The sequence below is a fragment of the Ranitomeya variabilis genome, chromosome 7 (assembly GCF_051348905.1).
Source record: "Ranitomeya variabilis isolate aRanVar5 chromosome 7, aRanVar5.hap1, whole genome shotgun sequence".
Taxonomy (NCBI): domain Eukaryota; kingdom Metazoa; phylum Chordata; class Amphibia; order Anura; family Dendrobatidae; genus Ranitomeya; species Ranitomeya variabilis.
The window spans coordinates 8,866,141-8,989,517 of NC_135238.1; the positions used below are offsets into that span (position 1 = coordinate 8,866,141).

General features: G+C 45.6%; 1 protein-coding gene across 2 annotated transcripts; it reads right to left on the reverse strand.

The window, feature by feature from the left end:
- Positions 1–17,840: 17,840 nt before the first annotated feature.
- Positions 17,841–117,341, reverse strand: LOC143785157 (up-regulator of cell proliferation-like). Of its 2 annotated transcripts, none has more exons than XM_077273848.1 (3): positions 117,290–117,341; positions 46,390–46,700; positions 17,841–23,248 (listed from the first exon to the last, which is right to left on the reverse strand). In XM_077273848.1, the coding sequence occupies exons 2-3, from the start codon at positions 46,682–46,684 to the stop codon at positions 18,567–18,569; spliced, it is 4,977 nt and encodes a 1,658-aa protein (XP_077129963.1). In that variant the 5' UTR covers positions 46,685–46,700; positions 117,290–117,341; the 3' UTR covers positions 17,841–18,566. The 2 variants fall into 2 exon arrangements, with proteins under 2 accessions (XP_077129963.1, XP_077129964.1); XM_077273849.1 differs by lacking the exon at positions 117,290–117,341 and adding an exon at positions 93,282–93,390.
- Between the last annotated feature and the right edge of the window lie 6,036 nt (positions 117,342–123,377).

Here is a 123,377-nt window from a genome sequence, read left to right on the forward strand (position 1 = left end):
ATTTCCTTCCTGGATGTCCCCGGCGCCTGCGCTGTAAGTTCCCATCATGTGATGGGAGTCGAACGGCAGCGCAAACTGAGCATGCCTGAAAAAAAACTTACAGCGCAGGCGTCGGGGACATTCAGGAAGGAAATTGAGGTGGCGCCCGATGCATGGAGACCCTGAACGACGGCTGGGAGGCGTTTGTGTCAGGGGGGAAAGACATGCCCCCCCGGACAAACTACAGGTATGAGGGGCACATGATAAAAGACATTATTTCAGGGTTTGCAGGGACCCGAACTAAAAGAGCCACCTTGACAGAATGCAGCATTAGTGCTGCACAAGGTGGCTCTTTTAGTTAAAAACGCCAGGGGAGGGTGACAGGTTCCCTTTAAGATTAGGATTCTCATACAGACATTACACGGCCTCACATTCTCGGGATCTTTATATCTGAGGACGCAGAACATATCAGAAAAGACACATCGTCACTTCTCTGAAGACGTTTTCCAGTTTTAGAAAATCCCTGTCTCCCCGGCTGCAGTTTGTCTTTTAAAAAACATATCCTTTTTTTCGTCCTCCCTGGGTCCGGTGCAGAGTTGCCGCTGCTGCATCCAGTGTCTGTTATTGTCTCAAGTGCTGCAGCCAATCGCTGAGCTCAGCAGCTCTGAACAGTTTGTGTCATCAACTCGAGCAATGATGCTGAGCTCAGTGATTGGCTTCTGCGTTGACATTATTGCTGCAGCCAAACAACACAGACCAGGGCAACAGCAGAGACAAAGCTCTGCAATTGCGGAGGGTGAGTAAACTTAATTTTTTACAGGTAACTGAATCCAGGGGCTAAAGTTTCCAGATATAGTTCTAGTTCAACCTCACACACATTACAGGACAATGAAAGACCGTTCATCGGTCACGTGAAAAATCTTTCCAAACACTTCACGGATCGATGCATTCAATGATTATGAACATTTGTTGGTTATTGTTCATTCATTATGGTTGAAATTTGTCCATTTCTTACAAGTTTTATCACATCTGTATGGGTTGTGAGGCAGTGACAGGTGTTATATGCAAGGGTCGCTATGTGTCCCCCTAGGTTGCACATAGAAACATATTGAGGCCGCTGGAGTGCATTGCAGTCTCAGACATAGCTGTGATTGCAGTGCAAAATAAAAGTACGTTTGGTCTTGGACAAGCTATTTGCCCAAGGCAGATTTAAGAAATAACGGCATGGGCTTTGGGTAGTGGGGTTGTTAGCTCCCTCAAGCCCGGGTCCTAAAAGGGTATGTGTCCACGTTCAGGATTGCTTCAGACTTTGGTCAGGATTTTATGCAGGTAAAATCCTGACCAAAAATGCCCCTGAGGTCACTGGCAGGTCACCTGCGGTGTTCCTGCGTGTTTTGCTCATAGTAGCAACATGCTGCGTTCTGAAAAAACGCACCCCATGTGCGTTTTTGCAGGAAAAACGCATGCGTTTTTATATGCACAGTGGAGTCGGGATTTCATTAAATCCCCTCCACTATGCTGTAACATCTGGACGCTGCGTTTTTGACGCTGCGGCTCAACGCTGCATCAAAAACGCAGCGTTTCCTGAACGTGGACACATACCCTTAGTGGCCCATGGCCACTGATTTCATTTAAAAACCCTGCAGAAAAGGGTTGGGTGTGTCTGTCTGGTTTGCAAACAGCAGAGCAGGTGGCTCTGCAGCATCCGGCTTAGGTGTGCAGTAAAACAGAGCCAAGGGAAGCGAACGCCTGGTGCCCCCTCAGCGTTACACGGTGGTGCAGTCACCCATAGCAACCAGTCCCAGATATGGATTGTCTTGACGCCCCGGCTGCGATCCGGAGGATACCATTTGTTTTCCAGTTGTGAGTTTCTTTGGACATTAAAAGACGTTTGCTTTGAACTTTTATGTGGTCCTTGCCTATCTGTTGCACTGCACCAAATCCGCTACACTACATATGGTTGGAGAATGCAGGCAGTGTGAACTGAGGCATGCCCAAAGCTTGCTCCATGTCGGTTATTAGGCCAGCAATGCTGCAGCCCAAGCTGGAGGACAAAACAGAGGAGCTGTTGAAGCAATTGGTCCATAGTCAGCGGCAACAGCAGGAGTTGTACCAGCAGCAGCAGCAGACCAACAGTTTAATCCTGCAAGATTGTGGCCCTGTGAGAGGTGCCCTCTCCTGTGACCCCGATCCGTTCTGAGGCCCGGTACATAATCCGGTCAGCATTGAGGAAGATGAGTCCTGAGGACGACATGGTGGCTTTCCTTACAGTGTTTGAGCACACAGCAGAGCGGGAGAGCTAGCCGCTTTCCCTGTGGGCTGAAGTGGTGGACCACTTCCTGACGCGAGATGCCCAGAAAGCCTACCTGGACCTCAGTCGGGACGATGCCCTGTACTATGGGCAGCTGAAAGGTGAGATCCTTGCCCGACTGGCGGTTAACACATGTGTACGTGAACAACGGATATTCCAGAGGTCTTTTGTGAAGAATCGACCCCCCAGGTTTTAGACATATGATTTGCTGCAGCTAGTAAAAAAATGGCTTCAGCCTGAGACCTTAACCCCTTTCCAGATGGTAGAGAGGATGCTGGTCGATCGGCTGGTGAGGACTCTGCCAGCAGCCATACAGTGTTGGGTGGGGCAAGGGGATCCGGGCACTCTGGACTATATGGGATAGTATATAGCCAATCAGGACTTTATACGGGACACTGCTCCACTTCGGCTGTCGCGTTGGGCCCCTGTTGTGAATTCCGTTCTTGGGCTCCATCCTGTGGCTATGAATGGTATTTTTGGGAGTTCTGCTCTTGGGCTCCCTCTGGTGGTTTCGAGTGGAACTTAGCAGCTGCCTTCACTAATCGGTTCCCTGGCCTTGTTATTTAACTGGGCTCTAGTCTGTAGTCGATGCCAGCTGTCAATGATTTCCTGTTGGATTCAGTCCTCTCCTGGAAGTACTCTGTTGGCCAGTCCATTTCAGCTTAAGATAAGTTCTGCTAGTTCTTGGGTGTATCCCTGCTTTTGACCTTCTGTTCAGGTTTAAGTTATGTCTCTTTTGTCCAGCTTGTCATTATGAAATATTCAGGCTAGTTGGAAGCTCTGGGGTGCAGATTTGCCCCTCCACACCGTAAGTCGGTGTGGAGGTTATTTTTGTAAACTCTGCGTGGATTTTAGTTTTTATACTGACCGCACAGTATACTTTTCTATCTCTGTCTATTTAGATAGTGTTGGCCTCCTTTGCTGAAATCTATTTTCATTTCTGAGTTTGTCATTTCCCTCTGCACTCACCGTTAATATTTGTTGGGGCTATCTTTTTTTGGGGGGGTTTCTCTGAGGCGAGATAGTTTTCAGTTTCCATCTTCAGGGGTAGTTAGTTCTTAGGCTGTATCTCCCCTGATGAAGACGCTATCATAGCGTCGATACGCGTGGGGCTCTCACTCCCCCAGCATGAGCACCTTTATTTTGTCTGCTGCATCTCTACCTGGCGCCCATCTTTGTGGGTTCCATTCCTAGGACCTTGGATTTTAGGATGTTTTGCTCCCAGGTTTGGGGGTAATGCCTACTACTACCTCGTGGCACTTGTCCTGGTGTGGCATCATTTTGGTAAACATGTTTGGGATATGAAATATGTGTCCGGTCCCTAGCACTATTGTGTGGCTAATCTGTAGGTTATAGGTAGGGTATAGCTGGTAGTAGATGGGCAGCTTTGATTGGATAAGGATATATGGATGCTATCTATTTGATATATTACAATTTAATGGGTGCTGGTTGGTATTTGTTTTCCACTTGCTGGGGGTATTGCATATAGTGTATTGACCATGTGCTTTTGGTTTTTAAATGTTTTTAAATGTGTTCTACCTTGCTGTGTTTTTTTTTTTTTTTTGTATTAATAAAATTTATATATTTTTTTTGGTTGATCCCATTGTTGTGCATATCTTTTGTCTTGTTTAGTGTCTAGGCAGAGATAGGAACGTCCCACGGCTATTTCCAGTGTTGGTGTTAGGAGTAGGGATTGCGGTCAGTAAAGCTACCACATCCTCAGAGCTTGTACATTTTACCAACCAGGTCATCTCAGTGCTACTCCGTAACCACCAGGTCATAACAGTACAGCTGGCCCACAATGTGTTAAATGCATCTCAAAAGAGGGAAAAGAAAGTTCTGAGTCATTGTTTTTTTTTCCTTGTTGCCTGTTTTGTCCTTTTTTTTCCCCTTGATCTTTGGATGGTTCAGGAGCTTGGTGCTGATATGGAGGTTCAGGGTCTGTCTGCGCGTGTTGATCATCTCGCTGCAAGGGTACAGAGTATCCAAGATTATGTTATTCAAACTCCTGTTTCTGAGCCTAGAATTCCTATCCCTGATTTGTTTTCTGGGGATAGATCTAAGTTTTTGAACTTTAAAAATAATTGCAGATTGTTTTTTGCTCTGAGACCCCGTTCCTCTGGTGACCCCATTCAGCAGGTGAAGATTGTTATTTCTCTGCTGCGCGGAGACCCGCAGGACTGGACATTCTCGCTTGAGCCAGGGAATCCTGCATTGCTCAATGTAGATTCATTTTTTCAAGCGCTTGGACTGCTTTATGACGAAGCTAATACTGTGGATCAGGCAGAAAAAATCTTGCTGGCTCTTGGTCAGGGTCAGGAAGCAGTAGAAATATATTGTCAGAAATTTAGAAAGTGGTCTATGCTTACAAAATGGAATGAGGATGCCCTGGCAGCTATTTTCAGAAAGGGTCTTTCTGAAACCCTGAAAGATGTTATGGTGGGGTTCCCCACGCCTGCTGGTTTGAACGAATCAATGTCTCTGGCCATTCAGATTGATCGACGCCTACGTGAACGTAAGGTGGTGCACCATATGGCGGTGTCCTCTGGGCAGAGTTCTGAGCCTATCAATGTGATAGGATTTTGACGAGAGCAGAACGGCAGGAGTTCAGACGTCAGAATGGGCTGTGTTTTTACTGTGGTGACGCTACTCATGCTATCTCTGACTGCCCGAAGCGTACTAAGAGGGTTGCTAGGTCGGTTACCATCAGTACTGTACAGCCTAAATTTCTCTTGTCTGTTACTCTGATTTGCTCATTGTCGTCCTTTTCTGTAATGGCATTTGTGGATTCTGGCGCTGGCCTGAACTTAATGGACCTAGAATTTGCCAAGCGCTGTGGTTTTTCCTTGGAGCCCTTGCAGAGCCATATTCCCTTGAGGGGGATTGATGCTACGCCATTGGCCAAGAATAAACCTCAGTACTGGACACAGTTAACCATGAACATGGCTCCAGCACATCAGGAAAATATTCGCTTTTTGGTGTAGCATAATTTGCATGATGTGGTTGTGCTGGGGTTTCCATGGTTACAGGTACATAATCCAGTGCTGGATTGGAAATCTATGTCTGTGACTAGTTGGGGTTGTCAGGGGATACATAGTGACATTCCTCTGATGTCAATTTCCTCGTCCCCTTCTTCTGAAGTTCCTGAGTTTTTTTCGGATTTCCAGGATATATTTGAGGAGCCCAAATCCAGTCCCCTGCCTCCTCATAGGGACTGTGATTGTGCTATTAATTTAATTCCTGGCTGTAAGTTCCCTAAGGGCCGACTTTTCAATCTGTCTGTGCCAGAGCATGCCGCTATGCGGAGTTATGTAAAGGAGTCCTTGGAGAAGGGGCATATTCGCCCGTCTTCGTCACTGTTGGGAGCGGGGTTCTTTTTTGTTGCCAAGAAGGATAACTCCTTGAGGCCCTGTATAGATTGTCGCCTTCTCAATAAGATCACTGTCAAATTCCAGTACCCTTTGCCTTTGCTCTCTGATTTGTTTGCTCGGATTAAGGGGGCTAGCTGGTTTACCAAGATTGACCTTCGAGGGGCGTATAATCTTGTCCGCATCAAACAGGGTGATGAATGGAAAACAGCATTTAATATGCCCGAAGGCCATTTTGAATATCTTGTGATGCCTTTCGGGCTCTCTAATGCTCCATCTGTGTTTCAGTCCTTTATGCATGATATTTTCCGGGAGTATCTGGATAAATTCATGATTGTATATTTGGATGATATTTTGTTTTTTTCCGATGATTGGGAGTCTCATGTGAAGCAGGTCAGGATGGTGTTTCAGATTCTTCGTGCTAATGCACTGTTTGTGAAGGGGTCTAAGTGCCTTTTTGGAGTTCAGAAGGTTTCTTTTCTGGGGTTCATTTTTTCTCCCTCGGCTATTGAAATGGACCCTGTTAAGGTCCAGGCTATTTATGATTGGACTCAACCCACATCTGTGAAGAGCCTCCAGAAATTTTTGGGCTTTGCTAATTTTTATCGCGGCTTCATTGCTAATTTTTCTACTGTGGTTAAACCTCTGACCGATTTGACCAAGAAAGGTGCTGATGTGGTGAATTGGTCCTCTACGGCTGTGGAGGCCTTTCAGGAGCTTAAGCGTCGTTTTACTTCTGTCTGTTCTGTGTTGCGTCAGCCAGATGTTTCGCTCCCTTTTCAGGTTGAGATTGACGCTTCGGAGATTGGGGCAGGAGCTGTTCTGTCTCAGAGAAATTCTGATGGCTCTGTGTTGAAACCGTGTGCTTTCTTCTCCAGAAAGTTTTCGCCTGCTGAGCGTAATTATGATGTCGGCAATCGGGAGTTGTTGGCTATGAAGTGGGCGTTTGAGGAGTGGCGACATTGGCTTGAGGGAGCTAAGCATCGTGTTGTGGTCTTGACCGATCATAAGAATTTGATTTACCTAGAGTCTGCCAAGCGGTTGAATCCTAGACAGGCTCGGTGGTCTTTGTTTTTCTCCCGTTTTGATTTTGTGGTCTCGTATCTTCCGGGATCTAAGAATGTGAAGGCTGATGCCCTGTCTAGGAGTTTTTTGCCTGATTCTCCGGGAGTCCCTGAGCCGGCTGGTATTCTCAAGGAGGGGGTGATTCTTTCTGCTATCTCCCCTGATTTGTGGCTGGTGCTTCAGGAGTTTCAGGCTGATAGACCCAACCGCTGTCCTGTAGGGAAATTGTTTGTTCCTGATATATGGACTAGTAAGGTGATTTCTGAGATTCATTGTTCTGTATTGGCTGGTCATCCTGGGATCTTTGGCACCAGAGATTAGGTTGCCAGGTCCTTTTGGTGGCCTTCTTTGTCACGGGATGTGCGTTCCTTCGTGCAGTCCTGTGGGACCTGTGCCCGGGCTAAGCCCTGCTGTTCTCGTGCTAGTGGGTTGCTTTTGCCTTTGCCTATCCCGGAGAGGCCCTGGACGCATATTTCCATGGATTTTATTTCTGATCTTCCTGTTTCTCAGAAGATGTCTGTCATCTGGGTGGTTTGTGACAGATTTTCTAAAATGGTCCACTTGGTACCTTTGCCTAAGTTGCCTTCCTCCTCTGATTTGGTTCCTTTATTTTTTCAGCATGTGGTTCGTTTGCATGGTATTCCGGAGAATATTGTGTCTGATAGAGGTACCCAGTTTGTTTCTAGGTTTTGGCGGTCCTTTTGTGTTAGAATGGTCATTAATTTGTCTTTTTCTTCGGCATTTCACCCTCAGACAAATGGACAGACGGAGCGAACCAATCAGACCTTAGAAACCTATTTGAGATGCTTTGTGTCTGCTGATCAGGATGATTGGGTTACCTTTTTGCCGTTGGCCGAGTTTGCCCTTAATAATCGGGCTAGTTCGGCTACCTTGGTTTCGCCTTTTTTTTGTAACTTCGGTTTTCATCCTCGTTTTTCTTCAGGGCAGGTTGAGCCTTCGGACTGTCCTGGGGTAGATTCTGTGGTGGACAGGTTGCAGCGGATTTGGACTCATGTGGTGGACAATTTAACATTGTCTCAGCAAAAGGCTCAACGTTTTGCTAACCGCCGTCGGTGTGTTGGTCCCCGGCTTCGGGTTGGGGATTTGGTCTGGTTGTCTTCTCGTCATGTTCCTATGAAGGTCTCTTCCCCTAAGTTCAAGCCTCGTTTTATTGGTCCTTATAGGATTTCGGAAATTATCAATCCGGTGTCTTTTCGTTTGGCCCTTCCAGCTTCTTTTTCCATTCATAATGTGTTCCATAGATCTTTGTTGCGGAGGTACGTGGTGCCCATGGTCCCCTCCGTTGACCCTCCTGCTCCGGTGTTGGTTGAGGGGGAGTTGGAATATGTGGTGGAGAAGATTTTGGATTCTCATCTTTCGAGGCGGAAACTTCAGTATCTGGTCAAGTGGAAGGGTTATGGCCAGGAGGATAATTCTTGGGTTTTTGCCTCCGATGTTCATGCTGCTGATTTGGTACGTGCTTTTCATTTGGCTCGTCCCGATCGGCCTGGGGGCTCTGGTGAGGGTTCGGTGACCCCTCCTCAAGGGGGGGTACTGTTGTGAATTCCGTTCTTGGGCTCCATCCTGTGGCTATGAATGGTATTTTTGGGAGTTCTGCTCTTGGGCTCCCTCTGGTGGTTTCGAGTGGAACTTAGCAGCTGCCTTCACTAATCGGTTCCCTGGCCTTGTTATTTAACTGGGCTCTAGTCTGTAGTCGATGCCAGCTGTCAATGATTTCCTGTTGGATTCAGTCCTCTCCTGGAAGTACTCTGTTGGCCAGTCCATTTCAGCTTAAGATAAGTTCTGCTAGTTCTTGGGTGTATCCCTGCTTTTGACCTTCTGTTCAGGTTTAAGTTATGTCTCTTTTGTCCAGCTTGTCATTATGAAATATTCAGGCTAGTTGGAAGCTCTGGGGTGCAGATTTGCCCCTCCACACCGTAAGTCAGTGTGGAGGTTATTTTTGTAAACTCTGGGTGGATTTTAGTTTTTATACTGACCGCACAGTATACTTTTCTATCTCTGTCTATTTAGATAGTGTTGGCCTCCTTTGCTGAAATCTATTTTCATTTCTGAGTTTGTCATTTCCCTCTGCACTCACCGTTAATATTTGTGGTGGGCTATCTTTTTTTGGGGGGGTTTCTCTGAGGCGAGATAGTTTCCATCTTCAGGGGTAGTTAGTTCTTAGGCTGTGTCGAGGCGTCTAGGCAGAGATAGGAACGTCCCACGGCTATTTCTAGTGTTGGTGTTAGGAGTAGGGATTGCGGTCAGTAAAGCTACCACCTCCTCAGAGCTTGTACATTTTACCCACCAGGTCATTTCTGTGCTGCTCCGTAATCACCAGGTCATAACTGTGATTGTTGTCGGTGGAGCTGCCACCTCCTCGGAGCTTGTCCATGATTGGTTTTACGCACCAGGTCATCTCAGTGCTACTCCGTAACCACCAGGTCATAACAGGCCCCGCCAGCCCAGGAGCCTGGAAAAAGGCCAACTGCTCACTGACATCTGAACGCATGGACTGAGGGTATACTCGCTGTATGTCGATGTACGTGGAAGTTGACCGGACCGCGGGTACCTGCATGCCGGGTCCGGAACTAGAAAGGCTGCATCCTTTGTTCCAGGGGGACAGCTTTGAGGAGGCAGACCTTCCCCTGGGGCTTGAGGGAACCCTGAGTGGGTGGGACCTTCCTGCAGACCCAGAGAGGTGGGGACAGACAGGCAGGAAGCACGCACAGCAGCCAAGATATAAAAAGGAAAAGCACATGAAGGACGGGGTTTTGGCGCGAATGGAGAGCAGCAAGCAGAACGGTGAGTGATGTGCTCAGCTGCCCCTTCCCCCACTGAATACAGGCACTGTGGCAGGGTCCAACCGGCCACAGAGGGACTGCTGCCAGGAGAGAAGCCAGGTGCAGAACAGAGCAGGGTTGTGCACACAGGACAGAGCAGAGCCGGCCATGCAGCAGCCACATAGAGAGGTGTTCCGTCTGAGGAGCACCAGCATTGTGCAGGCCAGCGACCGCCATTCCGCATCACCAGCAGTGGGGAACAGAGGGGGATAGGAACATGCAGGGTGTGCCAGTGACTACCAGAAAGCAAGATGCAGAACATCCCGTGTCCGCGAGTACTACACACGTGTCCCTTAAGAGTGACCGGGGACAATACATACACTTGCACCCTGACTGTGCTAGTAAACACATGCCGAGCCACATTGGGCTCGTACAAGACCATGACCGGCATTACCGTCAGCCACTTTGGGCCCGTTTGACCGAGATTGTCAGTAGAGTTGTGCAGGAGACACGTCGGGCTTACACAGTACCGTGGCCCGTAACCTTGTAGGCATCTACAGTCTATGGACTAGGAGCAGTGGAACGTATCGGAGACCGACCACTGTTACCAGAAGAAGGGGTATTGCTTGCTTGCTGGATCCCATTAAAAAGGACACGGCGCCAGCCGTTGTCGGCACCATTGAGTTCGCAGCAGGAGCTGCAGTTTCAGGACTTCCTGACATCTGTGCTCTTGGACTGCCGTTATTTTGAACCATTGTTCATCACCTTAAGAATATCCTTTGATTTAATGTACTGTTTGTCTCCCATTTAACCCTTTACCTCCCTGCGAGTATTCCTCTGTAAATAAACCTGTTAACCCTTGCTCTGCCTGCGTCCCGTCACTGCATCCCGCGTTCCTGCTTGTTATCTTACATACGCCCAGGCCGTTTTCACCATGGACCCGTTCGTCCCAGGGGGTGAACCGCATCTGTGCCAGGTATGCGTCAACGGACACCAGGCCGAGGCCCTCCTGGAATCAGGGAGCCTAGTGACACTTGTGCATGGATCATTAATTTCAGGCTTAGATCCCACTGGGAAAAATGTGGGTGTTGTATACATTCATGGTGAACTTTGTGAATACCCAACAGTGGAGGTCTCATTTTCCAAGCCCTACGGGAAATTAAACAGGTGGTGGGGGTAGTGAAGACCCTTCCTTATGGGGCTATCCTGGGAAGGGATTTGTCCCTCTTCATGTTTCTATGGAAAAATAAAATGAACATTCCCATGGTAAATGTTATTCAGGGCACGGAACCTGAAGATCCCGAGTTGGGGATACTTGCCGTAAGGGTCGCCAACCTAGGGACAGAGTGTAACCCCAATAGGTTCCCCTAGAGGTATTGGTAAGAGAGGCCGAGGAGACCTCATCGATCCCCAAGCTGGAAGGGTGCCCTGGTACATTTGGGGCAGCTCAGCTCCAGAATCCCACTTTGACCCAGGAGCAGGAAAGAGTAATCAAGGTAAATGTGGTGGCTCAACAACCTGGTGTGGAGTTGGTATTCCCACGTATGGCGATCAACCAGGAGTTATTATACAGAGTTGATAAAATCCAGGAGGAGGTGGTACCAAATACCATATTATATTGTGAGTTTAGTTTCAGAAGGACATGGCTTGCTCCACACACAATGCAGCTGCAACCCCCCTTTCTCCCACCCTCTGCATTCCTCCACCCAAAGGCAAAGCCTGGAGCTGAGACTCTGGGTAACATGAACCTAGTGTGTGAGCAGGGTGTGGCTTTAAACTGCAGGTGACCAATCCTGTAAAGCCACTTGTGGTCCCTCCCTTCTCACTTAGGAATTCTTTTGTCTCAAACTTTGGAATAAGGTAAAGAACTATCCGATCAGTGCATATCATTATCCAGCCCTTTAGTGAGGCCACAAGCTCAGAGGTATAGGTTCCTGGACTTATCCCGGCTTTCATTCTTGCCTGGGATCTTAATGCACGAAGACCCTTTGTCATGCATTGTGATATCTGGATCCTCAACCAGCATGGTTAGCCGGCAATGACTTAAGCAAAATGTGAGCGTAATCTTCTATTTTAATCCTTATTTTATTTTGTAATCTGTAATGTATATATGAATTTTCTCCTTTATAACATCTTTTTAATATTTTTGTAAACACTGCCTATCTTTTACGGAGTAAAATATATAATTTTTACTAAGCTTGTCTCTTCTGCTCTATAACGAACTGTGTCCTCTGAAGTGAATTGCGCTACTGATTTGGGTTGGCTCCGGTCCCGTTAATCGGAGCTGGTGGTAGCATACTTTGTTCTGTGCGATTGGGAATCTTTGCAGCGATGGTGGTGTTGATAATTATTGTTCCCGCCTGTGTGGGAGTAGTTATATTGCCTTCGCTGCAGTCTTTCTGGCGACTAATTACCCTAGGTGCAGTACCTAATCTGACCTGAGGGTAAGGGGAAGCCAGAGAGCTGCAAGTTCCAAACCGGAACTGGGAAGTGGGAGATAGATAACTCCCCTTCAGAATTAACCAGGGGCAACCAAACAACCCCGGTTCATGACAAATTGGTGTGAGTAGTGGGGACGATAAACATCATCCCCGGGATCCCTGACACAGTGGTGGGACCCGTGACCTAGTGTTGGCTGCCTACATCTGAGCCTGACTATATCTGATCCTAACTACAGTACATCTGATCCTGCCTACATCTGATCCTGACTACATCTGAGCCTAGAGAAAAAGGCAAGATGTTCCAGCTCCTTCTTGATAAAAAAAAACTTTAATCCAGAAATTTAAAATGCAGAAATACAAACAAGCTCCTTGGACAACACCATAACCCAAGGGAGTATAGCGACGCGTTTCGACTGTGCTGCGGTCTTTGTCAAAGCTAAACTACCTTGGACCCAATAAGAATATAAAGGATCCTAATGCCAATCAGGTTTCAAGATTTTGTCACGTGATTGAAGGTCCTGTTACATATAAAAACATTAGTACCGTATTTTTTCAGACTACAATACGCACTTTTTCCCCCCCCAAAAAAAGGGGGGGAAATGGGGGGTGCGTCTAATAGTCGCAATGCAGGCTTACCGTGGCGGCAGAGGTGCGGTGGCAGAGGTGCGGCGGCAGAGGTGTGGCAGCAGAGGTGCGGAGATGAGGAGGCGCAGTGAGCGGGGTCCCTTTTCCCGGTGAGGTGATGCAGCAGCCCGGTAAGGCAGCAGAGTCGGGTGAATCCTGTTGTTATCGGTGGGCGCGGCCATCTTCCTGAGGCCACGTGTGCGCAGATAGAGCGCTCTGCTGCCCGGGGCTTCAGGAAAATGGCCACGGGATGCTGCGCGTACGCAGATGGGGATCGCGGCGGCCATTTTCCTGAAGCCCCGGGCAGCAGAGAGCTCCATCTGCGCACGCGCGGCCTCAGGAAGATGGCCGCGCCCACTGATATCAACAGGATTCACCCGGCTCTGCTGCATTACCGGGCTGCTGCATCACCTCACCGGGACTTTGGACTCTGTATCCTGTATCCTTTTGCTTCCCAGGATGGGTGCAGCAAGGTTCAGGAAGGATCTCGTGGGCACATGGACTGGAGATGATGGAGGTAGTGGTGTACATTGTGAAGCGAGTATTCCACAGGAGCTCAGATGTCTGAGTCCTTGCCGCTTCCCGGCGCTCCTCAGCACCGCATGGCACGGCCGGCTCTCCGCCTCCAGCAGGGCTCGCAGCAGTACAGAGGCGCTTTTCCCCCAGTGTTCGGTCATGGCGGCTGTGTCTCGGTAGCGGAGCTCCTCACTTATTACCGGCTTCTGAAATAATTATTGCGCTGAGGAGCGCCAGGAAGCGGCAAGGACTCAGACATCTGAGCTCCTGTGGAATACTCGCTTCACAATGTACACCACTACCTCCATCATCTCCAGTCCATGTGCCCATGAGATCCTTCCATCACCTCACCGGGGAAAGGGACCCCTCTCACGCCATACCTCTCACTGTGCCTCCTCATCCCAGCACCTCTGTCGGTAACCACTGCTGCCACCCTCCCATGGACAACAGGCCGTGGCGTCGCCCACCTAAGCAGGAAGGGACCCTGCTCAGGTGCACGCCATACCGCATCACCCCACCTCTGCCGACACCATGCCTCCTGTGACCCTGCTCTGCCACCACCAGCCCTCAGGTAAGATACTGTAAATTCGGACAATAAGACGGACCCCCATCTTATAAAAAATCTTTTTTTCTGCAATTTTCACCCCAAATTTGGGGTGCGCCTTATGGTCCGGTGCGTCTTATAGTCCGAAAAATACGGTAAGTTGAAGAAAAATGTATCGACAAAATAACATATGCATACATAATGGAAAAATTGAATACAAATTAAAGAAATACTTTATGTCATGTTTTACTTAATAATGAAACAATTTCATTTCTCCTGTTTAATCCGTTGGGAAATCTGTTTCCCAGATTAAAGATCCAGTATGCTTCTCGAGTAAGTAAGACTCTGCCAATATCACCGCCCCGGAGCGTTTTTATTTAATTCTTTCTAAACCCGTGATTCTTAATGAACTAACGTTGTGTGAATGATGATCTATAAAGTGTTTGGCTGCAGACGATATATTCCGATTGTTGTTCCTGATATTGGAAATATCATAGATGTTCCATGATACGGGTTTTTAATTTTTAGTGCAACCTACATAGGCTTTATTGCATGTAATGCAATCAATTTTATATACTACAAATTGAGTATTGCAATTAATAAAATCTTGAATGCTAAATGTGTTGGTATTGTCGTGATTATTAAATGTTTTAGTTATAACCATTTGTTTGCTCGTAGTGTAATTTGATGTACCACATTTATAATTTCCTTTGCATTCTAACCATGTTCTTTGTTTTTTATTGGAAATAAACATGCTGGGGGATAAAATATTACCAAGCGTGGGTGCCCTTCTTGCTACAATGTTGCAACCATTCTGTAGGACCTTTGTCAACATAGGATCTTTATATAAAATGGGAATAGATTTATTAATGATGGTTTTAATTGCATAAAATTGAGGACTATATTGTAAACATACAAATGGTTTGTTTGAAAATTCATTCTTTCTCCTATATTTATTGTGACATACTCGAGATGAAATGAGATCTTGCTGGTCGTTAATGGAAACCATATTAAGCGCTCTATTCAGCATCCAATTAGGATATCCTCTTTCATGGAAGTTTTTGCAAGATTTTTTCAGATCATCATTAAGATCATTATTATTATTGCAATTGCGTTTTAATCTCGTGAATTCACCAACAGGAATAGACTTCACCGTATGTCTTGGATGACTGCTGTGAGCGTGCAACATTGTATTTCCTGTCATTGGTTTTGAAAAGGTCCTAGTTGAAATTAAATGACCGGGGACACCCGTTAATTCCAAATCCCAAAAGGAAATTTTAGATTTTTCATGAACATATGTAAATTTTAAATTGTATTCATTATTGTTAATGTGATTAACAAAAGCTTCTATGGTAGATACATCAACGATACATTAATTATACAGAAAGGAGATATATCTGCCATACCAAAAAATAAAAGAAGAAAACTGATTGGTGGGTGCAAAAAGAAAATAATATTCCCACATAGCCATAACCAAACTGGCTAAAGAAGGTGAAAATTTAGCTCCCATTGCCACTCCCGTGTGGTGTAAATAATATTCACGATCAAAAGGAAGAAAAATTATGCAAAGGTTATCCAAAAGCAAAGGTTTATGCTAACAATCACCTTTCACATCCATCCGACATTCACAGAAGCCTCCATTAATCCTTTTAACAAATATTGGGCACAACATTTTTTGGAGCTTCAAATATATTTATAATTGGCTAAACAATGATCATGAATTCTTAGAAATCCCATAAATGAAAAAATGGGAATCTGCTCTTCATATCTCAATAGAAAAAGAAGAATGGGAAAAAGCATTAGACGTAACCTACTCGTCAACTACCTCGTTTTCGTTACAAGAAACTTATTATAAAACAATCACAAGATGGTATTATACACCATCAAGATTGGCATTGATAAAATTCCAACTCCTCATCTTCCTGTTGGAGAGGTTGCGGTCATTATGGAAACCTAATCCATATTTTCTGGAATTGTCCAAAAATTAGACCTCTTTGGAAAATAATTTCTTTCCTTATTAATCAAATTCTAAAAACAAACGATTTTAACCTCAGTCCTCAATTGGTACTTCTATCACTTGACAGATCTGATTGTCTCTTCTCAAAGAGAAATCATAATCCACCTACTTTTGGTTACAAAATTTTTTATCCCTTTTAAATGGAAAGGCCCTGACATCCCTTCTTTGAAGGATATAATACAAAGAATGAAATTACATAAGTCATTCGAATTTAAACTAGCACAGCTTAATTCCTGTTCTGATAATTTTTATTTTTTTATTTTTTTTTTTTAAAGCGGCATAGATGGTCAGAATTATTCCCTTGAATGTTTTTACAATTATTTTTATTTGTAATTTTTTGAAAAGCTACTTTATGGTTGGAAATGTTCAGATTTAGAATAATTTAAAGTTTCCTCTATTTCTTCTTTCCCCTATTCCCCCCCTCTTTTGTTTTTCCCTTCCTAATTTAATTCTTTCCTAATTTACCTTGTATATTACATTGAAAATGTTAATAAAATTCTTTGAAAAGAATTCACGAGATTAAAATGCAATTGCAATAATAATAATGATCTTAATGATGATCTAAAAAACTCTTGTAAAAACTTCCATGAAAGAGGATGTCCTAATTGGATGCTGAATAGAGCGCTTAATATGGTTTCCATTAAAGACCAGCAAGATCTCATTTCATCTCGAGTATGTCACAATAAATATAGGAGAAAGAATGAATTTTCAAACAAACCATTTGTATGTTTACAATATAGTCCTCAATTTTATGCAATTAAAACCATCACTAATAAATCTATTCCCATTTTATATAAAGATCCTATGTTGACAAAGGTCCTACAGAATGGTTGCAACATTGTAGCAAGAAGGGCACCCACGCTTGGTAATATTTTATCCCCCAGCATGTTTATTTCCAATAAAAAACAAAGAACATGGTTAGAATGCAAAGGAAATTATAAATGTGGTACATCAAATTACACTACGAGCAAACAAATGGTTATAACTAAAACATTTAATAATCACGACAATACCAACACATTTAGCATTCAAGATTTTATTAATTGCAATACTCGATTTGTAGTATATAAAATTGATTGCATTACATGTAATAAAGCCTATGTAGGTTGCACTATCAGGAAATTAAAAACCCGTATCACGGAACAGCTATATGATATTTCCAATATCAGGAACAACAATCGGAATATATCGTCTGCAGCCAAACACTTTATAGATCATCATTCACGTAACATTAATTCATTAAGAATCACGGGTTTAGAAAGAATTTTTTTTAAAAACGCTCCGGGGCGGTGATATTGGCAGAGTCTTACTTACTCGAGAAGCATACTGGATCTTTAATCTGGGAACCAGATTTCCCGACGGATTAAACAGGAGAAATGAAATTATGTTTCATTATTAAGTAAAACATGACATAAAGTATGTCTTTAATTTGTATTCAATTTTGACATTATGTATGCATATGTTATTTTGTCGATAAATTTTTCTTCAACTTACTAATGTTTTTATATGTAACAGGACCTTCAATCACGTGACAAAATCTTGAAACCTGATTGACATTAGGATCCTTTTTATTCTTATTGGGTCCAAGGTAGTTTAGCTTTGACAAAGACCACAGCACAGTCGAAACGCGTCGCTATACTCCCTTGGGTTATGGTGTTGTCCAAGGAGCTTGTTTGTATTTCTGCATTTTAAATTTCTGGATTAAGGTTTTGTTTTTTTTTTATCAAGAAGGAGCTGGAACATCTTGCCTTTTTCTCTTGCAATCACGTCTCATCAGGACGGAGTTCCGTGCGCCTTGATAGGAACGGGGAGCTGACTTTTTTTCTTTCATTTACTTACATCTGAGCCTGACTGCATCTGAGCCTGACTGCATCTCAGCCTGACTACATGTGATCCTGCCTACATGTGATCCTGCCTACATCTGATCCCGACTACAGGGAGATTGCAGGAACAAGTTTAACAAAGAAATCAGGTTATTACAGCAGCATTACAGCAATTACACAGCATCGTGGGACATCACAGATGGAAATGACGAAAAGATGCTCAGGAACATTTAAGTCATGTATTGGGATCTGAGAAATGTTTTTGAGCAAATGTACTTTTAATACACATGAGTGTGGCATCCCATAAAAGACATCCAACATAGGATTTGCACATGGGCAATGGAATAAACACAGTACAGGCAGTGACCTTATGGAATGATTTTATTGAGTATATTCTTTATTGGTATCATTGGTAAAATAAAATTGATGTAACAAGACACAAGTTGATACTACAATTATACGGGTCATTTGTGAAGCCCATGCAGTCCCCTGTCAACATTCAATCAGTTTAATCAGATCATATTAAAATATATGTCACAATACCAGTACTACAAAACTTGGTGAAAACTTATTGAAACTAGTAATAAACAAGTAAAATGCTAGACTATAAAAATCACATTAATTAATAAGAAAAAGACCTTCCCAATAGATAAGTCCACACACCCACCGAGTGATGTAAGAGCTGGAGATATATGGAGATGTCTCCAAGCACAAAACTCTATGCGGAGTTTCATTTATTACTATTAGCAGATCTGTGACGACATTACATTACTGCTGTTTGGCTTCAGGAAAGAGCTGAGTATATCAATATGGGGCCACAAGCAGTCAGAGGGCCCCAAGTCATAAAGGATTACAAGAAATCAGTTATAAAGCCATTTTATCTAATGAGCCAAGCCCAGCTAATGGTAAGGACGATTTATTCCAGTACATCCCATAATCTTTGGTAATAGCAATTGTATCATTGATATGAGAATTTAATCATGAAAATCGTAGGTTCCAAAAATGAATACAATGTTGAAATATAGAATCAATAAGGTGGCAAAGTAAATTATGACGTGTTGTAGAAAAGTCATCGATGTCTCAGGTGACAATGAATCATTTCTTTAAGCTGAGCAGAGCCTGTTCTTTGGTTATTTTTGTCCAGATAGATGGCAGATCAGCCGGTCTTGCATTATACTCAGCAGCAAACTCTTTATTGTACTGGGCAAAGATGAATTTCCAGTAATCTGAGGACTCGATGCTGGGGTCTGGTTGGATGGCCCAGTCTGGATAGTACCTGCGATACTCTTTGTATGGGTGATATTCACCAGACGTGTCTGAATTTCTAAATGTAGTTTCAGATACAACAGCAGTGGTGCATATATCCAGGACCAGTTTTTCATTATTGGACCACCTATATCTCCCAAGCCCTTTGGGTATATGGAGAGAAGCAAAGTGCTCTCTATGGTCGGCTCCTCCGGCCTCACAGGGGGCTTTACAGAACGGACACTGATGTCCACATCCAACCACTTTCTTCAATAATTCATCTTTAGGCTTCAATGTGACTCTGGAAAGAACAGACTCCAAACTCATAGACTTCAACTCAGATAAGATTTGCTCCTTTGTTTCTGTAAGGAAGGACTGAATATCGGAGGAAAACTGCCCCACGTCTGCCGTGTTACCAAAAATGATCACTTTTAGCTCTTTCTGTGGAATCACTAATTCTGTCTGCAAATTATCACAGAGATTTTTGAAAAATTCTGAAATGGTCGTTTGTGTTAGAGAAGTTTCATCCCGGAGAACATTTTGGATTTTCTCACAAATGGAGCTCAGAATATTTTCATGGAATTCTTCCAAACACCCGGTTTTGTTGTATTTCTCTGAGATGTAATTTTCTATCCACTGCCTGGAAAATTTCTTGTATGAATTCAGATATTTCACATATTTCTGGAAAGACATTTCTACCAGCAAGTTCTCCAGTATAGTGTACTGGAAAAAGGTCCTAGTGCTGAATATCTTACTGTCAGAACTTTCTAAGATGTCATCTATTATTCTTTCTCCGAGATGACTGAAAACATACTGGATAATGGCTGGTTTGAGACATTGGTCACAGAATTTTTTTGCTCTGCTCTGACTTTCATCTTTTTCTTTGTAAATATTAAAAAATGTTGAGAAATACTGAGGTTTTAGTTCAATAAGACAATTCCTTGGGTTGTTCTTCTGGACAAACCTATTGTGCATCTCCTGGAATATTGCAGCTGCTTTTCCAAAGATGTAGAGTTTAATATCCAAATCAAACTGTGATGAGAAGTGCAGTTTTTTAGCATCTTTACTTCTAAGCCGCTCATTGATGCTTTTGAGAAGGTCCTTGCAGTAAGTGTCATCATAGTCCTCATCACTGCTCCACCTCTCTGTGATGTAGATGTCACACGTATCTATCAGCGAGGTGGCAAATTCTTCCTGCTCAAAATATGGATCATTAGAAAAAAAGTATTTAAAACGAGATAACAAAGATTTATCTAAATGTTTTTCTTCCAATTGAAAATTGCATTGTTCATATGACAATAATGTGATTTCTACTAACTTTTGGTTTATCGCAGATCCTTTGCTGCTCAGGTCCTCTCTCACGAGCGGTAACATTGCTTGACCTATATTACGTTGTTTAATGCTTCCAATCTGGAGACTTGACAACGTTTCTTCCCACATCGTCTCGAATGCTTGCTCTATTCCTTTATCAGTCATTTTATGTTTCTTGCGTCTTCTGTCTTCCAAAAGTTCTGTAATTCTCTCTTCTATTTGCTGTTGATACTTACTCTGGATACTCTGAACCTCAAACTTTCCTTTCTGGAGGGAGACAGCTTTCTCATACTTGCTGATGGCCTTTCTTTCAAGCTCCTTTTTTAGGAATTTTACGCTTATTCTAAAATCTTCTCGATATCGCTCTAGTAGATGAACGTTCTCTGTTTTATTCTCGAAGTAGTTTTCTAGTTGTTGCAACATCTTATTTTCCTCCTCAAAGAGAAGTTGCTGAAGATCACACATGTACTGGTCATTAGTTTCTTTATCCAAACTTTCCACCATCTGATTTTTTATGTTATTTTCTGTCATATTTATCCATTTGTAAACTTTTTTGTGGAACTCCCATTCCCACAGAGAGAACTGCATATTCAATTTGCCATACGCTTCTGCTACCAGACTGTTTCTAAAACTAAAGATGAATTTCTCAAATTTTACAGCATTCCACAAACTTTCCACCCATTTAATAAAGTCTTGGATATTGCAAGGAACATTTTGGGTTTTCATAAATGTAAATAAGTCCTGCTTAAACTTATGAACATTTTCGCTGTAACCAAAGTTTACGGGAGCCATTGGAGGAACCCCTTGCCATAACCCTGGGATGTACCAGCTGTTCCTCTCAATGTCATAGTCCATCACATCACCAAAACGTGTGATTCCAACTTTCTTTTCCATTGTAGCAGCGACTTTGGTCATTTCATCTAATTGTTCTAGTAGTTTTTTTCTGTCTCTCATGTTCTTCTCATGGGCGGACACATCACTCACGTTCTGATGGACAAACTGGCAATTAGGTTTTTTCCCAATCTCCTTCATCCTAAGAAAAGCATGGACAACCATCTGCAAAATGTCTTTCATCTCTGTGGTATTCTCCATGGCCATGTTGACTATGGTGACATCACTCAACCCAACCACCAATGTGGCCAATTCATTGTCATGTTCATAACTGTTTTCCAATGAAGCCAATTCAGGAGCTTTCAACCCTTCAGTGTCAATCACAAGAATAAATTCACAGCCTAGTTCTTCCTTGAAGTTCTCTGTTACTTTAATCAGAGTCATGAAGGCTCCTCGTGTGCATCGACCACTGGCCACAGGGAACTGTAGACCAAACATGGTGTTCAGGAGGGTGGACTTCCCCGTACTCTGCACTCCCAGCACAGTGATCACCCTCATCCTGCATTGTCCTCCAGTCTTCTTATCCAGCTCGGTCAGGACATCAGTTATCCACTGTAAGGGAATGTTGGAGGCATCTCCATCAATTAACTCTAATGGGAACCCATCCAGAAAAAGAGAAGAAGCTATTTCTGGCAATTCAGAAAACTGTATTCTGTTTTCAGGGAGTAATCTTTGTTTTAACATGGAACATTCAGCCTCATAAAACTGCCCCAACTCACGGAGGAAATGTTCAATTCCCAAAGAACTATCAGAGATTTTTTGGTCTATTTGTTTGAGTTCCTCTGAATTATTTGACTTATTGCTACATTTTTCCTTGTATTCAGCTTGCAACACTGACACGTTTCTTCTAGATATTGACTCTAGCTCCATTCTCATCCATTTCAGGAAATATTGTCGCTCATCCCGAGATAAATGTGTGATTGCAGTAATAAACAGCATTATACCCTCAGAGAGATCGTGACCATTCTGTTCTTTGTGTAGAGAGATGCGTTTCTCTGTGAGCTCAGACTGATACTGTTGCACGTCCTTCCCCTCGAGGTTCGTCATCCTGCAAAGTTCTTTTTCTATCTTAGACAACTTCTTCCAGAGATCCCCCTGTAGCTTCAGAGCCATCTTCTTGTATGTTTCCACGTTTTCTATGACAGAAGTAATGTTTAGCGCGCATGCCCTCGCTTTTTGACATTCTGGTGAGCCTTCATCTACGTCAATATGAAGTCTGTATCTTTCTGTCTTTAGATTTTCTAGGGACGATTCCTTATGAGGTTCCTTTAAGAATTGCTCAATGCTGTTCTGAATATTTCTAACATATTCTGCATCATTTGCCTTGCTTCTCTTCTCTATAAATTGCTTTTTATACAGTTTTAAATTTACCATTAGAGTTTTTAAAAGTTTCTGTGTCTCTGAGCTGATGTATTTACCAGGTCCTGGAGTGACAATGAAATAAAATTTGGTGTTAGATGGAATGAAGGAGGATAATAACCTGAATTGTCTCTGACACATACTCTCAATGAATATAAAGGTGGCCGATGAGATCCGAGTGAGAAAGGTGAACTGTTCCCAGTTGGACTCCAGGTCTCCACGTAGATTGGCCACAGCAATCGGCTCCGGGAAGACATCAGATTTCCCATTAGGAAAGTACCAGGACATTTCCACCAGCCCGTCAGATATCTTCCTCTCAATGTTCCCTCCTTCCATGTTGTCGTGTATGAAGAACTCATGATGTTGTTGAGCTGGGTTAAGAACTTGGTTTAATGTTTTTGATTTTGATAACTTATTTGGCCCCAGCCTGACGAAAGAGAAGATCGGCATCTCAATGTTCACCACGTTGTCTTCTTTGAACCCTTTACTGTCTACTAATACCTGAGGTCTCCATTTCTTCACAATATCTCTCATTGCCCAAAGCATGAAGGTACAGTCCGGACCATAACCAGAGGGAAGCAAAAGTGGAACAGCAAACTGGCACAGAGACATTTTTGTTACAATTTCTTGCTGTAAAAATGGGTCTGAACAATGAAGGAGAGCGCAGAGAACATCTAGTGGATGGATGCTGCATGAAGGATCTTCTACTTCATTCATGGAAAATAACGGTTCATCCTCTTCATCTGAATCTTCTTTAGACGACTGTTTCTGGAGTTGAATATTTCTTGCTGTTCTGTTCAGTCCAATAACTTTTGTTAAATAATGCCAGGGGATGTCTGCAATATTTTGGGGTTGATCAATGAGAAGATGGTCAGTTCCGATACTGAGGACTTCTCCCAACGTCAACTTTGCTTTCATGTGTTTTTTCAGGTCCAATTGTTCAGCTACTTCCTGAAAAGTTTTAGACCGATCTGTGGAAAGAAAAATAAAATACATGACTACAAAATTATTTGGAATATTAATAAAATCACATGGTTTTCTAAATAAAGTTGGAAACAAGGAGTATTTTTTAATCTCCTATTAAGATTTTAGGATTCTGCATTTTACCAGCATTTAAAGAGGTGAAAATTAGAAAACTACCTATTATAAAACCACCTATTATAAAACCAAGGTTTTATGTGAAATGTTATTTTTTTATTTATGCAAATTTTGTTATTTTAATTTTGCTCATGCACCATTCCCAGTAGGTGATTTCACAGCTCACCTCCTCCTCCTGTACAATGACTGATAACACCTCTATATACAGTAGATAACAGGATCCACCATTCACAATAGATGTCACAGCTCACCTCCTCTTCCTGTACAATGACTGATAACACCTCTATATACAGTAGATAACACAGGATCCACCATTCACAATAGATGATATCACAGCTCACCTCCTCCTCCTCCTGTACAATGACTGATAACACCTCTATATACAGGAGATAATACAGGATCCACCATTCACAATAGGTGATGTCACAGCTCACCTCCTGTACAATGACTGATAACACCTCTATATACAGTAGATAACACAGGATCCACCATTCACAATAGGTGATATCACAGCTCACCTCCTCCTCCTGTACAATGACTGATAACACCTCTATATACAGTAGATAACACAGGATCCACCATTCACAATAGGGGATGTCACAGCTCACCTCCTCCTCCTGTACAATGACTGATAACACCTCTATATACAGTAGATAACACAGGATCCACCATTCACAATAGGTGATGTCACAGCTCACCTCCTCCTGTACAATGACTGATAACACCTCTATATACAGTAGATAACACAGGATCCATCATTCACAATAGGTGATGTCCCAGCTCACCTCCTCCTCCTGTACAATGACTGATAACACCTCTATATACAGTAGATAATACAGGATCCACCATTCACAATAGGAGATGTCACAGCTCACCTCCTCTTCCTGTACAATGACTGATAACACCTCTATATACAGTAGATAATACAGGATCCACCATTCACAATAGGTGATGTCACAGCTCACCTCCTCCTGTACAATGACTGATAACACCTCTATATACAGTAGATAACACAGGATCCACCATTCACAATAGATGATATCACAGCTCACCTCCTCCTCCTGTACAATGACTGATAACACCTCTATATACAGTAGATAACTGTTGTGAATTAGACTTTTTGGCTCCCTCTTGTGGTTACTAGTGATATGACTCTGGGATTTCCTTCCCTCAGTTTGCACCCAGCTGGGTCGTTAGTTCAGGGGTGTTGCTATATAAACCTCCTGGAACCTTAGTCCAGTGCCTGGCATCGGTGTTATCAGACACATTCTGTTTGCTCCTATCTGCTGGCCCTGGTTCGTGCAAAATTAAGCTAAGTCCTGCTTCTTTGTTTTTTGGGTTATTTGTTTGCTCTCATTTTTTGTCCAGCTTGTACTAAATGTGATTCCTGACCTTGCTGGAAGCTCTAGGGGGCTGGTGTTCTCCCCCCGGGCCGTTAGACGGTCCGGGGGTTCTTGAATTTCCAGTGTGGATATTTTTGATAGGATTTTTTGCTGACCATATAAGTTATCTTTCTATATTCTGCTATTAGCTAGTGGGCCTCTCTTTGCTAAATACCTAGCTCATTCTTATGTTTGTCTTTTCCTCTTACCTCACCGTTATTATTTGTGGGGGGCTTCTATCCAACTTTTGGGGTATTTCCTCTGGAGGCAAGAAAGGTCTTTCTTTTCCCTTCTAGGGTTAGTTAGTTCTCCGGCTGGCGCGAGACGTCTAGGATCAACGTAGGAACGTTCCCCGGCTGCTGGTATTTGTGGTGCTAGGATTAGTTATATGGTCAGCCCAGTTACCACTGCCCTATGAGCTGGTTTTCTGTATTTACAGACTTAGCATTATTCCTGAGACCCTCTGCCATTGGGGTCATAACAGATAACACAGGATCCACCATTCACAATAGGTGATGTCACAGCTCACCTCCTCCTGTACAATAACTGATAACACCTCTATATACAGTAGATAACACAGGATCCACCACTCACAATAGGTGATGTCACAGCTCACCTCCTCCTCCTGTACAATGACTGATAACACCTCTATATACAATAGATAACATAGGATCCACCATTCACAATAGGTGATATCACAGCTCACCTCCTCCTCCTGTACAATGACTGATAACACCTCTATATACAGTAGATAACACAGGATCCATCATTCACAATAGGTGATGTCACAGCTCACCTCCTCCTCCTGTACAATGACTGATAACACCTCTATATATACAGCTGATATTATAGGATCCACCACCCACCATGTCACAGCTCACCTCCTCCTCCTGTACAATGACTGATAACACCTCTATATACAGTAGATAACACAGGATCCATCATTCACAATAGGTGATGTCACAGCTCACCTAGAGATGGGCAGATAGCTGGCGCCAGTGCAGCGCCCCAGAGTCCTGGTCGTTGCAGTACTGTGGCTCCGCCGCTAAGGGGAGCTATGGTACGTCTGATGGCACTGAAGGAGTTCATCTGACCAGGTATCACAGACACCAATACATTTCACAGCCGGGCCACCAGGGGGAGCTAAGGGTTCTATTCACTAGGCCACTCCCCACCATTGTGGGTAAACTGGGGGTCAGGCAGGAAGTTAAGAGAGAAAGCTGACTGGATATGAACCAGGCAACACCTTGTGGCAGAGGGTGTTGCGGGAGAGGATTCGGTAGGGCCTCTGTCAGGTTTGGGACCCTGATGGAGACCTGGCTACAGGAAAGAAAGTAACGGGACCGTGCCTGCACTGAGAAGCGGCGGTGCCCTAAGGAAGGACTAGAAGAGAGATATATTGTGCTGAGTGAGAAACGAGATCGAAGCAAATAGGAGAATTCCAGTAGGGGTCGTGCCGGGAGATCGAGGCAACATCCTACTGAGGCGTGTAGCCGGTGGCCGGAACGCAGAGGAAGTATACAGACATTTAGCTTCAAGCAATACTTCAAACCTACGGCAGGACAGTCAGTCTCAGGCGGGCTGTCTCACATTTAATCACCTATGCAGTCTTGGGGGGCAACTTGTGGAGAGGGGCGTCTCTAGGGTCCCGGAAGAGCTCCGAGCCTACCCGTCATACAGGTGCCGTTTCAACCAGAACATCGGGAGGGTCGGAGGATTAGCAGAACATCATCTAATCGAGTTGTTGACTTAAGAAACAGACACAACAGTTGTGGGGTACTTTCCGTAAGCACAGCAGGGAAGGACTACAACACATAGCTGTTGTGAATTTGCTTTTTGCTCCCTCTAGTGGTTACTAGTTTTTTGACTCTGGTTTTTCTGTCATTCCTTTTATCCGCACCTGGGTCGTTAGTTAGGGGTGTTGCTATATAAGCTCCCTGGACCTTCAGTTCAATGCCTGGCAACGTAGTTATCAGAGCTAGTCTGCTGTGCTCTTGTCTACTGATCCTGGTTCCAGTTATATCAGCTAAGTCTGCCTTTTGCTTTTTGCTATTTGTTTTGGTTTTGTATTTTTGTCCAGCTTGTTCCAAATCTATATCCTGACCTTTGCTGGAAGCTCTAGGGGACTGGTGTTCTCCCCCCGGACCGTTAGACGGTTCGGGGGTTCTTGAATTTCCAGTGTGGATTTTGATAGGGTTTTTGTTGACCATATAAGTTACCTTTCTTTATTCTGCTATCAGTAAGCGGGCCTCTCTGTGCTAAACCTGGTTCATTTCTGTGTTTGTCATTTCCTCTTACCTCACCGTCATTATTTGTGGGGGGCTTCTATCCAGCTTTGGGGTCCCCTTCTCTGGAGGCAAGAAAGGTCTTTGTTTTCCTCTACTAGGGGTAGCTAGAATCTCCGGCTGGCGCGTGTCATCTAGAATCAACGTAGGAATGATCCCCGGCTACTTCTAGTGTTGGCGTTAGGAGTAGATATATGGTCAACCCAGTTACCACTGCCCTATGAGCTGGATTTTTGTATTCTGCAGACTTCCACGTTCCTCTGAGACCCTCGCCATTGGGGTCATAACAGTTTGCCAGGCCAGTATTAAATGTTTAATGCATTGCAGAAGAGGGATTATAAGAAAGAAGATTCTGAGTTTTTTTTTTTTTTTTCTTTCTCCTTCCCCTTTACCTCAGAGTGGCTATGCTTGCTGCAGACATGAATGTCCAGACCTTGATTACAAGTGTGGACCAGCTGGCTACTCGTGTGCAGGGCATACAAGACTATGTTATCAGAAATCCTAGGTCAGAACCTAAAATACCGATTCCTGAACTGTTTTCCGGAGACAGGTTTAAGTTTAGGAATTTCGTGAATAATTGTAAATTGTTTTTGTCCCTGAGACCCTGTTCATCTGGAGACTCTGCTCAGCAAGTAAAAATTGTTATTTCGTTCTTACGGGGCGACCCTCAGGATTGGGCTTTTTCGCTGGCGCCAGGAGATCCGGCATTGGCTGATCTTGATGCGTTTTTTCTGGCGCTCGGTTTACTTTATGAGGAACCCAATCTTGAGATTCAGGCAGAAAAGGCCTTGCTGTCTATGTCTCAGGGGCAGGACGAGGCTGAAGTGTATTGCCAAAAATTTCGGAAATGGTCCGTGCTGACACATTGGAACGAGTGTGCACTGGCCGCTAATTTTAGAAATGGCCTTTCTGAAGCCATTAAGAATGTTATGGTGGGTTTTCCCATTCCCGCAGGTCTGAATGATACTATGGCACTGGCTATTCAAATTGACCGGCGGTTGCGGGAGCGCAAAACCGCAAATTCCCACATGGTGTTGTCTGAACAGACACCTAATTCGGTGCAATGTGATAGAAAAACCGCAAATTCCCTCATGGTGTTGTCTGAACAGACACCTGATTTAATGCAATGTGATAGAATCCTGACTAGAAATGAGCGGAAAATTCATAGACGCCGGAATGGCTTGTGCTACTACTGTGGTGATTCTACACATGTTATCTCAGCATGCTCTAAACGTATAGCTAAGGTTGTTAGTCCTGTCACCGTTGGTAATTTGCAACCTAAATTTATTCTGTCTGTAACTTTGATTTGCTCACTGTCATCTTATCCTGTCATGGCGTTTGTAGATTCAGGTGCTGCCCTGAGTCTCATGGATCTCTCATTTGCTAAGCGCTGTGGATTTACTCTTGAACCATTAGAAAATCCTATTCCTCTTAGGGGTATTGATGCTACACCATTGGCAGCAAATAAACCGCAGTATTGGACTCAGGTTACCATGTGCATGACTCCTGAACACCGCGAGGTGATACGTTTCCTGGTTTTACATAAAATGCATGATTTGGTCGTTTTGGGGCTGCCATGGTTACAGACCCATAATCCAGTCCTGGACTGGAAGGCTATGTCAGTCTCAAGTTGGGGCTGTCGTGGTATTCATGAGGATTCCCTGCCTGTGTCTATTGCTTCTTCTACGCCTTCGGAAGTTCCGGAGTATTTGTCTGATTATCAGGATGTCTTCAGTGAGTCTGAGTCCAGTGCACTGCCTCCTCATAGGGACTGTGACTGTGCTATAGATTTGATCCCAGGCAGTAAATTTCCTAAGGGAAGACTGTTTAATCTGTCGGTACCTGAACATACCGCTATGCGTTCATATATCAAGGAGTCTCTGGAAAAAGGACATATTCGTCCGTCTTCTTCCCCTCTTGGTGCGGGATTCTTTTTTGTGGCAAAAAAGGACGGATCTTTGAGACCTTGTATTGATTATCGGCTTTTAAATAAGATCACTGTCAAATTTCAGTATCCTTTACCGCTGTTGTCTGACTTGTTTGCCCGGATTAAGGGTGCCAAGTGGTTCACCAAGATAGACCTTCGTGGTGCGTACAACCTTGTGCGCATTAAGCAAGGTGATGAATGGAAAACCGCATTCAATACGCCCGAAGGTCATTTTGAGTACTTGGTGATGCCTTTTGGGCTCTCCAATGCGCCTTCAGTTTTTCAGTCCTTTATGCATGACATTTTCCGGAAGTATCTGGATAAATTTTTGATTGTTTATCTGGATGATATTTTGGTTTTTTCTGATAATTGGGATTCGCATGTGGAGCAGGTCAGGTTGGTCTTTAAAATTTTGCGTGAAAATTCTTTGTTTGTCAAGGGCTCAAAGTGTCTCTTTGGTGTACAGAAGGTTCCCTTTTTGGGGTTCATTTTTTCCCCTTCTGCTGTGGAGATGGACCCAGTCAAGGTCCGAGCTATTCTTGATTGGACTCAGCCCTCGTCAGTTAAGAGTCTTCAGAAGTTCTTGGGCTTCGCTAACTTCTACCGTCGTTTTATCGCTAATTTTTCTAGCATTGTGAAACCTTTGACGGATATGACCAAGAAGGGCTCCGATGTAGCTAACTGGGCTCCTGCTGCCGTGGAGGCTTTCCAGGAGTTGAAACGCCGGTTTACTTCGGCGCCTGTTTTGTGCCAGCCTGACGTCTCACTTCCCTTTCAGGTTGAGGTGGATGCTTCGGAGATTGGGGCAGGGGCCGTTTTGTCGCAGAGAGGCCCTGGTTGCTCTGTTATGAAACCTTGTGCCTTTTTCTCTAGGAAGTTTTCGCCTGCCGAGCGAAATTATGATGTGGGCAATCGGGAGTTGTTGGCCATGAAATGGGCATTTGAGGAGTGGCGTCATTGGCTCGAGGGTGCTAAGCATCGTGTGGTGGTCTTGACTGATCACAAAAATCTGATGTATCTCGAGTGCTAAACGCCTTAATCCGAGACAGGCCCGCTGGTCATTGTTTTTCTCCCGCTTTGATTTTGTTGTCTCGTATTTACCAGGTTCTAAGAATGTGAAGGCCGATGCTCTTTCTAGGAGCTTTGTGCCTGATGCTCCTGGAGTCGCTGATCCTGTTGGTATTCTTAAAGATGGAGTTATCTTGTCAGCTATTTCTCCGGATCTGCGACGTGTGTTGCAGAGATTTCAGGCTGATAGGCCTGAGTCTTGTCCACCTGACAGACTGTTTGTCCCGGATAAGTGGACCAGCAGAGTCATTTCCGAGGTTCATTCCTCGGTGTTGGCAGGTCACCCGGGAATTTTTGGCACCAGAGATCTGGTGGCCAGGTCCTTTTGGTGGCCTTCCTTGTCAAGGGATGTGCGGTCATTTGTGCAGTCCTGTGGGACTTGTGCTCGAGCTAAGCCTTGCTGTTCTCGTGCCAGCGGTTTGCTCTTGCCCTTGCCTGTCCCGAAGAGACCTTGGACACATATCTCCATGGATTTCATTTCTGATCTTCCGCTATCTCAGGGCATGTCCGTTATCTGGGTGATATGTGATCGCTTCTCCAAGATGGTCCATTTGGTTCCTTTGCCTAAGCTGCCTTCCTCTTCCGATCTGGTTCCTGTGTTTTTCCAGAACGTGGTTCGTTTGCACGGCATCCCTGAGAATATTGTGTCAGACAGAGGATCCCAGTTCGTTTCCAGGTTCTGGCGATCCTTTTGTAGTAGGATGGGCATTGATTTGTCGTTTTCGTCTGCTTTCCATCCTCAGACTAATGGACAGACGGAGCGAACCAATCAGACTTTGGAGGCTTATTTGAGGTGTTTTGTCTCTGCTGATCAGGACGATTGGGTGACATTCTTGCCGTTGGCTGAGTTTGCCCTTAATAATCGGGCTAGTTCCGCCACCTTGGTTTCGCCTTTTTTCTGCAACTCTGGTTTCCATCCTCGCTTTTCTTCGGGTCATGTGGAGCCTTCTGACTGTCCTGGGGTGGATTCTGTGGTGGATAGGTTGCAGCAGATCTGGAATCATGTGGTGGACAACTTGAAGTTGTCACAGGAGAAGGCTCAGCGCTTTGCCAACCGCCGCCGCGGTGTGGGTCCCCGACTACGCGTTGGGGATTTGGTGTGGCTTTCTTCCCGCTTTGTTCCTATGAAGGTCTCCTCTCCCAAATTTAAACCTCGTTTTATTGGGCCTTACAAGATATTGGAAATCCTTAATCCTGTATCTTTTCGTCTGGATCTTCCTGTGTCGTTTGCTATTCACAATGTATTTCATAGGTCCTTGTTGCGGCGGTACATTGTGCCTGTAGTTCCTTCTGCTGAGCCTCCTGCTCCGGTGTTGGTTGAGGGCGAGTTGGAGTACGTGGTGGAGAAGATCTTGGATTCTCGCCTCTCCAGGCGGAGGCTTCAGTACCTGGTCAAGTGGAAGGGCTATGGTCAGGAGGATAATTCCTGGGTGGTCGCCTCTGATGTTCATGCGGCCGATTTAGTTCGTGCCTTTCATGCCGCTCATCCTGATCGCCCTGGTGGTCGTGGTGAGGGTTCGGTGACCCCTCACTAAGGGGGGGGTACTGTTGTGAATTTGCTTTTTGCTCCCTCTAGTGGTTACTAGTTTTTTGACTCTGGTTTTTCTGTCATTCCTTTTATCCGCACCTGGGTCGTTAGTTAGGGGTGTTGCTATATAAGCTCCCTGGACCTTCAGTTCAATGCCTGGCAACGTAGTTATCAGAGCTAGTCTGCTGTGCTCTTGTCTACTGATCCTGGTTCCAGTTATATCAGCTAAGTCTGCCTTTTGCTTTTTGCTATTTGTTTTGGTTTTGTATTTTTGTCCAGCTTGTTCCAAATCTATATCCTGACCTTTGCTGGAAGCTCTAGGGGACTGGTGTTCTCCCCCCGGACCGTTAGATGGTTCGGGGGTTCTTGAATTTCCAGTGTGGATTTTGATAGGGTTTTTGTTGACCATATAAGTTACCTTTCTTTATTCTGCTATCAGTAAGCGGGCCTCTCTGTGCTAAACCTGGTTCATTTCTGTGTTTGTCATTTCCTCTTACCTCACCGTCATTATTTGTGGGGGGCTTCTATCCAGCTTTGGGGTCCCCTTCTCTGGAGGCAAGAAAGGTCTTTGTTTTCCTCTACTAGGGGTAGCTAGATTCTCCGGCTGGCGCGTGTCATCTAGAATCAACGTAGGAATGATCCCCGGCTACTTCTAGTGTTGGCGTTAGGAGTAGATATATGGTCAACCCAGTTACCACTGCCCTATGAGCTGGATTTTTGTATTCTGCAGACTTCCACGTTCCTCTGAGACCCTCGCCATTGGGGTCATAACACATAGCGCTAAGAAGGAAGGCACTGATTTCCACCTGCAAAGTGAACTCTGGAGGTGCCCTTGGACCGGCCGGACTTGCGCAGCCTGGTGATCTGTATTCCGGACTGAGGACCCGGAGATCTTCAGTAAAGAGGTAAAGAGACTGCAACCTGGTGTCCTCGTTATTTACCGCGACCTGCACCCCACAACTGCACCGCTACACCACCACTTATTGCACCGGACGTCCCCCACTGACAGACAGGGCCACGGACCGGGTCTAGCCACCGTGACAACTCCAGGACTGAGACTCAGAGGCCCGGTACCGGGTACCCCTCGGCCCTGCGGCGGTGTGGGGGCGCTCCAAATTTGGCGTCACGAACAGGATCTACTTAAGCCTGAAGAATCAGGTCATGTGTGCCTTGGAACTGTGACTTAGTGTGCTTGGACTGTACTTTATTGAGAGACTGTGTATTGCCATTGACCGAGAGAAGTTCCCGCAAAAAAAAAAAAAAAAAGCCGCCGCCATTGCTACGCCAGAGAAGAAGGAGGGCGTGCCATGGGAGGAGACTACCAGAGCGGCGCGAAAAATGGCTACCGCCCCCTCCGTCTCCTGCTGCGAGAGGACGATCTGCCCAGGAACCGAGGAGGACCGCCCCCTGATTTGCAATGGCGGGAAGCAGGTGACGGAGAAGCTCGGCCCTGGAGAAATGGCGGAGCCCGATGCATGCACTGCCACCGATTATCGGACCATGACGATGAACAGCAAGTGCCAGAGCGAGGAAGGAACGGTCCCGGCTGGTCCTTATTCACCGGAGACAGATCCACGTCTACTGCAGCGGAAGGACCCGAAGTCCTTGGGACCGGCAGTGGAGCTGAACCTACCCATCTCGACCTCGGAGCCAGCGGAGGAGGAGCCGCGGAAGGCGGAGCCGCCTCCGGAGACCGCAGTGGAGGAGCCGCGGTCCGAGCTGCAGCCGACTCCAGCACCCTCGTCAGTGGACCAGATCGACATCGGGGGAATCACATCAGGCACAGGTACGGAAGACACCCCTGCCTCCCCGCTCGATCCCGCGACCGGTCCTCCCCGCAATAGTAACCCTTCATTCACAGTCGAGCGGGTGGTCTTCACCCCCAGCGCAATGGGGAAGTTGATACCACCGCTACCGACCAAGTGGGGGGAACCCATAGATGTGGGCCCGGATGGGGTGATGCTCCGGTGGGACACCCCCTGGGTTGAGCCGGATGGGACCCTGGGGGATGGTCTCACCATTGCCATACTTACCTGGGAACAGTACAATCAATGCTTGATTCAGCACTGGAAAAATCGAGACGAAATGGAACAACAAGAAGCGCAACGCAAGAAGTCTGTGCATGGCAGGAAAGACGTGGTAAAGCGGGGAACCGTGCTGGCCTATCACCCGAAGAGGGGATGGGGCTCCATACAGGAACCGGGACTACCAACTGATGTCTTTCTTACCAGTTACAACGTAAAAACTCCATGCTGCAGTTGAGATGGTGACCCATTGCAAAGAGGGGATCAGGTGACCTACACTCGCCACCGGAATGCACAAGGATGGTGCGCTCGGAACGTCCACCGGTGTGGGCCTGAGGGAGTGTCACCTGTGGCCCCGATCATGACCGATCCAGACTTGCCAGATCTTGTGACCATCACCACTGTGCGCCTAGTAGCGGCTACTGAACTTGCAAGCAAGGTCAGCTGTTGTGAATTTGGTTTTTGGGCTCCCCCGGTGGTCACTGGGGGTACTGGACTTGTGTGCTTTTCTTTCTCTGTTCACCTGTTTCCATCTGGATATGGGAGTATCCTATTTAGCCTTGCTGCTCAGTCATTCTGGCGCCGGCCATCAATGTAACCAGAGCCTTTCTGTTGCATGTACCTGCTCCAGTCTTCTGATCAGCTAAGTTGGACTATTTAGTCCTTGGTCTATTTTTGTATGTTTTGTCCAGCGTGCAGTTATGTGACTCTCTGCAGCTGGAAGCTCTTGTGGACTGAAATTACCACTCCGGTGTCATGAGTTGACACATGAGTTTAAGGTAATTTCAGGATGGTATTTTCTAGGGTTTTGTAGCTGACCGTGAAGTCCCCTTTTGTATTTTTCTGCTATCTAGTTAAGTGGGCCTCGCTATGCTAAATCTGCTTTCATACTACGTGTGTCTTTTCATCTGAATTCACCGTCATTATATGTGGGGGGCTGCTATCAACTTTTGGGGTATTCTCTGGAGGCAAGCCAGGTCTGTGTTTCTTCTTCCAGGGGTAGTTAGATCTCCGGCTGGCGCGAGGCGTCTAGAGAAAACGCAGGCACGCTCCCCGGCTACTTTTAGTTGCGTGAATAGGTTTAGTATCGCGGTCAGCTCCAGTTTCCATCACCCGAGAGCTTGTCCATTTTTCTTATGCTCCTAACGTTCCCCTGCCTTTGGGAACCATGATAGTATGGCCGGACAAGGGTTAAAACTGTTGGCAGAAGAAAGGAGAGGAAAAGAAGTCTGCAGATTTTTTTTTTTTTTCTGAGCTTGCTCTATAGTTGACTCAGTTGCATTTCTGCTCTAATTGCAGCCTTTTTCTCTCTCTCTCCTTCTAATCCTTGAATGGCTCTGATCGCACCTGATTAAAATGGATCCTCAGAGTTTGACTGCAGGTTTGAATAATCTTGCTACGAAGGTTCAAAATTTACAGGATTTTGTTATTCATGCTCCTATATTTGAACCTAGAATTCCTATACCAGAGTTTTTCTCCGGGGATAGATCTCGTTTCCTGAATTTCAAATATAATTGTAAATTGTTTCTTTCTCTGAGATCTCGCTCCGCTGGAGATCCCGCACAGCAGGTTAGGATTGTAATTTCCTTACTGCGGGGTGACCCTCAAGATTGGGCATTTGCATTGGCACCAGGGGATCCTGCGTTGCTCAATGTGGATGCGTTTTTTCTGGCTTTGGGGTTGCTTTATGAGGAACCTAATTTAGAGATTCAGGCTGAAAAAGCCTTGATGGCCCTATCTCAAGGGCAAGATGAAGCTGAAATATACTGCCAAAAATTTCGTAAATGGTCTGTGCTTACTCAGTGGAATGAGTGCGCCCTGGCGGCGAATTTCAGAGAGGGTCTCTCTGATGCCATTAAAGATGTTATGGTGGGGTTTCCTCCGCCTACAGGTCTGAATGAGTCCATGACAATGGCTATTCAGATTGATCGGCGTTTGCGAGAGCGTAAACCTGTGCACCATTTGGCGGTACCTTCTGAGAAGACGCCAGAGAATATGCAATGTGATAGAATTCTGTCCAGAAGCGAACGGCAGAATTTTAGGCAAAAAAATGGGTTGTGCTTCTATTGTGGTGATTCAACTCATGTTATATCAGCATGCTCTAAACGTACAAAAAAGGTTGATAAATCTATTTCAATTGGCACTTTACAGTCTAAGTTTATTCTATCTGTGACCTTGATTTGTTCATTATCGTCAATTACCGCGGACGCCTATGTCGACTCTGGCGCCGCTTTGAGTCTTATGGATTGGTCCTTTGCCAGGCGCTGTGGGTTTAATCTAGAGACGCTGGAAGTTCCTATACCTCTGAAGGGTATTGACTCTATGCCATTGGCTAGTAATAAACCACAATACTGGACACAAGTGACTATGCGTATGAATCCAGACCATCAGGAGACGATTCGCTTCCTTGTATTGTACAATTTACATGATGTTTTGGTGCTCGGATTGCCATGGTTACAATCTCATAACCCAGTCCTTGACTGGAAAGCAATGTCTGTGTTAAGCTGGGGATGTCAGGGGGCTCATGGGGACGTACCTTTGGTTTCCATTTCGTCATCTATTCCCTCTGAGATTCCGGAATTTTTATCTGATTATCGTGATGTTTTTGAGGAGCCTAAGCTTGGTTCACTACCTCCTCACAGAGATTGCGATTGTACCATAGATCTGATTCCGGGCAGTAAATTTCCAAAGGGTCGTTTGTTTAATCTATCTGTACCTGAACATGCTGCTATGCGAGAATATATTAAGGAGTCCCTGGAAAAGGGACATATTCGTCCTTCTTCATCTCCCTTAGGAGCCGGTTTTTTCTTTGTATCTAAAAAAGATGGCTCTTTGAGGCCGTGTATCGATTATCGACTCTTGAATAAAATTACAGTCAAATATCAGTATCCTCTGCCACTGCTGACTGATTTGTTTGCTCGAATAAAGGGGGCTAAGTGGTTCTCTAAGATTGATCTCCGTGGGGCGTATAATTTGGTGCGAATTAAGCAGGGGGATGAGTGGAAAACCGCATTTAATACGCCCGAGGGCCATTTTGAGTATTTAGTAATGCCTTTTGGTCTTTCAAATGCCCCTTCAGTCTTTCAGTCCTTTATGCATAACATTTTCCGTGAATATTTGGATAAATTTATGATTGTGTATCTGGATGATATTTAGATTTTTTCGGATGACTGGGACTCTCATGTCCAACAGGTCAGGAGGGTTTTTCAGGTTTTGCGAGCTAATTCCTTGTGTGTGAAGGGTTCTAAGTGTATTTTTGGGGTTCAAAAGATTTCTTTTTTGGGGTACATTTTTTCCCCCTCTTCCATTGAGATGGATCCTGTCAAGGTTCGGGCTATTTGTGATTGGACGCAACCTTCTTCTCTTAAGAGCCTTCAGAGATTTTTGGGCTTTGCTAATTTTTATCGTCGATTTATATCTGGTTTTTCTGATGTTGCTAAACCTTTGACTGATTTGACTAAAAAGGGTGCTGATGTTGCTGATTGGTGCCCTGCTGCTGTGGAGGCCTTTCGGGAGCTTAAGCGCCGCATTTCCTCTGCCCCTGTGTTGCGTCAGCCTGATGTTGCTCTTCCTTTTCAGGTTGAGGTCGACGCTTCCGAGATCGGAGCTGGGGCGGTTTTGTCGCAGAAAAGTTCCGACTGCTCCGTGATGGGACCTTGTGCGTTCTTTTCTCGAAAATTTTCGCCCGCCGAGCGAAATTATGATATTGGTAATCGGGAGCTTTTGGCTATGAAGTGGGCTTTTGAGGAGTGGCGTCATTTGCTTGAGGGGGCCAGACATCAGGTGGTGGTATTGACCGATCACAAGAATTTGATTTATCTTGAGTCTGCCAGGCGCCTGAATCCTAGACAGGCGCGCTGGTCGTTGTTTTTCTCTCGGTTTAATTTTGTGGTCTCATACCTACCAGGTTCTAAAAATGTGAAGGCGGATGCCCTTTCTAGGAGTTTTGAGCCTGATTCCCCTGGTGATTCTGAACCTACAGGTATCCTTAAGGATGGGGTGATATTGTCTGCTGTTTCCCCAGACCTGCGACGGGCTTTGCAGGAGTTTCAGGCGGATAGACCTGATCGTTGCCCGCCTGGTAGACTGTTTGTTCCTGATGATTGGACCAGTAGAGTCATCTCGGAGGTTCATTCTTCTGCGTTGGCAGGTCATCCTGGAATCTTTGGTACCAGGGATTTGGTGGCTAGGTCCTTCTGGTGGCCTTCCCTGTCTCGAGATGTACGAGTTTTTGTGCAGTCTTGTGATGTTTGTGCTCGGGCCAAGCCTTGTTGTTCTCGGGCTAGCGGATTGTTGTTGTCCTTGCCTATTCCGAAGAGGCCTTGGACTCACATCTCTATGGATTTTATTTCTGATCTTCCTGTTTCTCAGAAAATGTCTGTCATCTGGGTGGTGTGTGACCGTTTTTCAAAGATGGTTCATTTGGTACCCTTGCCTAAGTTGCCTTCCTCATCCGAATTGGTTCCTCTGTTTTTTCAAAATGTGGTTCGCTTGCATGGTATTCCTGAGAATATCGTTTCTGATAGGGGGACCCAGTTCGTGTCTAGATTTTGGCGAGCGTTCTGTGCTAGGATGGGCATTGATTTGTCTTTTTCGTCTGCGTTCCATCCTCAGACTAATGGCCAGACTGAGCGAACTAATCAGACCTTGGAGACTTATTTGAGGTGTTTTGTGTCTGCGGATCAGGATGACTGGGTTGCCTTTTTGCCGTTGGCGGAGTTTGCCCTCAATAATCGGGCTAGTTCTGCCACTTTGGTTTCTCCTTTCTTTTGCAATTCGGGGTTTCATCCTCGTTTTTCTTCTGGTCAGGTGGAGTCTTCGGATTGTCCTGGAGTGGATACTGTGGTGGATAGGTTGCATCAGATTTGGGGACAGGTGGTGGACAATTTGGAGTTGTCCCAGGAGAAGACTCAGCGTTTTGCTAACCGCCGTCGTCGTGTTGGTCCTCGTCTTCGTGTTGGGGACTTGGTGTGGTTGTCTTCTCGTTTTGTCCCTATGAGGGTTTCTTCTCCTAAGTTTAAGCCTCGGTTCATCGGCCCGTATAAGATTTTGGAGATTCTTAACCCTGTGTCCTTTCGTTTGGACCTCCCAGCATCTTTTTCTATCCATAATGTCTTCCATCGGTCATTATTGCGCAGGTATGAGGTACCGGTTGGGCCTTCCGTTGAGCCTCCTGCTCCGGTGTTGGTTGAGGGTGAATTGGAGTACGTTGTGGAGAAGATCTTGGACTCCCGTGTTTCCAGACGGAAACTTCAGTATCTGGTCAAGTGGAAGGGCTATGGTCAGGAGGATAACTCTTGGGTGACAGCCTCTGATGTTCATGCCTCTGATTTGGTCCGTGCCTTTCATAGGGCTCATCCTGATCGCCCTGGGGGTTCTTGTGAGGGTTCGCTGCCCCCTCCTTGAGGGGGGGTACTGTTGTGAATTTGGTTTTTGGGCTCCCCCGGTGGTCACTGGTGGTACTGGACTTGTGTGCTTTTCTTTCTCTGTTCACCTGTTTCCATCTGGATATGGGAGTATCCTATTTAGCCTTGCTGCTCAGTCATTCTGGCGCCGGCCATCAATGTAACCAGAGCCTTTCTGTTGCATGTACCTGCTCCAGTCTTCTGATCAGCTAAGTTGGACTATTTAGTCCTTGGTCTATTTTTGTATGTTTTGTCCAGCGTGCAGTTATGTGACTCTCTGCAGCTGGAAGCTCTTGTGGACTGAAATTACCACTCCGGTGTCATGAGTTGACACATGAGTTTAAGGTAATTTCAGGATGGTATTTTCTAGGGTTTTGTAGCTGACCGTGAAGTCCCCTTTTGTATTTTTCTGCTATCTAGTTAAGTGGGCCTCGCTGTGCTAAATCTGCTTTCATACTACGTGTGTCTTTTCATCTGAATTCACCGTCATTATATGTGGGGGGCTGCTATCAACTTTTGGGGTATTCTCTGGAGGCAAGCCAGGTCTGTGTTTCTTCTTCCAGGGGTAGTTAGATCTCCGGCTGGCACGAGGCGTCTAGAGAAAACGCAGGCACGCTCCCCGGCTACTTTTAGTTGCGTGAATAGGTTTAGTATCGCGGTCAGCTCCAGTTTCCATCACCCGAGAGCTTGTCCGTTTTTCTTATGCTCCTAACGTTCCCCTGCCATTGGGAACCATGACAGTCAGCCTTCAAATCCAGACACCAGGTGATCTGACGGCCCCTGTGGGACCTGCCACCGGCACAGACGCTGCAGCAGTCGGGGGTCAGGGGCCAAGGCCACCTGAGCAAGAATAAACCTCGAAGACCTGAAAATGTAAATAGTTCCTTCTTTCACTGTTTGTTTACTGTTTGCTGCTAAACCCGTCCAGGGTTAATTCTTCATGGATCCCTTTGCTGACCCGGGATCCCTATTGTTTTGTTTATTTTTCTAAAGTTTTGCACAAAGTTTTTCATTTTTGTGTCCTGTTGAAAAGAACTGCCGCAATCATGAACAATGCATGATACAAACTCCTTGTATATAGTTCACACCTTCTTAAGGGTGTTTCCTACTGGTTTTACTTTGAAAGAGACTCTTTGCGAAGATACCGCACCGGAGCCTTTGCTGGGTATGGACTGATAGCCAGGGAAGAAATGCTACCTCTTAAAGACTTGGTCCCTTCTTAAAGGGGACATCCACGTTTTACATTGGAAGAACCGTATTGTTTTAAGGTTGATGGATGATAAAAGTGATGATGACCCTTACATGTAAAAGTTATATGTATTTGATTGGTTGATTGTAAAGAAATGCAGATGATGTTTTCAGAGAGAAAGATGCAGTAGACCCGTAGGGGCAGACATAGTGTCCTGCATAGTTGGTAGCAAGAAAGTTAAGATGACAGTTAATGCTCTAAAGGAAACAGTTGATAATGTTGATAGAAAATGGGGATAGAAGGTAAACCCTGAGTCCTCCGTAGAAAGCCAGTTCATTGTAAAAGAAAGAGTTAATAATGTGTTGCAGAGGACAGAAAGTGAACCCGTAGGGGTTAGGTGGTGAGTCCTCTTAGGAGCCATATGCAGATGGCTCACTGTTCCTAAAACTGAAAGTATGTTATGTTCTATACTGTGTATAGCAGAGGAAAAGACAGAAGACTCGGGCTGAAAGGAGCGGTCCTGTAAGAAAGGAGAGGCAGTAGGTCTGGCGCCGTTAGGACAGGCGGTCCTGCAGATTTAAAGAAGGAGAATGTAAAGTTAAACTTGCCTTATAATGTGATTATAAGAAGGTCTTTAATGGATGCCGAGTGTACGTCCTTAAGGGCGATGTTAAGTTATTGTTCAAAGAATTGCACTAAGCAGAATACCCGGTTGGGTAACAGGAGTTATTTATAGCCTGTAATTTATAATGTTTAACCATGTTTTGTAACGTTCAATTGTCCTCAGCTCCCATAAAGGGAAGCCTGTTCAAGTATACTTATTGTTATTTGCACTCACAAAAATTGTATGTCTTTTTGCTAACTGTATTGTTGTTTTCTTCCCAGTCCCGGAGTACTGGATTTAACCGGGGGGGAGTGCAGCGCCCCAGAGTCCTGGTCGTTGCAGTACTGTGGCTCCGCCGCTAAGGGGAGCTATGGTACGTCTGATGGCACTGAAGGAGTTCATCTGACCAGGTATCACAGACACCAATACATTTCACAGCCGGGCCACCAGGGGGAGCTAAGGGTTCTATTCACTAGGCCACTCCCCACCATTGTGGGTAAACTGGGGGTCAGGCAGGAAGTTAAGAGAGAAAGCTGACTGGATATGAACCAGGCAACACCTTGTGGCAGAGGGTGTTGCGGGAGAGGATTCGGTAGGGCCTCTGTCAGGTTTGGGACCCTGATGGAGACCTGGCTACAGGAAAGAAAGTAACGGGACCGTGCCTGCACTGAGAAGCGGCGGTGCCCTAAGGAAGGACTAGAAGAGAGATATATTGTGCTGAGTGAGAAACGAGATCGAAGCAAATAGGAGAATTCCAGTAGGGGTCGTGCCGTGAGATCGAGGCAACATCCTACTGAGGCGTGTAGCCGGTGGCCGGAACGCAGAGGAAGTATACAGACATTTAGCTTCAAGCAATACTTCAAACCTACGGCAGGACAGTCAGTCTCAGGTGGGCTGTCTCACATTTAATCACCTATGCAGTCTTGGGGGGCAACTTGTGGAGAGGGGCGTCTCTAGGGTCCCGGAAGAGCTCCGAGCCTACCCGTCATACGGGTGCCGTTCCAACCAGAACATCGGGAGGGACGGAGGATTAGCAGAACATCATCTAATCGAGTTGTTGACTTAAGAAACAGACACAACAGTTGTGGGGTACTTTCCGTAAGCACAGCAGGGAAGGACTACAACACATAGCGCTAAGAAGGAAGGCACTGATTTCCACCTGCAAAGTGAACTCTGGAGGTGCCCTTGGACCGGCCGGACTTGCGCAGTCTGGTGATCTGTATTCCGGACTGAGGACCCGGAGATCTTCAGTAAAGAGGTAAAGAGACTGCAACCTGGTGTCCTCGTTATTTACCGCGACCTGCACCCCACAACTGCACCGCTACACCACCACTTATTGCACCGGACGTCCCCCACTGACAGACAGGGCCACGGACCGGGTCTAGCCACCGTGACAACTCCAGGACTGAGACTCAGAGGCCCGGTACCGGGTACCCCTCGGCCCTGCAGCAGTGTGGGGGCGCTCCAAATTTGGCGTCACGAACAGGATCTACTTAAGCCTGAAGAATCAGGTCATGTGTGCCTTGGAACTGTGACTTAGTGTGCTTGGACTGTACTTTATTGAAAGACTGTGTATTGCCATTGACCGAGAGAAGTTCCCGCAAAAAAAAAAAAAAAAAAGCCACCGCCATTGCTACCGCCAGAGAAGAAGGAGGGCGTGCCATGGGAGGAGACTACCAGAGCGGCGCGAAAAATGGCTACCGCCCCCTCCGACTCCTGCTGCGAGAGGACGATCTGCCCAGGAACCGAGGAGGACCGCCCCCTGATTTGCAATGGCGGGAAGCAGGTGACGGAGAAGCTCGGCCCTGGAGAAATGGCGGAGCCCGATGCATGCACTGCCACCGATTATCGGACCATGACGATGAACAGCAAGTGCCAGAGCGAGGAAGGAACGGTCCCGGCTGGTCCTTATTCACCGGAGACAGATCCACGTCTACTGCAGCGGAAGGACCCGAAGTCCTTGGGACCGGCAGTGGAGCTGAACCTACCCATCTCGACCTCGGAGCCAGTGGAGGAGGAGCCGCGGAAGGCGGAGCCGCCTCCGGAGACCGCAGTGGAGGAGCCGCGGTCCGAGCTGCAGCCGACTCCAGCACCCTCGTCAGTGGACCAGATCGACATCGGGGGAATCACATCAGGCACAGGTACGGAAGACACCCCTGCCCCCCCGCTCGATCCCGCGACCGGTCCTCCCCGCAATAGTAACCCTTCATTCACAGTCGAGCGGGTGGTCCTCGCCCCCAGCGCAATGGGGAAGTTGATACCGCCGCTACCGACAAAGTGGGGGGAACCCATAGATGTGGGCCCGGATGGGGTGATGCTCCGGTGGGACACCCCCTGGGTTGAGCCAGATGGGACCCTGGGGGATGGTCTCACCATTGCCATATTTACCTGGGAACAGTACAATCAATGCTTGATTCAGCACTGGAAAAATCGAGACGAAATGGAACAACAAGAAGCGCAACGCAAGAAGTCTGTGCATGGCAGGAAAGACGTGGTAAAGCGGGGAACCGTGCTGGCCTATCACCCGAAGAGGGGATGGGGCTCCATACAGGAACCGGGACTACCAACTGATGTCTTTGTTACCAGTTACAACGTAAAAACTCCATGCTGCAGTCGAGATGGTGACCCATTGCAAAGAGGGGATCAGGTGACCTACACTCGCCACCGGAATGCACAAGGATGGTGCGCTCGGAACGTCCACCGGTGTGGGCCTGAGGGAGCGTCACCTGTGGCCCCGATCATGACCGATCCAGACTTGCCAGATCTTGTGACCATCACCACTGTGCACCTAGTAGCGGCTACTGAACTTGCAAGCAAGGTCAGCCTTTAAATCCAGACACCAGGTGATCTGACGGCCCCTGCGGTACCTGCCACCGGCACAGACGCTGCAGCAGTCGGGGGTCAGGGGCCAAGGCCACCTGAGCAAGAATAAACCTCGAAGACCTGAAAATGTAAATAGTTCCTTCTTTCACTGTTTGTTTACTGTTTGCTGCTAAACCCGTCCAGGGTTAATTCTTCATGGATCCCTTTGCTGACCCGGGATCCCTATTGTTTTGTTTATTTTTCTAAAGTTTTGCACAAAGTTTTTCATTTTTGTTTCCTGTTGAAAAGAACTGCCGCAATCATGAACAATGCATGATACAAACTCCTTGTATATAGTTCACACCTTCTTAAGGGTGTTTCCTACTGGTTTTACTTGGAAAGAGACTCTTTGCGAAGATACCGCACCGGAGCCTTTGCTGGGTATGGACTGATAGCCAGGGAAGAAATGCTACCTCTTAAAGACTTGGTCCCTTCTTAAAGGGGACATCCACGTTTTACATTGGAAGAACCGTATTGTTTTAAGGTTGATGGATGATAAAAGTGATGATGACCCTTACATGTAAAAGTTATATGTATTTGATTGGTTGATTGTAAAGAAATGCAGATGATGTTTTCAGAGAGAAAGATGCAGTAGACCCGTAGGGGCAGACATAGTGTCCTGCATAGTTGGTAGCAAGAAAGTTAAGATGACAGTTAATGCTCTAAAGGAAACAGTTGATAATGTTGATAGAAAATGGGGATAGAAGGTAAACCCTGAGTCCTCCGTAGAAAGCCAGTTCGTTGTAAAAGAAAGAGTTAATAATGTGTTGCAGAGGACAGAAAGTGAACCCGTAGGGGTTAGGTGGTGAGTCCTCTTAGGAGCCATATGCAGATGGCTCAGTGTTCCTAAAACTGAAAGTATGTTATGTTCTATACTGTGTATAGCAGAGGAAAAGACAGAAGACTCGGGCTGAAAGGAGCGGTCCTGTAAGAAAGGAGAGGCAGTAGGTCTGGCGCCGTTAGGACAGGCGGTCCTGCAGATTTAAAGAAGGAGAATGTAAAGTTAAACTTGCCTTATAATGTGATTATAAGAAGGTCTTTAATGGATGCCGAGTGTACGTCCTTAAGGGCGATGTTAAGTTATTGTTCAAAGAATTGCACTAAGTAGAATACCCGGTTGGGTAACAGGAGTTATTTATAGCCTGTAATTTATAATGTTTAACCATGTTTTGTAACGTTCAAGTGTCCTCACCTCCCATAAAGGGAAGCCTGTTCAAGTATACTTATTGTTATTTGCACTCACAAAAATTGTATGTCTTTTTGCTAACTGTATTGTTGTTTTCTTCCCAGTCCCGGAGTACTGGATTTAACCGGGGGGGAGTGCAGCGCCCCAGAGTCCTGGTCGTTGTAGTACTGTGGCTCCGCCGCTAAGGGGAGCTATGGTACGTCTGATGGCACTGAAGGAGTTCATCTGACCAGGTATCACAGACACCAATACATTTCACAGCCAGGCCACCAGGGGGAGCTAAGGGTTCTATTCACTAGGCCACTCCCCACCATTGTGGGTAAACTGGGGGTCAGGCAGGAAGTTAAGAGAGAAAGCTGACTGGATATGAACCAGGCAACACCTTGTGGCAGAGGGTGTTGCGGGAGAGGATTCGGTAGGGCCTCTGTCAGGTTTGGGACCCTGATGGAGACCTGGCTACAGGAAAGAAAGTAACGGGACCGTGCCTGCACTGAGAAGCGGCGGTGCCCTAAGGAAGGACTAGAAGAGAGATATATTGTGCTGAGTGAGAAACGAGATCGAAGCAAATAGGAGAATTCCAGTAGGGGTCGTGCCGTGAGATCGAGGCAACATCCTACTGAGGCGTGTAGCCGGTGGCCGGAACGCAGAGGAAGTATACAGACATTTAGCTTCAAGCAATACTTCAAACCTACGGCAGGACAGTTAGTCTCAGGTGGGCTGTCTCACATTTAAACACCTATGCAGTCTTGGGGGGCAACTTGTGGAGAGGGGCGTCTCTAGGGTCCCGGAAGAGCTCCGAGCCTACCCGTCATACAGGTGCCGTTTCAACCAGAACATCGGGAGGGACGGAGGATTAGCAGAACATCATCTAATCGAGTTGTTGACTTAAGAAACAGACACAACAGTTGTGGGGTACTTTCCGTAAGCACAGCAGGGAAGGACTACAACACATAGCGCTAAGAAGGAAGGCACTGATTTCCACCTGCAAAGTGAACTCTGGAGGTGCCCTTGGACCGGCCGGACTTGCGCAGCCTGGTGATCTGTATTCCGGACTGAGGACCCGGAGATCTTCAGTAAAGAGGTAAAGAGACTGCAACCTGGTGTCCTCGTTATTTACCGCGACCTGCACCCCACAACTGCACCGCTACACCACCACTTATTGCACCGGACGTCCCCCACTGACAGACAGGGCCACAGACCGGGTCTAGCCACCGTGACAACTCCAGGACTGAGACTCAGAGGCCCGGTACCGGGTACCCCTCGTCCCTGCGGCGGTGTGGGGGCGCTCCACCTACGCTGTAAATAAATAAGATTACAGATTACACAACACCATCGGGTGCTGTATGTACACAGATTACACGGTACCACCGGGTGCCCTATGTACACAGATTACACGGCACCACCGGGTGCTACATGTATGCAGATTCTGCCCCTAACCCTGATGCCTCTGTCTTCCTCCATCTGTGGTGTCTGTCAGAATTTGCACTTTTTTCTGCATATGACATGAGGACGCAGAGTTAAAGCCTCGCGGTCCTCGTAGTGCCGGATACTCACCTTCCAAAAGTACCTGAGACAAACCGGACAAATCAGGAAACCTGAGGACCAAGATCTCCAGGTGGTTGAGGAATTTCTCACATGCCCGTTTTCCATTTTGAAGTAGGAGGTCGATCAACTCCTCGGTTTTCTCTGCCGGAGAATCTTTTTTACAGAATTCAAGATAATTCTCGAGCGATACAAGGCCCAGGGAGTCAAGTTCAACAAAAAAATCCTCTACGTTTTCCTCAAATATTTCAGCGAATTTCCATTTCAGATGTTTGACAATCCAAGAAGCTTCTCTGAAGGAATTCATGGCGTCCGTGTGTCACCTAATAAAGCATAGAAATCACAGCGTCATCGATTTTGCCATGGAAATCCACATCACAAAACACCACATGAGGATGAGGTTAGAAACCCAACAGCGGGAAATCACAGCAGCCCAGCAATGGCGATCAATAAGAGAAGGCAAGGAGAGGAGCGGGTTCCTTCTCTCGTCCAATCAGCCCCCTGTGAGGTCATTATCGGTGGCCGATGGTTGCCATGACAGCAGGAGGTCACATGATGACGAGCTACGGAAGCCTGCTTAGACTATGCCAGGATCACGGTCTAAGAGGCTTCTGTCAGTGCAGCACTGTCAGGTATAATGCATTACACCAGCGATCAAAGTAAAAAAAAGTTAAAGTCCCATAGAGAGACTAAGTAAAAAAGTAAATAAATTTTTTTTACAAATATTATAATTTAAAGTTTTTGGATTTCTTAAAAAGCACAAAATAAAGAACAAAACAAATTATACCAATAAATGCACATATTTATTTAAAAGCAAAAATAAACAAAAAAAAGCGTACATATTTGGTATCGCCGCATCCAGAACAATTTTTGGTCCAATTTTTTATATTTTCATAAATAAAAGCAAAAAATATTGACAAAAATTTACCACTGACATTAAGTACAATGTATCACGAAAAAACAAACTGGTATACATTAAAGAGTTCCAGAGTCATTACCTGATAAAGTGACTAAGACTAAGTCGTCACTGCTGCAGTGGTCGTTTATGGCATAGTCGTCACTGATCTCCATGTCACCTCCTGTCCTAATGATTGCTGGTCACTGATCTCCATGTCACCTCCTGTCCTAATGATTGCTGGTCACTGATCTCCATGTCACCTCCTGTCCTAATGATTGCTGGTCACTTATCTCCATATTATCTCCTGTCCTAATGATTGCTGGTCACTGATCTCCATGTCACCTCCTGTCCTAATGATTGCTGGTCACTGATCTCCATGTCACCTCCTGTCCTAATGATTGCTGGTCACTGATCTCCATATTACCTCCTGTCCTAATGATTGCTGGTCACTGATCTCCATGTTACCTCCTGTCCTAATGATTGCTGGTCACTGATCTCCATGTCACCTCCTGTCCTAATGATTGCTGGTCACTTATCTCCATATTATCTCCTGTCCTAATGATTGCTGGTCACTGATCTCCATGTTACCTCCTGTCCTAATGATTGCTGGTCACTGATCTCCATGTTCTCTCCTGTCCTAATGATTGCTGGTCACTGATCTCCATATTACCTCCTGTCCTAATGATTGCTGGTCACTGATCTCCATGTTCTCTCCTGTCCTAATGATTGCTGGTCACTGATCTCCATGTTTTCTCCTGTCCTAATGATTGCTGGTCACTGATCTCCATATTACCTCCTGTCCTAATGATTGCTGGTCACTGATCTCCATATTCTCTCCTGTCCTAATGATTGCTGGTCACTGATCTCCATGTTCTCTCCTGTCCTAATGATTGCTGGTCACTGATCTCCATATTCTCTCCTGTCCTAATGATTGCTGGTCACTGATCTCCATGTTCTCTCCTGTCCTAATGATTGCTGGTCACTGATCTCCATGTTCTCTCCTGTCCTAATGATTGCTGGTCACTGATCTCCATGTTACCTCCTGTCCTAATGATTGCTGGTCACTGATCTCCATGTTCTCTCCTGTCCTAATGATTGCTGGTCACTGATCTCCATGTTCTCTCCTGTCCTAATGATTGCTGGTCACTGATCTCCATATTACCTCCTGTCCTAATGATTGCTGGTCACTGATCTCCATGTTACCTCCTGTCCTAATGATTGCTGGTCACTGATCTCCATGTTATCTGCTGTCCTAATGATTGCTGGTCACTGATCTCCATGTTACCTCCTGTCCTAATGATTGCTGGTCACTGATCTCCATGTTACCTCCTGTCCTAATGATTGCTGGTCACTGATCTCCATGTTCTCTCCTGTCTTAATGATTGCTGGTCACTGATCTCCATGTTATCTCCTGTCCTAATGATTGCTGGTCACTGATCTCCATGTTATCTGCTGTCCTAATGATTGCTGGTCACTGATCTCCATGTTACCTCCTGTCCTAGTGATTGCTGGTCACTGATCTCCATGTTACCTCCTGTCCTAATGATTGCTGGTCACTGATCTCCATGTTATCTCCTGTCCTAATGATTGCTGGTCACTGATCTCCATGTTATCTCCTGTCCTAATGATTGCTGGTCACTGATCTCCATGTTACCTTCTGTCCTAATGATTGCTGGTCACTGATCTCCATGTCACCTCCTGTCCTAATGATTGCTGGTCACTGATCTCCATGTTATCTCCTGTCCTAATGATTGCTGGTCACTTATCTCCATATTATCTCCTGTCCTAATGATTGCTGGTCACTGATCTCCATGTCACCTCCTGTCCTAATGATTGCTGGTCACTGATCTCCATGTCACCTCCTGTCCTAATGATTGCTGGTCACTTATCTCCATATTATCTCCTGTCCTAATGATTGCTGGTCACTGATCTCCATGTCACCTCCTGTCCTAATGATTGCTGGTCACTTATCTCCATATTATCTCCTGTCCTAATGATTGCTGGTCCCTGATCTCCATGTTACCTCCTGTCCTAATGATTGCTGGTCACTGATCTCCATGTTCTCTCCTGTCCTAATGATTGCTGGTCACTGATCTCCATATTACCTCCTGTCCTAATGATTGCTGGTCACTGATCTCCATGATCTCTCCTGTCCTAATGATTGCTGGTCACTGATCTCCATATTACCTCCTGTCCTAATGATTGCTGGTCACTGATCTCCATGTTCTCTCCTGTCCTAATGATTGCTGGTCACTGATCTCCATGTTCTCTCCTGTCCTAATGATTGCTGGTCACTGATCTCCATATTACCTCCTGTCCTAATGATTGCTGGTCACTGATCTCCATGTCACCTCCTGTCCTAATGATTGCTGGTCACTTATCTCCATATTATCTCCTGTCCTAATGATTGCTGGTCACTGATCTCCATGTTACCTCCTGTCCTAATGATTGCTGGTCACTGATCTCCATGTTATCTGCTGTCCTAATGATTGCTGGTCACTGATCTCCACGTTATCTCCTGTCCTAATGATTGCTGGTCACTTATCTCCATATTATCTCCTGTCCTAATGATTGCTGGTCACTGATCTCCATGTTACCTCCTGTCCTAATGATTGCTGGTCACTGATCTCCATGTTCTCTCCTGTCCTAATGATTGCTGGTCACTGATCTCCATGTTATCTCCTGTCCTAATGATTGCTGGTCACTTATCTCCATATTATCTCCTGTCCTAATGATTGCTGGTCACTGATCTCCATGTTACCTCCTGTCCTAATGATTGCTGGTCACTGATCTCCATGTTCTCTCCTGTCCTAATGATTGCTGGTCACTTATCTCCATATTATCTCCTGTCCTAATGATTGCTGGTCACTGATCTCCATGTCACCTCCTGTCCTAATGATTGCTGGTCACTTATCTCCATATTATCTCCTGTCCTAATGATTGCTGGTCCCTGATCTCCATGTTACCTCCTGTCCTAATGATTGCTGGTCACTGATCTCCATGTTCTCTCCTGTCCTAATGATTGCTGGTCACTGATCTCCATATTACCTCCTGTCCTAATGATTGCTGGTCACTGATCTCCATGATCTCTCCTGTCCTAATGATTGCTGGTCACTGATCTCCATATTACCTCCTGTCCTAATGATTGCTGGTCACTGATCTCCATGTTCTCTCCTGTCCTAATGATTGCTGGTCACTGATCTCCATGTTCTCTCCTGTCCTAATGATTGCTGGTCACTGATCTCCATATTACCTCCTGTCCTAATGATTGCTGGTCACTGATCTCCATGTCACCTCCTGTCCTAATGATTGCTGGTCACTTATCTCCATATTATCTCCTGTCCTAATGATTGCTGGTCACTGATCTCCATGTTACCTCCTGTCCTAATGATTGCTGGTCACTGATCTCCATGTTATCTGCTGTCCTAATGATTGCTGGTCACTGATCTCCACGTTATCTCCTGTCCTAATGATTGCTGGTCACTTATCTCCATATTATCTCCTGTCCTAATGATTGCTGGTCACTGATCTCCATGTTACCTCCTGTCCTAATGATTGCTGGTCACTGATCTCCATGTTCTCTCCTGTCCTAATGATTGCTGGTCACTGATCTCCATGTTATCTCCTGTCCTAATGATTGCTGGTCACTGATCTCCATGTTACCTCCTGTCCTAATGATTGCTGGTCACTGATCTCCATGTTCTCTCCTGTCCTAATGATTGCTGGTCACTGATCTCCATGCTACCTCCTGTCCTAATGATTGCTGGTCACTGATCTCCATGTTATCTCCTGTCATGATTGCAGGTGGCGTCAGCTCTCACCATATACTGGGTGAACCACTGCAGTAGAGCAGTGCAGGCCTCAGTGGTCAACATTGTACTATTTATAGGGCAGCATGGTGGCTCAGTAGTTAGTACTGTATATGGGGAAACACGGTGGCTCAGTAGTTATCACTGTACTATATATAGGAACACGGTTGTTCAGTGGATAGTACTGTATATAGGGAAACATGGTGGCTCAGTGATTATAACTACGCTATATATAGGGATCTCAGTGGCTGTGTTTAGCACTGTAATATATATATAAAGAGCATGGTGGCTCAGTAGTTAGCACTGTACTGTACATAGGGCTGCACAGTGGCTCATAGGTTACCACTATACTATATATACAGTTGTGCTCAAAAGTTTACACACCCCGGCAGAATATTTGCTTTCTTGGCCTTTTTTCAGAGAATATGAATGATAACACCAAAACTTTTTCTCCACTCATGGTTAGTGGTTGGGTGAAGCCATTTATTGTCAAACTACTGTGTTTTCTCTTTAAATCATAATGACAACCCAAAACATCCAAATGACCCTGATCAAAAGTCCACATACCCCATTTCTTAATACCGTGTATTGCCCCCTCTACCATCAATGACAGCTTGAAGTCTTTTGTGGTAGTTGTGGATGAGGTTCTTTATTTTCTCAGATGGTAAAGCTGCCCACTCTTCTTGGCAAAAAGCCTCCAGTTCCTGTAAATTCCTGGTCTGTCTAGCATGAACTGCGCGTTTGAGATCTCCCCAGAGTGGCTCAATGATATTGAGGTCAGGAGACTGAGACGGACACTCCAGAACCTTCACTTTGTTCTGCTGTAGCCAATGACAGGTCGACTTGGCGTTGTGTTTTCGATCGTTATCATGTTGGAATGTCCAAGTACGTCCCGTGCACAGCTTCCGGGCTGATGAGTACAAATTTGCCTCCAGCATTTGCTGATAATGTGCTGCATTCAACTTTCCTTCAACTTTGACCAACTTTCCTGTGCCTTTGTAGCTCACACATCCCCAAAACATCAGCGATCCACCTCTATGCTTTACAGTAGGAATGGTGTTCCTTTCATCATAGGCCTTGTTGACCTCTCTTCAAATGTAACGTTTATGGTTGTGGCCAAAAAGTTCAATTTTGGTCTCATCACTCCAAATTAACTTGTTCCAGAAGTTTTGAGGTTTGTTTCTGTGCTGATTTGTGTATTGTAGGTGAGATACTTTGTGATATTTGCGCAGTAATGGCTTTCTTCTGGCGACTCGACCATGTAGCCCAGGTGCCACCTTATTGTGCATCTTGTAATAGCCACACCACTAGTTTTCAGAGAGTCCTGTATTTCAGCTGATGTTATTTGTGGCTTTTTCTTTGCATCTTGAAGAATTTTCCTGGCAGTTGTGGACATTTTTGTTGCTCTACCTGACCATGGTTTTGTTTGTACAGAGCCCCCGATTTTCCATTTGTTAATCACAGTGTGAACGCTGCTGACCGGCATTATCAATTCCTTGGATATCTTTTTGTATCCCTTTCCTGTTTTATACAGTTCAACTACCTTTTTCCGTAGATCCGTTGACAATTCTTTTGCTTTCCCCATGACTCACAAACCAGAATCGTCAGTGGCTGGATGAAAGATGCCAGAGTCTGTCTGGATCCCAGAAACTCACTCAGCTTTTATGCACACACACTAATTACATGAAAACAGGTCACAGGTGAGGATGTTACCTTTAGTAGCCATTCAAACCCATTTGTGTCAACTTCTGTGCATGTTATCAGGCCAAAATCACCAGGGGATGTGAACTTTTGATCAGGGTTATTTGGATGTTTTGGGTTGTCATTATGTTTTATAAAGAGGGTAGTTTGACAATAAATGGCTTCACCCAACCACTAACCATGAGTGGAGAAAAAGCTTTGGTGTTATTTATATTCTCTGAAAAAAGGCCAAGAAAGCAAAAATTCTGCCGGGGTATGTAAACTTTTGAGCACAACTGTATATAGGGCAGCAGGGTGGCTCAGTGGTTACCATTATACTATATATAGGGCAGCATGTTGGCTCAGTGGTTAGCACTGTACTATATACAGGGCGGCACAGTGGCTCAGTGGTTAGCACCATACTTTATACAGGGCAGCACGGTGGCTCAGTGGTTACCATTATACTATATATAAGGAAACATGTTGGTTCAGTGGTTAGCACTGTACTATATACAGGGAAGCAGGGTGGTTCAGTCGTTAGCACTGTGCTATATATAGGGCAGCACGGTGGCTCAGTTATTAGCACTGTACTATATACTGGGCAGCATCGTGGCTCATTCGTTAGCACTGTGCTATATATAAGGCATCACAGTGGCTGAGTGGTTAGAAATATACTGTAACCTTACAGTGCAGGGGTCAAATTCCACCAAGGAGGATGTCAGTGAGGAGTCTGTGTGTTTGCAGTGTTTCCTCACACACCGACATCCTGACAAGAGGCACAATGGCGATGATGATGTGGAATTAATGGCGCTATATACAGAAGTAGGAGGAGGGTGGTCCGTACAGCGCAGCAGCTCGCACTCACCTTATACTCAGGGACCTCTGCAGACGAGTGAAGAGCACAGACTGCAGGAAGCGACTATAAGGCTGCCGTCACACTTTCAGTATTTGGTCAGTATTTTACATCAGTATTTGTAGCCAAAACCAGGAGTGGAACAAATAGAGGAAAAGTATCATAGAAACATCTGCACCACTTCTGTATTTATCACCCACTCCTGGTTTTGGCTACAAATACTGATGTAAAATACTGACCAAATACTGATAGTGTGACAGCAGCCTAAGAAGAATGAAGGGAGGCGACTTCACCAGAAACGAAACTTACCGTACATCCCCTGGGAAACATCCTGCAGCTGCTGCTCTCTGGCATCAGCCACAACATATAATATTCAATGATAAGTGTTTGGGCTCATTCACATTCAGACGTCAGGCTGTCACAGACCCATAACCCATTGCAGTCTATGGAGCTGTTCTCATGTCCACGGTTTATCTGTGGACCCAGAGGAGATTCTGATCCACAGATCGATGAATGTCGCCAACACAATCTGTGCCAAACTCAGAAACCCCAGAAGATGTGACGAAAATTCCATTGTGGTTTAAGAAAAGCATAAAAGCATATAAACATATGTACAATATATATTAGCTGGATGGCGTCTTTATATCAAAAACTGTCTGTCATGAATGAGGCGTAGAGGCGTAACGTGCCGGGACAAGCCGCCAGTCCACCGCTCGGGAATTATGGACACCTTCATCCATGATGGAGTAAACGTGACGTCTTATGGGACGGACGATTCACAGAACTCCAGCAGGTTTTTCTTTTGGACACAAAAACTGATGGTAAAAATGGACACTGACCGAAATATGACAAAAATCTGATCGTAAACACTAATGGCGCTCTGACTGTTTTTCGAGTATGAGAAAAATCACTGACGTCAGAATGAGCCCTGAAGGGGAGTCCGTCACCCCCAAACTCAATATGGAGTCATCTATACAGAGATATAGGGGGGAAACCTCTATAAAATCATCCTAGCGTGGGAAATTAAAGTATTTTTCTCTGACACTGTATCACTGACAGGAAGGAGCTCGCATGATTCTATAAGTTAAGTCCCCAATATATATCTGTATAGATCATTTAATATTGATTTTTGGGGCAATGGACCCAGTAATCACTAAACCTCCAGAGATGTAATCTACGGACCAATGACCACCCTAGACCACCATGGAAAATGATCATCAATGTTAACTCCTACAAACAACAGTGTATCACCAGGGATATAACAATCCCGTGTGGATGTGGGGTATCCGCCGTCACCAGAGAATATTTCACCTAGATGTGCTGAAATGCAATGCAGAGCAGAGACCTGCCGGGTTCCTGCACCGTAATACAAGCTGCAGCCAATCAGAGGACGGCAGCTGACAACGAAAGTCACTGGGGGCACATGACAGTAACGTTCTAGGCTGCCTGCCTCTTGGAAGCTGAAGTCAGACATACAGAAAACTATGATGGGGGACATATATATACCAGGATGGGGAACGTACAAAACAAAATGGACACAGAATGTAGGACAATATACCAGGATGGGGAACGTACATAACAGGATGGACACAGGATGGGGGACATATATACCAGGATGGGGAACATATATAACAGGATGAGAAACATATATACCAGGATGGGGAATGTATATAACAGGATGGACACAGGATGAGATACATATATACCAGGATGGGGAACATATATAACAGGATGAGAAACATATATACCAGGATGGGGAATGTATATAACAGGATGGACACAGGATGAGATACATATATACCAGGATGTGGAACGTATATAACAGGATGGACACAGGATGGGGGACATATATACCAGGATGGGGAATGTATATAACAGGATGGGGGACATATATACCAGGATGGGGAACGTATATAACAGGATGGACACAGGATGAGATACATATATACCTGTCATGTCGGACACTGTTCAGACCAGGTGGTCTGACAGACAGCGGTAATTCCGCGTTTGACCACTGTTTGCTCATTGGCGTCGGCTAGTTTTCGTCTGGTTGCTCCGGGGTTAATTTATCTGATCCTCGGATTGGAAGCTGGGCCATGCCCATTTCCTTTAAATGGTTCTCCTGATCTTTGGGCGTCGCCGATTATAGCTTCTGTCTTGTGCGTTGTTATCTCGGCTGGAGTGGAGAGCTGGTTGTTGGAGTATCGTATCTGGTGGTGTATTTACCTTTGTCTTATTTACTCCTTCCTATATTTGTATTTATTTTGCCCTGCACCTTTATAGTGTATTCCTGAGTGACTAAGGCGTGGTGTATATTTTCCTTTATCCTTGTTTGTTATAATTGTGGGTATTGGTGTATTGCATTCACTGGGTGGTGGTTGGTGGTGTTCAGTCTAGGGCTGAATCAGGAGTCAGGGTGAGGGTGGAGGCCTGGACATGCACACCTTCAGTGTAAACTTCAGGTAGAGGGTCAGACAGGGTTTCCCTAGTGTGAGGGAAATTGCAGGGGCCCGGGTTATTAGCTCTCGCCCTCCTTGTCTCCCCGTGACATTATAATCGGCCTAACAAAAAAAAAAAAAGGGGTTCCTTTTTTTTTTTTCTCTTCTCTGTGTTTTGTCATGGATCCCATGACTTCCATAACCTGCCAGTTGGAGGCGCTGTCCCTACAGGTCACTGAGTTGAGGGGAGCAGTGCAGCAACAGGGACTAGCAGTAGCTAATATACAAGCTGGAGCGACAGGAGGAGTTAATGAGCCCAAGTTTCCTTTGCCTGAAAAATTTGCTGGGGAACGCAGTAAATTTGTTTCTTTTCGTGAGGCTTGCAAACTGTATTTCCGTATGCGCCCGATCTCCTCTGGTAATGAGGCTCAACGTGTGGGCCTGGTGTTGTCATTATTAAGCGGGGATCCCCAAGCATGGGCATTTTCGTTGCCGTCTGATTCTGCTGCATTTAACTCAGTGGTGAGTTTCTTTTCTGCTCTAGGACACATTTACGACGATCCAGACAGAATGGCTCTAGCAGAATCTAAGTTACGCACTATTTGCCAGGGGGAGCGTGTTGCAGAGGATTACTGTTCTGAATTTCGCCGCTGGGCAGTTGACACTCAGTGGAATGAGCCAGCATTGCGGAGTCACTTTATTCATGGAGTTTCTAATAGGGTTAAAAAAGCCCTCCTGATGTACGAGACTCCTGCTTCACTAGATTCCGCTATGAGTCTTGTTGTCCGCATTGATCGCCGTTTGCGTCAGGGGAATCATGAGACGACGCCTGTGGGTGAAGGTTTAGGTTCACGTGAGGTTGCTGCAGGTGAGCCCACGGAATCTATGCAAATCGCAGGGGTGTCACATGTTAAGAATCGTACCCCTGTACTCAGGAAGCAGGGAGCCTGTTTTTTCTGCGGTAAAACTGGTCATTTTATTAATATCTGTCCTCAGCTGTTAAAGAAAAACGCAACGGCGGAAAACTTCTGAGCTCAGAGGGTGTGGAGGAGTCCAATCTGAGCTTATGTATATCCTCCATGATGATTTCTCAGTGCATGCTCCCTGCCAAAGTTGTTGTCGCTGGCAGAGAGATACCAATCACTATTTTTGTGGATAGTGGTTCCGCCACAAATCTCATTGATGAGGAGTTTGCACGCACTGCTGGTTTTAAGATTGAAAAACTGCCTCATCCTATCCATGTGGTCACCATCAATTCTGCTCCTCTTCCACAGGGGGAGATTACTGAGTTCGTGGCTGAGGTTAAACTCCACATTGGGGTTCTTCATTTCGAGCAGGTCACATGTAAGTTGCTCAAGAGTCTTCCGGCACAATTGGTTCTGGGTTTTCCATGGTTGTCTACACACAACCAGGTGATTGACTGGAAAACTCAGGACATAATCCAGTGGAGTGATTTCTGTCAGAATTGCCTGGCCACATGTGTGTCTGCTGTGACTTCAAGCGTTCCTGAGTCCCTTCAGGATTATGCGGATGTGTTCTCTTAGAAGGGTTGTTCAGAGTTGCCGCCACACCGCTCCTATGACTGTTCTATCAGGTTTAAACCAGGGGCCAAGTTGCCTAAAGCAAGGATGTTCAACATCTCCGATCCGGAGAGACAAGCGCTCAAGGATTACATTTCTGAAAGTTTGAGCAAAGGGCACATCAGGCCGTCATCCTCGCCGGTGGCAGCAGGGTTCTTCTTCGTGAAGAAGAAAGATGGTGGATTACGCCCGTGTTTGGATTTCAGGGAGTTGAACCAGATTACGGTTCGTGATCCATACCCAATGCCACTGATACCTGTTGTGAATTTGCTTTTTGCTCCCTCTAGTGGTTACTAGTTTTTTGACTCTGGTTTTTCTGTCATTCCTTTTATCCGCACCTGGGTCGTTAGTTAGGGGTGTTGCTATATAAGCTCCCTGGACCTTCAGTTCTATGCCTGGCAACGTAGTTATCAGAGCTAGTCTGCTGTGCTCTTGTCTACTGATCCTGGTTCCAGTTATATCAGCTAAGTCTGCCTTTTGCTTTTTGCTATTTGTTTTGGTTTTGTATTTTTGTCCAGCTTGTTCCTAATCTATATCCTGACCTTTGCTGGAAGCTCTAGGGGGCTGGTGTTCTCCCCCCGGACCGTTAGACGGTTCGGGGGTTCTTGAATTTCCAGTGTGGATTTTGATAGGGTTTTTGTTGACCATATAAGTTACCTTTCTTTATTCTGCTATCAGTAAGCGGGCCTCTCTGTGCTAAACCTGGTTCATTTCTGTGTTTGTCATTTCCTCTTACCTCACCGTCATTATTTGTGGGGGGCTTCTATCCAGCTTTGGGGTCCCCTTCTCTGGAGGCAAGAAAGGTCTTTGTTTTCCTCTACTAGGGGTAGCTAGATTCTCCGGCTGGCGCGTGTCATCTAGAATCAACGTAGGAATGATCCCCGGCTACTTCTAGTGTTGGCGTTAGGAGTAGATATATGGTCAACCCAGTTACCACTGCCCTATGAGCTGGATTTTTGTATTCAGCAGACTTCCACGTTCCTCTGAGACCCTCGCCATTGGGGTCATAACAGTTTGCCAGGCCAGTATTAAATGTTTAATGCATTGCAGAAGAGGGATTATAAGAAAGAAGATTCTGAGTTTTTTTTTTCTCCTTCCCCTTTACCTCAGAGTGGCTATGCTTGCTGCAGACATGAATGTCCAGACCTTGATTACAAGTGTGGACCAGCTGGCTACTCGTGTGCAGGGCATACAAGACTATGTTATCAGAAATCCTAGGTCAGAACCTAAAATACCGATTCCTGAACTGTTTTCCGGAGACAGGTTTAAGTTTAGGAATTTCGTGAATAATTGTAAATTGTTTTTGTCCCTGAGACCCTGTTCATCTGGAGATTCTGCTCAGCAAGTAAAAATTGTGATTTCGTTCTTACGGGGCGACCCTCAGGATTGGGCTTTTTCGCTGGCGCCAGGAGATCCGGCATTGGCTGATCTTGATGCGTTTTTTCTGGCGCTCGGTTTACTTTATGAGGAACCCAATCTTGAGATTCAGGCAGAAAAGGCCTTGCTGGCTATGTCTCAGGGGCAGGACGAGGCTGAAGTGTATTGCCAAAAATTTCGGAAATGGTCCGTGCTGACACATTGGAACGAGTGTGCACTGGCCGCTAATTTTAGAAATGGCCTATCTGAAGCCATTAAGAATGTTATGGTGGGTTTTCCCATTCCCACAGGTCTGAATGACACTATGGCACTGGCTATTCAAATTGACCGGCGGTTGCGGGAGCGCAAAACCGCAAATTCCCTCATGGTGTTGTCTGAACAGACACTTAATTCGGTGCAATGTGATAGAAAAACCGCAAATTCCCTCATGGTGTTGTCTGAACAGACACCTAATTCGGTGCAATGTGATAGAAAAACCGCAAATTCCCTCATGGTGTTGTCTGAACAGACACCTGATTTAATGCAATGTGATAGAATCCTGACTAGAAATGAGCGGAAAATTCATAGACGCCGGAATGGCTTGTGCTACTACTGTGGTGATTCTACACATATTATCTCAGCATGCTCTAAACGTATAGCTAAGGTTGTTAGTCCTGTCACCGTTGGTAATTTGCAACCTAAATTTATTCTGTCTGTAACTTTGATTTGCTCACTGTCATCTTATCCTGTCATGGCGTTTGTAGATTCAGGTGCTGCCCTGAGTCTCATGGATCTCTCATTTGCTAAGCGCTGTGGTTTTACTCTTGAACCATTAGAAAATCCTATTCCTCTTAGGGGTATTGATGCTACACCATTGGCAGCAAATAAACCGCAGTATTGGACACAGGTTACCATGTGCATGACTCCTGAACACCGCGAGGTGATACGTTTCCTGGTTTTACATAAAATGCATGATTTGGTTGTTTTAGGGCTGCCATGGTTACAGACCCATAATCCAGTCCTGGACTGGAAGGCTATGTCAGTCTCAAGTTGGGGCTGTCGTGGTATTCATGGGGATTCCCTGCCTGTGTCTATTGCTTCTTCTACGCCTTCGGAAGTTCCGGAGTATTTGTCTGATTATCAGGATGTCTTCAGTGAGTCTGAGTCCAGTGCACTGCCTCCTCATAGGGACTGTGACTGTGCTATAGATTTGATCCCAGGCAGTAAATTTCCTAAGGGAAGACTGTTTAATCTGTCGGTGCCTGAACATACCGCTATGCGTTCATATATCAAGGAGTCTCTGGAGAAAGGACATATTCGTCCGTCTTCTTCCCCTCTTGGTGCGGGATTCTTTTTTGTGGCAAAAAAGGACGGATCTTTGAGACCTTGTATTGATTATCGGCTTTTAAATAAGATCACTGTCAAATTTCAGTATCCTTTACCGCTGTTGTCTGACTTGTTTGCCCGGATTAAGGGTGCCAAGTGGTTCACCAAGATAGACCTTCGTGGTGCGTACAACCTTGTGCGCATTAAGCAAGGTGATGAATGGAAAACCGCATTCAATACGCCCGAAGGTCATTTTGAGTACTTGGTGATGCCTTTTGGGCTCTCCAATGCGCCTTCAGTTTTTCAGTCCTTAATGCATGACATTTTCCGGAAGTATCTGGATAAATTTTTGATTGTTTATCTGGATGATATTTTGTTTTTTTCTGATAATTGGGATTCACATGTGGAGCAGGTCAGGTTGGTCTTTAAAATTTTGCGTGAAAATTCTTTGTTTGTCAAGGGCTCAAAGTGTCTCTTTGGTGTACAGAAGGTTCCCTTTTTGGGGTTCATTTTTTCCCCTTCTGCTGTGGAGATGGACCCAGTCAAGGTCCGAGCTATTCTTGATTGGACTCAGCCCTCGTCAGTTAAGAGTCTTCAGAAGTTCTTGGGCTTCGCTAACTTCTACCGTCGTTTTATCGCTAATTTTTCTAGCATTGTGAAACCTTTGACGGATATGACCAAGAAGGGCTCCGATGTAGCTAACTGGGCTCCTGCTGCCGTGGAGGCTTTCCAGGAGTTGAAACGCCGGTTTACTTCGGCGCCTGTTTTGTGCCAGCCTGACGTCTCACTTCCCTTTCAGGTTGAGGTGGATGCTTCAGAGATTGGGGCAGGGGCCGTTTTGTCGCAGAGAGGCCCTGGTTGCTCTGTTATGAAACCTTGTGCCTTTTTCTCTAGGAAGTTTTCGCCTGCCGAGCGAAATTATGATGTGGGCAATCGGGAGTTGTTGGCCATGAAATGGGCATTTGAGGAGTGGCGTCATTGGCTCGAGGGTGCTAAGCATCGTGTGGTGGTCTTGACTGATCACAAAAATCTGATGTATCTCGAGTCTGCTAAACGCCTTAATCCGAGACAGGCCCGCTGGTCATTGTTTTTCTCCCGCTTTGATTTTGTTGTCTCGTATTTACCAGGTTCAAAGAATGTGAAGGCCGATGCTCTTTCTAGGAGCTTTGTGCCTGATGCTCCTGGAGTCGCTGATCCTGTTGGTATTCTTAAAGATGGAGTTATCTTGTCAGCTATTTCTCCGGATCTGCGACGTGTGTTGCAGAGATTTCAGGCTGATAGGCCTGAGTCTTGTCCACCTGACAGACTGTTTGTCCCGGATAAGTGGACCAGCAGAGTCATTTCCGAGGTTCATTCCTCGGTGTTGGCAGGTCACCCGGGAATTTTTGGCACCAGAGATCTGGTGGCCAGGTCCTTTTGGTGGCCTTCCTTGTCAAGGGATGTGCGGTCATTTGTGCAGTCCTGTGGGACTTGTGCTCGAGCTAAGCCTTGCTGTTCTCGTGCCAGCGGTTTGCTCTTGCCCTTGCCTGTCCCGAAGAGACCTTGGACACATATCTCCATGGATTTCATTTCTGATCTTCCGCTATCTCAGGGCATGTCCGTTATCTGGGTGATATGTGATCGCTTCTCCAAGATGGTCCATTTGGTTCCTTTGCCTAAGCTGCCTTCCTCTTCCGATCTGGTTCCTGTGTTTTTCCAGAACGTGGTTCGTTTGCACGGCATCCCTGAGAATATTGTGTCAGACAGAGGATCCCAGTTCGTTTCCAGGTTCTGGCGATCCTTTTGTAGTAGGATGGGCATTGATTTGTCGTTTTCGTCTGCTTTCCATCCTCAGACTAATGGACAGACGGAGCGAACCAATCAGACTTTGGAGGCTTATTTGAGGTGTTTTGTCTCTGCTGATCAGGACGATTGGGTGACATTCTTGCCGTTGGCTGAGTTTGCCCTTAATAATCGGGCTAGTTCCGCCACCTTGGTTTCGCCTTTTTTCTGCAACTCTGGTTTCCATCCTCGCTTTTCTTCGGGTCATGTGGAGCCTTCTGACTGTCCTGGGGTGGATTCTGTGGTGGATAGGTTGCAGCAGATCTGGAATCATGTGGTGGACAACTTGAAGTTGTCACAGGAGAAGGCTCAGCGCTTTGCCAACCGCCTCCGCGGTGTGGGTCCCCGACTACGCGTTGGGGATTTGGTATGGCTTTCTTCCCGCTTTGTTCCTATGAAGGTCTCCTCTCCCAAATTTAAACCTCGTTTTATTGGGCCTTACAAGATATTGGAAATCCTTAATCCTGTATCTTTTCGTCTGGATCTTCCTGTGTCGTTTGCTATTCACAATGTATTTCATAGGTCCTTGTTGCGGCGGTACATTGTGCCTGTAGTTCCTTCTGCTGAGCCTCCTGCTCCTGTGTTGGTTGAGGGCGAGTTGGAGTACGTGGTGGAGAAGATCTTGGATTCTCGCCTCTCCAGGCGGAGGCTTCAGTACCTGGTCAAGTGGAAGGGCTATGGTCAGGAGGATAATTCCTGGGTGGTCGCCTCTGATGTTCATGCGGCCGATTTAGTTCGTGCCTTTCATGCCGCTCATCCTGATCGCCCTGGTGGTCGTGGTGAGGGTTCGGTGACCCCTCACTAAGGGGGGGGTACTGTTGTGAATTTGCTTTTTGCTCCCTCTAGTGGTTACTAGTTTTTTGACTCTGGTTTTTCTGTCATTCCTTTTATCCGCACCTGGGTCGTTAGTTAGGGGTGTTGCTATATAAGCTCCCTGGACCTTCAGTTCTATGCCTGGCAACGTAGTTATCAGAGCTAGTCTGCTGTGCTCTTGTCTACTGATCCTGGTTCCAGTTATATCAGCTAAGTCTGCCTTTTGCTTTTTGCTATTTGTTTTGGTTTTGTATTTTTGTCCAGCTTGTTCCTAATCTATATCCTGACCTTTGCTGGAAGCTCTAGGGGGCTGGTGTTCTCCCCCCGGACCGTTAGACGGTTCGGGGGTTCTTGAATTTCCAGTGTGGATTTTGATAGGGTTTTTGTTGACCATATAAGTTACCTTTCTTTATTCTGCTATCAGTAAGCGGGCCTCTCTGTGCTAAACCTGGTTCATTTCTGTGTTTGTCATTTCCTCTTACCTCACCGTCATTATTTGTGGGGGGCTTCTATCCAGCTTTGGGGTCCCCTTCTCTGGAGGCAAGAAAGGTCTTTGTTTTCCTCTACTAGGGGTAGCTAGATTCTCCGGCTGGCGCGTGTCATCTAGAATCAACGTAGGAATGATCCCCGGCTACTTCTAGTGTTGGCGTTAGGAGTAGATATATGGTCAACCCAGTTACCACTGCCCTATGAGCTGGATTTTTGTATTCAGCAGACTTCCACGTTCCTCTGAGACCCTCGCCATTGGGGTCATAACAGATACCTGACTTGTTCAACCAGGTGGCAGGTGCTAACTGGTTTACCAAGCTTGACCTCAGGGGGGCATACAACCTCATAAGAGTCCGTCAAGGTGATGAGTGGAAGACGGCTTTTAATACCCCTGAGGGTCATTTTGAAAATTTGGTGATGCCTTTTGGGTTAACTAACGCACCTGCAGTGTTCCAACATTTCATCAATGATGTGTTCTCGCATGTTTTGGGGAAATTCGTTATCGTGTACCTAGATGACATTCTCATATATTCTTGCGACCGTGATGCTCATTTAGATCATGTCAGGCAGGTGTTACAGCTTCTCAGAGAGAATAAGCTGTATGCTAAACTGGAGAAATGTGTATTTTTTGCTCAAGAGTTGCCGTTCTTGGGTTATATTGTGTCTGCTTCTGGGTTTAAAATGGACGCCGCTAAGGTGCAAGCGGTGCTGCATTGGGAACGTCCTGATAACCTGAAAGCACTTCAGCGGTTCCTTGGGTTTTCTAACTACTATAGGAAATTTATCAAGGATTTTTCTATCATTGCTAAACTGCTAACTGACATGACTAAAAAAGGTACCAATTTCTCCGTTTGGCCTGAGGCTGCTGTTCGCGCATTTGAATTTCTCAAGAACAGTTTTGTTTCAGCCCCCATTCTTGTGCAGCCAGACGTATCTAAACCCTTTGTCGTGGAAGTCGATGCGTCTGAGGTTGGTGTGGGGGTGGTACTATCTCAAGGCTCTTCCTTGAGTGGTTTGCGTCCGTGCACCTATTTCTCCAAAAAACTGTCGTCCGCTGAACGTAACTACGATATCGGCAACAGGGAGTTGTTGGCTATTAAGTTGGCCTTTGAGGAATGGCGACACTTCTTGGAGGGGTCGGTACATCAGGTTACTGTTATTACCGACCATAAGAATCTGCTGTATTTGGAGTCTGCCAAGTGTCTGTCTCCCAGGCAGGCTCGCTGGGCATTGTTTTTCACGCGGTTCAACTTTGTTGTCACTTACAGACCAGGGTCTAAAAAGACTAAGGCGGATGATCTGTCCAGGTGTTTTCTGGGGGGAGAACCTCGGGAAGACCCAGTACCCATTCTCCAAACGGGTGTGGTGGTTTCAGCCCTCACTACCGAGGTTGAGGCTGAGATTGCCGAGGCTCAGGAGGAGGTACCATCTGAGCTTCCCATCAACAAATCTTTTGTACCGCTTCATCTCCGCCTAAAGGTGTTGGCGGAGCATCATGATACTGTCCTGGCTGGCCACCCAGGGGTTAGAGGTACTTTGGAGTTGGTGTCACGTCGGTTTTGGTGGCCCAAAATCCGACAGGACGTGGTCTCATATGTGTCAGCTTGCACCACGTGCGCTAGGGCGAAGACGCCCCGCTCCCGTCCTGTTGGCACACTACTTCCTCTGGAGGTACCTAGTAAGCCATGGATGGAAATCTCCATGGATTTCATCACTGATTTGCCTCCCTCAGCTGGGAACACGGTCATTTTCGTTTGTGGATCGGTTTTCAAAAATGTCGCACTTTGTGTCTATGCCTTCTTTACCTAACGCTAAGACTCTTGCTCAGGTGTTTGTGCAGGAGGTGGTCAGGCTTCATGGAGTCCCGTCTGACATCGTGTCAGATAGGGGTACTCAGTTTGTAGCAAAATTTTGGAAAGCATTTTGCTCACGGCTGGGGATCAAGTTGTCTCATTCGTCTGCGTTTCATCCCCAGTCAAATGGTCAGACCGAGCGTATGAACCAAAATTTGGAGCAGTACTTCCGCTGCTTTGTCTCTGATAACCAGGAGGAGTGGTCTACCTTTCTTCCTTTGGCTGAGTTTGCCATCAATAATCACCGCCAGGAGTCGTCTGGGGAGTCTCCGCGTTTTTTTGTGTTTACGGGCTACATCCTCAGTTTTGTACGTTGAGTCAGAGAGGCTCTTCCGGCGTTCCGGAGGAAGACCAGTTAGGAACACAATTGTCATCAGTCTGGAGGAGAGTGAAACAGCGCCTGTTGAGTGTGGGTGCTAGGTACAAACGTGTGGCTGACAGTAGGCGTGTGCCAGGTCCGGACCTGAGTGTGGATGACTAGGTGTGGTTATCCACAAAAAACATAAGACTCAAGATACCATTCCTTAAATTGGGTCCACGGTTTATTGGTCCATTTAGGGTCACCGCCATCATCAACCCAGTAGCGTACCGACTGGACCTCCCTACGGTGTATAAAATACACAACGCGTTCCACAGGTCTCTTCTTAAGAAGGTGGTGGGTTCTGTGGACGCGGCGCCTATGCCACCTCCAGTCTTCGTGGATGGTAACCTAGAATTTGAAGTCTCCAGGGTGGTTGACTCTCATGTGGTGCGCCGCACTTTACAATATTTGGTACACTGGCGTGGTTATGGGCCTGAGGAGAGGTCCTGGGTACCAGCCTCGGACATTCATGCGGATCGGCTGGTCAGGTGTTTTCATCGTCGCCATCCGGACAAGCCGGGTCCTATAAGCCGTGAAGGCCCTGGGGTCCCTCGTAGAAGGCGGGGTACTGTCATGTCGGACACTGTTCAGACCAGGTCGTCTGACAGACAGCGGTAATTCCGCGTTTGACCACTGTTTGCTCATTGGCGTCGGCTAGTTTTCGTCTGGTTGCTCCGGGGTTAATTTATCTGATCCTCGGATTGGAAGCTGGGCCATGCCCATTTCCTTTAAATGGTTCTCCTGATCTTTGGGCGTCGCCGATTATAGCTTCTGTCTTATCCGTAGTTATCTCGCTCCGGAGTGGAGAGCTGGTTGTTAGAGAATCGTTGCTGGTGGTGTATTTTCCTTTGTCTTATTTACTCCTTCCTATATTTGTATTTATTTTGCCCTGCACATTTTAGTGTATTCCTGATTGACTGCGGCGTGGTGTATATTTTCCTTTATCCTTGTTTGTTATAATTGTGGGTATTGGTCTATTTCATTCACTGGGTGGTGGGCCGTGGTGTTCAGTCTAGGGCTGAATCAGGAGTCAGGGTGAGGGTGGAGGCCTGGACATGCACACCTTCAGTGTAAACTTCAGGTAGAGGGTCAGACAGGGTTTCCCTAGTGTGAGGGAAATTGCAGGGGCCCGGGTTATTAGCTCTCGCCCTCCTTGTCTCCCCGTGACAATACCAGGATGGGGAACGTATATAACAGGATGGACACAGGATGGGGGACATATATATCAGGATGAGGAACGTAACAGGATGGACACAGGATGAGATACATATATACCAGGATGGGGAATGTATATAACAGGATGGAAACAGGATGAGATACATATATACCAGGATGGGGAACATATATAACAGGATGGACACAGGATGAGATACATATATACCAGGATGGGGAATGTATATAACAGGATGGACACAGGATGAGGACTTATATACCAGGATGGGGAACGTATATAACAGGATGGTCACAGGATGAGATACATATATACCAGGATGGGGAATGTATATAACAGGATGGACACAGGATGAGATGCATATATACCAGGATGGGGAATGTATATAACAGGATGGACACAGGATGAGATACATAAATACCAGGATGGGGAACGTATATAACAGGATGGACACAGGATGAGATACATAAATACCAGGATGGGGAACGTATATAACAGGATGGACACAGGATGGGGGACATATATACCAGGATGGGGAATGTATATAACAGGATGGACACAGGATGAGATACATATAAACCAGGATGGGGAACGTATATTGTTGTGAATTTGGTTTTTGGGCTCCCCCGGTGGTCACTGGTGGTACTGGACTTATGTGCTTTTCTTTCTCTGTTCACCTGTTTCCATCTGGATATGGGAGTATCCTATTTAGCCTTGCTGCTCAGTCATTCTGGCGCCGGCCATCAATGTAACCAGAGCCTTTCTGTTGCATGTACCTGCTCCAGTCTTCTGATCAGCTAAGTTGGACTATTTAGTCCTTGGTCTATTTTTGCATGTTTTGTCCAGCGTGCAGTTATGTGACTCTCTGCAGCTGGAAGCTCTTGTGGACTGAAATTACCACTCCGGTGTCATGAGTTGACACATGAGTTTAAGGTAATTTCAGGATGGTATTTTCTAGGGTTTTGTAGCTGACCGTGAAGTCCCCTTTTTGTATTTTTCTGCTATCTAGTTAAGTGGGCCTCGCTGTGCTAAATCTGTTTTCATACTACGTGTGTCTTTTCATCTGAATTCACCGTCATTATATGTGGGGGGCTACTTTGCAATTTGGGGTATTCTCTGGAGGCAAGCCAGGTCTGTGTTTCTTCTTCCAGGGGTAGTTAGATCTCCGGCTGGCGCGAGGCATCTAGAGAAAACGCAGGCACGCTCCCCGGCTACTATTAGTTGCGTGAATAGGTTTAGTATCGCGGTCAGCTCCAGTTTCCATCACCCTAGAGCTTGTCCGTTTTTCTTATGCTCCCAACGTTCCCCTGCCATTGGGAACCATGACAGTATGGCCGGCCAAGGGTTAAAACTGTTGGCAGAAGAAAGGAGAGGAAAAGAAGTCTGCAGATTTTTTTTTTTTTTTTTTCCTCTGAGCTTGCTCTATAGTTGACTCAGTTGCATTTCTGCTCTAATTGCAGCCTTTGTCTCTCTCTCTCCTTCTAATCCTTGAATGGCTCTGATCTCACCTGATTAAAATGGATCCTCAGAGTTTGACTACAGGTTTGAATAATCTTGCTACAAAGGTTCAAAATTTACAGGATTTTGTTATTCATGCTCCTATATCTGAACCTAGAATTCCTATACCAGAGTTTTTCTCCGGGGATAGATCTCGTTTTCTGAATTTCAAATATAATTGTAAATTGTTTCTTTCTCTGAGATCTCGCTCCGCTGGAGATCCCGCACAGCAGGTTAGGATTGTAATTTCCTTACTGCGGGGTGACCCTCAAGATTGGGCATTTGCATTGGCACCAGGGGATCCTGCGTTGCTCAATGTGGATGCGTTTTTTCTGGCTTTGGGGTTGCTTTATGAGGAACCTAATTTAGAGATTCAGGCTGAAAAAGCCTTGATGGCCCTATCTCAAGGGCAAGATGAAGCTGACATATACTGCCAAAAATTTCGTAAATGGTCTGTGCTTACTCAGTGGAATGAGTGCGCCCTGGCGGCGAATTTCAGAGAGGGTCTCTCTGATGCCATTAAAGATGTTATGGTGGGGTTTCCTCCGCCTACAGGTCTGAATGAGTCCATGACAATGGCTATTCAGATTGATCGGCGTTTGCGAGAGCGCAAACCTGTGCACCATTTGGCGGTACCTTCTGAGAAGGCGCCAGAGAATATGCAATGTGATAGAATTCTGTCTAGAAGCGAACGGCAGAATTTGAGGCGAAAAAATGGGTTGTGCTTCTATTGTGGTGATTCAACTCATGTTATATCAGCATGCTCTAAACGTACAAAAAAGGTTGATAAATCTATTTCAATTGGCACTTTACAGTCTAAGTTTATTCTGTCTGTGACCTTGATTTGTTCATTATCGTCAATTACCGCGGACGCCTATGTCGACTCTGGCGCCGCTTTGAGTCTTATGGATTGGTCCTTTGCCAGGCGCTGTGGGTTTAATCTAGAGCCTCTGGAAGTTCCTATACCTCTGAAGGGTATTGATTCTACGCCATTGGCTAGTAATAAACCACAATACTGGACACAAGTGACTATGCGTATGAATCCAGACCATCAGGAGACGATTCGCATTCTTGTGTTGTACAATTTACATGATGTTTTGGTGCTCGGATTGCCATGGTTACAATCTCATAACCCAGTCCTTGACTGGAAAGCAATGTCTGTGTTAAGCTGGGGATGTCAGGGGGCTCATGGGGACGTACCTTTGGTTTCCATTTCGTCATCTATTCCCTCTGAGTTTCCGAAATTTTTATCTGATTATCGTGATGTTTTTGAGGAGCCTAAGCTTGGTTCACTACCTCCTCACAGAGATTGCGATTGTACCATAGATCTGATTCCGGGCAGTAAATTTCCTAAGGGTCGTTTGTTTAATCTATCTGTACCTGAACATGCTGCTATGCGAGAATATATTAAGGAGTCCCTGGAAAAGGGACATATTCGTCCTTCTTCATCTCCCTTAGGAGCCGGTTTTTTCTTTGTATCTAAAAAAGATGGCTCTTTGAGGCCGTGTATCGATTATCAACTCTTGAATAAAATTACAGTCAAATATCAGTATCCTCTGCCACTGCTGACTGATTTGTTTGCTCGAATAATCGGGAGCTTTTGGCTATGAAGTGGGCTTTTGAAGAGTGGCGTCATTTGCTTGAGGGGGCCAGACATCAGGTGGTGGTATTGACCGATCACAAGAATTTGATTTATCTTGAGTCTGCCAGGCGCCTGAATCCTAGACAGGCGCGCTGGTCGTTGTTTTTCTCTCGGTTTAATTTTGTGGTCTCATACCTACCAGGTTCTAAAAATGTGAAGGCGGATGCCCTTTCTAGGAGTTTTGAGCCTGATTCCCCTGGTGATTCTGAACCTACAGGTATCCTTAAGGATGGGGTGATATTGTCTGCTGTTTCCCCAGACCTGCGACGGGCTTTGCAGGAGTTTCAGGCGGATAGACCTGATCGTTGCCCGCCTGGTAGACTGTTTGTTCCTGATGATTGGACCAGTAGAGTCATCTCGGAGGTTCATTCTTCTGCGTTGGCAGGTCATCCTGGAATCTTTGGTACCAGGGATTTAGTGGCTAGGTCCTTCTGGTGGCCTTCCCTATCTCGAGATGTACGAGTTTTTGTGCAGTCTTGTGATGTTTGTGCTCGGGCCAAGCCTTGTTGCTCTCGGGCTAGCGGATTGTTGTTATCCTTGCCTATTCCGAAGAGGCCTTGGACTCACATCTCTATGGATTTTATTTCTGATCTTCCTGTTTCTCAGAAAATGTCTGTCATCTGGGTGGTGTGTGACCGTTTTTCAAAGATGGTTCATTTGGTACCCTTGCCTAAGTTGCCTTCCTCATCCGAATTGGTTCCTCTGTTTTTTCAAAATGTGGTTCGCTTGCATGGTATTCCTGAGAATATCGTTTCTGATAGGGGGACCCAGTTCGTGTCTAGATTTTGGCGAGCGTTCTGTGCTAGGATGGGCATTGATTTGTCTTTTTCGTCTGCGTTCCATCCTCAGACTAATGGCCAGACTGAGCGAACTAATCAGACCTTGGAGACTTATTTGAGGTGTTTTGTGTCTGCGGATCAGGATGACTGGGTTGCCTTTTTGCCGTTGGAGGAGTTTGCCCTCAATAATCGGGCTAGTTCTGCCACTTTGGTTTCTCCTTTCTTTTGCAATTCGGGGTTTCATCCTCGTTTTTCTTCTGGTCAGGTGGAGTCTTCGGATTGTCCTGGAGTGGATACTGTGGTGGATAGGTTGCATCGGATTTGGGGACAGGTGGTGGACAATTTGGAGTTGTCCCAGGAGAGGACTCAGCGTTTTGCTAACCGCCGTCGTCGTGTTGGTCCTCGTCTTCGTGTTGGGGACTTGGTGTGGTTGTCTTCTCGTTTTGTCCCTATGAGGGTTTCTTCTCCTAAGTTTAAGCCTCGGTTCATCGGCCCGTATAAGATTTTGGAGATTCTTAACCCTGTGTCCTTTCGTTTGGACCTCCCAGCATCTTTTTCTATCCATAATGCCTTCCATCGGTCATTATTGCGCAGGTATGAGGTACCGGTTGGGCCTTCCGTTGAGCCTCCTGCTCCGGTGTTGGTTGAGGGTGAATTGGAGTACGTTGTGGAGAAGATCTTGGACTCCCGTGTTTCCAGACGGAAACTTCAGTATCTGGTCAAGTGGAAGGGCTACGGTCAGGAGGATAACTCTTGGGTGACAGCCTCTGATGTTCATGCCTCTGATTTGGTCCGTGCCTTTCATAGGGCTCATCCTGATCGCCCTGGTGGTTCTTGTGAGGGTTCGGTGCCCCCTCCTTGAGGGGGGGGGTACTGTTGTGAATTTGGTTTTTGGGCTCCCCCGGTGGTCACTGGTGGTACTGGACTTGTGTGCTTTTCTTTCTCTGTTCACCTGTTTCCATCTGGATATGGGAGTATCCTATTTAGCCTTGCTGCTCAGTCATTCTGGCGCCGGCCATCAATGTAACCAGAGCCTTTCTGTTGCATGTACCTGCTCCAGTCTTCTGATCAGCTAAGTTGGACTATTTAGTCCTTGGTCTATTTTTGCATGTTTTGTCCAGCGTGCAGTTATGTGACTCTCTGCAGCTGGAAGCTCTTGTGGACTGAAATTACCACTCCGGTGTCATGAGTTGACACATGAGTTTAAGGTAATTTCAGGATGGTATTTTCTAGGGTTTTGTAGCTGACCGTGAAGTCCCCTTTTTGTATTTTTCTGCTATCTAGTTAAGTGGGCCTCGCTGTGCTAAATCTGTTTTCATACTACGTGTGTCTTTTCATCTGAATTCACCGTCATTATATGTGGGGGGCTACTTTGCAATTTGGGGTATTCTCTGGAGGCAAGCCAGGTCTGTGTTTCTTCTTCCAGGGGTAGTTAGATCTCCGGCTGGCGCGAGGCGTCTAGAGAAAACGCAGGCACGCTCCCCGGCTACTATTAGTTGCGTGAATAGGTTTAGTATCGCGGTCAGCTCCAGTTTCCATCACCCTAGAGCTTGTCCGTTTTTCTTATGCTTCCAACGTTCCCCTGCCATTGGGAACCATGACAGTATATAACAGGATGGACACAGGATGAGATACATAAATACCAGGATGGGGAACGTATATAACAGGAAGGACACAGGATGAGATACATAAATACCAGGATGGGGAACGTATATAACAGGATGGACACAGGATGAGATACATAAATACCAGGATGGGGAACGTATATAACAGGATGGACACAGGATGAGATACATATATACCAGGATGGGGAACGTATATAACAGGAAGGACACAGGATGAGATACATAAATACCAGGATGGGGAACGTGTATAACAGGATGGACACAGGATGAGATACATATATACCAGGATGGGTAACGTATATAACAGGATGGACACAGGATGGGGGACATATATACCAGGATGGGGAATGTATATAACAGGATGGACAGAGGATGAGATACATATAAACCAGGATGGGGAACGTATATAACAGGATGGACACAGGATGAGATACATATAAACCAGGATGGGGAACGTATATAATAGGATGGACACAGGATGAGATACATAAATACCAGGATGGGGAACGTATATAACAGGAAGGACACAGGATGAGATACATATATACCAGGATGGGAATGTATATAACAGGATGGACACAGGATGAGATGCATATATACCAGGATGGGGAATGTATATAACAGGATGGACACAGGATGAGATACATAAATACCAGGATGGGGAACGAATATAACAGGATGGACAGAGGATGAGATACATAAATACCAGGATGGGTAACGTATATAACAGGATGGACACAGGATGGGGGACATATATACCAGGATGGGGAATGTATATAACAGGATGGACACAGGATGAGATACATATAAACCAGGATGGGGAACGTATATAACAGGATGGACACAGGATGAGATACATAAATACCAGGATGGGGAACGTATATAACAGGAAGGACACAGGATGAGATACATAAATACCAGGATGGAGAACGTATATAACAGGATGGACACAGGATGAGATACATATATACCAGGATGGGGAACATATATAACAGGATGGACAAAGGATGGGGGACATATATACCAGGATGGGGAATATATATAACAGGATGGACACAGGATGAGATACATAAATACCAGGAAGGGGAACGTATATAACAGGATGGACACAGGATGGGGGACATATATACCAGGATGGGGAATGTTTATAACAGGATGGACACAGGATGAGATACATATAAACCAGGATGGGGAACGTATATAACAGGATGGACACAGGATGAGATACATAAATACCAGGATGGGGAACGTATATAACAGGAAGGACACTGTCATGAATCCCAATGGCTAGGGATAGCACAGGACAAGCAAGGTACAAATATATAACGGACGAGCTCTAGGGTGATGGAACCTGGGCTGACCGCTGCCCTACGCCTGACAAACGCAACTAGAGATAGCCAGGGAGCGTGCCTACGTTGGTTCTAGACGCCACGCACCAGCCTAAGAGCTAACTAGTACTGCAGAGAAAATAAAGACCTCACTTGCCTCCAGAGGAACGAACCCCAAAAGGTATAGTTGCCCCCCACATGTATTGACGGTGAAATGAGAGGAAGGCACACACATAGAGATGATATATATAGGTTTAGCAAATAGAGGCCCGCTGTAAACTAGAAAGCAGAACGATACAAAAGGGGTCTGAGCGGTCAGCAAAAAACCCGAATCAAAAAACCATCCTGAGATTACAAGAACCCATGTGCCAACTCATGGCACATGGGGAGAACCTCAGTCCACTAGAGCTACCAGCTAGCATAGAGACATAATAAGCAAGCTGGACAAAAAACCAAACAACTGAAAATCAGCACTTAGCTTATCCTGAAAGATCTGGGAGCAGGTAGGCAGGAACAAAACAGAGCACATCTGAATACATTGATAGCCGGCAAGGAAATGACAGAAAGGCCAGGTAAAATAGGAAACACCCAGCCTCTGATGGACAGGTGGAAACCAAAGGCCGCAACCCACCAAAGTCACCCAGTACCAGCAGTAACCACCAGAGGGAGCCCACAAACAGAATCCACAACAGTACCCCCCCCCCTTAAGGAGGGGTCACCGAACCCTCACGAGAACCCCCAGGGCGATCAGGGTGAGCTCTATGGAAGGCGCGGACCAAATCAGTCGCATGAACATCGGAGGCGACCACCCAGGAATTATCCTCCTGACCATAACCCTTCCACTTAACCAAATACTGGAGTTTGCGTCTGGAAACACGAGAATCCAAGATCTTCTCAACAACATACTCCAATTCTCCCTCCACCAGCACCGGAGCAGGAGGCTCAACCGAAGGAACAACGGGCACCTCATACCTCCGCAACAACGACCGATGGAACACATTATGAATAGCAAACGATGCTGGGAGATCCAAACGAAAAGATACAGGGTTAAGAATCTCCGAGATCCTATAAGGACCGATGAACCGAGGCTTGAACTTAGGAGAAGAGACCTTCATAGGGACAAAACGAGAAGACAACCACACCAAATCCCCAACAAGAAGTCGGGGACCCACGCGGCGACGGCGATTAGCAAACTGCTGAGTCTTCTCCTGAGATAACTTCAAATTGTCCACCACCTGATTCCAAATTTGATGTAGCCTGTCCACCACCACGTCCACTCCAGGACAATCCGAAGACTCCACCTGACCAGAGGAAAAACGAGGATGAAACCCCGAATTACAAAAAAAAGGAGAGACCAACGTGGCAGAACTAGCCCGATTATTAAGAGCAAATTCGGCCAGTGGCAAAAAAGCAACCCAGTCATCTTGGTCAGCAGAAACAAAACACCTCAAATAAGTTTCCAAGGTCTGATTAGTTCGCTCCGTCTGGCCATTCGTCTGAGGATGGAATGCAGACGAGAAAGACAAATCAATGCCCATCTTGGCACAAAATGTCCGCCAAAATCTAGACACAAACTGGGATCCCCTGTCAGAAACGATATTCTCCGGAATCCCATGCAAACGAACCACGTTCTGAAAAAATAAAGGGACCAACTCAGAGGAGGAAGGCAACTTAGGCAAGGGCACCAAATGAACCATCTTAGAAAAGCGGTCACACACAACCCAGATAACGGACATTTTCTGTGAAACCGGGAGATCAGAAATAAAATCCATGGAAATGTGCGTCCAAGGCCTCTTCGGGATGGGCAAGGATAACAACAACCCACTGGCCCGAGAACAGCAAGGCTTAGCTCGAGCACACACTTCACAAGACTGCACAAAGGTACGCACGTCCCTAGACAAGGAAGGCCACCAAAAAGACCTGGCCACCAAGTCTCTAGTACCAAATATTCCAGGATGACCAGCCAACACAGAAGAATGGACCTCGGAGATGACTCTACTGGTCCAATCATCCGGAACAAACAGTCTTTCTGGTGGACAACGATCCGGTTTATCCACCTGAAACTCCTGCAATGCACGTCGCAAGTCTGGGGATACGGCGGACAATATTACCCCATCCCTAAGGATACCAGTAGGCCCAGAATCTCCAGGAGAGTCAGGCACAAAACTCCTGGAAAGAGCATCTGCCTTCACATTCTTTGAACCTGGCAGGTATGAAACCACGAAATTGAAACGAGAAAAAAACAACGACCAACGAGCCTGTCTAGGATTCAAACGCCTGGCAGACTCAAGGTAAATGAGATTCTTGTGATCAGTCAAGACCACCACACGATGTTTAGCACCCTCAAGCCAATGACGCCACTCCTCAAATGCCCACTTCATGGCCAAAAGCTCCCGATTACCCACATCATAATTGCGCTCGGCGGGCGAGAATTTTCTAGAGAAGAATGCACATGGCTTCATCACCGAGCCATCAGAACTTCTCTGTGACAAAACCGCCCCCGCTCCAATCTCGGAAGCATCAACCTCAACCTGAAAAGGAAGTGAAACATCTGGTTGACACAACACAGGAGCAGAAGAAAACCGGCGCTTAAGTTCCTGAAAGGCCCCCACAGCCGCAGGAGACCAATTAGCAACATCAGCACCCTTTTTAGTCAAATCAGTCAAAGGTTTAACAATACTGGAAAAATTTGCAATGAACCGACGATAAAAATTAGCAAACCCCAAGAACTTCTGTAGGCTCTTAACAGATGTAGGTTGTGTCCAGTCACAAATTGCCTGAACCTTGACGGGATCCATCTCAATAGTAGAAGGAGAAAAAATGTACCCCAAAAAAGAAATCTTCTGGACTCCGAAGAGACACTTTGAGCCCTTCACAAACAGAGAATTGGCCCGCAGAACCTGAAACACCTTCCTGACCTGTAGAACATGAGACTCCCAGTCATCAGAAAATACCAAAATATCATCCAAATACACAATCATAAACTTATCCAGATATTCAAGGAAAATATTGTGCATAAAGGACTGAAAGACTGACGGAGCATTGGAGAGTCCAAAAGGCATTACCAAATACTCAAAATGGCCCTCAGGCGTATTAAATGCGGTTTTCCACTCATCACCTTGTTTTATCCGCACCAGATTATACGCACCGCGAAGATCTATCTTAGTGAACCACCTAGCCCCCTTAATGCGAGCAAACAAGTCAGTCAATAATGGCAATGGATACTGATATTTGACTGTAATCTTATTCAGAAGGCGATAATCTATACAAGGCCTCAGGGAACCATCTTTTTTTGCCACGAAAAAAAAACCTGCTCCCAGAGGGGACGAAGATGGACGAATATGTCCCTTTTCCAAGGACTCCTTAATATAATTCCGCATAGCAGTATGCTCTGGCAGTGACAGATTAAATAAACGACCCTTAGGGAACTTACTGCCAGGAATCAATTCTATAGCACAGTCACAATCTCTATGAGGAGGGAGCGAATTGAGCTTAGGCTCCTCAAAAACATCCCTATAGTCAGACAAAAACTCAGGGATCTCAGAAGGAGTAGATGAAGCGATTGAAATCGGAGGTGCATGATCATGAACCCCCTGACATCCCCAGCTTAACACAGACATTGTTTTCCAGTCCAGGACAGGATTATGAGTTTGTAACCATGGCAGACCAAGCACTAGTACATCATGTAAATTATACAGTACAAGGAAGCGAATCACCTCCTGATGAACGGGAGTCATGCGCATGGTCACTTGTGTCCAGTACTGCGGTTTCTTCATAGCCAATGGTGTAGAGTCAATTCCCTTCAGAGGAATAGGAACTTCCAGAGGCTCCAGACTAAAACCGCAGCGTTTAGCAAAAGACCAATCCATAAGACTCAGGGCAGCGCCCGAATCCACATAGGCATCGACGGAAATGGAAGACAGTGAAAAAATCAGAGTCACAGACAAAATGAACTTAGGCTGCAGAGTACCAATGGCAAAAGATTTATCAAACTTTTTTGTGCGTTTAGAGCATGCTGATATAACATGAGCTGAATCACCACAATAAAAACACAATCCATTTTTCCGCCTATAATTTTGCCGTTCACTTCTGGACTGAATTCTATCACATTGCATAGTCTCAGGTGCCTGTTCAGAAGACACCGCCAACTGGTGCACGGGTTTGCGCTCCCGCAAACGCCGATCAATCTGTATGGCCATAGCCATAGACTCATTCAGACCTGTAGGCGTAGGGAACCCCACCATAATATCCTTAATGGCCTCAGAAAGACCATTTCTGAAGTTTGCAGCCAGGGCGCACTCATTCCACTGAGTAAGCACCGACCATTTCCGAAATTTTTGACAATATATTTCCGCTTCATCATGCCCCTGAGAGAGGGCTAACAAAGCCTTTTCAGCCTGAATCTCCAGGTTGGGTTCCTCATAGAGCAATCCCAATGCCAGAAAAAACGCATCCACACTGAGCAATGCAGGATCCCCTGGTGCCAATGCAAATGCCCAATTCTGAGGGTCGCCCCGCAGGAAAGATATTACAATCCTGACCTGTTGAGCAGGGTCTCCAGAGGAGCGAGATTTTAAAGAAAGAAACAATTTACAATTGTTCCTGAAATTCAGGAAGGTAGATCTATCTCCAGAGAAGAACTCTGGAATAGGAATTCTAGGTTCAGACATGGGAGTGTGAACAACAAAATCCTGTATGTTTTGAACTTTTGCCGCGAGATTACTCAGGCTGGAAGCCAAACTCTGGACATCCATGTTAAACAGCTAAGATCAGAGCCATTCAAGGGTTAAGAGGAGGTAAGAAGCAGCTAGACAGCAATTAAGGGCTAGGCAGCAAAACTCTGAAGGGAAAAATTTTTTTTTCCCTTAAACACTTCTTATTCTCCTGCTTCAGCCCAAACAATTAACACTTTGTGGGCCGGCTATACTGTCATGAATCCCAATGGCTAGGGATAGCACAGGACAAGCAAGGTACAAATATATAACGGACGAGCTCTAGGGTGATGGAACCTGGGCTGACCGCTGCCCTACGCCTGACAAACGCAACTAGAGATAGCCAGGGAGCGTGCCTACGTTGGTTCTAGACGCCACGCACCAGCCTAAGAGCTAACTAGTACTGCAGAGAAAATAAAGACCTCACTTGCCTCCAGAGGAACGAACCCCAAAAGGTATAGTTGCCCCCCACATGTATTGACGGTGAAATGAGAGGAAGGCACACACATAGAGATGATATATATAGGTTTAGCAAATAGAGGCCCGCTGTAAACTAGAAAGCAGAACGATACAAAAGGGGTCTGAGCGGTCAGCAAAAAACCCGAATCAAAAAACCATCCTGAGATTACAAGAACCCATGTGCCAACTCATGGCACATGGGGAGAACCTCAGTCCACTAGAGCTACCAGCTAGCATAGAGACATAATAAGCAAGCTGGACAAAAAACCAAACAACTGAAAATCAGCACTTAGCTTATCCTGAAAGATCTGGGAGCAGGTAGGCAGGAACAAAACAGAGCACATCTGAATACATTGATAGCCGGCAAGGAAATGACAGAAAGGCCAGGTAAAATAGGAAACACCCAGCCTCTGATGGACAGGTGGAAACCAAAGGCCGCAACCCACCAAAGTCACCCAGTACCAGCAGTAACCACCAGAGGGAGCCCACAAACAGAATCCACAACAGGACACAGGATGAGATACATAAATACCAGGATGGGGAACATATATAACAGGATGGACACAGGATGAGATACATATATACCAGGATGGGGAACGTATATAACAGGATGGACACAGGATGGGGGTCATATATACCAGGATTGGGAACGTATATAACAGGATGGACACAGGATGAGATACATATATACCAGGATGGGGAACGTATATAACAGGATGGACACAGGATGGGGGACATATATACCAGGATGGGGAACGTATATAACAAGATGGACACAGGATGAGGGACACATATACCAGGATGGGGAACGTATATAACAGGATGGACACAGGATGGGGGACATATATATCAGGATGAGGAACGTAACAGGATGGACACAGGATGAGATACATATATGTTATGACCCCAATGGCAGAGGGTCTCAGAAATAATTTCTAAGTCTGCAAACACAAAAAACCAGCTCATAGGGCAGTGGTAACTGGGCTGACCATATATCTAATCCTAGCACCACAAATAACAGCAGCCGGGGAACGTACCTACGTTGATTCTAGACGTCTCGCGCCAGCCGGAGAACTAACTAACCCTAGAAGGGAAAAGAAAGACCTTTCTTGCCTCCAGAGAAAAGACCCCAAAAGTTGGATACAAGCCCCCAACAAATAATAACGGTGAGGTAAGAGGAAAAGACAAACATAAGAATGAGCTAGGTATTTAGCAAAGAGAGGCCCACTAGCTAATAGCAGAATATAGAAAGATAACTTATATGGTCAGCAAAAACCCTATCAAAAATATCCACACTGGAAATTCAAGAACCCCCGAACCGTCTAACGGCCCGGGGGGAGAACACCAGCCCCCTAGAGCTTCCAGCAAGGTAAGGAATCACATTTAGTACAAGCTGGACAAAAATGAGAGCAAGCAAATAACCCAAAAAACAAAGAAGCAGGACTTAGCTTAATTTTGCATGAACCAGGACCAGCAGATAGGAGCAAACAGAAAGTGTCTGATTACAACGATGCCAGGCACTGGACTAAGGATCCAGGAGGTTTATATAGCAACACCCCTGAACTAACGACCCAGCTGGGTGCAAACTGAGGGAAGAAAATCCCAGAGTCATATCACTAGTAACCACAAGAGGGAGCCAAAAATGTCTAATTCACAACAGTACCCCCCCCTTAAGGAGGGGTCACCGAACCCTCACCAAGACCACCAGGGCGATCAGGATGAGCAGCGTGAAAGGCACGAACTAAATCGGCCGCATGCACATCAGAGGCAACCACCCAGGAATTATCCTCCTGACCATAGCCCTTCCACTTGCACAAATACTGAAGCCTCCGTCTGGAGAGACGAGAATCCAAGATCTTCACCACGTACTCCAACTCGCCCTCAACCAACACCGGAGCAGGAGGCTCAGCAGAAGGAACCACAGGCACAACGTAGCGTCGCAACAAAGACCTATGGAACACGTTGTGAATGGCAAACGAAACCGGAAGATCCAAGCGAAAGGACACTGGATTAAGGATTTCCAATCTCTTGTAAGGACCGATGAAGCGAGGCTTAAATTTAGGAGAGGAGACCTTCATAGGAACAAATCGCAAATGGCAAAACGCTGAGCCTTCTCCTGTGACAATTTTAAGTTGTCCACCACATGATTCCAGATCTGCTGCAACCTATCCACCACAGAATCTACCCCAGGACAGTCAGAAGGCTCCACATGTCCCGAGGAAAATCGAGGATGGAAACCAGAGTTGCAGAAAAATGGCAAAACCAAAGTAGCGGAACTAGCCCGATTATTAAGGGCAAACTCAGCCAACGGCAAGAAGGTCACCCAATCATCCTGATCTGCCGAAACAAAACACCTCAAATAAGCCTCCAGAGTCTGATTAGTTCGCTCCGTTTGTCCATTAGTCTGAGGATGAAAGGCAGACGAGAACGACAAATCAATGCCCATCCTAGCACAAAAGGATCGCCAGAACCTGGAAACAAACTGGGATCCTCTGTCAGACACAATATTCTCAGGAATGCCGTGTAAACGAACCACATTCTGAAGGAACACAGGAACCAGATCAGAAGAGGAAGGCAGCTTAGGCAAAGGCACCAAATGGACCATTTTCGAAAAGCGATCACATACCACCCAGATGACAGACATACCCTGAGACACCGGGAGATCAGAAATGAAATCCATGGAAATGTGTGTCCAAGGCCTCTTCGGGATAGGCAAGGGCAAGAGCAACCCGCTGGCACGAGAACAGCAAGGCTTAGCTCGAGCACAATTCCCACAGGACTGCACAAATGACCGCACATCCCGTGACAAGGAAGGCCACCAAAAGGACCTGGCCACCAGATCTCTGGTGCCAAAAATTCCCGGATGACCTGCCAACACCGAGGAATGAACCTCGGAAATGACTCTGCTGGTCCACTTATCAGGAACAAACAGTCTGTCAGGTGGACAAGAGTCAGGTCTACCAGCCTGAATTCTCTGCAACACGCATCGCAAATCAGGAGAAATGGCTGACAAGATAACTCCCTCTTTAAGAATACCAACTGGTTCTGCGACTCCAGGAGAGTCAGGCACAAAGCTCCTTGAAAGAGCATCAGCCTTCACATTCTTTGAACCTGGTAAATACGAGACCACAAAGTCAAAACGGGAGAAAAACAATGACCAGCAGGCCTGTCTAGGATTCAGGCGTTTAGCAGACTCGAGATACATCAAATTTTTGTGATCAGTCAAGACCACCACACAATGCTTAGCACCCTCGAGCCAATGACGCCACTCCTCAAATGCCCACTTCATGGCCAGCAACTCCCGATTGCCAACATCATAATTCCGCTCAGCAGGCGAAAACTTCCTAGAGAAGAAAGCACATGGTCTCATTACCGAGCGACCAGGGCCTCTCTGTGACAAAACGGCCCCTGCCCCAATCTCAGAAGCATCCACTTCGACCTGAAAGGGAAGTGAGACATCAGGCTGGCACAAAACAGGCGCCGAAGTAAACCAGCGCTTCAACTCTTGGAACTCCTCCACGGCTGCAGGAGCCCAGTTAGCAACATCAGAGCCTTTCTTGGTCATATCCGTCAAAGGTTTAACAACGCTAGAAAAATTAGCGATAAAACGACGGTAGAAGTTAGCAAAACCCAAGAACTTCTGAAGACTCTTAACTGACGTGGGTTGAGTCCACTCATGAATAGCTCGGACCTTGACTGGGTCCATCTCCACAGCAGAAGGGGAAAAAATAAACCCCAAAAAGGGAACCTTCTGTACTCCAAAGAGACACTTTGAGCCTTTAACAAACAAAGCATTCTCACGCAAAACCTGAAACACCATCCTGACCTGCTCCACATGTGAGTCCCAATCTTCAGAGAAAACCAGAATATCATCCAGATAAACAATCATAAATTTATCCAGATACTTCCGGAAAATATCATGCATAAAGGACTGAAACACTGAGGGAGCATTAGAGAGCCCAAAAGGCATCACCAAGTACTCAAAATGACCTTCGGGCGTATTAAATGCAGTCTTCCATTCATCTCCTAACTTAATGCGTACAACGTTGTACGCACCACGAAGATCTATCTTGGTGAACCACTTGGCACCTTTAATCCGGGCAAACAAGTCCGACAACAGAGGCAAAGGATACTGAAATTTAACAGTGATTTTATTCAGAAGCCGATAGTCAATACAAGGTCTCAAAGATCCGTCCTTCTTGGCCACAAAAAAGAATCCCGCACCAAGAGGGGAAGAGGATGGACGGATATGCCCCTTCTCCAGAGACTCCTTGATATACGAACGCATTGCGGCATGCTCAGGTACAGACAGATTAAATAATCTTCCCTTAGGAAATTTACTACCTGGAATCAAATCTATGGCGCAGTCACAGTCCCTATGAGGAAGCAGAGCACTGGATCTGGACTCGCTGAATACATCCTGATAATCAGACAAATACTCAGGAACTTCCGAAGGAGTAGAGGAAGCAATAGACACCGGCGGGGAATCAGCATGAATTCCCTGACAGCCCCAACTTGACACAGACATTGCCTTCCAATCCAAGACTGGATTGTGGGTCTGTAACCATGGCAGACCCAAAACGACCAAATCATGCATTTTATGCAGAACAAGAAAACAAATCACCTCCCGATGTTCAGGAGTCATGCACATGGTCACCTGCGTCCAAAACTGCGGTTTATTTTCTGCCAATGGCGTAGCATCAATACCTCTAAGAGGAATAGGATTTACCAACGGTTCAAGAACAAAACCACAGCGCTTGGCAAATGACAGATCCATAAGACTCAGGGCAGCACCTGAATCCACAAACGCCATAACAGGGTAAGAAGACAATGAGCAAATTAAAGTCACAGACAAAATAAATTTAGGTTGCAAATTACCAATGGCGACAGGACTAACAACCCTTGTTAGGCGTTTAGAGCATGCTGATATAACATGTGTAGAATCACCACAGTAAAAACACAACCCATTCTGACGTCTATGATTTTTCCGCTCATTTCTAGTCTGAATTCTATCACATTGCATTAAATCAGGTGTTTGTTCAGACAACACCACCAGAGGATTAGCGGTTTTGCGCTCTCGCAAACGCCGGTCAATTTGAATAGCCAGCGCCATAGAATCATTCAGACTTGTAGGAATGGGGAAACCCACCATCACATTCTTAATGGCTTCAGAAAGGCCATTTCTGAAATTTGCGGCCAGAGCACACTCATTCCACTGAGTAAGCACGGACCATTTCTGAAATTTTTGGCAATACACTTCAGCTTCATCCTGGCCCTGAGAAATAGCCAGCAAGGCTTTTTCTGCCTGAATTTCAAGATTGGGTTCCTCGTAAAGCAATCCGAGCGCCAGAAAAAACGCATCAATATTTGCCAATGCCGGATCTCCTGGCGCTAGCGAGAAAGCCCAATCCTGAGGGTCGCCCCGTAAAAAAGAAATAACAATTTTAACTTGCTGAGCTGAATCACCAGATGAACGGGGTCTCAGAGAAAGAAACAATTTACAATTATTCTTGAAATTCCTAAACCTAAAACGGTCTCCAGAAAACAATTCCGGAATAGGTATTTTAGGTTCAGACATAGGACTACTGGTAACAAAATCTTGTATGCCCTGCACACGAGCTGCCAGCTGGTCTACACTTGTAATCAAGGTCTGGACATTCATGTCTGCAGCAAGCACAAGCCACTCAAAGGTAAAGGGGAGGAAGAGAGGAAAGAAAAAAAAAAAAAACTCAGAATTTCCTCTTATTATCCCACTTCTGCAATGCATTAAACATTCAATGTTGGCCTGGCATTACTGTTATGACCCCAATGGCAGAGGGTCTCAGAAATAATTTCTAAGTCTGCAAACACAAAAAACCAGCTCATAGGGCAGTGGTAACTGGGCTGACCATATATCTAATCCTAGCACCACAAATAACAGCAGCCGGGGAACGTACCTACGTTGATTCTAGACGTCTCGCGCCAGCCGGAGAACTAACTAACCCTAGAAGGGAAAAGAAAGACCTTTCTTGCCTCCAGAGAAAAGACCCCAAAAGTTGGATACAAGCCCCCAACAAATAATAACGGTGAGGTAAGAGGAAAAGACAAACATAAGAATGAGCTAGGTATTTAGCAAAGAGAGGCCCACTAGCTAATAGCAGAATATAGAAAGATAACTTATATGGTCAGCAAAAACCCTATCAAAAATATCCACACTGGAAATTCAAGAACCCCCGAACCGTCTAACGGCCCGGGGGGAGAACACCAGCCCCCTAGAGCTTCCAGCAAGGTAAGGAATCACATTTAGTACAAGCTGGACAAAAATGAGAGCAAGCAAATAACCCAAAAAACAAAGAAGCAGGACTTAGCTTAATTTTGCACGAACCAGGACCAGCAGATAGGAGCAAACAGAAAGTGTCTGATTACAACGATGCCAGGCACTGGACTAAGGATCCAGGAGGTTTATATAGCAACACCCCTGAACTAACGACCCAGCTGGGTGCAAACTGAGGGAAGAAAATCCCAGAGTCATATCACTAGTAACCACAAGAGGGAGCCAAAAAGTCTAATTCACAACACATATATACCAGGATGGGGAATGTATATAACAGGATGGACACAGGATGAGATACATATATACCAGGATGGGGAATGTATATAACAGGATGGACACAGGAGGAGATACATATATACCAGGATGTGGAACATATATAACAGGATGGACACAGGATGAGGGACATATATACCAGGATGGGGAACGTGTATAACAGGATGGACACAGGATGGGGGACATATATACCAGGATGGGGAATGTATATAACAGGATGGGGGACATATATACCAGGATGGGGAACGTGTATAACAGGATGGACACAGGATTGGGGACATATATATCAGGATGAGGAACGTAACAGGATGGACACAGGATGAGATACATATATACCAGGATGGGGAATGTATATAACAGGATGGACACAGGATGAGATACATATATACCAGGATGGGGAATGTATATAACAGGATGGACACAGGATGAGATACATATATACCAGGATGGGGAATGTATATAACAGGATGGACACAGGATGAGATACATATATACCAGGATGGGGAACGTATATAACAGGATGGACACAGGATGAGGGACATATATACCAGGATGGGGAACGTATATAACAGGATGGACACAGGATGGGGGACATATATATATCAGGATGAGGAACGTAACAGGATGGACACAGGATGAGATGCATATATACCAGGATGGGGAATGTATATAACAGGATGGACACAGGATGAGATACATAAATACCAGGATGGGGAACGTATATAAGAGGATGGACACAGGATGGGGGACATATATACCAGGATGGGGAATGTATATAACAGGATGGACACAGGATGAGATACATATATACCAGGATGGGGAACATATATAACAGGATGGACACAGGATGAGGGACATATATACCAGGATGGGGAACGTATATAACAGGATGGACACAGGATGGGGGACATATATATCAGGATGAGGAACGTAACAGGATGGACACAGGATGAGATACATATATACCAGGATGGGGAATGTATATAACAGGATGGACACAGGATGAGATACATATATACCAGGATGGGAAACATATATAACAGTGTGAAGGAACAAATTAAGAAAGATTCTCCATTTTGTGCTTTTCGACTCCATTTTGCTGTTCTAAGATAAATTTTGTTAGAAGGCTAAAGTTTACAGCTGTTATGAGACCTTGATTGTTGCAATCTGAACAGAACATGAGACTGAGGGTGTATTGTTCTATGAGACTTTGACGTACAGACTGTTCCTGCATTATGTTAAGAATTGTGAGCGTGTTCTTATGCTGATTGGTTGAAGTATAATTTCTATGACTATGAAAAGTCATACACAATAAATGGGGGCCCAAAGATCTGCTTGATCCCCCCCCAAACAGAGACACACATCTCCGTCTGGTCATTTTCAGTTGCCGGCAACGCCCTGTAGATTAATTTGGAAATCACTGAGTTAACCGTGAAGGATCATTTTAGATCCTCCCTCAACAGTTGGTGCCCAAAACGTGGGGCCCCAAACAGGAACACCTCTGACCCCCAGAGGACAACAAGACAAAGGACCCTCGGACCAGACACAGGCACTGGAAAATTGGGACTGATCATCCCCCACAACAACCACGGTAAGTTGGCAGTTATACTGTTCAGACTGACCGTTTGGTGTGGTTTTCCAGTGTTTGTTGCTGCAAAGAGGATCTGAGGTTTGTCCCCGATGGTGGGGTGATTCTTGGGTGGAATCATATAGAGGTGTAGTTCCGTTGGGAGCCCAGTGCTCTAACCGTACCTCATAAGGGATGGACACCCCGGATTGACCAGTGATGTAATTCTCTTTATAGTCAAAATATCCTGAATGCCTGATCACTGTTAGAATCAGGCGCGGTGAGGTGATCGAAGATGGGTAGGATGCGTAACTCAGGAATATATAGATATATATGTATATGTCCAGGGGTATCCGGAGGGAACGTCTGAGATGCCCTCCTCCTTTCACTGAGTACTGCGATTTTGGGTTGCCCCAGAGGGGTACAGGTAAACCCAGTGGAACAAACTAATACGGCCGCTCTGGTTTTGTGCACGACAAAGTAAGGATATTTAGCTCTAAAGGAGAATCAGTTTCCGTGGAACAAAAAGAAGACTTTGAATTCGTGTGATGAATCTGATATTGTTAGCCCAAAGATGGGGAAATATTCTCAATCATCGGTTTTCTAAGGTGTTCTGGCATGTGAATTTTGTGATGAAGGTTTTGTAGAAATTAATTAAGTCTGAGAACTGCTGTATTCTGTTTCTGTGTGAAATTTCTAAGATACCTGATGGGAGTGGTCAAACAGCTGCGCTATTGCTTTCTTCTTTCTGTGCTGAGGAATGCTGCGATTTTCTTATCTCTGCTGTGTCTCTGGTATGGATGGGGCACGTAGCTGCGTTCTCTTTGTATTTTCTGTCCTTGGTGTAGTACGCACTGGGAGATTTGTGTTTTGTTTAAAGCAACAATATTGTTTTGTAGTACAAAGAAATCTTGTAAGTTGAAGTTGGAAGTTGAAAGTGAAATATGGTCCCTCCCCAGGAAATTAAGCCTCTACTCCCGACTGTAAGCCCTATGCCCCTTAACCCTAATGCACCAATATATCCTGGACTGCCGAGAAGTTCTATGGGCGTCTTATGGTAGTATTTAAAGATCTGGGATTCTCATTGTAACAAAAAGCCCATATACACCTTTTTGCAGTAGCTTTAATGTCCGGCCTTAAATCTGAATTGAAAGAGGCAATAATGTCAGTCAGACCCGATATCGAGACTTCCATTCCAGATGATGCATTGAAAATAGTAAAAAGTTTTCAAAAGAACTTAGCCCGTTCTGCATCAGCAGGAAAGGCAAAGGTTAAACCAGTAGCCACAGCGATTTCAGCACCAACCCCAGCCCCCCCCCCCCCCCCCCACAGCTACAAGGACACAGCTGGTTCCTTATCAGTGGCACACACAACAGACTTCAGCTCCAGCCCTCCCACCCTACACAAATTCAGTTCTCCAATATCCCTTTTAACCCTATGTCTGGGAATCTCCCTCCCAAGCCCCGCCATGTCAATTCTCAGACCAAGAGCTTGTTTTAATTAGAGTAGATGGCAGACCTAATAAATATACTCTTACAAAACCCATCCCTGTGGGACCCTTCCCTGAAGTTACTGCTCAGTTCGTAATCTCTCCTATATGTCCGGTAAATTTACTGGGGGCAGATTTATTACCACAGTTCCGCTCCAGAATTCAATTCCAAGATGATGGTCAGATGGTCCTCACGTTATATAACACCTATGCAGATGAACATAATGAGATGTGTATCTTACATGCCCTTCCCACGGTTATGATGGCCCTGATAGGCCCAGATCCACCCCCAATAATGCCTGTGGAACCAGTAAAACTGTTTCTCAAACCTGGTGTCCCTTTTCCCAAAGTCCATCAATACCCTTTGAAACATGATCAGGAGTGGGGCCTCAAGGGGCAAATACAAATGTTACTCGATAATGGTGCCCTGGTTCCCTGTGTTTCCCCATGTAACACGCCCTTGTTTCCCATTAAGAAAAATACTCCACCTGGCCAACACCTTGTGTAAAGGTTGGTACAAGATCTACGGGCAGTTAATGCAGCTACTGTTCTGGAAACTCCGGTGCCTAATCCATATACTCTTTTGTCCCAGATACCTCAGGATGCTGCTTGGTTCACAGTTATCGACCTCGCCAATGCCTTCTTCAGCATTCCATTACACCCAGATTGCCAGTTTCTGTTTGCATTCACTTACCAGGGATGACAATTGACGTGGACAGTTATGCCACAAGGGGCCCAAAACAGTCTCAATCAGTTTGCAAAAAAATATGGGCGAGTGTATTTTACCCCTATGTCACGCTGTTTCAGTATGTGGCTGATCTTTTGTTGTGTGCATGAACAGAGCAGGAAGCCATTGTTGCCACTGTTAGCCTCCTCAAGTATCTGGCAGATCTGAACTGTCGGGTTTCGGCCTCGAAACTTCGGTTCTGCCTTGGTCAAGTGATATTTTTAGGTCACTGTCTCCTTCAGGGTGCCAGACACTTCACAGAAGAAAGAAAAATAGCCGTCAGCGCCCTTCCTTTTCCAAAAGATGAGACTGAACTCCAGCGTTTTCTTGGACTATGTACTTATTGTCGTTAGTGAATACCGGACACATCCCGCATAATGCAACCTCTCTACAATGCCCTGAAAGACGGTTCAAGATATGCTGATGAGTTTGGCAGATTCCACACCGGATACGCTGTTACTACGGAAGACACTGTAGTGCACGGAGCTGCACTCCCTCCCTCACTGTCAGCACAAGAAGCAGAACTTCAGGCTCTGTCTACTGCATGTGTTCTGGCCAAAGACAGGCGGGCTAATATATACACGGACTCACAGTATGCATTTGGTATTGCTCATGATTTTGGAACCCTATGGGCCAGTCGAGGGTTTATTACTACCACCGGGACTCCCGTGAAGAATGCTGAAGCTGTTAAAACCCTCATGGACTCAATCAAATTACCTACCCAGGTGGCCATTATCAAGGTCAAGGCGCACGGTACTAGGAACAGTCCACAGACTGTTGGTAACACCTTTGCGGATATGCAAGCAAAAGCTGCTGCTCTCCTACCCATTGAAATGATCATACCAACTATGGTGACCACACGCTATCAGCGTAAACAAATACAAGAAACACTGACTCTACAGGAACCCGATGATCCACGCCAGACTGAAGTTTTCTGTCGGACCCCACGAGATCGCTTAATGACGATGGCCCACACATCGAGAAAAATCCAGGCCCTAGCCCTGGTACAAAAATTTTACTGGGCTCCAGGTATTTCTACAGTCCTGACAGCACTCAAACGTGCATGTAACATCTGTCAGACCTGCAATCCCGGTCAACTTCAACGTGCACCCCCGAAGTATCTTGCTAAGCCCGACTATCTGTTCCAAAGGCTCCAGGTGGACCATATATATCACGTTGCCTAAGTCTGGAAGGTATGAATATTGTCTGGTGGTTGTTGACATGTTCTCCAGTTGGCTGAAAGTATTCCCCGTTACCAACATGACTGCAAAGACTACAGCGAAGAAACTGGTGATGGAAGTCATATGCAGATATGGTGTTCCAGAAGTTGTCAAAAGTGACCAAGACCCGGCCTTTTCTTCTCATGTGTATCATGAGGTTTTGACAAGGTTTGGATCCACTGTAGCCCTCCATACTCCGCACCATCCACAATTCAGTGGGAAAGTTGAGAGGCTGAACGGCACACTGAAGGGACAATAGACCAAAATAATGCAGGAGACTATGGCTCCATGGCCAGAGCTCCTACCCATTGTACTGTACCACATTCGTACTACCCCCATTGCAAAACATGGCCTGTCCCCATATGAGATATTGTTTGGTGCTAGGCCCTCAGTTGCAATTTTCCAGTCTCAGCAGTTATCAGAAGAAACTGACCGTGCTGTTCAATATGTTATTCAGCTTAGTAAAAATTTTGCTAACACCTATGTTTTAGTTTTTTTCTTCCCTTCCAGATTCAGCAGAAACCGACACTTGTCACAACTTAAAGTCTGGTGGTTTTGTTGTCATGAAAAGCCATGTCAGAAAATACGAACTAGAACCCTTGTATGACTGTCCCTACCAAGTCCTCAGTATCACTCCTATGTCAGTAAAGCTGGAAGGAAGGCCGACGTGGATCAACGTATCGCACTGCAAGCTGGTCAAACAGACTAGTAGCAAATAAGGGGACATAATGTTTTGGTTTTTCGTATTGCCATATAATAACATTGGTAACCGCATGGGACAGCCTAAATTCCCCAACATCCTTGAATAATAAGTTTGTACAATATTATGAAAGATTAGTAGTACAGATGGGTATAGCCAATAAAATTGTCAGTTCTATTTCCATTTACCCTATGATTACACAAATGTGGGATAAATTGCTTAGGGCCATAGATTTTCTAGATGATCAAATTTGGGCTATATTGGATATACTTAATACTACTGTTGTTGTCCAAAACCAATTTATTATAGTCACCAAGCAATATACTGTAGTAATGGATTACTTAACAGCAGCACAGGGTGGTATGTGTCAGGTTATTGGACCCGCCTGCTGTCATTATACAGATCCCAATAGCACTATGAAGTTAAAGTTAGAGGATATTCAAAGACTCAGAGATTAATATGATAAAGACAATGACCGTAATAAGGACAGTTGGTGGGCAGACACCTTCTCCTTTCTTAATCCAGCCAATTGGTTTGAGGGACCTGGGGGCTGGATAGCTGGAATCTTGCAAAGTTTGTTACACATCGCTGCCTTTATCCTTGTCATGTATGTAATACTAAAACTTGTTCTTTGGTGTATTTCTGTATGTATTAGGAAACTCTGCACTAAGACAACTAATGATGAAACCAAAAGCGTTGCCACCCCTGCTCTTCTCTACACCGATTTTACAAAGTTACCTGATGAAGATGTTGAAGCCAAGCGCATGGCTATCTTAAAAAGATCCCCACCACTGTTATCAATAATTGTTATTCGTAAATTTTAGTATACAGGGGGGACGGGTACGCCGCAACAGCCATGGCTGGTAACTTGGCACCAGCCATGTGAAGACCAGTACCCCTCAAGTTTATAGCTTGGGATAGTACCTCTGATGCTGGACATTAATTAACAAAATTTATCTAGGGGGGAATGTGAAGGAAGAAATTAAGAAAGATTCTCCATTTTGTGCTTTTCGACTCCATTTTGCTGTTATAATATAAATTTTGTTACTAGGCTAAAGTTTACAGCTGTTATGAGACCTTGATTGTTGCAATCTGATCCTCCCTCAACAACAGGATGGACACAGTATGAGATACATATATACCAGGATGGGGAACGTATATAACAGGATGGACACAGGATGAGGGACATATATACCAGGATGGGGAAAGTATATAACAAGATGGACACAGGATGAGATACATATATACCAGGATGGGGAATGTATATAACAGGATGGACACAGGATGAGGGACATATATACCAGGATGAGGAACGTATATAACAGGATGGACACAGGATGGGGACATATATACCAGGATGAGGAACGTATATAACAGGATGGACACAGGATGAGGGACATATATACCAGGATGAGGAACGTATATAGCAGGATGGACACAGAATGAGATACATATATACCAGGATGGGGAACGTATATAACAGGATGGACACAGAATGAGATACATATATACCAGGATGGGGAACGTATATAACAGGATGGACACAGGGTGAGATACATATATACCAGGATGGGGAATGTATATAACAGGATGGACACAGGATGAGGGACATATATACCAGGATGAGGAACGTATATAACAGGATGGACACAGAATGAGATACATATATACCAGGATGGGGAACGTATATAACAGGATGGACACAGGATGAGGATGTATATACCAGAATTGAATATATGATCCTGCTCTACTCACTCACTTCTCCTGGTGAAGCAGCAGAGCACCTGTAGTAAGAGAGCTGGTGCTGCCCCTACAAGCACCCCCAACCTCCTGGATCCGCTACCCTGTTCCATCCTGACTTTGTGAGTGACTGACAGTGACCCTGCTTTGTTGTAATGTCTCTGCACCTTTGTGTGTTACATTTTATCTTTTTCACTAAATAATCTAAAAAAAAAGACTACTCCCCTTCTCCCTTGATCGCCCCTCAGTGACACTTTTTGCCCCTCTGGCTCATCGGTAATTCAGTTATCTCGTTGTATTTCATTTTTTATTTTTGTTTTATTTATTTTGTTATAAAACTAAAAGAATGACATTAGTAAAGTAAAATTTACATGGATTTTCTGACCTGAGTCTTGAATTCTTATAGATTCCTTAGGGTGCCACTTTGTTGTAATAACGCCCTCCAATTCTTTTTCCTGACATTTTTAGCCCCCATCTTTCTGTGCTCTTCACCACTGCTGAACACCCTTTTTTGTCCTGCAGAGACAGTTTCCTGCCGTCAGTCTAAGGGTACTGTCACACAGTGCAATTACGAACGCTACGACGGTACGATTCGTGACGTTCTAGCGATATCGTTACGATATCGCAGTGTCTGACACGCAGCAGCGATCAGGGACCCTGCTGAGAATCGTACGTCGTAGCAGATCGTTTGGAACTTTCTTTCGTCGCTGGATCTCCCGCTGTCATCGCTGGATCGTTGTGTGTGACAGCGATCCAGCGATGCGTTCGCTTGTAACCAGGGTAAACATCGGGTAACTAAGCGCAGGGCCGCGCTTAGTAACCCGATGTTTACCGTGGTTACCAGCGTAAAAGTAAAAAAAAACAAACCGTACATACTCACCATCTGATGTCCGTCAGGTCCCTTGCAGTCTGCTTCCCGCTCTGACTGTGAGCGCCGGCCGGAAAGTGAGAGCAGATCACAGCGGTGACGTCACCGCTGCGCTCTGCTCTCACTGTACGGCTGCACTCAGTCAGAGAGGGAAGCAGACTGCAAGGGACCTGACGGACATCAGATGGTGAGTATGTACGGTTTTTTTTTTTTTACTTTTACGCTGGTAACCAGGGTAAACATCGGGTTACTAAGCGCGGCCCTGCGCTTAGTAACCCGATGTTTACCCTGGTTACCAGCGAACCTCGGCATCGCTCCAGCGCCGTGATTGCAAAGTGTGACCGCAGTCTACGACGCTGGAGCGATACTCATACTACGCTGCGACGTCACGGATCGTGCCGTCGTAGCGACGAAAATTGCACGGTGTGACAGTACCCTAAGGGTCTGTGCACATGTTAAGTATTTGGTACAGCAATTTCTGCATCTCTAATTCAAAATTATGCTTTTACTTACATTTTTAGCACTTATAGGGACTTGAACATGTAATGGTTTGATCTGATAGGACAATCACAGTCTCCTATGGTGCTCAGCCTGTGGCTCTAGAAGAAGGCAAGAGCTAGCTGCACAGAAATATGTGTGGGCTGTTGTCCATTGTGTGGGGAAAGTGAGGACCCAGGATAGCAGCACAGCAAGTGAGTGCTGACAGCTCCGCAGCTCAGTGTGAGAGGAGAAGACAATCCTGTAGCTGAAGCACGTCTGTAGATCATACTGATTACCAAGAAATGTACACAGCCGCATGGTCTCCCTCAAAGGAGCATCTTGCATACATTCCCTGTCCAGAATCCCAGAGAGTCTGTCAGACATATCCTCCTTCTTCAACTCTCGCTTCCTAAAACTCAATGTAGAGAAAACCGAACTCATCATCTTTCCCCCATCTCGCATATCCCCCCCTACCTGATCTATCTATTATAGTAAACGGCATCACGCTCTCTCCTGCACCTGAAATCCGCTGCCTTGGGGTAACTCTCGACTCTGCCCTGTCCTTCAAACCTCACGTCCAAGCTCTTGCCACCTCCTGTCGCCTCCAACTCAAAAATATTGCCAGAATCCGTCCTTTCCTCAGCCCACAATCTACCAAAACTCTTGTGCATGCCCTCATCATCTCCCGCCTCGATTACTGCAACACCCTCCTCTGTGGCCTCCCCGCTAACTCTCTTGGACCTCTCCAGTCTGTCCTCAACTCTGCTGTCCGGCTAATCCACCTCTCTCCTCACTACTCCCCTGCTTCCCCCCTCTGCAAATCTCTTCACTGGCTCCCAATTCCCCAACAAATCCAGTTCAAACTACTAACATTGATCTACAAAGCCATCCACAACCTGTCCCCTCCCTATATCTCTGAACTAATCTCCCAATATCTCCCCTCACGTAATCTCCGATCCTCCCAAGACCTCCTACTCTCCTCCAAACTTATTCGTTCCTCACACAACCGCCTCCAAAATTTCTCCCAAATATCCCCCATCCTCTGGAATTCCATGCCTCAACACGTCCGATTATCCACCACCCTCGGATCCTTCAGACGGAACCTGAAAACCCATCTCTTCAGGAAAGCCTACAGCCTGCAATAACCATTCTGCCGCCTCACCAACCACCCGAGCTGCCGCCACGTCACCAACCACCTAAGCTGCCGCCACGTCACCAACCACCCAAGCTGCCGCCACGTCACCAACCACCCGAGCTGCCGCGTCGCCACCATCCACCCAAGCTGCCACGTCGCCACCGCCAGAGCTGCTGCCTCACCAACCACCCGAGCTGCTGCCTCACCAACCACCCGAGCTGCAGCACACCGACCTCCTGTCTCTTCCCCATTATCCCGAAGAATGTAAGTCCACTCCCCTCTGTACCAGTCTGTCACTGTAAATTTGTTTACTGTTAACGATATCTATAACCCTGTATGTAGCCCCTTTTCACATGTACAGCACCATGGAATTAATGGTGCTATATAAATAATAATAATAAATTCCCTGTGTCCCTGCCATCTGGACCTTGCAGCATAAAGCTGAATCCTGGTGACCCCAGACCTACTACATCAAGGAGTGTGTAGCTACTCCTTGTACTTGATTTTCTATTATTGATCAGTTTATAACAGAACTACTTGCTACAGGAACAAAGCAGTTCGATAGCGTAGAGAGGGAGCAGAAGGGACTTTCTTTTTAAGGAATATTAGAAGAGAGAGATTAGATTATTACGTTAAATAGAAATTTGGCATTAAAGATGTTCCTTTTGGACCTTCAAAATGTGAAATAAAGAACATAATACTGCATGGATGAGTATTCTAGTCTTGAAGTATTTTTCTACACTTCTTGTACATTTTACATGCCATCATACTGCAACAATAGCAGTGTTAAACTGTATGGATGAGTCATTGAATCCATAACAACATTTTTAACGAACAGCCCCCGGGTACAGTGGACAGCCCCGGGCTACAGCGGACAGACCTGGGTACAGCCGACTGCCCCCAGGTACAGCCAACAGCCTCCGGGTACAGCAGACAGTCCCCCTCGGGTACAGCGGACAGCTCCGGGATACAGCGGACAGTCCCGCATACAGCAGACAGCCCCCGGGTACAACATATAGTCCCGGATACAGCAGACAGCCCCCAGGTACAGCGGTCAGTCCCGATACAGAGGACAGCCCCTGGATACAGCAGACAGCCCCCGGATACAGCAGACAGCCCTCGGATACAGCAGACAGTCCCAGATTTGGGTCTAGGCCCTGTAATCTCGGGTGTCTGCTGCATGTCCCTCACTGCCCCTCTGACAACTCCTGCAAGGGGAGAAAGAAATTATACATGGGCGTGGATTGGGGGTGTGACCAGGGGCGTGGCCTAAATTTGCAGCAACGCGCTATGTGCGCCACATGATCTGTCCCTCTTTCTGTTCTTTAAAAGTTAGGAGGCATGTCATCAGCATTTACACTTCTCCATCCCTTACCGCACGTCTTACGCATTTTGTAATTGCTAGGTCTCTTGAAACCAAGTTTATATTTATTACAAGAAAAAAATTGGTCATCTGCAGCAATCAAAGCATTTTTTGAGTTTATTCCACTGTAATGTAACAGAAAGAATGCAAAAGTGTATGGATGACAATCAAATTCAATCCAGAAAAATGTTTCCATGCTTTGTATCAGGTTTAGAGATCACAGAAATGTTCACAGACCACGCACACACTGTATGTCTAAGAAATGGAAACCTAAAAATTTTTAGGCTATGTGCACATGCTGCGGATTTTGCTGCAGATTGGCCGCCGTGGATTTGCAGCAGTTCCATGAGTTTACAGTACCATGTAAACCCATGGAAAACAAAATCCGCAGTTCACATGCTGCGGAAAAAAAAGTGTGGAAACGCAGCGGTTTATTTTCCACAGCATGTCAATTCTTTGTGCAGACTCCGCAGCGGTTTACATCTGTTCCAAAATAGGAATCCGCAGGTGTGAAACCGCAGGGGAAATCCGTACAAAAAACGAGGAAAAACTTCAGTTTTCCTGCGGATTTACCAAAATCAGTCTTGAAAAATCTGCACACCTTTCCGCAGTGTGTGCAGATAGCCATAAAAGTTTTCTCTCACTTTTAGTGACCATAAAAATGTACTCCACACCACGGTATAATGTATGGCTGAGAAAGGTAGCCCAAGAAAATTTTTCAACTGTTTTTGGGTGTGATATAGAACACAGAAAAGGACCTCAAAGCACATAATACTTGATGGATCAAAATACAATCAATTTTTTCAGCAGCAAAAAAAGCTGCAGCTATATATTTGCCAACAGACTGCACAGGCCTAATCCCTGTCTACAGACTGGATTCTGTCACTCTCCCTGCTCCTGCGACTCTCTCCCCCTCCCTAGGCAAAATGCAGATTGTATGTGATACAGACAATTACCGCTTAGAGGGGCTGTTAGTATGACGGCTCAGCTTCAGCACCAGTATCTACACTGCAGGACTCTGATTCATTATATTGTGCACACACAGCCTGGACAAGCCCTCTCTCCCTCCAATGGGAAGTGTCACAGACCTGTGCGATGGTGTCAGTGTGCTGAGCCGGCCGGCGCCTGTTCTTTTATAACCCCTGATGATGTCAGATGGCCAGCCAATCACAGTAATGCCACAACCAAGATGGCTACAACAATACAGTGACTCACAGGCAATCCCTGGATGCTTACTGGCTGTGTAACAGGCAGCAAAGATGGGGGATGGGGAGTCGAGTTCGCTCATTGATACTCGTCATTTGTAACCCAAGCCGCGAGTGATGGGATAGTAGAAATCAGGGCTCTGTACTTTTCCTCTTAGGACTACGCTCCCATGATGAGTGTGTGCTGTGTTTGTCTGCAGAATATTTACAGCTAAGTGGATGGGATTTATGCAGTTCTGCAGAGTAAATTGACCTGCGAAGCGAGTGTGAAATCTGCAACCTGTCAACTTCTCTTGCAGTAAATACGTTTTTTATAGTCTGGAATGAGATGAGGGAAATCCGCAGGTAAAAAACACATCTGGGCTTTTAGTTGGTTTCCTGTTGTGAACTCTGTTTTCTGGCTCCCTCTTGTGGTCACTGGTGGTATGGTGTGACTTTTGCTTTGGGCTCCCCCTGGTGGCTTTGTTTGTTATCCTGCTGGTCTCTGGCTATCAGCTGGTTCGTTATCCTCTGGGAGGTTCCTATATAGCTCTGTTTTACTTCCACTTGTTGCCGGCTGTCGATGTAATCAGTGCTACTCAGATTCCTTCTGACTACCTCGCTCCCAGTCCATCCAGGACAAGCTAAGTTTTGTTTGCTCATTTTTTGATCAGCAGTGTTTATCATGTTTTCTTGTCCAGCTTGCTAAAATGTGATTCCCTCGCTTGCTGGATGCTCTAGTGGACTGAGTTTCTCCCCACACACCATTAGTTGGTGCGAGGGTTCTTGAAATCTCAGGATGGTTATTTTGTAAGGGTTTTTTATTGATCGCATAGACCCCTGCTCTATTTTCTGCTTTCTAGTACTAGTGGGCCTCTTTTGCTGAATCTGATTTCATCCCTACGTATGTGCCTTCTTCTTACTTCACCGTTAATATTTGTTGGGGGCTTCTATATCTTTGGGGATTATTTCTCTGGAGGCAAGCGAGGTCTTTCGTTCTCTTTAGGGGTAGCTAGTTCCTCAGGGTGGCTCGAGACGTCTAGGAATTTTTTAGGCACGTTCGCTGGCTACCTCTAGTTGTGTTGGATAGGTTCAGATTTGCGATCAGTCCAGTTACCATCTCCCTAGAGCTTGTCCTTAGTTTATTCACTTGCTGGTCTATTCGTGATCCTCAGCCACTAAGGATCATAACAGTACAGCCGGCCCTTAAAGTGTTAATTGCATGGCAGAAGCAGGAGAAAAGAAGCCTTGAGAATTTTTTTTTTTTTTTTGCTGCTGTGTGTCTAGCTGCTGTGTGTCTAGCTTCTCTCCTCCTCTTAATCTTGGTGTGGCTCTGAATTCAGCTGCTGATATGGATATTCAGAGTTTGGCCTCCAGTGTAGATCATCTTGCTGCAAGGGTACAAAGTATTCAGGATTTTGTTGTTCACAGTCCTATGTCAGAGCCTAGAATACCTATTCTGGAGTTGTTTTCTGGAGATAGATCTAGGTTCCTGAATTTTAGGAACAATTGTAAGTTGTTTCTTTCTTTGAAACCTCGTTCCTCTGGTGATGCCGTTCAGCAAGTTAAGATTATCATTTCCTTTTTGCGTGGTGACCCTCAAGATTGGGCCTTCGCATTGGCGCCAGGGGATCCTGCATTGCTTAGTGTAGATGTGTTTTTTCTAGCCCTTGGATTGCTCTATGAGGAACCTAATCTTGAGAACCAGGCTGAAAAAACGTTATTGGCCCTCTCGCAGGGGCAAGATGAAGCAGAGGTGTACTGCCAGAAATTTCGTAAATGGTCGGTGCTTACTCAGTGGAATGAGTGTGCCCTGGCTGCAAATTTCAGAGAAGGTCTTTCTGAAGCCATTAAGAATGTCATGGTGGGGTTCCCTACGCCTGCAGGTCTGAATGAGTCAATGACTCTGGCCATTCAGATTGATCGGCGTTTGCGGGAGCGCAAACCTGTGCACCATTTGGCGGTGTCTTCTGAACAGACACCTGAGTCTATGCAATGTGATAGAATTCTGACCAGAAGTGAACGGCAAAATTATAGACGGCAAAATGGGTTGTGCTTTTACTGTGGTGACTCAGCTCATGTTATCTCAGCATGCTCTAAGCGCACAAAAAAGATTGATAAATCTGTCACCATCGGTACTTTACAGCCTAAGTTTATTTTGTCTGTTACCCTGATTTGTTCCCTGTCATCTTACCCGGTTATGGCTTTTGTGGATTCAGGTGCTGCCCTGAGTCTGATGGATTGGTCGTTTGCCAGGCGCTGTGGTTTTGATTTGGAGCCTTTGGAATTCCCTATTCCACTAAGGGGAATTGATTCTACACCATTGGCTACGAATAGACCTCAGTACTGGACACAAGTGACCATGTGCATGACTCCTGTTCATCAGGAGGTGATTCGCTTTCTTGTATTGCATAATTTGCATGATGTTGTCGTGTTGGGTCTGCCATAGTTGCAGACTCATAATCCAGTCCTGGATTGGAAAGCTATGTCGGTGTCAAGTTGGGGTTGTCAGGGAATTCATGGTGACGCTCCTGTGGTGTCAATTGCTTCGTCCACTCCTTCTGAAGTCCCTACGTTTTTGTCAGACTACCAGGATGTATTTGAGGAGCCCAAACTCAATTCTCTACCTCCTCATAGGGACTGTGATTGTGCTATAAATTTGATTCCTGGTAGTAAGTTTCCTAAGGGACGACTTTTCAATTTATCTGTGCCGGAGCATGCTGCCATGCGGAGTTATATAAAGGAGTCTTTAGAGAAGGGACATATTCGCCCGTCCTCATCCCCTCTTGGTGCAGGATTCTTTTTTGTGGCTAAAAAGGATGGTTCCCTGAGACCCTGTATTGATTATCGCCTTTTGAATAAAATCACGGTCAAATTTCAGTATCCTTTGCCATTGTTAACTGATTTGTTTGCTCGCATTAGGGGGTCTAGTTGGTTCACCAAAATAGATCTTCGTGGTGCGTATAACCTTGTGCGTATAAAACAGGGTGATGAATGGAAAACTGCATTTAATACGCCTGAAGGCCATTTTGAGTACTTGGTGATGCCTTTTGGACTTTCTAATGCTCCTTCAGTCTTTCAGTCCTTTATGCATGATATCTTCCGTGAATATCTGGATAAGTTTATGATTGTGTATCTGGATGATATTCTGTTTTTTTCGGATGATTGGGAGTCTCATGTTAAGCAGGTCAGGATGGTCTTTCAGGTCCTGCGTGACAATGCTTTATTTGTGAAGGGCTCAAAATGTCTTTTTGGAGTCCAGAAGATTTCTTTTTTGGGTTTCATTTTTTCTCCTTCTACTATTGAGATGGACCCAGTCAAGGTTCAGGCTATTCATGACTGGACGCAGCCTACATCTGTTAAGAGTCTTCAGAAGTTCTTGGGTTTTGCTAATTTTTACCGTCGCTTCATAGCTAATTTTTCTGGCGTTGTTAAGCCTTTGACGGATTTGACCAAGAAGGGTTCTGATGTGACTAATTGGTCTTCTGCAGCTGTGGAGGCCTTTCGGGAGCTGAAGCGTCGGTTTTCTTCGGTTCCGGTCTTATGTCAGCCAGATGTCTCACTTCCCTTCCAGGTGGAGGTTGATGCTTCCGAGATTGGAGCGGGGGCTGTTTTGTCGCAGAGAAGCCCCGATGGCGCTGTGATGAAGCCATGTGCTTTCTTTTCAAGAAAGTTTTCGCCTGCCGAGCAGAATTATGATGTCGGTAATCGGGAGCTGTTGGCTATGAAGTGGGCATTTGAGGAGTGTGTTATGACCCCAATGGCGAGGGTCTCAGAGGAACGTGGAAGTCTGCAGAATACAAAAATCCAGCTCATAGGGCAGTGGTAACTGGGTTGACCATATATCTACTCCTAACGCCAACACTAGAAGTAGCCGGGGATCATTCCTACGTTGATTCTAGATGACACGCGCCAGCCGGAGAATCTAGCTACCCCTAGTAGAGGAAAACAAAGACCTTTCTTGCCTCCAGAGAAGGGGACCCCAAAGCTGGATAGAAGCCCCCCACAAATAATGACGGTGAGGTAAGAGGAAATGACAAACACAGAAATGAACCAGGTTTAGCACAGAGAGGCCCGCTTACTGATAGCAGAATAAAGAAAGGTAACTTATATGGTCAACAAAAACCCTATCAAAATCCACACTGGAAATTCAAGAACCCCCGAACCGTCTAACGGTCCGGGGGGAGAACACCAGCCCCCCTAGAGCTTCCAGCAAAGGTCAGGATATAGATTTGGAACAAGCTGGACAAAAATACAAAACCAAAACAAATAGCAAAAAGCAAAAGGCAGACTTAGCTGATATAACTGGAACCAGGATCAGTAGACAAGAGCACAGCAGACTAGCTCTGATAACTACGTTGCCAGGCATTGAACTGAAGGTCCAGGGAGCTTATATAGCAACACCCCTAACTAACGACCCAGGTGCGGATAAAAGGAATGACAGAAAAACCAGAGTCAAAAAACTAGTAACCACTAGAGGGAGCAAAAAGCAAATTCACAACAGTACCCCCCCCCTTAGTGAGGGGTCACCGAACCCTCACCACGACCACCAGGGCGATCAGGATGAGCGGCATGAAAGGCACGAACTAAATCGGCCGCATGAACATCAGAGGCGACCACCCAGGAATTATCCTCCTGACCATAGCCCTTCCACTTGACCAGGTACTGAAGCCTCCGCCTGGAGAGGCGAGAATCCAAGATCTTCTCCACCACGTACTCCAACTCGCCCTCAACCAACACCGGAGCAGGAGGCTCAGCAGAAGGAACTACAGGCACAATGTACCGCCGCAACAAGGACCTATGAAATACATTGTGAATAGCAAACGACACAGGAAGATCCAGACGAAAAGATACAGGATTAAGGATTTCCAATATCTTGTAAGGCCCAATAAAACGAGGTTTAAATTTGGGAGAGGAGACCTTCATAGGAACAAAGCGGGAAGAAAGCCATACCAAATCCCCAACGCGTAGTCGGGGACCCACACCGCGGCGGCGGTTGGCAAAGCGCTGAGCCTTCTCCTGTGACAACTTCAAGTTGTCCACCACATGATTCCAGATCTGCTGCAACCTATCCACCACAGAATCCACCCCAGGACAGTCAGAAGGCTCCACATGACCCGAAGAAAAGCGAGGATGGAAACCAGAGTTGCAGAAAAAAGGCGAAACCAAGGTGGCGGAACTAGCCCGATTATTAAGGGCAAACTCAGCCAACGGCAAGAATGTAACCCAATCGTCCTGATCAGCAGAGACAAAACACCTCAAATAAGCCTCCAAAGTCTGATTGGTTCGCTCCGTCTGTCCATTAGTCTGAGGATGGAAAGCAGACGAAAACGACAAATCAATGCCCATCCTACTACAAAAGGATCGCCAGAACCTGGAAACGAACTGGGATCCTCTGTCTGACACAATATTCTCAGGGATGCCGTGCAAACGAACCACGTTCTGGAAAAACACAGGAACCAGATCGGAAGAGGAAGGCAGCTTAGGCAAAGGAACCAAATGGACCATCTTGGAGAAGCGATCACATATCACCCAGATAACGGACATGCCCAGAGATAGCGGAAGATCAGAAATGAAATCCATGGAGATATGTGTCCAAGGTCTCTTCGGGACAGGCAAGGGCAAGAGCAAACCGCTGGCACGAGAACAGCAAGGCTTAGCTCGAGCACAAGTCCCACAGGACTGCACAAATGACCGCACATCCCTTGACAAGGAAGGCCACCAAAAGGACCTGGCCACCAGATCTCTGGTGCCAAAAATTCCCGGGTGACCTGCCAACACCGAGGAATGAACCTCGGAAATGACTCTGCTGGTCCATTTAGCAGGCACAAACAATCTGTCAGGTGGACAAGAGTCAGGCCTATCAGCCTGAAATCTCTGCAACACACGTCGCAGATCCGGAGAAATAGCTGACAAGATAACTCCATCTTTAAGAATACCAACAGGATCAGCGACTCCAGGAGCATCAGGCACAAAGCTCCTGGAAAGCCTCCACGGCAGCAGGAGCCCAGTTAGCTACATCGGAGCCCTTCTTGGTCATATCCGTCAAAGGTTTCACAATGCTAGAAAAATTAGCGATAAAACGACGGTAGAAGTTAGCGAAGCCCAAGAACTTCTGAAGACTCTTAACTGACGAGGGCTGAGTCCAATCAAGAATAGCTCGGACCTTGACTGGGTCCATCTCCACAGCAGAAGGGGAAAAAATGAACCCCAAAAAGGGAACCTTCTGTACACCAAAGAGACACTTTCAGCCCTTGACAAACAAAGAATTTTCACGCAAAATTTTAAAGACCAACCTGACCTGCTCCACATGCGAATCCCAATTATCAGAAAAAAACAAAATATCATCCAGATAAACAATCAAAAATTTATCCAGATACTTCCGGAAAATGTCATGCATAAAGGACTGAAAAACTGAAGGCGCATTGGAGAGCCCAAAAGGCATCACCAAGTACTCAAAATGACCTTCGGGCGTATTGAATGCGGTTTTCCATTCATCACCTTGCTTAATGCGCACAAGGTTGTACGCACCACGAAGGTCTATCTTGGTGAACCACTTGGCACCCTTAATCCGGGCAAACAAGTCAGACAACAGCGGTAAAGGATACTGAAATTTGACAGTGATCTTATTTAAAAGCCGATAATCAATACAAGGTCTCAAAGATCCGTCCTTTTTTGCCACAAAAAAGAATCCCGCACCAAGAGGGGAAGAAGACGGACGAATATGTCCTTTCTCCAAAGACTCCTTGATATATGAACGCATAGCGGTATGTTCAGGTACCGACAGATTAAACAGTCTTCCCTTAGGAAATTTACTGCCTGGGATCAAATCTATAGCACAGTCACAGTCCCTATGAGGAGGCAGTGCACTGGACTCAGACTCACTGAAGACATCCTGATAATCAGACAAATACTCCGGAACTTCCGAAGGCGTAGAAGAAGCAATAGACACAGGCAGGGAATCCCCATGAATACCACGACAGCCCCAACTTGAGACTGACATAGCCTTCCAGTCCAGGACTGGATTATGGGTCTGTAACCATGGCAGCCCTAAAACAACCAAATCATGCATTTTATGTAAAACCAGGAAACGTATCACCTCGCGGTGTTCAGGAGTCATGCACATGGTAACCTGTGTCCAATACTGCGGTTTATTTGCTGCCAATGGTGTAGCATCAATACCCCTAAGAGGAATAGGATTTTCTAATGGTTCAAGAGTAAAACCACAGCGCTTAGCAAATGAGAGATCCATGAGACTCAGGGCAGCACCTGAATCTACAAACGCCATGACAGGATAAGATGACAGTGAGCAAATCAAAGTTACAGACAGAATAAATTTAGGTTGCAAATTACCAACGGTGACAGGACTAACAACCTTAGCTATACGTTTAGAGCATGCTGAGATAATATGTGTAGAATCACCACAGTAGTAGCACAAGCCATTCCGGCGTCTATGAATTTTCCGCTCATTTCTAGTCAGGATTCTATCACATTGCATTAAATCAGGTGTCTGTTCAGACAACACCATGAGGGAATTTGCGGTTTTTCTATCACATTGCACCGAATTAGGTGTCTGTTCAGACAACACCATGAGGGAATTTGCGGTTTTGCGCTCCCGCAACCGCCGGTCAATTTGAATAGCCAGTGCCATAGTATCATTCAGACCTGTGGGAATGGGAAAACCCACCATAACATTCTTAATGGCTTCAGAAAGGCCATTTCTAAAATTAGCGGCCAGTGCACACTCGTTCCAATGTGTCAGCACGGACCATTTCCGAAATTTTTGGCAATACACTTCAGCCTCGTCCTGCCCCTGAGACATAGCCAGCAAGGCCTTTTCTGCCTGAATCTCAAGATTGGGTTCCTCATAAAGTAAACCGAGCGCCAGAAAAAACGCATCAAGATCAGCCAATGCCGGATCTCCTGGCGCCAGCGAAAAAGCCCAATCCTGAGGGTCGCCCCGTAAGAACGAAATAACAATTTTTACTTGCTGAGCAGAATCTCCAGATGAACAGGGTCTCAGGGACAAAAACAATTTACAATTATTCACGAAATTCCTAAACTTAAACCTGTCTCCGGAAAACAGTTCAGGAATCGGTATTTTAGGTTCTGACCTAGGATTTCTGATAACATAGTCTTGTATGCCCTGCACACGAGTAGCCAGCTGGTCCACACTTGTAATCAAGGTCTGGACATTCATGTCTGCAGCAAGCATAGCCACTCTGAGGTAAAGGGGAAGAAGAAAAAAAAAAACTCAGAATCTTCTTTCTTATAATCCCTCTTCTGCAATGCATTAAACATTTAATACTGGCCTGGCAAACTGTTATGACCCCAATGGCGAGGGTCTCAGAGGAACGTGGAAGTCTGCAGAATACAAAAATCCAGCTCATAGGGCAGTGGTAACTGGGTTGACCATATATCTACTCCTAACGCCAACACTAGAAGTAGCCGGGGATCATTCCTACGTTGATTCTAGATGACACGCGCCAGCCGGAGAATCTAGCTACCCCTAGTAGAGGAAAACAAAGACCTTTCTTGCCTCCAGAGAAGGGGACCCCAAAGCTGGATAGAAGCCCCCCACAAATAATGACGGTGAGGTAAGAGGAAATGACAAACACAGAAATGAACCAGGTTTAGCACAGAGAGGCCCGCTTACTGATAGCAGAATAAAGAAAGGTAACTTATATGGTCAACAAAAACCCTATCAAAATCCACACTGGAAATTCAAGAACCCCCGAACCGTCTAACGGTCCGGGGGGAGAACACCAGCCCCCCTAGAGCTTCCAGCAAAGGTCAGGATATAGATTTGGAACAAGCTGGACAAAAATACAAAACCAAAACAAATAGCAAAAAGCAAAAGGCAGACTTAGCTGATATAACTGGAACCAGGATCAGTAGACAAGAGCACAGCAGACTAGCTCTGATAACTACGTTGCCAGGCATTGAACTGAAGGTCCAGGGAGCTTATATAGCAACACCCCTAACTAACGACCCAGGTGCAGGTAAAAGGAATGACAGAAAAACCAGAGTCAAAAAACTAGTAACCACTAGAGGGAGCAAAAAGCAAATTCACAACAGGAGTGGCGACATTGGCTCGAGGGAGCTAAACATCGTGTGGTGGTCTTGACTGATCACAAGAATTTTATTTATCTCGAGTCGGCCAAGCGGCTGAATCCCAGACAGGCTCGTTGGTCGTTGTTTTTCTCTCGTTTTGATTTCATGGTCTCGTACCTGCCGGGTTCGAAGAATGTGAAGGCTGATGCTCTTTCTAGGAGTTTTGTGCCTGACTCTCCTGGAGATTCAGAGCCGGCTGGTATCCTTAGAGAAGGGGTGATTTTGTCTGCCATCTCCCCAGATTTGCGACGTGTGCTGCAAGAGTTTCAGGCGGATAGACCTGACCGCTGTCCACCGGAGAGACTGTTTGTCCTGGATAGATGGACCAACAGAGTCATCTCCAAGGTTCATTCTTCGGTGTTGGCGGGCCATCCTGGAATATTTGGTACCAGAGACTTGGTGGCCAGGTCTTTTTGGTGGCCTTCCTTGTCGCGGGATGTGCGTTCCTTTGTGCAGTCTTGTGGAATTTGTGCTCGGGCTAAGCCTTGCTGTTCTCGTGCCAGTGGTTTGCTGTTACCTTTGCCTGTCCCGAAGAGGCCTTGGACGCACATTTCCATGGATTTTATTTCAGATCTCCCTGTCTCTCAGAGAATGTCTGTCATCTGGGTGGTGTGTGATCGTTTTTCTAAGATGGTCCATTTGGTGCCCTTGCCTAAGTTGCCTTCCTCCTCCGAGTTGGTTCCACTGTTTTTTCAAAATGTGGTTCGTTTGCACGGGATTCCTGAGAACATTGTTTCTGACAGAGGATCCCAGTTTGTGTCTAGATTTTGGCGGACCTTTTGTGCTAAATTGGGCATTGATTTGTCTTTTTCGTCGGCCTTCCATCCTCAGACGAATGGCCAAACCAATCAGACCTTGGAGACTTATTTAAGATGTTTTGTTTCTGCTGATCAGGACGACTGGGTTACTTTTTTGCCGTTGGCCGAGTTTGCCCTTAATAATCGGGCTAGTTCTGCTACTTTGGTTTCTCCTTTTTTTTGTAATTCGGGGTTTCATCCTCGTTTTTCCTCAGGTCAGGTGGAGCCTTCTGACTGTCCTGGAGTGGATGTTGTGGTGGATAGGTTGCATCAGATTTGGAATCATGTGGTGGACAATTTGAAGTTGTCACAAGAGAAGGCTCAGCTCTTTGCCAACCGCCGTCGCTGTGTGGGTCCCCGACTTTGCGTTGGGGACTTGGTGTGGTTGTCTTCTCGCTTCGTTCCTATGAAGGTCTCCTCTCCTAAGTTCAAGCCTCGGTTTATCGGTCCTTATAAGATTCTGGAAGTCCTTGGCCCTGTGTCATTCCGTCTGGACCTCCCGGCATCATTTGCTATTCATAATGTGTTCCATCGCTCGTTGTTGCGGAGGTATGTGGTACCTGTGGTTCCTCCGGTTGAGCCTCCTGCCCCGGTGCTGGTTGAGGGAGAATTGGAGTACGTGGTGGAGAAGATCTTGGATTCTCGTGTTTCTAGACGGAGGCTCCAGTATTTGGTCAAGTGGAAGGGCTATGGTCAGGAGGATAATTCTTGGGTTGTCGCCTCTGATGTTCATGCGGCCGATTTGGTTCGTGCCTTCCATGTGGCTCATCCTGATCGCCCTGGGGGTTTTCATGAGGGTTCGGTGACCCCTCCTTAAGGGGGGGTACTGTTGTGAACTCTGTTTTCTGGCTCCCTCTTGTGGTCACTGGTGGTATGGTGTGACTTTTGCTTTGGGCTCCCCCTGGTGGCTTTGTTTGTTATCCTGCTGGTCTCTGGCTATCAGCTGGTTCGTTATCCTCTGGGAGGTTCCTATATAGCTCTGTTTTACTTCCACTTGTTGCCGGCTGTCGATGTAATCAGTGCTACTCAGATTCCTTCTGACTACCTCGCTCCCAGTCCATCCAGGACAAGCTAAGTTTTGTTTGCTCATTTTTTGATCAGCAGTGTTTATCATGTTTTCTTGTCCAGCTTGCTAAAATGTGATTCCCTCGCTTGCTGGATGCTCTAGTGGACTGAGTTTCTCCCCACACACCATTAGTTGGTGCGTGGGTTCTTGAAATCTCAGGATGGTTATTTTGTAAGGGTTTTTTATTGATCGCATAGACCCCTGCTCTATTTTCTGCTTTCTAGTACTAGTGGGCCTCTTTTGCTGAATCTGATTTCATCCCTACGTATGTGCCTTCTTCTTCTTCACCGTTAATGTTTGTTGGGGGCTTCTATATCTTTGGGGATTATTTCTCTGGAGGCAAGCGAGGTCTTTCGTTCTCTTTAGGGGTAGCTAGTTCCTCAGGCTGGCTCGAGACGTCTAGGAATTTTTTAGGCACGTTCGCTGGCTACCTCTAGTTGTGTTGGATAGGTTCAGATTTGCGATCAGTCCAGTTACCATCTCCCTAGAGCTTGTCCTTAGTTTATTCACTTGCTGGTCTATTCGTGATCTTCAGCCACTAAGGATCATAACAGTTTCCCCAGTGGAGACGCACTAATAATGCACCTAATCCACACACGCAGGGCCGGCCCGAACGTATAGGCAAACTAGGCGGCCGCCTAGGGCGCCGACCCTAAGGGGGCGCCAGAGAAAAAATAGAAAAAATTATAAAAAATCTTTTCAAAAGGCAAAAAGTTTTAGGGATGGAAAGAAAAGTGAACATAAATTTTTTTACCATAAATTTAAAAGAAAAACCGTTGAGCTTAAATTTACGCACGGAAAGGAGGCGCTAAACTACGGACGTGAGTCGTTTGTATCGTCTGCTGACAGGTGTTTGATCTCGCGCGTTTATTTTGCTCCTAAGCTTTCAAATGTTGGCAAAGCAAAGCAAACAACCAAAAATGCACACTTAGCACACACTACACTAAGGGGGCGCCCGAGAGAAAAAAATACGCATACTTAACCCTCCGTCAGGAACAATGGATCTACTGCCAAGAACAGTAGGGGGGCAACAAAATAGTTTCGCCTAGGGTGCCGTAATCTCTCGGGCCGGCCCTGCGCACACGACTTTATATACAGTGGGGCAAAAAAGTATTTAGTCAGTCAGCAATAGTGCAAGTTCCACCACTTAAAAAGATGAGAGGCGTCTGTAATTTACATCATAGGTAGACCTCAACTATGGGAGACAAACTGAGAAAAAAAAATCCAGAAAATCACATTGTCTGTTTTTTTAACATTTAATTTGCATTTTATGGTGGAAAATAAGTATTTGGTCAGAAACAAACAATCAAGATTTCTGGCTCTCACAGACCTGTAACTTCTTCTTTAACCCCTTAAGCCCCGAGGGTGGTTTGCACGTTAATGACCGGGCCAATTTTTACAATTCTGACCACTGTCCCTTTATGAGGCTATAACTCTGGAACGCTTTGACGGATCTTGGCGATTCTGACATTGTTTTCTCGTGACATATTGTACTTCATGTTAGTGGTAAAATTTATTCGATATAACTTGCGTTTATTTGTGAAAAAAATGGAAATTTGGCGAAAATTTTGAAAATTTCGCAATTTTCCAACTTTTAATTTTTATGCCCTTAAATCACAGACATATGTCACACAAAATACTTAATAAGTAACATTTCCCACACGTCTACTTTACATCAGTACAATATTGGAACCAAAATTTTTTTTTGTGACGGAGTTATAAGGGTTAAAAGTTGACCAGCAATTTCTCATTTTTACAACACCATTTTTTTTTAGGGACCACATCTCATTTGAAGTCATTTTGAGGGGTCTATATGATAGAAAATACCCAAGTGTGACACCATTCTAAAAACTGCACCCCTCAAGGTGCTCAAAACCACATTCAAGAAGTTTATTAACCCTTCAGGTGTTTCACAGGAATTTTTGGAATGTTTAAATAAAAATGAACATTTAACTTTTTTTCACACAAAATTTATTTCAGCTCCAATTTGTTTTATTTTACCAAGGGTAACAGGAGAACATGGACCCCCAAAGTTGTTGTACAATTTGTCCTGAGTACGCTGATACCCCATATGTGGGGGTAAACCACTGTTTGGGCGCATGGCAGAGCTCGGAAGGAAAGGAGCGCCATTTGACTTTTCAATGCAAAATTGACTGGAATTGAGATGGGACGCCATGTTGCGTTTGGAGAGCCCCTGATGTGCCTAAACACTGAAACCCCCTACAAGTGACACCATTTTGGAAAGTAGACCCCCTAAGGAACTTATCTAGATGTGTGGTGAGCACTTTGACCCACCAAGTGCTTCACAGAAGTTTATAATGCAGAGCCGTAAAAATAAAAAATCATATTTTTTCACAAAAATGATCTTTTCGCCCCCAATTGTTATTTTCCCAAGGGTAAGAGAAGAAATTGGACCCCAAAAAATGTTGTGCAATTTGTCCTGAGTACGCTGATACCCCATATGTGGGGGTAAACCATTGTTTGGGCGCATGGCAGAGCTTGGAAGGGAAGGAGCGCCATTTGACTTTTCAATGCAAAATTGACTGGAATTGAGATGGGACGCCATGTTGCGTTTGGAGAGCCCCTGATGTGCCTAAACATTGAAACTCCCTACAAGTGACACCATTTTGGAAAGTAGACCCCCTAAGGAACTTATCTAGATGTGTGGTGAGCACTTTGACCCACCAAGTGCTTCACAGAAGTTTATAATGCAGAGCCGTAAAAATAAAAAATCATATTTTTTCACAAAAATGATCTTTTCGCCCCCAATTTTTTATTTTCCCAAGGGTAAGAGAAGAAATTGGACCCCAAAAAATGTTGTGCAATTTGTCCTGAGTACGCTGATACCCCTTATGTGGGTGTAAACCATTGTTTGGGCGCATGGCAGAGCTTGGAAGGGAAGGAGCACCATTTGACTTTTCAATGCAAAATTGACTGGAATTGAGATGGGACGCCATGTTGCGTTTGGAGAGCCCCTGATGTGCCTAAACATTGAAACCCCCCACAAGTGACACCATTTTGGAAAGTAGACCCCCTAAGGAACTTATCTAGATGTGTTTTGAGAACTTTGAACCCCTAAGTGTTTCACTAAAGTGTATAGCGCAAAGCCGTGAAAATAAAAATTCTTTTTTTTTTTTCACAAAAATGATTTTTTAGCCCCCAGTTTTGTATTTTCACAAGGGTATCAAGATAAATTAGACCCCAAAAGTTGTTGTCCAATTTGTCCTGAGTACGCTGATACCCCATATGTGGGGGGGAACCACTGTTTGGGCGCATGACAGAGCTCGGAAGGGAAGGAGCGCCATTTGGAATGCAGCCTTAAATGGATTGGTCTGCAGGCGTCACGTTGCATTTGCAGAGCCCCTGATGTACCCAAACAGTACAAACCCCCCACAAGTGACCCCATATTGGAAACTAGACCTCCCAAGGAACTTATATAGATGTGTTGTGAGAACTTTGAACCCCCAAGTGTTTCACTATAGTTTATAACGCAGAGCCGTGAAAATAAAACATCTTTTTTTTCCCACAAAAATGATTTTTAGCCCCCCAAATTTTTATTTTCCCAAGGATAACAAGAGAACTTGGACCCCAGAAGTTGTTGTTCAATTTGTCCCGAGTACGCTGATACCCCATATGTTGGGGTAAACCCCTTTTTGGGCGCACGGGAGAGCTCGGAAGGGAAGGAGCACTGTTTTACTTTTTCAACGCAGAATTGGCTGGAATTGAGATTGGACGCCATGTCCCGTTTGGAGAGCCCCTGATGTGCCTGGACAGTGGAAACCCCCCAATTATAACTGAATCCCTAATCCAAACACACCCCTAACCCTAATCCCAACGGTAACCCTAACCACACCCCTAGCCCTGACACACCCATAATTCTAATCCCAACCCTAATCCAAACCGTAAATGTAATCCAAACCCTAACCCTAACTTTAGCCCCAACCCTAACCCTAACTTTACCTCCAACCCTAGCCCTAACCCTACCCCTAACCCTAAACGTGACTGAAATACGTGGCACTGAAATACGTGGCACTGAAATACGTGGCACTGAAATACGTGGCACTGAAATACGTGGCACTGAAACACGTGGCACTGAAACACGTGGCACTGAAACAGGTGGCACTGAAATACGTGGCACTGAAATACGTGATACGTGGCACTGAAATACGTGGCACTGAAATACGTGGTACTTAAATACGTGGCACTAAAATATGTGGCACTAAAATATGTGGCACTGAAATATGTGATACGTGGCACTGAAATACGTGACACTTAAATACGTGGCACTGAAACACGTGGCACTGAAATACGTGATACGTGGCACTGAAATACGTGGCACTGAAATACGTGGCACTGAAATACGTGGCACTGAAATACGTGGCACTGAAATACGTGGCACTATGACTGTCAGAAAATGTTCATTAAACGGTTAGGGGTGAGGTTAGGGGTAGAGTTAGGGTTAGGGTTTGGATCCCTTTATCACCTTGATGGTGGTGGGTGGCTTTTCAGTGTGTTTTCTGTTTTTTTTTTCGATAAAAACGCATGCGTTTTTAACGCAAACGCATGTGCTTAAAAACGCAAGAAAATACTGCAGGCTGTATTTCTGAAAATGAACACATGCAGAAAAAAAACGCATGCGTTTGAAAACGCGATCAAACGCGTACAAAAAAACGCATGCGTTTTCAATGTTAAATATAGGGAAAAACGCATGTGTTTTTTTGTGCAAAAAACGCTGCAGACAAAAACGCAAGTGTGAAACCAGCGACGCTTTTTATAGCAAAATAGTTTTTGCGTCTCCACATTTTGAGACCTATAATTTTTCCACATTTTGCTCCACAGAGTCATGTGAGGTGTTGTTTTTTGCGGGACGAGTTGACGTTTTTATTGGTAACATTTTCGGACACGTGACCGTTTTTGATCACTTTTTATTCCGATTTTTGTGAGGCAGAATGACCAAAAACCTGCTATTCATGAATTTCTTTTGGGAGAGGCGTTTATACCGTTCCGCGTTTGGTAAAATTGATAAAGCAGTTTTATTCGACGGGTCAGTACGATTACAGCGATACCTCATTTATATCATTTTTTTATGTTTTGGCGCTTTTATACGATAAAAACTATTTTATAGAAAAAATAATTATTTTGGTATCGCTCTATTCTCAGGACTATAACTTTTTTATTTTTTTGCTGATGATGCTATATGGCGGCTCGTTTTTTGCGGGACAAGATGACGTTTTCAACGGTACCATGGTTATTTATATCTGTCTTTTTGATCGCGTGTTATTCCTCTTTTTGTTCGGCGGTATGGTAATAAAGCGTTGTTTTTTGCCTCGTTTTTTTTTTTTTTCTCTTACGGTGTTTACTGAAGGGGTTAACTAGTGGGGCACTTTTATAGGTGGGGTCGTTACGGACGCGGCAATACTAAATATGTGTACTTTTATTGTTTTGTTTTTTTTATTTAGATAAAGAAATGTATTTATGGGAATAATATATATATTTTTTTTTATTATTTATTTAGGATTTTTTTTTTTTTTTTTTTACACATGTGGAAAATTTTTTTTTTTACTTTTTTACTTTGTCCCAGGGTGGGACATCACAGATCATTGATCTGGCAGTGTGCACAGCACTCTGTCAGATCTGCGATCTGCTGTGCAGGGCTGCAGGCTTACCAAGTGTCTGCTCTGAGCAGACACTCGGTAAGCCACCTCCTTCCCTGCAGGACCCGGATGCCGCGGCCATCTTGGATCCGGGACCTGCAGGGAGGAAGAAGGTAGGAGACCCTCGGAGCAACGCGATCACATCGCGTTGCTCCGGGGGTCTCAGGGAAGCCCGCAGGGAGCCCCCTCCCTGCGCGATGCTTCCCTATACCGCCGGTACACTGCGATCATGTTTGATCGCGGTGTGCCGGGGGTTAATGTGCCGGGGGCGGTCCGTGACCGCTCCTGGCACATAGTGCCGGATGTCAGCTGCGATAGGCAGCTGACACCCGGCCGCGATCGGCCGCGCTCCCCCCCGTGAGCGCGGCCGATCGCTATGACGTACTATCCCGTCGGTGGGAATTAAGGCCCACCCCACCTTGACGGGATAGTACGTCAGATGGGATTAAGGGGTTAAGAGTCTCCTCTTTCCTCCACTCATTACCTGTAGTAATGGCACCTGTTTAAACTTGTTATCAGTATAAAAAGACACCTGTGCACACCCTCAAACAGTCTGACTCCAAACTCCACTATGGTGAAGACCAAAGAGCTGTCAAAGGACACCAGAAACAAAACTGTAGCCCTGCACCAGGCTGGGAAGACTGAATCTGCAATAGCCAACCAGCTTGGAGTGAAGAAATCAACAGTGGGAGCAATAATTAGAAAATGGAAGACATACAAGACCACTGATAATCTCCCTCGATCTGGGGCTCCACGCAAAATCCCACCCCGTGGGGTCAGAATGATCACAAGAACGGTGAGCAAAAATCCCAGAACCACGCGGGGGGACCTAGTGAATGAACTGCAGAGAGCTGGGACCAATGTAACAAGGCCTACCATAAGTAACACACTACGCCACCATGGACTCAGATCCTGCAGTGCCAGACGTGTCCCACTGCTTAAGCCAGTACATGTCCGGGCCCGTCTGAAGTTTGCTAGAGAGCATTTGGATGATCCAGAGGAGTTTTGGGAGAATGTCCTATGGTCTGATGAAACCAAACTGGAACTGTTTGGTAGAAACACAACTTGTCGTGTTTGGAGGAAAAAGAATACTGAGTTGCATCCATCAAACACCATACCTACTGTAAAGCATGGTGGTGGAAACATCATGCTTTGGGGCTGTTTCTCTGCAAAGGGGCCAGGACGACTGATCCGGGTACATGAAAGAATGAATGGGGCCATGTATCGTGAGATTTTGAGTGCAAACCTCCTTCCATCACCAAGGGCATTGAAGATGAAACGTGGCTGGGTCTTTCAACATGACAATGATCCAAAGCACACCGCCAGGGCAACGAAGGAGTGGCTTCGTAAGAAGCATTTCAAGGTCCTGGAGTGGCCTAGCCAGTCTCCAGATCTCAACCCTATAGAAAACCTTTGGAGGGAGTTGAAAGTCCGTGTTGCCAAGCGAAAAGCCAAAAACATCACTGCTCTAGAGGAGATCTGCATGGAGGAATGGGCCAACATACCAACAACAGTGTGTGGCAGCCTTGTGAAGACTTACGGAAAACGTTTGACCTCTGTCATTGCCAACAAAGGATATATTACAAAGTATTGAGATGAAATTTTGTTTCTGACCAAATACTTATTTTCCACCATAAAATGCAAATAAAATGATAAAAAAACAGACAATGTGATTTTCTGGATTTTTTTTTCTCAGTTTGTCTCCCATAGTTGAGGTCTACCTATGATGTAAATTACAGACGCCTCTCATCTTTTTAAGTGGTGGAACTTGCGCTATTGCTGACTGACTAAATACTTTTTTGCCCCACTGTATAAAGTTTTATCAAGGTTAAGTAACAGGAAGTATCCAAAACAAAACCATTGTATAAGGGTATGTTTCCACGTTCAGGATTGCATCAGTCTTTGGTCAGGATTTTATGCAAGTAAAATCCTGACCAAAACTGCACCTGAGGTCACTGGCAGGTCACCTGCGGTGTGCCTGCGTGTTTTGCTCATAGTAGCAACATGCTGCGTTTTGAAAAAACGCACAACGCATGCGTTTTCGCGGCAAAAACGCATGCGTTTTTTAACGCATAGTGGAGTCTGGATTTCATAAAATCCCATCCACTATGCTGTAACATCTGGACGCTGCGTTTTTGACGCTGCAGAAAAACGCAGCGTCAAAAACGCAGCGTTTCCTGAACGTGGAAACATACCCTAAGAATCACGACAAACTAAAATGAGACAAAAATGCAAATAACAAAATGTAACTAATTGGTGTAAAAATGCGACAAAATCTGAAAACTCAAAAACGCACCAAATGCTCATGGTGTGAACGTAGTCTAACTTTCACTGAAAAATAAATCATGTAAACCTGCACGAAAAATTGTCCTAAACAATATCAAAGTCTGTGGGTGATTCCAGAGTCAGACTTCTGATGAGTGTATGTACAGCGGCGTGAATGGACAGCAGACGACCAGATAATGACCGGTGTGCACACAGCGATGTGTAAAAGGTGCAGCGTGCACATAGCGATGTAAAAGGCGCAGCGTGCGCCAGGATGGCCCGTCCAGTGCACGTTAGTAATGGCGGCTCCTGCGCCCCTCCACTGAGGACGAGCACATGAAGCTGTCACAGTCGGACATGGCCACAATTTACAGATGTGACTGCCCGAGGTTTAGTTCGTCCTGTAAGATAACGGCATTTACAATAAACATATAAACAGCTGAAGCAGAATGGCAGGACTGACTCACCCGACCCAGCAGAGCTGCAGCAGCCTCCTCCGCGCCGGCTGCAGGGATCTGTGAGGATATAGTGACTATATACTGTATATATATATAAGGGTGGGGGGAGCGCCCGATAAAGGGAATGATTTCTCGGAAAGCCGATTTATTTTCACTTTCTGTTTTATTCAAATCCTGTTATTTATTCATTTTGAGCTCTGGCCATTAACCCTTTCTAACTGGAAGGAGATACGGTGCACAGCCAGTAAAGCAGAAGCAGGACTGATGCGGCCCCCAGGACTGACGCGGCCCCCACAGTGTATACCTGGAAAGCGCGGCCTGTAGTGACCAGGAGAACTGAGAGGAAGAGGGTATTACTGACATACACCATGCAGCAATGCTGCCATACTGTGCACATACATAATAAGAACATAATGCATACATATCAAATGTATTCATACTATAAGCATGTACTCATGGCCAAAACTGTTGGCACCACTGGATTTGTTCCAGAAACAAAACAAAAAAAAATGCAAATTGGACTTAATTTCACACAAAACCCCACAAACTGACCAGACAAAATTGTTGCCACTTTTACAAAAATATAGTAAACAACTTTGTTTCCAGCATGTGATGCGCGTTCAGACTCAACTATGGCAAGTAACAGGTGTGGGCAACATGAAAATCGCACCTGAAACCAGATAAAAAGGGAAGAAGTTGACTCAATCTGTGCACTGTGCTTCTGTGTGTGTCACACTAAGCATGGAGAACAGACAAATGAGAATTATTGGAGGAATGGAATTTTAATAAATTACAAAACTGGCTGTTTGACTCTCACAGGTACAGATACAGGGCACAACTAAGCTTAAGGACACACACATACACCACACTTCCAGCAGACTAGTGAATGCAGCTCTGGAGTATAATACAGGATGTAACTCAGGATCAGTAATGTAATGTATGTACACAGTGACTGCACCAGCAGAATAGTGAGTGCAGCTCTGGGGTATAATACAGGAGGTAACTCAGGATCAGTAATGTAATGTATGTACACAGTGACTGCAGCAGCAGAATAGTGAGTGCAGCTCTGGAGTATAATACGGGATGTAACTCAGGATCAGTAATGTAATGTATGTACACAGTGACCGCACCAGCAGAATAGTGAGTGCAGCTCTGGAGTATAATACAGGATGTAACTCAGGATCAGTAATGTAATGTATGTACACAGTGACTGCACCAGCAGAATACTGAGCGCAGCTCTGGGGTATAATACGGGATGTAACTCAGGATCAGTAATGTAATGTATGTACACAGTGACTGCACCAGCAGAATAGTGAGTGCAGCTCTGGGGTATAATACAGGATGTAACTCAGGATCAGTAATGTAATGTATGTACACAGTGACTGCACCAGTAGAATAGTGAGTGCAGCTCTGGGGTATAATACAGGAGGTAACTCAGGATCAGTAATGTAATGTATGTACACAGTGACTGCACCAGCAGAATAGTGAGTGCAGCTCTGGGGTATAATACAGGAGGTAACTCAGGATCAGTAATGTAATGTATGTACACAGTGACCGCACCAGCAGAATAGTGAGTGCAGCTCTGGAGTATAATACAGGATGTAACTCAGGATCAGTAATGTAATGTACACAGTGACCGCTCCAGCAGAATAGTGAGTGCAGCTCTGGAGTATAATACGGGATGTAACTCAGGATCAGTAATGTAATGTATGTACACAGTGACCGCACCAGCAGAATAGTGAGTGCAGCTCTGGAGTATAATACAGGATGTAACTCAGGATCAGTAATGTAATGTATGTACACAGTGACTGCACCAGCAGAATAGTGAGTGCAGCTCTGGAGTATAATACAGGAGGTAACTCAGGATCAGTAATGTAATGTATGTACACAGTGACTGCACCAGCAGAATAGTGAGTGCAGCTCTGGGGTATAATACAGGAGGTAACTCAGGATTAGTAATGTAATGTATGTCCACAGTGACTGCACCAGCAGAATACTGAGTGCAGCTCTGGGGTATAATACAGGAGGTAACTCAGGATCAGTAATGTAATGTATGTACACAGTGACTGCACCAGCAGAATAGTGAGTGCAGCTCTGGGGTATAATACAGGAGGTAACTCAGGATCAGTAATGTAATGTATGTACACAGTGACTGCACCAGCAGAACAGTGAGTGCAGCTCTGGGGTATAATGCAGGAGGTAACTCAGGATGTCAGGACTCGCCTGACTAAAGCTGCTCATTTTGTTCCGTGCACCGGCCTCCCATAAGCTAAAGATACAGTGAACTTGGTTATACAGAATGTCTTTCGGTTGCATGGGGTCCCGGATGAGATCATCCCTGACCGTGGAGTACAGTTCACTTCAAGATTCTGGAAGGGGTTTTGCTCTGCACTCAATATTAATGTCTGTCTCTCTTCTGCTTGCCATCCCCAGACTAATGGTCAGACAGAGCGTACCAACCAGACGCTGGAACAATATCTAAGATGCTATGTCAGCCATCTCCAGGATGATTGGTTGGAGTTGTTGCCGTTAGCCGAATTTTCATATAATAATTCTCAGAGCGCCTCCACTAAGTTCACTCCTTTCTTTGCCAATCTGGGTTATCATCCGTGTATTTTACCTAGGTCTCCAATTAATTCTCCGGTTCCGGCAGTGGAGGAAAGGCTGACTGCGATGAGACAAAATCTGGAGGTTCTGAAGGAATCCCTGACCACAGCTCAAGAACGTTATAAGAGATCGGCTGATAGATTCCGTAAACCTGCACCCATGTTCAACGTAGGAGATTCCGTGTGGTTAGCAACTAAGAATCTGAAGTTAAACGTTCCTTCACAAAAACTTGGGCAGAAATTCATTGGTCCTTTCAAGATCAACGGTATTGTGAGCTCTGTGTCCTGCCGGCTGAAGCTGCCTAGGACTATGAAGGTACACCCAGTTTTTCATGTATCTTTACTAAAGCCTGTATCTCCTAATACCTTCCAGGGACGTGTTGTGCCACCTCCGCAGCCTGTGGTGATTGATGGGCAAGAACAATTTGTGGTGGAGGAAATTATTGATTCCAGGATTCGCAGGAATCGGCTCCAATATCTGATAAGATGGCAGGGATATCCCCCTGAGAAAGACTCTTGGGAACCTGTGGAAAACATCAATGCCCAACAGAAGATCTCTCGTTTTCATCAAAGATTCCCCGAGAAAACAGGTCCAGGATCATCCTGAGGCCGCTTCTAAGGAGGGAGTAATGTCAGGACTCTGAACATTTTGATTACCTTTTGTGCATTACTGCCCTTTTCCAAGATGGCGTCTTTGGTCTCATGTGCACTGTGTCTTCCTGCTATATAACTCCACCCCAGCCTTTAGTCTGTGCTAGAGTATTCTGCCTTGCATCCAGCTCCACCCTGGCGACTCCCTGGCTTTGCACCTGCACCTGCTCCTGTGAACCTGTGTGGTGATCCTGCTACTCTGCTCTGAGTTCCTGCTGCATACACCAGTTTCCAGTAATCCTCCTTCATCTGCTGCTTGTGTTTCCATCTGCATTTGCTGGACATGTAAGCTGTTGCTGCTCTGCTTAAACCTGAGACTTTTAACCAGGCCTCCCCTGGTTGTGCTAAGATATTATTTGAACTGCCTTATAAGCATATCTATCTGTGTTTGGACTACCAAGGACTTATTCATGTCAAGTATCCTCAAGAATAATTATGCTTCATAGACTTTCTGCGTGATTGCATTTTCCTCTGAAGTTTCCTATAGACTGCTAAGCTGCGTTTAATATCTACACCAAGTGTTGTGGACTTGAGTTTCTCTCTGCACCTGTTTGAATCACCGTGTGATAATATAGACTTTACCACTTATAAAACTGTGTCCTGTAGTTGTCTTGCTCCATGCAAAGAGTCTCCTGAGTTATCCCTTAATCATTACAGGATATTCTAGCCTCAAAAAAGGAGACTGCTGGAACAATGACTGCAGAAAGCAGACTAGAGCAGGTGTTCTCCATAATTAGATCACTGCAGAAAGATGTGGAAGGTCTGCAAAAGAAGTTTGGAAGCTCTGAACACAATCAACAAGTGTTTGGACAAACTTTGCAGGACTTAAGCACCCGCATGGCAGCCCAGGAAAACAAACTTGCTGGCATAGAGTCCCAGTATGGACGGGCTTTTCAGGACATAAGCATGCAAATGGCTGCACAAGCGACTTTTCCATCTGGGCAACCGCCACCAGCTAGCCCACCTAAGTTGCCCCATTCAGATTTAATGGTGATCGCGACAAATTTTGTGGCTTTGTGAATCAATGTATGCTATACTTTGATGTGCATGCTGACCTTTTTCCTAATTATAGATCCAAAGTATTGTGTGTAATAATGCTACTGACCTCACGAGCGCTCGCCTGGGAGAATCTGATCATTGAGTCTCGTGACCCGCGGTTAAATGATTTGGATGATTTTTTGGCCGCTATGGCATTAATGTTTGATGACCCTAATTGCCGTGCAACCGCTGAATCTGCTTTGTTGTCTTTACGCCAGGCTAAACGTTCTGTTATTGAGTATGCTACTGAATTCAGGAGATTAGCGGTAGATACTAATTGGGACAGTTATGCACAATTACCTATTTTTAAAAGGGGTCTGTCTAGGATTGTAAAGGATGAATTAGCTCGTTCTGAATCACAAGAGCTAGAAACATTTATACAGCATTGTGTGCACATAGACATTCGCCTTACTGAGCGTAGGCAGGAGAAGTTTGCTGCATATAACCGTATTTCTAACTTTTCCCTTCCTTCTAAAGAGCCTGCAGGTAAAACATCTCGGGAGGTGGAGGAGGTGCCTATGCAAATTGATTCTGTTCAGAGACGCGAGAGTAATGAGCGCCAGGAGCATCGCCTTCGAGAAAGTCTATGTTTCTACTGTGGCCAGTCTGACCACTTTCTAATCAACTGTCCCAAGTGTCCCAAGCGGCCTAACAAGGTGCTAGCAGCAATAGGGGAGTATGACAACCATGATGATGAATCTGACATCTCTGAATGTAGCCTGCCTTTAAATGCTGTATTCCATTCACTTTCTATGACTTCACCCCCCAAGGAGCTGAAGGAAAAGATCTCTCACTGTTCTCTCCCTATTAAGATCCTGTGTTCAGGACAGTGGATTTCCAAAGCAGCTATGATTGACTCTGGTGCAGGTGGCAATTTTATGGATATCACATTTGCCAAGGAACATGGTATTGGAATTCAGCAAAGAGCCTCTCCAATTACCATGGAAACAGTGGATGGGTCACCTTTAATCTCCGGGCCTGTGGATCAGGACACCGCACCCCTTGAGATTTTGTTGGAGCCTAATCATCAAGAGCAACTCTCTTTCTTGTTAATTTCTTCTCCTCATTTTCCTGTGATTTTAGGCATCCCTTGGCTGCGTTCTCAGAATCCAACTATCAACTGGGAGACCAAGGAGATTATCTTTCCAACAAGGAGCAACTCAGCATTAACTGAAGCTGTCCCTGAGTCCACGGCTACGGAACCACATGTACAGGTATTTACTTTACCTTCAGCATATAAAGAGTTCTCTGGCATCTGTGACAAGAAGAATGCAGACCAACTTCCTCCACACAGGCATTATGACTGTCCCATTGAGTTGCTTCCTGGGGCAGCTATTCCTTTTGGTAACATATATCCTTTGGCGGCACCTGAGCTTCAAGCCTTAAAGGAGTATATTGATGAAAATCTGGCCAAAGGCTTCATACGTCCTTCTTCCTCACCAGCAGGGGCACCTATATTTTTTTGTAAAGAAGGATGGGTCCCTGAGACCCTGTGTGGACTATTGAGAGCTCAATAAGGTAACCATACGGAATCGTTACCCTTTGCCTCTGATTCCCGAATTACTGGAAAGAGTCTGCCATGCTAAGGTGTTCTCTAAACTGGATCTTCGTGGGGCTTATAATTTGGTGCGTATTCGTCCAGGGGATGAGTGGAAGACAGCATTCCGATGCAGGTATGGACACTTTGAATATCTTGTGATGCCCTTCGGGCTTTGTAATGCCCCTGCAACGTTTCAACACCTTGCTAATGACATTTTCACAGATTTGTTGGACCAGTTTGTGGTGATCTATTTGGACGATAT

Excerpts from the sequence above, each read along its gene's own strand:
- LOC143785157 (XM_077273848.1), bottom strand. The coding sequence starts at position 46,684 with ATGAATTCCTTCAGAGAAGCTTCTTGGATTGTCAAACATCTGAAATGG. Across the intron at positions 23,249-46,389 it reads GTCTCAGGTACTTTTGGAAG|ATCGGTCTAAAACTTTTCAG; the intron begins GTGAGTATCCGG and ends TTCTTTCCACAG.